At 36.2% G+C, this 121,896-nt stretch overlaps 11 protein-coding genes, 2 long non-coding RNA genes and 1 pseudogene across 26 annotated transcripts; 9 read left to right on the top strand and 5 right to left on the bottom strand.

Annotated features, from left to right (window-relative positions):
- Window positions 1–945: 945 nt before the first annotated feature.
- LOC110763366 (mitogen-activated protein kinase kinase kinase 20-like) lies at window positions 946–2,329 on the top strand. Its single transcript, XM_021966137.2, has 2 exons — window positions 946–1,328; window positions 1,407–2,329. The coding sequence occupies exons 1-2, from the start codon at window positions 1,088–1,090 to the stop codon at window positions 2,165–2,167; spliced, it is 1,002 nt and encodes a 333-aa protein (XP_021821829.1). The 5' UTR covers window positions 946–1,087; the 3' UTR covers window positions 2,168–2,329.
- A 3,916-nt stretch (window positions 2,330–6,245) lies between these two features.
- Window positions 6,246–7,630, bottom strand: LOC110763371 (mitogen-activated protein kinase kinase kinase 20-like). Its single transcript, XM_021966141.2, has one exon. It carries the CDS (start codon window positions 7,503–7,505, stop codon window positions 6,435–6,437), a length of 1,071 nt encoding a protein of 356 aa, XP_021821833.2. The 5' UTR covers window positions 7,506–7,630; the 3' UTR covers window positions 6,246–6,434.
- A 3,951-nt stretch (window positions 7,631–11,581) lies between these two features.
- On the bottom strand, window positions 11,582–22,006 carry LPA3 (Low PSII Accumulation 3). The gene is made up of 12 exons (XM_088250293.1): window positions 21,595–22,006; window positions 20,919–20,949; window positions 20,464–20,556; window positions 20,323–20,385; window positions 19,920–20,031; window positions 19,565–19,650; window positions 18,479–18,537; window positions 18,287–18,389; window positions 18,140–18,200; window positions 13,415–13,497; window positions 13,236–13,316; window positions 11,582–11,958 (listed from the first exon to the last, which is right to left on the bottom strand). Exons 1-12 carry the CDS (start codon window positions 21,936–21,938, stop codon window positions 11,899–11,901), a joined length of 1,176 nt encoding a protein of 391 aa, XP_088106419.1. The 5' UTR covers window positions 21,939–22,006; the 3' UTR covers window positions 11,582–11,898.
- Window positions 22,007–23,944: 1,938 nt separating this feature from the next.
- LOC110763370 (mitogen-activated protein kinase kinase kinase 20-like) lies at window positions 23,945–25,151 on the top strand. Its single transcript, XM_021966140.2, has one exon. The coding sequence runs from the start codon at window positions 24,010–24,012 to the stop codon at window positions 25,090–25,092; it is 1,083 nt and encodes a 360-aa protein (XP_021821832.2). The 5' UTR covers window positions 23,945–24,009; the 3' UTR covers window positions 25,093–25,151.
- A 1,856-nt stretch (window positions 25,152–27,007) lies between these two features.
- ABCC13 (multidrug resistance-associated protein 11) lies at window positions 27,008–49,624 on the top strand. Of its 6 annotated transcripts, XM_021966163.2 has the most exons (36): window positions 27,014–27,176; window positions 27,516–27,556; window positions 27,648–27,735; window positions 29,074–29,229; window positions 29,345–29,476; window positions 29,944–30,044; window positions 30,494–30,557; window positions 31,880–32,128; window positions 32,753–32,822; window positions 33,852–33,912; window positions 34,118–34,205; window positions 35,095–35,213; window positions 36,539–36,636; window positions 37,130–37,196; window positions 37,885–38,002; window positions 38,123–38,239; window positions 38,340–38,420; window positions 38,516–38,770; window positions 39,623–39,724; window positions 39,812–39,879; window positions 41,033–41,164; window positions 41,278–41,425; window positions 41,750–42,039; window positions 42,297–42,453; window positions 43,322–43,497; window positions 43,581–43,692; window positions 43,797–43,850; window positions 45,022–45,144; window positions 46,151–46,249; window positions 46,798–46,890; window positions 47,036–47,146; window positions 47,216–47,377; window positions 47,461–47,648; window positions 47,818–48,007; window positions 48,654–48,821; window positions 49,203–49,624. In XM_021966163.2, the coding sequence occupies exons 1-36, from the start codon at window positions 27,135–27,137 to the stop codon at window positions 49,281–49,283; spliced, it is 4,401 nt and encodes a 1,466-aa protein (XP_021821855.2). In that variant the 5' UTR covers window positions 27,014–27,134; the 3' UTR covers window positions 49,284–49,624. The 6 variants fall into 6 exon arrangements, 5 of the variants coding, with proteins under 5 accessions (XP_088106357.1, XP_021821856.2, XP_021821855.2 ...); XM_021966164.2 differs by lacking the exons at window positions 48,654–48,821; window positions 49,203–49,624 and adding an exon at window positions 48,167–48,430 and having other exon boundaries at window positions 27,011–27,176; XM_088250231.1 differs by lacking the exons at window positions 47,818–48,007; window positions 48,654–48,821; window positions 49,203–49,624 and having other exon boundaries at window positions 27,009–27,176; window positions 47,483–47,642.
- Window positions 49,625–51,089: 1,465 nt separating this feature from the next.
- LOC110763401 (putative N-acetyltransferase HLS1) lies at window positions 51,090–53,670 on the bottom strand. The gene is made up of 3 exons (XM_021966183.2): window positions 53,417–53,670; window positions 53,017–53,144; window positions 51,090–52,038 (listed from the first exon to the last, which is right to left on the bottom strand). The coding sequence occupies exons 1-3, from the start codon at window positions 53,627–53,629 to the stop codon at window positions 51,150–51,152; spliced, it is 1,230 nt and encodes a 409-aa protein (XP_021821875.2). The 5' UTR covers window positions 53,630–53,670; the 3' UTR covers window positions 51,090–51,149.
- A 6,802-nt stretch (window positions 53,671–60,472) lies between these two features.
- On the top strand, window positions 60,473–61,873 carry LOC148295569 (uncharacterized). The gene is made up of 2 exons (XM_088250524.1): window positions 60,473–61,532; window positions 61,707–61,873. Exons 1-2 carry the CDS (start codon window positions 60,473–60,475, stop codon window positions 61,871–61,873), a joined length of 1,227 nt encoding a protein of 408 aa, XP_088106650.1.
- A 2,207-nt stretch (window positions 61,874–64,080) lies between these two features.
- On the top strand, window positions 64,081–66,686 carry PLMT (phospholipid N-methyltransferase). Its single transcript, XM_021966155.2, has 2 exons — window positions 64,081–64,399; window positions 66,169–66,686. Exons 1-2 carry the CDS (start codon window positions 64,155–64,157, stop codon window positions 66,416–66,418), a joined length of 495 nt encoding a protein of 164 aa, XP_021821847.1. The 5' UTR covers window positions 64,081–64,154; the 3' UTR covers window positions 66,419–66,686.
- A 12,963-nt stretch (window positions 66,687–79,649) lies between these two features.
- PNSB1 (NDH-dependent cyclic electron flow 1) lies at window positions 79,650–83,385 on the bottom strand. The gene is made up of 6 exons (XM_021966184.2): window positions 82,534–83,385; window positions 81,362–81,552; window positions 80,912–81,169; window positions 80,639–80,744; window positions 80,138–80,223; window positions 79,650–79,958 (listed from the first exon to the last, which is right to left on the bottom strand). The coding sequence occupies exons 1-6, from the start codon at window positions 83,116–83,118 to the stop codon at window positions 79,790–79,792; spliced, it is 1,395 nt and encodes a 464-aa protein (XP_021821876.1). The 5' UTR covers window positions 83,119–83,385; the 3' UTR covers window positions 79,650–79,789.
- A 635-nt stretch (window positions 83,386–84,020) lies between these two features.
- LOC148295568 (uncharacterized) lies at window positions 84,021–85,167 on the top strand. Its single transcript, XR_015834632.1, has 2 exons — window positions 84,021–84,454; window positions 84,909–85,167. It is a non-coding gene; the product is annotated as an uncharacterized LOC148295568 (long non-coding RNA).
- A 407-nt stretch (window positions 85,168–85,574) lies between these two features.
- Window positions 85,575–87,847, bottom strand: WRKY40 (WRKY DNA-binding protein 40). The gene is made up of 5 exons (XM_021966179.2): window positions 87,428–87,847; window positions 87,254–87,319; window positions 86,645–86,992; window positions 86,416–86,532; window positions 85,575–86,252 (listed from the first exon to the last, which is right to left on the bottom strand). Exons 1-5 carry the CDS (start codon window positions 87,506–87,508, stop codon window positions 85,902–85,904), a joined length of 963 nt encoding a protein of 320 aa, XP_021821871.1. The 5' UTR covers window positions 87,509–87,847; the 3' UTR covers window positions 85,575–85,901.
- A 12,313-nt stretch (window positions 87,848–100,160) lies between these two features.
- Window positions 100,161–102,090, top strand: LOC110763369 (CBL-interacting serine/threonine-protein kinase 5 pseudogene; annotated as a pseudogene).
- A 3,177-nt stretch (window positions 102,091–105,267) lies between these two features.
- LOC110763379 (metal transporter Nramp1-like) lies at window positions 105,268–112,846 on the top strand. 9 transcript variants are annotated; one of them, XM_021966150.2, is made up of 15 exons: window positions 105,270–105,589; window positions 105,813–105,879; window positions 106,042–106,184; window positions 107,277–107,355; window positions 107,445–107,485; window positions 107,777–107,855; window positions 107,950–108,054; window positions 108,732–108,841; window positions 108,941–109,122; window positions 109,210–109,279; window positions 110,051–110,224; window positions 110,329–110,433; window positions 110,847–110,978; window positions 111,895–111,990; window positions 112,272–112,846. In XM_021966150.2, the coding sequence occupies exons 3-15, from the start codon at window positions 106,065–106,067 to the stop codon at window positions 112,614–112,616; spliced, it is 1,638 nt and encodes a 545-aa protein (XP_021821842.1). In that variant the 5' UTR covers window positions 105,270–105,589; window positions 105,813–105,879; window positions 106,042–106,064; the 3' UTR covers window positions 112,617–112,846. The 9 variants fall into 9 exon arrangements, with proteins under 9 accessions (XP_021821844.1, XP_021821842.1, XP_021821843.1 ...); XM_021966151.2 differs by having other exon boundaries at window positions 106,039–106,184; XM_088251215.1 differs by having other exon boundaries at window positions 105,810–105,879.
- A 1,874-nt stretch (window positions 112,847–114,720) lies between these two features.
- On the top strand, window positions 114,721–115,175 carry LOC148295567 (uncharacterized). Its single transcript, XR_015834415.1, has 2 exons — window positions 114,721–114,783; window positions 114,882–115,175. It is a non-coding gene; the product is annotated as an uncharacterized LOC148295567 (long non-coding RNA).
- The last annotated feature ends 6,721 nt before the right edge of the window (window positions 115,176–121,896 follow it).

Below are 121,896 nucleotides of genomic sequence, written 5' to 3'. Positions count from 1 at the left end.
CCTTAAAATCCAAACATAAAAAATCCTGAATATAAAAAATCTTTAAAAAAGTCTTTCCAAGTCATTATGTTCTTAAATAGTCTTTTAAAATCCACTGGACTTATTTATCCATAAATAATCTTTTAAAATCTCAATTGAATACACCCCCCTTAGTTTCGCCTATGTCTAAGTTGCTAGTTATTTCCTTTGTTTGGTCTCCTCTTTGGAGTTGGGGTCTTGCTTCTTTTTCTTTTTTTGCTTTCAACATTTTTTTTTTCATTTTTTTACAAATTAAAACTGAAAAATTAGAAATTGTAAACTGAAATGGTTATCAAACAGGCTCAGGCTCTATAATATTGTTTGATTGTAGTGCCCAATTTGGTTTGATTGTAATTTTGAGATTTTGTAAACTCGCCTAAACTGAACAAGACCAACTACTTGTATATTTATTTTTATATTAAATGTATAGTATTCTCATTGGCTAATAACCAACAAGATAAGGATTTTTAATTTGAATTTTGGTGGAACTTTGAAGTTATTGATTTTTGGGTTGTAATTATTAATTTATTAGTTATTAAACTTTGAAGTTTGATGGTATCAAATTTTAAGATGATTTGATGTGCTAGAAAATTAAAAATATATCGCAAGCTATGAGAAAATTTTCTTATAATATGATTGATTTGATTACCTATTTCAATTATGAAAAAAGAGAAAATTTCTCTATAATGTATATAAACAAAAAATTTATTTTATTTTATTTTTTAAAAATAAGTATATATTTTCTCAATTAAAATTGCTCATCGTATTGCACGTGGCTTTTTGCCTACAATTTTCAAAATTCTTCAATTTTGTCTTTTTATGGCAGCTGGCTAGGGTAGTTAGCTGTCGTTGTCAAAGTAAAAATAAATAAAATAAATAAATTTGTAACTTCACGCGTATTGGCGCACTTAAAACCCGACCGTTGGAGAAAGAAACTTCATTTCCTCAACCCTAATCCCCAATCGTTCATATTCCCGTTCTCCGAATCAAGAATTCAAGTGTAGCCGCTCATTCTCAGTTACAATTCCAATTAACCCAAGAAATATTTTGTATTTGCTGTGAAGAAATCATGAAACGGAAGGCAGAGCAAGAATTAGAAGAAAGAGGGAAAAAGCAGAGGATGTGGTGGGGTGATGGAAATCAGTGGGAGAGAGGGGAGATGATCGGAGAAGGAAGCTATGGGTCTGTTTTTCTTGCTTTTTGGAAAAAACCCCTTTGGGAGCTTAATCTGAATGATACGCCTCCAGCTCCAGTCATGGCAGTCAAATCTGCTAAGCTCGCTGATTCAGAATCCATTCAGCATGAGGCAGGTATTCTCTCTGATTTTATAGGTTCCCCTTTTGTGATTCAGTACTTAGGTGAAGAAATCACAACCATTGATGACACAGGTGAAGAAATATTCAACTTGGCTTTGGAATTTGCTGCTGGAGGGACCCTCGATGGTCTGATTCAGAGCTATAGAGGTCATGGGCTGCCTGAGTCTGATGTGAGAAGCTACACAAGGTGCATACTTGAAGGGCTTGTACATATTCACAATTGTGATTATGTTCACTGTGATTTGAAGCCGGAGAACATCCTTCTTGTTCCTAGTGATACTAGCACCACTGGTAGTTCTAGTTTTGTGGCCAAGATTGCTGATTTCGGATTGACTAAGAGCACCAAAGACGATATGGATGGATGGAGAGGCACTCCTAGGTATACAGACCCAGATGCTTTGATTGATAATGTGCAAAAGCAGTGCTCTGATATTTGGTCTCTTGGTGCTATTGTGCTTGAGATGTTAACAGGCAAGCCCCCCTGGGATGTGGAGCCTGATTCGACTCTTGATGATTTCCTCGACATGGTTGCTGGGGAAATAACTCCCAAAATCCCTACTGAAATCTCTGGTTTGGCAAGGGATTTTCTTATGAGGTGTCTTGCAGTCAACTCATGGGAAAGGTTTACTGCTCAAAAGCTCCTACTTCATCAATTTGTACAGGAGCCACAACTATCTGAACCAAGTCATGCCAAGGTGAAGGTGCTTAGCTCATCTTTGGGCTCCAAAGATGGTGCCTCTTGCTTCAAACCAATTGAAGATTACCGCACAAACTCTGCCCCTGTTCCCAGAATTCCGCCCCCACCGGGGTTTGAGATACCAGCTGGACTATAGAAGTTGAGGTTCTATTTCATGATACAAACCTTATGATTCTTTATTCTAGTATTTTTTTATTTGTAAAGTCGATCACTTGAAATGATTCATTTCAAGGTCATAACCACGAAATTGTACAAAATGATTCAAACATATATACGAGTTGTTCTTTACTTCTGCCAATCCTGATTTCTTTTCACTTGTGTTAGTCCTTATTTTTGTTGCCTGTTTAGAATGACTGAGATTTATCCAAAAGATAGATTGAGTAATATTTGTAACAGTGGAGATCTGATCCAAGCACAAAGAACTTTTTGAGTGGCAAAACTGTTTTAGTTGTACCAGTTGGACCAGTTTTATTTTCTGATCATTCTGGTTAAACGAGTTTTTTGTTTGTTCTAGAACCACAAAGATGCCTACCTCTGTTGTTTGTTTGTTTGTTCTAGTTGTTGTTTACTTATTCTAGTCCTGTTTTTTTGTAGTTTTATTTGCTTTAGTAGCGTGTGCAGGTTCTTAGTTGTGAGATTATTATAATTATGCTTCTAGGATATAAATCAGTTGAATGATGCAAGTTTATAACTATTATAGCCCTGCGTTCTTTTTATTAGTCTTGTTTTGCCTAATTCCGGAAAAGGAATGGTGTCAGATTGGTTATTTGTACAGTCCCTTGAAATTCCATTGCACACACCACAAGTGGCAAGTTTATAATTAAACTACCAGCTAGGATTAAATCTGATACCGTGTTGGAACCATTTGAATCTTCTGGACTCTCAATGTATACAGGTTTGACAAAAATTTGGAGCAACTCAGGATCTCCTTGGTTTGATAGTTTTGAAATGGGGCAGAATAGTATCTTGGCTTACAGATGTAGTTGGTCCATCATTTTACCATTTGTGTGTTTGTTAGGTCCTTGTTTTGCTGGTTTTGGCTTACAGATGGGTGTTCCCTTCATTTATTATCTACATTCTGGCTTTGTATTTTAGTGTTCCTATTGTTCAGGATAGGCTTTTTGCAGAATCCATTCAATGCCATTTTCCTGTTTTTTGTGATTTCTTTCTTCCTCCTCTTATACTTTACCATTTCAATGACTTTACTCATGCATAATCCATGTCTAGTTTTTGTTTACTTTAACTAGTCCTAATCCTGCAGAAACTGATGGCTAGTTGATGCCAATACTTTGGTTCTGTTTATTTGTTGTTGGTTAGGTCTTAAACCATTTGTTCAACAATGCCTAGAATTTAAATACTCATCATCCACTTGTTTAAAATTAAGGCATTTGTTAATCAATTAGAGTTGCTTCTTTAGAATCACTGAGATTTATCCAAAAGGTAGATTACATTGTCTACATCTGTGTTTTTTTGGTCGAATCATCTATATCTTTGTCTAAGTATGACTGAACAAACATACTCAGAACTAACTAAAACATTGACAAGTAAAAGGGCTATCTGCTTTCCATCGAGGAAGAAGACATGGATGGTGTTTTCTTCTTTTTATTTTGTTTTCCTTTGTCATCTCTATGCATTCTACATTTTGGTCGATCTTCATGCTTCAGCCATTCAACTTTTTCCTTAATGAAATTTCCTACCAGATAATTCCCAAGAAGAATAGGAAGGTTGGCTGCAATGCAGAATTGAGTTAGCTCTAGTGTTGTCAATATTGATCCATCTTTGCGGAATATATATGTATTGTCACGTACTAAAAACAGGCTAACCATCATGACTTTAGGTATGGGGTGATATCCTGATGAATTCAAATATCTGACTTTTGGTTCGATACCTTGTTTGCTTAGCTCGGCCCCTGACTACAAAAGCATATGCTACGCTGTGTGATGTGCTGGAACTTTTTGTTTCACTTTTAATTATCATAATTACCTTGCCTTTGTTCAAAGCATAAGAAAAGTTGTATATTTAGGAATGTGGAGTTTAGACTGGGGTAATTTGGCCTGTATAGAGTTGGCGTTTTAAAAATTACAAAGATGATAAATTTCTTTGAGATTAATCAGACTAATTTGTGGGTTCTTTTATTAGTGGAAGGGAGGTCATTGTCCCTGTATATCTGGGTAAAAGCAATGTGGTATGTGTAGCATTTGATCAAAATTGATAAACATTGTTGGCTAAATTCCTAACAGCTTAACCTTGGAGTCTCTTGACCAAAAAAAAAATTCTTGAAGTCTAGTAGTTGTCTAATATGGCATCAGAGGTCTGGTTGCAAAATGTGATGAGTTCGAAAACACCAACCCCATTCCCTTGTTCTTTGTTGGTTTGCAACGTGCAGTAGCAGGTGGGGCTATACCTATATGTTTCCATGTGTCCTATCTCTTCACTTCTCTACTTACAGGCTGCACGTGAGGAAGGGTGTTAGCTTGACACCCATTCCCTAACAATTTAAGCTTTTTGGTCCAGTGCTTGTTTAACAGTTCTAATGCAGTAAGATTGATATGACCAGCACAGCAAAGTGTTAGTTGCATACAAAAATGTAATATTTCGAACAAGTACAGTGCACAGCATTTATTCCGAGTTATGTACATAGTGGACTGATCTGACTGAATCTTCATGACAAGCTTAAGTTTTTATTATGGTTTAAGCCTTTACTTCTCATGCATTTTTATTTCTGAATACTAGTAGCTCAAGTATATTGTAGGGGTGTCTTAACCAATTTATTGAAATTTTTCGACCATTGTTCGATAAAATTTTACAGGTCACTGGGGCTGCCTGGTACTTGTTAGCTGTAGAGCGCTATGACACATGCTGGCAGGAGGCTTGTATTGAAAGTAAAAAATGTACGATAAACTACTTGTACTGTGGCATTTCTGAAAATGTCCCAGGATACAAAGAATGGTCAGATATCAGAGTGGATGTTCTTATTAAGAGCTGCACCGCTGAAGGGACAATCCACCATTTAATTTTGGAATCTTTACAGAGGCTATAAGTTCAAAGGTCATTGCATCCACAGAATTTTTCTCCAAATTTTTGTTCTGTTTGAGGTATTATATTCATTTATCAATATTTTTTTAAAAATAAATATTCTCTGATATATGTATATTATAGCTGATGTTCTAATTCCAGGAAAAAGTGAGTAATTACACCATTCTTTTTATTTATTCCTGCTGAGTTTAGTTCAACTTCATTTTCCCATTGCAAGCCTCCTTGTTGTTACTGCCAGTGGTGATGAGTCTCCATATGGTATGCATAAGGTTACAGGCTACCACAGACTACAGAAGGTTACAGGCTAGCTAGTCTAGGCTGTCTATTATGTCCAGCTTATACATACGTTAATTGGTGTAGTCTGTCTTGTTCTTTAAATTTTGTTCATTGGTAACTTGTATAAGAATTATCTAAGAATTAGTAGCAAAAGCACCCTGAGCATGTTGATGGATATAGGGTCCCTGTGGTTCAAATCCTAGTAGCTTATAAGCTTGAAACATAATGAGGCAGAGAGAGGCTGAAACAAGCTTCATTAATGGGTAAAGTAATGAACCAACCGTATCACTAAGTAAATTGAACAAGTAGAAGAAGAGGAAGAAATAAATCACAATTATCTGGAAAAATCAAAATGAATTCGATTCTGCAAAAACAAGAAAGCCTCTCCGATAAACATAAAAGACCAAGGCCAACAACAGATATAATGTTAGTCAAAAACTAATCCAGAATGTAACAAGCACCACCTATGGGAAAATCCCATGCATAGCAGCAAGTACCAACCAAAACAGCCGTTTTAATAAGAAGTAGCAAATCAAATGAAGTGTACACTCATCAGGGAGAGTGAATCTGCATCAGAAATTGGACAGAAACTTGAGTGATTGCATAGTTCTGTCATTATAAACTTGAAACTTTGAAATGGTTATTAAGGGAATTTAAAAATAGAAAAATATTTAAGTGAGCAATCTTCCACCATCGCGGAATTAGGCCAAGCAATAAAAGGACAAATAGTCCCAAAGTTACTGCAAATCTTTGTGAATCTATTTATCTCCAGTGCAGAAGCTGAGTCTAGATTATTGAAATACGTCATTAGTCATCTGATCTAAATTATAGTAGCTTAATTAGGATTAGGTCGCAACTACGGTCATGCGCACATTGTTAGAGCTAATAAAGCACAAAGAAATCAGGGCAACCAAAAGTAAACACAACTTAGTACGAACAAAAGTAAACAAAAAACCAGGACAGAAATTTTGAATCACTTTGAACAATTCCGTGTTGATGAACTTGAAACGAATAGTTTCAAGTAAGGGACTTTACAATACAAAAGAATACAACAACAAAGAACCTAACACATTTGTACTGAGTTTATCACATCAAACAAGAGCAGCAAGTATCTCAAAACCGGGTGGTGGCGGAATTCTGCGAACAATGGCAGGGCTTGTGTGACAATCTGCACTTGGTTTGGAGCCATCTGCATAGCCTGAAGATGAGCAAACCACCTTCCTCTTTGTATGACGAGCTGCTTTCGATGGCTTTGGCCGTACAACGAATGGATGAAGCAATAGCTTTTCAGCGGTCAGCCTTTCGCAAGACCTCATGGCAAGGCAACTCTTAAGAAAATCCCTGGCCACACCAGAGACTTCAGCAGGGATTTTGGGAATACATACGTGATCAAACATATAGTGGAAATCTTCAAGTTCACAACCAGGCTTTAAATCTGAGAAGGACTTGCCGGTTAGCATCTCAAGTACGATACAACCAAGAGACCATATATCAGAGGGCGGCTCCTGCTCACTATCATTCAAGGCTTCTGGGGACAGATACGTAGGAGTGCCTCTCCATTGACCGTAATTCTCCTTGGTTTTCTTAGCCAATCCAAAATCTGAAATCTTGGCCACAAAACTACCAGTACTAGTTGCTGGATTTGGTACAAGCAGAATGTTTTCTGGCTTCAAATCACAGTGAACATAATCAAACTTGTGAATATGCTTAATCCCTTCAAGAATCGATTTCGTATACCTTCTAACTTCAGCTTCAGGCAATCCATGACCGTTGGATTTCTCAATCAGATCACCAAGAGTTCCTCCAGAGGCAAATTCCAGCAACAAGTTATAGACCATGTGATCACCACCCTCTTCACTGGTTGTGATTTCTTCACCAAAGCTCTCAATGACAAAAGGGCAACCCTTAATATCCAACAGAACCTCTGCCTCATGCCGGATTGACTCCGAATCAGAGACCTCTGCCGATTTCACCGCCATCAATCCCAGAAAGTTTAGCATGCTACCAAACTCACCCCTTCTTGGGTTTTTGGGAGTGGCAAGAAAAACAGAACCAGAGCTTCCTTCTCCAACCATCTCCCCTCTCAGCCAGTGCTCTCCATGACTCCAAATCCTCTGTTTTTTCTTTTCTTCAAATTCTTCTTGTTCGGACTTTCTTTTCATGGTTTCTTTTCCTTCGCAGAAACTTAGGAAATTTTATTTTGTTTGGTGAATTGTAAGGGTATTCGTTTGGAGAATCAGCAGTGTTTATATACGATAGGGCACATGAATGTGTCGGTTTAGGGTTTGAGGAGAAGTAGGAAGTCCTAGTGTGTTCTGGATTTTCTTTCCAACGGTCAAGTTTTATTTGATTGGTTTGAATTGAGACGTGAACGCCAAGCTAACTCAAACCCACTACGAAGTTAGCTCTTTTGACAGCTGCGAAATTACTAATTTACAGCCAGGTAAGAAAGAGAACGGAAAAATTGGAAACTTTTTAACCAAGGAAAGAATAAAGCCGGTGGATACTTATCTACTAATACAAGTACGGAAAACTAGACAAGAAATGTTTCTAACTAATTTTTAAAAAATATTCAAAAAAAATTCATTAATGTTACAAACCGGACAATTACTTTTTGGGGCTTTATCATATAAGGACAAATAGAAGGACACCAAGACAAAATTGTCCAGTCCCTCAAACAACTATCGGGTGACTGTCTAACAGTGACATAAGAGTTCTCTCATGTAATTGTTGGACAGTAATTGGACCGATTTGTCCAATTTTGAAGGAGCTGGACTATTTTAACATTGTGTCTTATGTGAAAACTTTTTTTTATTTATCATTTTCTGTTACTTTTTAGTTTCTGGAAATTTAATTGATTAATAAGAAAACCTGTTATTTTTCTGTAAATTACGGCTAGTTCCATTTAAAGCATGTTGCCTAGATTTTCTTATAAAAATAATCATAATTGGAATAGGTAATCAGATTGATTTTGTTGTCTATTCTGTAATTGAAGTGGACAAGGCTTCAATTAATAGTTTAGATAATTCAACCCACATAAGTCTTAAGTTCAAATTCTCCCCTCCAAAGTCATCCAAGTAAGATATTTGATGAACTTTAGGGCTCGTTTGGTACGTCAGACTATACAGATTAATTTCTATCGGATAATATTAATTTATTTATTAGGTGTTTGGTGTTGTTTCGGATAAATATTCTGACTAAGTTATATTGTGTTTGGTGCTCCGTCGGGTAACATTGGATCAAACTAATTTTTTTAAATGCTTTGATAATTTAAGTGAAAAGTGAAATTCATGTGACATCATTTTTTTTGGGGAAGATTCATATGACAAGATTTTTTTTCTTTTGTTTTTGCCAAAATCTATAAGATAAGATTACATGAACTAACCCATCATCATAATTGTAAAACAAGGACTCATACATGATTCATATATCAAAATTGGTATATAATACACAAGAAAATTAATGGTTGATAAAATTCAAAGCTCAACACCCAGCTTTCGTAGTTGTGTTCATGTATAATATAAAACGAATCCATAAAATTGTAAAAGTTGAGGTATGGTCACTTTTATATGACACGTTGTTGAGGTATGGCTTTTCCATTGTGCATGAGTCTCCATATGATACCACAGACTCCAGTGCTTGTTGCAGTACACTTGGCCAGGGCCTTGAAACCAGAACCTTTGCTTTAGAGATTCTATTTTCCGTAGGGATAGGCATTTTTGGGCTCATCCTCTTTGCCCTTCTGATTGGAAATGTACAGGTGAGGCATAAATTAATGTTGTGGATGCTTCATATTCGTCTATTTTGGAAATGTTGGTTGAAGATGAGGATGCTCATAGAGAGCATGTACACTTGGCCAGGGGCTTGAAACCAGTTGGTGAGATGTTATTCATCATTCGTGGTCGCCTAGAAAGTGTGACGACAGATGGTGGTAGGAATGGATTTTTCAACAGCGGTGTGCTAAAATAAGGAGACTTTTGTGGTGAAGAGCTCCTAACATGGACATTGGATCCTAAAGCTAGTTCTAACTTACCATCATCTACTCAAATGTGAACGCTATAACCAGCGGCGTAGCCAAGAATTCTCTCAAGGAGGGTCAACATTATTAGCCAAGATAAATGGAAAAGCCATACCACCACCAGACTTGGACTATGATGGTTTAGAGGAGAAGAAAAATGCATACAAGGATGTGCCATGAGAATAAAACTATGAGATAATAGATTAATAACCTAAAATCTTAAGTATCCATTGTTTTTCTACATAAATATTTTAGAATAAGTTCAATTATATAAGAAAACTTTGATGGTTGTTGTTCCAAAAATATTTAATGGGTTTTAAGACAATATTGGAAGATGTTGCTAATTAAACTGAACATGAATAAAAACACTTACGTGGTAGAAGGTCAAACCAGTTGCTCTACCACCCACTTCCATATGCTTCATCAAGGGTGGAATCAGGAATTTTTCAACGGGTGGGCTAGCTAAAGTTATTAGCTTAAAATTTAATGATTATTTTTTTTGGTACGTATACTTACAATTTCTATAGTCTTTGTAGAAATAAAAGTAAACATTAAATCATATAAACCATGCTAGTTCATAGCTCCATAAACTAATTTTCAATAAGTTTTAACATAAACCAAATAGGGTTTAACATTATAGTGGATTAGGCTTTTTACCTAGATTGACCTTAGTTCCTTCATGCATTCATATCATACATGAAAAATTGTTTTATGTAAAAATATTGACTAAGTATGAAAATTGGGTTTTTGGAATAATCATTTTCTGAAGATAATTTTTGGCGGCTTTTATTCCTCACACATCAAATAAGAAAACTTGATTTTATGGGAATTTAGTATGAAGTATATATTGACTTAATGAGCCATCATTTTTAGCCTAAATCGTATTTTACACTAAAACCGATTTTTCATATTTTGATTTGGTGGGAATTTGATTTTCTAGTATTTTTATTTGAATCCAAATGGGGGGTACTTCCTTATTTACATTGTAAACTTAAGTAAATAGAGTAATATAAAAATAAATAAAAGTAAAATGACAAAGACATTTACTTAAATGTTGAAAGTGGAAATAAGGTAATATGTACACTGTTACCATTGGGTCGGAAGGGTCAATAAGATAATCTGTACACTGTTACCATTGGGTCAGAAGGGTCATATGACCCTCCTAGACCTTAATTGGCTCCGCCCCCGGCTATAACTGAGGTTGAGGCTTTTGCTTTAGAAGCAGAGGAGTTGAAATTTGTTGCCAGCCAGTTTAGGCACCTTCATAGCAGACAGGTTCAGTACACCTTCCGTTTCTACTCCCAGCAGTGGAGTACTTGGGCAGCCTGCTTTATCCAAGCTGCTTGGCACCACTACAGGAGAAAATTTGCAGAAAAACAGCGTAAGGAGGAGGAGGAAGAAGGCTTTGACTACAGCGAAGGAGATGATGATGATGATGATGATGATTATTGAGGCGGTTCTATTACAAGCAAACTTCATGCCACCTTCATTGCATCCCGCTTTGCAGCAAAAGCGCTTCGTGGTCGTAGGCGTCACAATGCAGGTAGCACAGGTAGCATGGGTAGCACGGAGCTGATGAAGCTGCAGAAGCCCCCTGAACCTGACTTCTCAGCTTATGATGATAAGAATTGATGTCCAAAATCCAAGAGCTGTATAAAATTTATACCACCAGGCAGACACTCACACAAACAATTGTCATAGCATGATTTTGGTGGCAGTTTATTATATGTTTATAGACCTTATGTGTCATTAAATCAAATGGATGCCAACATTATGTAGCTGTATGAAATGGTAGCCATAGTCTTCCTTGTATGATATTATTCATCAAGGGGAAGAATCTCTTGTTAGAGTCCACCAGCTATGAAAGATAGTAATGTTGGTGTTTGGCCAAATTCTGCGCGTCAACAGAACTTGCATAACAAAATTCGGCTATTTTTCAAACCCTCCAAAACTAGATTAGCAATCCAAATGCCAATTTTCTTTTAAATGTGAAAATCACAATTCGATTGAAGGTCTGCTTCATGGCTCCCTCTGTTTTCTCGTTTAAAGTGGTTGGCTATGGCAGGTGGGCTACCTCAACTTCGTAGAGATAGAAATTATTTTACTTACATTTTCTACGAACTAAACAAACTTTATAAATACAATATATGAATAAAATTGATGAAATAAATAAAATAAATAGGGGCAAAAACATTGGTTTAATGCTCCAATGACCCAAAATAAAAATCATGAAAACTAACTCTTCTTTCAAAAGTTTGAAAAACCAACTGTTTCTGCATATGGGGAAAGCACTTTATATGCTCATCTCAATCCATCTCAACTCATATCTCGGACACGATGGTCTTTCCCAATAGAGAAATGGTTAATTTTCTACTTCAGAAACAAATGAGTTATTTTGCATACTGGTTTTCATTTTGGGTCATTTCACCACAAAAATCCCAAAAAAAACATCATGCCTTGATTACATCTGAGTATTATCCAACTCAACTGAGTATCCCGGATCCATTGGAACACTGGCATTCATCTCTTTCAGCTGCTCAATTACGCCAAGCAGAAGATACTTCCAACTCAACATCTTCTTCCCACCAAGTAGCGCTCTGCAATATTAGATCACATCCCATCCAATTAGATTTTCAAGTTATTGTTCTTCCTTTCATAATATGTTTTTGCATTTGAATGTTTAAATGATTTGAGAGGGAAACTGGTAACTTCTGAAATTGGTTAAATAAAGAGAGAGAAATGATCATAGACAAGGTAAAAGGTGCTCCATGACATTCAATTTTCAAGTCCATTTCATCAAGTTGACCGGTTCAATAACATTTCAGTTAGTCATATTTAACAGCTGGTAAGACATTGTTTGAAATTTTTGCAGTCAGAAATTCCAAACCAGAACCAGCAACCTAGGTTATCTGTGTGAAACGGTGTTGTGAGGAAAGTAGACAATAGCAGTAGACAGAAGAGCAACTGGAACATGGTGCACTCCACTTACCAAAAATGCATTACAATCAAGATACACTATTTACAATGTGTCCCATGGTATGCTCTATGAAGCAAGAATGTGTAACAATCCACAGAACTATTCTGTAACATCGATGTAGAACAATTTTGTTCTTTTTCATGGAAACACCACTTTGGGCTTTGGATTTAAATTCTCAATGCTCAAGTAGTTTTGAGTTAGTAGCATTGCTAAAGGATTTTTTTTTCCTTAGAAACTTCATAATCTTAAACATATTCATATCTTTTATACAAAATTTCAGAAAAGCAGATTGCAGAAGTTATGCATTGCCAAAATCTATTGTGGAGAGCAGAAGTTTACTATGATCCCAGATTGCAGCAACAAATTTCAGTAACTGTGCCATACAATATGGTGCATAACAATGCACCTAAGAAAAATTTCAAAGGTTTCAATAAACAAAGGAGATTGTCATCCAAAACACCGTACCAACTGAGTGCCTTGACTTGATTTAGATGAATCAAATTTTAGGAATCCGTATAAATGATTTGGCCCTTATTGGATCAAGGGGAACTATTACTTAACTTCACAAATTGAGCTTTCCTTTAAATCTTCCGTTTTCTAATGGAAATGGACAACCTTTAGAAAGCCACAGATTGCAGAACCACTAAGAAACATGACAGGGTGTGTGTATGCATGTGAGCATGTGAGTGAATGTGAGAAAGAGAGAGAGAGAATGAACGTTGGGGATTGGTTATTTAAATTCCAAAAGTTTAACTGTCATGAAAACATAGGGAAAACTAAGGTTGGGGATTGCCAATTTAAATTTATAATATTATTATAGTAAGGAATTAGTGAGACAAAAAAATAGGAAAAACTATCTATAGACAAAGGAAAACGTTTAAGATAAGGAGAGCTAACCCTGTAGCCTCTACGAAGAAATTGCAGTGAGCTTCCTTGTTCCTCTTGCAGTCCCAGGACCCTCAACAGTTCTTCTTTTGTCTAAAGACCACACAAATAATCAGCCTGAAAGCATACCAAAGTATTCCCAGCAACTAACAGAAAGTAACTAATAACTGGAGCTTGAGAAAGATATATACTTCACCCAGAGTGAAGCGTGTTGCACTCTCTGCTACGCAAGCAAAAGAACCATCGGCTTGTTTAAGCATTACCTGCCAAGGCCCTGCACAAATTTGAGAAAAGATGAGACACCGCCGCATGCTGAATGAAGCACACATGCATATTGAAGAAAACAGTGGATTTGTTAGAAAAATAAAGTGCAACAAAATCACGGTTAACAACCACAAACAAGCTGATTGTACAGCAATACCTTCCTGGGGTTACAAAAGCGCATCCATAATGAAAACATAAAATCAATTCCAGCTAATGCACAGAAGATAACATAAATCCATGCCAACTGATTAGGAGATAATTAACAATAGTAGTAGAAAAATGACAAAGGCTCAAATAGACACTGAAAGCAGTCGCATAGTAAATTTTAGTAAATGTCCAATGAGAATCAGATCTATCAATTGTACAACGCATAGCATGTTACCGACATTGTCATGTTTTCAAAAAAGTAAAAGAAGGAAAAAATTGAACTATATGGTGAATTTACTAACTTCTAAAATTTATAAAAACAATAAAAGTGAGAACTTTTTTTTTTCATCTCCCAGGAACAAAATTTTGTTAATATATAAAATGACACTAATGGGACGAAAGAGAAGTCAATCAACACCCTAAGTACAACTTTAAACTACAATAAAATCAAGGCTCCCCCAAATCAAGAAGAATAACACTAAAAGGAATATCTTTTAAGTGTTTAGACAAAGATGCCCAAAGAGAAGCTAACAGTACAACTTTAGTTACTTCCCGAACACATTAATTTTTCTAATATTTCTTCCAAACAAACTCTATTTTGCAGAATAGATATTCAAACATAAAGAAAACAAAGATAACCAATTCACTCTGCAAGCTGTACAAATGGTCCCAAAATAATCAAACTCTAAACTGTCCGCAGAAAACGAGTAAATATTGCATGACGCGCTAATATTGGGTTATATATTTTGTTCATCACGTAACCACTACACCTGTCCTTTCCTAATCTGGCCAACCATCAAGGTGAGTATTAGATGACTTCTGAACAAAATCCCTTGATCTCAACTCTCAAACATTGACAATGTATTCTTCATCAAGTCCAGACCAGCATCAGTGTTGAGAAACCACTATGATGTGAATAATAGGTCTTGCACAAATTAGCAAAACTTCAAATAACTTCAGATTATTCTTTAATCGTTCTTCCAAGAAGTCCTTATCGTATAATCTAAACGATCTAAGGACTGTCGTCCAATTTGTTGGGATAAATAGATTATAAACCTATGAAAGTTAAGATAAAGAAGCTATTCAGGGAAGTACAACTTTAATATTACTAGATCCCCATCTGAAAAATCTAATGGGGGAAGAATCACAAGGAGTATGACTGTGTTTAATGACTTCATATGGGAGACAAACCTATGTGATCCAGTTCTTCACAAAGCCGCTTTTACATGGTCAAATATGAGGGAGAATGCAGTTTTAAGAAAGTTGGACAGGTTCTTGTTCAATCCACATTGGGAGGAATTATTTCCGCACGCTAGGCTGGTGGCTCTCCCTAGGGTAATCTCTGACCACTGCCCTATCTTATTGGATCTGAATGCAAAGAAATGGGGACCGGTGCCTTTTAAATTTGAGAATTGGTGGCTGAAGCAGCACGACTTCAGAGGAAAATTCAAAGAATGGTGGTTAGAAGAGCATCAACAAGGGTGGGAAGGCTTCAAGTTCATGAAGAAATTAAAGACTGTGAAAGATAGAGTGAAGGCTTGGAGTAAAGAAATTAACAGTGAGCTGATCTCTGAATTGAAACAAGCAGAGGTTCGAATTAAGGATCTCGACCGAATGGAGGAGGGGGGCCATCTATCACAAGTCGGAAGACAGGAAAGAGCTCAGTTGAGGCTAAGATATGAAGAGCTGGTTTTCAAAGAAGAGAGTATGTGGAGACAAAGAGCAAAGGTGGTGTGGGCAAAAGAGGGGGACACAAACTCAAAGTTTTTTCATAGAATTGTAAACTGCAGAAAGAAGCGAAACTTAATTGAAAAATTGGAATTGGCAGATGGGTCCTTAACTGGGGATGATGGCAGAATAGAACAGGAAATATTGCTGTATTTCAAGAACCTATACACAAGTGAGGACCGGGATAGGCCTAGACTAGATGGTCTAGACTGGAGTGCCTTGGAGGAGACGAAGGCTTCATGGTTGGAAAGACCTTTTGAAGAAGAGGAAATTAAAAGAGCTGTCTTCGAGTGCGGGAAGGACAAGTCTCCAGGCCCTGACGGTATGTCCTTGGCCTGTTTTCAACACTGCTGGTCGATCGTAAAAGGCGATCTAGTGAGGGTGTTTGAGGAATTTCATGAGTCAGGTGTGGTGAATAGGGTTACTAACGAGACCTACATCTGCCTAATACCTAAAAAGGTCGAAGCACTCAAAGTGGGCGATTTTAGACCTATTAGCTTGATCTCAAGCCTGTACAAAATCATAGCAAAGGTCTTGGCAGCGCGCTTGAGAGAGGTGTTGGAGGACACCATTCCTCAAACGCAAGGTGCCTTCATAAAGAATAGGCAGATTTTGGATGCGGTATTGATTGCTAATGAGGTGGTGGAGGAAACGAGAAAGAAGAAGCAAAAGGGGTTCGTATTCAAGATTGACTTTGAGAAAGCCTACGACCATGTTGATTGGGGCTTTCTGGATTATGTGCTGGAAAAAAAGGCCTTTGGTCTGACTTGGCGGAAATGGATAAAAGGGTGCCTTCAATCTGCAAACTACTCAGTTTTATTAAACGGAAGGCCAAGGGGAAAGTTTGGAGCCTCTAGGGGAATCAGACAAGGAGACCCTTTGTCTCCTTTTCTGTTTACTTTGGTAGCAGACTCACTGAGCAGACTCTGCACAAGGGCCAGAGAAAGGGGTTTGGTGGAGGGGCTGGTTGTGGGAAGAGATAGGGTGATGGTTTCACACCTTCAGTTTGCAGATGACACTATTTTTTTCCTATCTGACAAGGAAGGAAATCTTCGCAATCTTCTAAATATTCTGGAGGTTTTCAACTTGTGTTTTGGTCTGAAAATAAATAGAGGAAAATGCTCAATTGTTGGAATTAATGCAGAAAACAGTGAAACAGAGGACCTGTCCGTTGAGATAGGTTGTGGCAAAGGAAGCTGGCCTCTGACTTACCTTGGGCTGCCTCTTGGGGGAAAACCTAGGAGCTTACCTTTTTGGGACTCGGTTTTAGAGAGAGTAGATCGAAGGTTAGAAGGTTGGAGCAAGGCGTTTCTATCTCGAGGGGGAAGATTGACTCTAATTCAGGCAGTATTGAGCAGCCTACCAACTTACTATTTATCACTATTCCGAATTCCAGCTAATGTGGCAAATCGGCTGGAGAAGACAATCAGAAACTTTCTGTGGGAAGGTGTGGAGGAAGGTAGGAAGGACCACTTGGTGAAATGGGAGGTAGTGTCCTTACCAAAGGAAAATGGGGGACTCGGGATTGGAAATCTAAGGAAACGTAATGAGGCCTTACTTGGGAAGTGGCTATGGAGATTCCAAAATGAAACCAATACCCTCTGGTACGATGTGATTAAGAGTAAGTATGGGTTACAGGTGAATGGGTGGGACTCTAAAATAAAATCGGTCGGCTCCAGCCGATGTCCATGGACTGAAATAAACAAAGTTTTGGGTTATTTTGCTGCTTGTTGTCGCCTCAAGGTCGGAAATGGTGAAAGAGTAAGATTTTGGGAAGATGTGTGGCTGGGAGATACGACTTTGGGGGAGAGGTTCCCTCGCCTTTTCCGGCTATCTCGTAAACAAAATGCCAAAATCGCAGACATCTGTATAGACAGGAATGCCCTTCCACTTAGCTGGGACTTTGGGTTCCGTAGAAACCTAAGGGATGAGGAAATAGAGGAACTATCTGAGCTACTCTTCAGATTGGAACAGGTCGTGTTGGTTCTTAGTAGATGCGACACCAGAGTTTGGAACTTGGAGCCCTCAGGAGTATTCTCCTGTACTTCTTTTACTAGGCACCTGATGGTAAATCCCCATCCAAATCTCTGCTTCCCTCCAGCTGTAATCTGGAAATCTAAAGCTCCCCCTAAGGTAAAAGTACTAGTTTGGCTAATCGCTCAAGGCAGAATTAACACATGCGACTTGGTCCAAAGGAAAAGACCCAGCTGGTATTTCTCTCCTAATTGGTGTGTCCTGTGCAAAAAAGAAAATGAAACTGTGGATCACCTCTTTTTGCTATGCCCCTTTGCCTCGTCCCTGTGGGCTAAGCTATCCCGGGAGACGGGGATAACATGGGGAAACTTTGCAACTTGCAGTGAGGTGTTGGAAGCCAGGTTCAGATTCTTTGGTGGGAGGAGGAAGGGTTTAGTGTTGGGAAACTGTGCCATGATGGCAATTTTCTGGCAAATATGGGGGGAAAGGAATAGGAGAATTTTTGAGAATGTGGTGGGGGACGAGGTAGAGATGATATGGGATCGTATCCGAGTCTGGGCATCTCTCTGGGCCTCTGTTTCTGTAGAATTTAAGGATATCAGCTTTCAGCTTATCCACCTAGATTGGAAAGCAGTAGTGTTGTAGTGCAGAGCTTTTTCTTTCTGTTTTGTAAGATGGCCTCCTTGGCCATCTCGTGTTTTTCGCTCTATCCTATTTGAATAATACTGTTTCTTTTCAAAAAAAAAAAGTTAAGATAAAGAAAAAGCAACAATCCAGTATATAAGAAATCTTTTAATACATACCAGGGTATTGGCGAAACAATGCTCCATTGTAATTCACTATATAAGGTGCTACTGCTACTGTCTTAGGAGTTAACAAATGAATGGTTACCAAAAAGTTAAATCAAGAAAGAAAACAAGTAATAATTATTAAAGGTAAATAAATTATACCTTTGAGTACTCTCTTATTCGGATATAGAACACTGGAATAAATTGAGAAAGAAAGCGATAGTGCAAATCTTTGGTTGGAAAGCCCACAAGGCCCAAGTCAGCACTGCATAATTAACAGATTCTAATTGAAAATGAAAATTATAGTCAGAGAATAGCAAAATCAAATTTGGATGTATGGTCCATAAGGATTACCGCAATGTGTCAAGTTCAAGATTAAATAGAAGTGTCGGGGTTGACATGGCAAATGTTTCCTGTAAATCTCGAAGAGTCACAGTAGGAAAAGAGGAACCACATTATCCTCATGATTAACATGTGAAATTGTCAAATTCAGGCTGCATACACTTCAAACTTAGAGTAAGACAATGACACCATTAGACTCTATGCTAAATTTAATTAGACTCTGGAATAAGATTATGCAGCCAGGAAACAGCATAAGATGCCTGCACATTTTCAGATGCCCATGAACTACAATTTTCTTAGTTTATTGTACATGGTTAATTTCAGGCAGCCAGCAAATGCAAATATAAACTGATCATATGATTTCCCTGAATGGAATTTAGTAAATATGCACACCAAAAAAAAAAAAAAAAAAAAAAAAAAAAGAGCACATGCATGTTGAAAGATACACATAACACTACATTTTGGGGAGAAACACAGCCAACATTAGTCTTAAAACAACACACCACAGATTCAGGAATGCAAATGGGAGCACATATTGAATATATCACAAATAACCAGTGTTAGCACATTCAATTTCTAGAGCTGTAAATTTCAAGTTCATAGTCTCGAAATGGCTGAATTTGAATGCAAATAAATTTGTTGAAACATATAGATAAGTATATGTACATGCATTCAAATATTTCCCCAATTGTGCCAATCTTCTTGATTTTCTATATCTTTCTTTCATTTTTGGGCCTGTTTCTAGATTTCTAGATCAAACAGTGGTTTTTAGATTCCAATAGATGAATTTGCATCACTAGAGAGATGAACTCATATCAAACTGATTCTTACCAAAATATTATCATTGGGAAACATTAATTAATATAATTAGTAAGAATCAACAAGTCATGACACCCAAAAAAAACATTAAAAGAATTGAAGTTGTAAGATCATAGTTAATTCTTATACAAGTATACAATCATCAGGCATAAAAACCATATATAGGTAGAACAAAAGTTAATGGTCGGAAAGAGCATTCATTCAAAAAATGTATTGAAATTATATTTGAAAGTCAAAACTTCAAAATGGTTGAGAGAGCTAACAATGAGGAGACCATACCACATACTTCTCTATTGAAGCAAGGTCACGGGTGCTACAATTAATGAATACATAAAGAGAGGGAGGCTCATTGGATGCCCAACGACCTGCAATTTTAAGAGATGACATAGAGATTAAAGTTAATACTCTTCAATGTGTGCCCAGCGTTGTAGGATGATTATTTTGTTCACCAAAAAAAAAAAAGTTAATACTCTTCGTTATATAGATGGATCATGCATTGAACCCAAAAAAAAAAAAAACTATCAAATTAGCATGAAAATTCTTCAGTTGAGGTGAAAGCTAAGAAAAGGAATACAAGCAATCAATTGAAAAGGGAAACCAAGCAAGCATTTGAGTCCTATAAGTTATGACCAACCTTCATTTTCATCTTCAAAGTCAAAATCAAGTGTGTTCCTTATAGATCTGAAGAAGTTGGTGACTGGACCACCGGGGACATCATCCAGGGAACCTATGGTTATGTCATCGAGCTGAAGAAAAAAATCATCATGAAAACAATGATACAAGGAGTTGTTGAGCTGTAATCTACTTTGTGAATAGTTCTCGTGGCTATAAGATAAAGGTATAAACACATAACAAATGCAAATTTTATTTAAAAGCATGTTACGAATTGTATTTACTTTTTTTTAGCCTTTTTCTGTGAACCAAAATTTTATCCCAATCCACTATACCAATTCTGAATTTGTGGGCTGAGGAGATTCTGATACACTTGATTACATAAAAATAATTAACGATTAGTAAAATCATGAGTTATTTTTTACCGTGTCAATAGCTGTTTTAAACAGCTCAGAGGCCCTGCGCTTTTCTGGCTTATCAGGAAACACCTGAAGAAAGAAATCTTGTTAACATACTCTTCAAATGGGAGATATAAAACGTCTATATGAAACGAAAATTCAACTTACAATGCAAGCTCTCGTTTCCCTTTTTTCTTTGAGCTTTCTTACAACAGCCAAGGCCAGTTGTACATTGGCATCAATGAAGTCATCTGAAGACCCCTTTTACATGTTTAGGAAGTTGAGAAAATCATGTCTCATGTATTCAGATTGCTATGTGTCATCAACAAGCTATATCACTGTGATTGATAAGAGGAAATCAAAGAAGAACAATGATAGTAGGGTATAGTATAGCATCTTTTCTTTCGGGTTGGGGCATAAGCATAGCATGATTATAAAGCCTTTTACTATATCAAAAATAAGGACTGACCGAAAACTAACAAATCAACAAACAACTGTGAAGACTAAATGGAGTCAAAACAGGATGCTTTTACAATCAATAGGTGAAAACAATCTCCAGTAAGCAGGTGTAAACCATGATGGGTCATTCATCCATCTAATAATTTTGTAGCAAAGAGAGATACCTTATAAGAAGATATGTTGCTAGGCAGGGGTCTGGACGCACAAGCTCGAAAAAATAAGGTACATGAAAAAGAACAAGTATTAGGAGTATATATGAAAGCCACTAGAACGCCTAAACAATAAGATACAGCTAACCAAAATTTCCTAGTGGAAAAGCAGTTTGGAATGCCAAACAGGAATGAACTCACATTACTATGGTTTGATAGGAAAAGTAATTCCTTGATATAGTAGTCTCTAAATTACATAACCTCATTTCTATTAAATATAAAAGCTAGTTAACAAGCTTCCGCAAACATTTTACACTACAGTTAAAGCACCTCCAAGATAATGTTTTTCTTTATCAGGCATCCCTATCTTAGCCAAATTTAGGTTCTTTATCTTCATCAAGCAATTTTCCCACATTCAGGTTCTCAACCTTTTTAAGATATTTTCCATCTTTCTTCTAGACGGCAAGTTATTCATAGTACCAAACTTGCAGTGTGCTCAACATCATAACGGTAACACGTTATGGATCATGCATACCATATCAATTTTGGTTAATGCCCATGAAACAAACAAAACCCAAAGACCAAAAATGCGAACAATATCTACTTCAAAACCTTCCACAAATTCTCATCGACTTTCTCAAAACCCAGAAATTTTCAACAAATCCAAACAAAAAGGACAAAAAAGAATTACGGAAAATCAATCTCCAAGCGGGTCTTTCCATCTTCAAGAGCATAAGCAAGCGATTTTGCAGCATCAGTGACAAGAACTTCATAGGACTTGGGCTTGTAGACTGAAACTCCGGACTTGGGATCAAGACTTGAAGCTGAAGAGCCTTTTTCAGCGCATTGGATTCTTTTGTCACTATTCAACGGGAATTTTGGAACCGTTTGAAAAGTTGAGAAGCTGAAGAGGGCAGTAGCAGTTTTGGGTAATGAAGAGAGAGAAGTGTGGGAGCGAACAAGAGGTTGGTGAGTTGCGCAATGTGGAGAGAGAATGGAAGGTGACGATGAGAAGGCCATGGTGGGAATGGCCATCTCTGTGTTTTGTGGTTGATTTGGTTTTGCTGTGAGGAAGAAGAGGAGGGAAAAAAAAGCCGAAATGGATTAGATGATGATGATAAGGAATTCTTTATGGACTTTGTTGCTGTTGGGTCCTCAAACTTTGAGGCAATTGAACTTCGACACTTTTCACAATTTATTGAGTGGTTTTATTTACCTCTTCTAATTTTTAATATTGTCAAATTACGATTTTGGTTACTATAGTTTAAATCAAATTGTAGGAACCTCGATGGTACGAGGGATCTTTATTAATCATAACCGGAAAAGAACGGGAAGATGTAATGCCTAACCCCAGTTACAAGCATCAATTAGAAGAGAATTATGAATAATATTGTTGTAAGTTAAGAACTATAACTTAATTACGTCACTTTTTTTTAACATAATTATTAAGTGAGTTAATTGGGGTTCTTGTAAGTTGGACTTCATTTTTACTTTCGCCTATATCTAGGTTTCTAGTTATTTCCTTTGTTTTGTCTTCTCTTGGGAGTTGAGGTCTTGCTTTTGTTTTTTTCTTTACCAAAAAAAATTTCAGTTTTTTTTACAAATTAAGAACTGTAAACTGAAATGGTTATCTAACAGGCTCATGCTCTATAATATTGTTTGACCGTAATTTTGAGATTTAAATGGCATTTTTTATATTTTCTGTTTTTCAATATATCCATGGCAGCATCACATCTGTTTACTTTGATCTTGGGACTTGCCTGTGAATTATCACATTCTAGCCTCGTATCTATGTAACCGATTGCAAAAAATGTTTGATTGTAGTTTCATTTTCTAGTAGTTTGCAGCGGATAGCCTTAAAATGTTTTCTTTTTTCCAACAAATACATTGATTGATGTTCTTTGTTTCCCACAAGATACATCTTTCTAGAGTTTGTGATTGAACTATACCATATTCAATTACCCTGTTTTTGCTTTATTTACATTCTGAAGGATTTCTCATTTTTATGCTTGATTGTTATAATGTTTCTTTTCCTCATAAGGCTTTCTGCAGTCCGTATTTGATGAGTCAAACTCTGTTGCTGGTATTTTTTAACCTGTGTCTTACATATATCATATCTCAAATAGAAAAATTGCAGAATGGTCAGATATCAGAGTGGATGTTCTTAGTAAGAGCTGCACCGCTGAAGGTGACAATCCACCATTTAATTTTGGAATCTTTACAGCAGGCTATAAGTTCAAAGCTCATTGCATCCACATAATTTTTCTCCAAATTTTTCTTTTGTTTGTGGTGGGGACTGAAATTCCCGGAAAACCTACATTTTTCCCACTCCGTTACTGAGATCAACAAGAATGTCATTGTGTGCCTACGTGGCTTGGAATAAAATTTTAACTCGTTTTCTTGTCAGGAAAGTTTTCCCAATGTATCCATTTGTTACAACCTTTGATATCCAAAATCTTTCTACAATAAACTGTGGTTTTGTAGATAATTACCATCCAATTTAAAGAATACAAAGAGAGAGGCAGAGAGAGAGCAGAACAAAGAAGCTAAAAAGCAATTTGGAGGGTTAACTTGTGATAAGCGGAGGGTAATTCCTTTCCTTGTCAGTAAGCGGAGGGTAATGTTTCTTTAATAAATTTGAACTTCTTTTCTTCCATAATAATAATAATAATAAATTTAACTCCTTTTCTTGTTAGGAAAGGTTTCCATGTTATATATGTAAATGGATTTACCTACAGCTGTCAAATCTTCTCTCTCTCTCTTCGTTCCAAACGGTAAAAAATTCAGACCAATGACAAAACGATATTGAAAAAAAAAAAACGAAGATAAAGTATTGTGGAAATTCTTGTATGTTAGCTAGTAGCTTGGTGGCTACGTCACAAATCAAAACCTACAAAAGCATCAATTAAACCTGACCGACTTTATACATCTGGTTAACCCTAATAAACCACACATTCCATGCATCTTCCTATTCCCTAAACCAATACTATAAAGCATTATAGGGCACAATCGAGCAAGCAAGCCGCTAATTTTTTTTTTCAGAGAAATACTTATTTCCTTGTGGAGAGAAAACAGAGAACTGAGAACTGAGTGAAGAAGAAGAAGAATGAAAAGAAAGGTTGAAGAAGAATTAGAAGGTGAAAAGCACAGCATGTGGAGTCATGGAGAGCACTGGTTGAGAGGGGAGTTTATTGGAGAAGGAAGCTTTGGTTCTGTTTTTCTTGCTACTCCCAAGAAACGAAGAAGGGGTGAGTTTAGCCGTATGGTCAATTTGCCTGCAGTGATGGCGGTGAAATCGGCAAAGGTGTCTGCTTCGGAGTCTATTGAACATGAGGCAGAGGTTCTGTTTGAGATCAAGGGCTGCCCTTTCGTTATCGAGCGCTTTGGTGAAGAGACCACAACCACAGACAAGGGTGACAAGGTCTACAACTTGTTGTTAGAATTTGCTTCTGGAGGAACCCTTGATGGCTTCGTACAAAAATCCAACGGTCTTGGATTGCCAGAATATGATGTTAGAAGATATACAAGGTCAATTCTTGAAGGGATTAGACACATTCACAAGTGTGACTATGTTCACTGCGATTTGAAGCCGGACAACATTCTGCTTGTGCCTACCACTACCACTACAGCTAGTTCTGGTGCTATTACTAGTTTTGTAGCCAAGATTGCAGATTTTGGGTTGGCTAAGAAAACCAAGGACAACTATAGTGGATGGAGAGGCACTCCTAGGTATCTGTCCCCAGAGGCTTTATTTGATAACAAACAAGATCAGTCCTGTGATATTTGGGCTCTTGGTTGTATTGTGTTTGAGATGCTAACCGGAAACTCCCCCTGGGATTTGAAGCCTGGTTGTGATCTTGACAATTCCGTCGACGTGACGGTGTTTGATCATCTACGTACTTCCAAAATTCCGGCTGAGATGTCAGATGTGGCCAGGGATTTTCTCGAGAATTGCCTTGCCATGAGGTCCTGTGAAAGATCAACAGCGGAAAGGCTCTTGTCTCATCCATTCGTAGCGCCACCTCAACCATCAAAAGCGGGTCATGCCAAGTTGAAGGTGGTCAACTCATCTTTGGGCTATGCGTATGGTGTCTCTTGCTTCAAACTGAAAGCAGATTACAGCGCAAGCACTGCCACTGTTCCCAGAATTCATCCCCTACCGGGTCTTCAGATACCAGCTGGACATTAGGATTCTTTATTCTTGTATTTGTTTTATTTGTAAAGTCGATCACTTGAAATTATTCATTTCAAGTTCATAACCACGAAATTGTAAAAAAAAAAAATTCAAATTTATATACTAGGTGAATGATGCAAAGTTTATAACTATTATAGCCCGGAGTTCTTTTTATTAGTCCTGTGTTTGCCTAATTCTGGAAAAGGAATGGTGTCATATTTGCTACTTGTACAGTCCCTTGAATTCCATTCAACACACCACAAGTGGCAGGTTTATAAATAAGCTACCATATTGGATTTAAATCATTTGAATCATTTGAATCTGCAATGCCATTACTTCTGCAAAATTCATTTTACTTTTTCGTGTTCTTTTACTTCACCATTTCAATGCTTTTACTTCTGCAGAATCCTTGGGTAGTATTTGTTGAAAATGGTTTTGTTTATATTAGGTCTTAAAGCATTTGTAGGCCTCTGTCCTAATTTTTGTTTACTTTTGTTTAGTCGTAATACCATGCGCATACAAGTTCCAAGTTTGAATCGCCTTCTAGACGATGAAGGTAAACAGGTTCAAAAAAAACTTGGAGCAACTGAGGATCTCCATTATGTTGCAGTTAGTTTCTTTCCTACATTATGTTGCTATGCGTTTTACTTGTTTTCCATCTGTTGTTTGGTTTAGGAAAGGCTTTCTGCAGAATATACTTCAATGCCATTGCTTCTTCATTTTTTTCCTGCAGAATTCATTTTAGCTTTTCCTGTTTTTTGTGGGTTCTTCCTTCCTACTTTCTCACTGGACTTAGTTGAATCTTTTTTTTTTTTTGGTTTCCCAGGGTATCCCCGCGCGATCTTAGTTGAATCTTTTTGCTCTATCAATAAATCTGAAATTTCAAAAGAAAAATTACACTAATTATTTCATGAGTGCAGAAATGTGTCTGCTCTTAATTTGAAAACTCAAAAGATACTATATGCTCTATCAATAAATCTGAAATTTCAAAAGAAAAATTACACTAATTATTTAATGAGTGCAGAAATGTGTCTGCTCTTAATTTGAAAACTCAAAAGATACTATATGAAGTCACAGTACTAAATTCTTTGTTAGTCCAATGTTGAAAACAACTGTATAATAAACCAGCAAATGTTTCCATTACACATGAGTCTGAGAAAGAAATTGGCGCGAAGAATGATTTGAGAAAACCATTGTGTTTTTACAGCCAATCTGACAAGTTTAAGGGAGACAAGGGTATAGTTAGTGCTTAATGATGGTTAAAACTAGTTAATCTCATTAATTGACCCTCACTTATGACTCTACAATAAATAATGTGTTCGACTCTTCCTCGCCAATATAGATTTGGGGAATGCTAGCAACTTCTCTCTTAAAACAATGTTATTAATGCATTACATAAACTAAGTTTTGTTTGTCAAGTTTATTCCAATTAAACGGAGATAAATACCACTAGAACTCTTTCAATTTCTTACATCACAATAACTCAGTCGAACTTCACATCTAGGCTTGACCCAAAATTCAAATCTCAAGTCACAAGCATCAAAACCAAACAATCGAGTTAAGAGCAATGCTATTCAGAGTCGTCTAAACTAAGTGTGATTTCTTTGAACCCAAAAAAAAAAAAAAAACTGTGTGTGATTTGAGACTAATTATATTCTCATTCTTATTATTAATTCGCATCTCAATTTCAATTTCCCTTTTCATTCTAATTCATTTCTTTGAATCTCGATTTTCATCCCATTATATTTTATTTATATTTCGGTCCACGTTCGCATTCCTATTTTATTGATTTTTTGGTCGACGACATTCACATTGTTATGTTATTTATTTATTGGTCGACATTCTCGTCCCATCCCCAGTCCACGTGACATCGAATATACTCACTTGTTTTTTTAACTCTTTTTTATTTTTCGGGTTTCGCTTTTGTGTTTGCTTTTTTTGTTCTCTTTCTTTTGGGCCCAGGAAAATTGCCCACTCGCTAGAATGTAACAGTCTGCAGCTTTGTGCCTTGAAGAAACCGGTCACTTTTCTCTGCAAAGGAAACGAAGCATCAGAAAATGGACGATTTCATGAACCTGATTTGCCCTAATTCTCCATCCGTACGCTCTCTCTGTTCATTTCTATTTTTATGTTCTTCTACTTTCTTCCGCTCATCTTCTTTAAATTTAGTCAGCATAATTTCGTGTTTTGTTTTGTTTTGTTTTTTTAAAAAAATTTCTCTCATATGCTGTGTTTGGAAGCTAAGAAATATGTTTTGGAGTAGAAAGGAAAAGAAGTGAACTCAGTTTGGTGTCAAGAACCTGCACCTATGTGCTTTATTGAGTCAAGGAAACTGATGGCTCAATTGGTTTTCTGAATTCATACAGAATAATATAATTTCATTCTTACAGTAATGAATTTAACTGATTTTCATTGTAAATTGCTGCCATCTTTTTCAGGTATGGGATGGGAGCAGACTTTCCAAGTGTTTCGGAAACATATATCCTTTGGAGTTTGGTGCTTTGAATTTATGTTTCATAAGATGAACCTGTTATTTCAATTATTAACTGCTTCTCCTTAACAGTCCCTACTGTTTTAGGTTTTGGTGCAAATGCAGTGACTATTGTTATGATTGCTTTACTTGGAATAAATCAACGGACTGGCAAAAGAAGTCGAAGGGTGGGTTTTATTTATGTTGTTCTTGGTTGTTGAAAATGCAGGAGTATATTACTTGCATTGCTATAATTACACTCTCCCGAAGCATTCTTTTTCTGTTTCTCAGAAAATGTAGAAAAAATGAAAGAAAATAAGGAAAGCCAATTACAATAAGACTCTCTGAACCATAGCATGCCACTGCCTGAGTTTAAGGTTTATGATGTTAACTTTTCTTGGAACTGTTTCACATGCAAACATATACGTAAATGCACACTTGACAAAGATAGTGAAATGGGCACATTTCATTTTCTCATTGTGAAAAGTCATTTCATTACTAAACTTAATCTCTAGTGTTGTTTCTTTTTATTTTCGTAATTTTCTTTTAACGTTTCTTTTGAAACTGAAGCTTACATGCTCTATGTTTTAGTTTATAATAAATTCCTTTTTGAAGACTCCCAACTCTTCTTCTGGAAGGCAGATTCATTGCTTAAACAGTCGGATGTTGAGTTATCTCAATATACTTGAAAATTTTAGTATTAAATGATTACACCCCTCCCCCCCCCCCCCCCCCCCCCCCCCCCTCTCTCTCTCTCTCTCTTTCGCACACGCTCTTGTTCACTTCTGTGTCTGAATGTGTGTTAGGTGATTCTACTTCTTTAAACTGTATGCCTTATCTAGTTTTACAACTTTATGAAACTTTTAAATAGATGACATGATTTCTATTTTGAAATTAAACAGTGCATGTGGCTTGAAGCTCCACTTTCTACCTAGTTTAAGCCTATTATCACTTAAGATTGATCTGATTTAAAAGTTTCATGTATTTCACTAAACCTCGGTAAGTGCTTATGAGCCATGACCTTGGTCATGAAAAAACCTTCAAGTCCTCAATACCATGTGATGATCCTTAACTTTTTATTACACTTCATAACATGAAATGAACTAGTAGTCTAAAATCTCACCTTGATATTTACATCCTTAATCTTTATTATACTCCTATTCCTCGTTATAGAAACAATATCAAGTTCTATTGGACCTGCCAATTTATTAATTTTTTATAAGAAATTTCTTGTTAAATTAGACATGTTACCCATACTGAGCAGACTAGTCTATGAGCTTAAATATAATTTGGATGGAAGCCTCTAGATATTTTACATCTTTTACATGTATTCTGTTTTTAGTTGGTGTTTCCTAGGTTCGCTTGACAAATGTCCTCCTTCTAGTGTATATTCTTTTTTTTTTTTCTTCTAAAAATTCTCATTTATAACAAAAGGAGAATTCTAGAGTTGTGAGACAAGGACTCTACATTATAATTTCCCTTGAAGATTTTTACATAATACTGATGGCTTCACAATTATTCCTCAGATGAATTTTCTGGAAAAGTTTTTCTTTGTCATTCTTCCTGCCATTGGAGCATGTATATCCTTTGTGGACATTGCTTTACTATTGAAGAAAGCACATCATGGCGTCTTTATTGCACATCATGAATGGTTTTTCAGATTTTCTCAGTTTGCATCATGGGTAAGGTATTTCCTCCCCCCTCCCTTTTTTTCCTTTTTATTGCAGTGACATGTTAACAGCATGTTATGATTTTTTCAGAATTTTCACTGAGTCATGTTTTGAAAAAAAATTGTAGACTCTTATCATACTCTTCTCAAAGTGTTTCAATGGTTGCTACATTTTTTGCAACCGGATCTTGTGTTTCTGGTGGATTGTAAAACTGCTTTTGGGAATACTTCATTTGCTCACAGCATATCCCTCATTCCAGGTACATTCCGATTTAGAAGCTTTTTATTGCCATTTTGTTGTTCAGTGTAGTTTTCATCTTGTTAAAATTCCAGTCCATGATGAAGACGAGATTATATATATAAAAGGCCAGTAAACTCTTTGAAAGAAGAGATTATATAAAGGATGTTGTCTGGTAAGGTGGACATTTTCTTTTTGAAATTGGTTAGCTTTGGTAATAAGACGTACCCAACTTGCCCAGCTTTTGACGGGTTAAGATTAGATAGATAAAATTTGTTGTTGAATGAACTCCATATTTTATGGCACTTATGTTTAATTATCAATCAGCTTCTCATAAAGTTCCAAAGAAATAAATAGTGGTTATAATAGTTCTTTGGGGCATCTAGTCTCAACTCTATGAGGTTGATTTAAATACTTGGGTTCTAGAAATGGTGTCTGATTATTTTGCTTTTAAAATGGAATTAATAATTTAGAAGTTCTTTCTGACAGGTCTTGTTATGCGTTAAAGAGATCTGTACTGTTTCATTAGACATCATCTTTGGCATATCAATAAACATTATCAGAATAAAGCAGGCATCATACAAGAGAAGGTGCCAGCTACTTAATTCTTTTCTTTTAATTTTTTTCTTTCTGATCATAGTTACAAAGGAAACATTGTGTGCAATTTGTACTGTAAATTGGGATACTGGTTGAATTACACCCATGATACAAACTTTGAATATGACCACAGACGTAGCCTAATGATTGTGAGTTCAACCTGATGGAGTAGGTTGGTGAAATTCATAAAATGATGAAATACTATACTCTATAAAAAAAATAACTCATCAATGCAATGAAGAGTATGAACTAGAGAGTATTGGAAAGTAAAAGTTGCAAGTTTCCTTTCATTGGGGTGTTTTCAACTCTCTCTCTCTCTCTCTCTCTCTCTCTCTCTCTCTCTCTGTAATCTCTTCTTGTATAGACTTGATCCCTTCACAGCCTAATCCTAATCCTTTATTTCAGATACTTTAACTGTCCTGCTTGCTTGGTTAAATTGCAGTTCTCTGGAAGATTCACTTCTTTCTGCTAACACAGATGTTGAGGAAGGCTGCCTTAATGAATCTGTAAGTTGTGTACAGTCATGCTACTTTTTCTTAGCTATTACACTTAATGGTGTGATATTAACCTCTTTAATATATATTTTTTATTATTTTTATTGTTTGATAAATTTTGCTCTCAAGGGTAACACCTAACAACTAACAAGTAGCTTGTAATTAAATACTGGTAACGATACATCTTTTCTGGAAACACTATATATATAAATTTTTTTTTCACACATAACATTGTTGTTTTAACCATTCATTCTTTTATTAAAGAATGTTCTCTTCCTCCATCTTAGATTTTTTATGGTTCAGTCGAGTTAAATTCTGTAACCTTTATTGCGGTAGTATAGATAACTTTATGCAAATATTTTTACCATTACAAGTATTCTTTATCAAAGTATTACTGAATAAATGCCTACGCCAATAAGATTCAGACATCAAATTTATTTTATTATTATGATTTTGGGTGTGTATAATTTGGGTGTCTTGGTCAGAATCTTTTAGAGATATTCCTTTTGGTGTAATTCATTGTGATTGGGGAGAGTTTTAATTTTAATGTAATATGCGTTCTTTGCTTGAGGATGTTTTTCTGGATATCATGGATTTTCTCATCCATCCTACTTCTACATTTCTTCCATTTGTATTAATAATGTTTGTGTTATAAATTTTTTTAATTAAATTTGGATATTTGATCTTTCCCTTTGCCTTCCTACGTTATTTTCAAGTTCCACTTTACATTGTAGTAAGTATAAATATAGATGCGGACATGCTCCAATCATTAATTCCTAATGGTTTTTCTTGATGAATGGTTACATCTATGATTTAGTATCGTGCAAGAAAATTATGAATGAAAGGTGAACAGAATAGAAAACCATAAACCAAATCAAACATAATGTTCCATCCACATATCATATTGGCCACTACAGTTTTTGCATCACATATAGCAATCATCATTGAGCATATCATTTAATATGATAGTCCAAGAATGTGCTTTCTCATATTCTTTTGTTTATGATTTTGCGGTTTTCTAGTTCACAATTGTATGAAGAACACACCATTTAAAACCTTTGTTAAATAAGTGAGAGATGTATCATGTCCATTTGTTCTCACCAGACCAGAGAATAGCTGTAACTACATTACATTCAGCTCATAACTCCCACACAATCAAGATGAATTAAACTGAAGGGTTTGATGCTGCTTATTTCCTTAGATAGCTGTTTCAGTTTTAAAGGTTGTAACCATTGAGAACGAGATGCCTCCTCCTCTATGTTTTTTGTTAGTAGTCTTGATTTTTAAGTTGCAACTATTAAGCTTATACTTACAATGTTTATTGATTGTCTAAGGGAGACACTCAGAGCTATTTCGATCTTATGACATTCGGATCTATCACTTCTGTGATGAATCATGGTGTCACAAAGCAACTTGATTTTGAAGATTTGCTTCAGCTTCCTATTGATATGGATCCCTGTTCGTGTCATGATACATTGCTTAGCTGTTGGCAATCCCAACAGAGCAGTTGCCCTGATCCCTCCCTGTTTAGGGCAATCTGTTGTGCATATGGATGGCCATACATTCGTCTGGGCTTGTTGAAGGTACTTATTTCTGCTAATGGATTTTCCTCCTATTTTCTTTGAAGTATAATAAAATGCAAAGGGGATGAATTTTAAACAAATTTCTGGTTAATTAATGTGCTGCTGCTTTTTGTTGGTCATAAATTTTTCTTTAGTGTGATATAGAAAAAAGTAGCATGTTAAAACAAAATAAACTGAAAAGAACACTAGTATTTTGCAGAAATTGTTTTACTTTCAGATATTCTATTCTTTGTAACTGTGTCCTTAGCAGTTTGTTACTTGTAGAATCGGTTTCTTACATATTTCTGCTCTATAATTAAAGTCAGCATATAATGTCTCCACTTATATTATAGAGTTACTGGAAATTGATGCTTATGTTTACAGAAGTGAAATAGAAGAATTGCATTGTAGAAGCATATTGGGTAGCCATTATGAACAGTAAAAGCATTGTGGTTGTGCGCAATGCATGCTTTATAAATTTATTTAGTCCATATACGTTGGATAGTCAGATATTTAAACAATGATATACTTTTCTAGACACTTGGTATTTAGGCAAGTCATGGTACAAATTTCATAACAATGAATAATTAAAAAAATGGACTCCAAATTGGAAAAAAGATCATGGTAACATTTCAATTTTTCTAGGTACTCAATGATTGTGTTGGTTTTGCGGCACCATTGCTTCTCAATAAACTGATTCGCTTCCTTCAACAAGGTTTGCAGAATTTGATGGGTTCCTTTTCATTGATTGTTATATGGAAAAATATTTATAGTATTATTGATGCTATCACTTTGTTTTCTGAAAAATACTTTGTAGGGTGTAGTGGACTTTCACAGTAATGTGTGACTTATTTTGATGTGGCATCTAGATCAACCGACTACTTTATCCAAATCACGAGTCTGTATAAAATCACGTTTATTTTAAATTGGGGTGCCGTAATGACTTTCATATTAGTTGTGTTGTCTCATTAGTTTCTATTCGGCTGCCTGTACTGGAGTTGTGTTTGAATATAAGTATATATATATGTGTGTGTGTGTGTGTGTTTGTGTATATTTTGTAAATACAATTGTATAGCTCAGGATATTATGAAACAGGTGTTTTCTACAAAGAAGGTCATAGGAGCTCTTGTTTATCTTTAGTACTAGTTCTGATTCTATATGACTAGGAGGTAGAGCAAGAGTTGCTATCGTTGTAACTTGTGTGCTAGTAGGGTCCAGAGCACTTACATCTATGTACTAAAGTTTAAAAATTGAAAGCATGGATTCTAACATGCCATTCTGTGAAAATTTCAGGGTACTAAAATGAAACTAACCCAATAATAGTGGGAGCTCTAGGGAGAGAGAAGGTTTGGATTCAGAAAAAAAGGAAAGGCGAAAGCTGTAGCGAGCGCCTCCATCCAATTTGTCATTTGATGACCTTTCTGTATTTTTTATTGTTGACGAGAAACAGTATTCTTTTAAAGAGCTTTAAAATTGAAATACAAAACTTAGTGAATCTGATAAAAGAATACAAAACAATATTTCATTTGATGACCTTTCTGCCATTGGATATCTTATACAATGGACGAGCTCTTCTCGATTTTGACATTCAATTGAGCTCCAGTTCATGGGATTTTTTTTAAAACTACATATGGCGGCCTTATTGTTCCCTTGATTGTTGCTCACTAAGGGCTTCCTTGTGAAAGTTTAATTGAATTTGGACATATACTGTTGAAATCTCTCACTATTCTATTTCTTTTATCAGGTTTAGAGAGTTGGGATGGTTATGTTCTTGCAATATCCTTGGGCCTTGTATCTATCTTTAAGTAAGAATTCTGATTCTTGAACTCTATTGTCCTTGTATTTATGATGTGTTTTCCATAGCTGCATACCTCATTTATCCAAAGGAACCTTTTTTGTGTGGTCCTTTTCTTTTATATAATATATTTTTTAATTTTGCAAATCGGTATTTATTTTGCAGTACATGTCAAAAACAGTAAAATTTGTTGAATAAATTTCCCAATTTTGTAGGTCGTTTTTGGATACACAATATAGTTTTCATCTTTCTAGACTGAAGCTAAAGCTACGATCTAGTATCATCACTGTTATCTATCAGAAGGTATATATTTTCTATTTCCATTTCATTAAAGTGTTTGGACATGAAATTTAGTACCTGAGTGAAAATGAAATAATTGTGGACAGTCCCTTAACATTGTAATTTGTAACATATGATTTGAGAGAAACATATTGTCTTTTACTTTATCTTTCTTGAGATGACCTTGAGGACATTGCTATGTAGGATTTGTTTGTGATTTCTACGAAATGCTACATTTCTCAAAATTCTCAACTTTTTCCATGGTGTGCCTGCTGACTTTTGCAGTTATGAGTAATCGAAAATATGAAAAGAGTTTCTGTTTAATTTTTAAAATTTTATCTTCTGGTCTGGGTTGGCTTGATAAAGAAAAATTAAATGAAGGTGAAAAATCAACTAAAAGATAGGTTCATTGCTGTTACCAACAATGATTGCCATTTACAAGAAAACAGTCAAGGAAAGTAATGAACAGAAAATGCCCCTTCAAGATGGAGACAACAGTGCTGATGAAAGAAGAGGCTATAACAGGCCAGTATAGAAGCTCTATGCCATTTTGGTTCATGCAGATATTCTGGAAAGAAAAATGATTCATTGCATTGTCTAGCTTGCCCTTTCAAGTAGTAATATATTTCTGTCTGTCAACTGACATTTATAATTATGCTTTGGATTGTAAATTTCTTGCATGCGTGCTGATTGATTACTTTGAAATGAGCTCCTCCTACATTGATACTGTATCATGGTATTGATTTCTGTATTATGGGAAAGGATTGTTGGAACTTGCAATTAAATATTCAGCTGGCAAACTCGATGTGCGTGCTTCTGTGGGATTTTCTTTTTTCCTCTGTTTTCTACTGATAGGCCATTGGTCTACTTTAAAAGAACTCCCATTGCTTTATCTTAAGTTTGCTCTTGCCAGTGCCTATATATCAATCTAGCAGAGCGATCAAAATTTACTGAGGGGGAAATCCAGACATTCATGGCAATAGATTCTGATCGTACTGTCAACTTGTGTAACAGTTTCCATGATATGTGGAGGTAACGTTTCGTTTTACACCACACCCATATTTTTTCCTTTGTGGAGTTACTAATGTTAAATTGAGTGTAAAAATCATTCATAACCTAAGGCCCCTTTTTTCTATTTTGTTGCTTCTAAGGTATAACTAATTTAAGAAATAATTGTTTTATTGTTTAGTACACTTTTTATTTGTTGTTTACTGTAGAATTTTTTTGTCATATTCTCATCTGATAAAGTTGGAGGTTCCACGAATTGAAGATACCACTTTCGTTAAAATAAATAGCTTTCTCCATTCTAAAGAATTCGATCACATTAATTGACACTTCCATTAGTGAGATCAGTGTCAATGAAATCTAATGGAGTATTAAACGAGTCCTCTTGTCAACTAGAAGGAACAAGATTTACAGACTGGTTAGGGAGGTGATTTGATATACTAAGGCATGCTAATTCAACCATACATGGGCTTTGGTACCGTGCTACAAACAAAGATGAGAATTGGTGGTGGCGGTTAGTTAGGGAGGCAAGGGCTAATTAGGTTATTCCTTAGTCACCTTTCAAACTTTCTTTATGAAAAGTACGGCCTTTTGGTGGTGGAAGGAAGGCAAGAATTTTGTCAAATTGCGCTGTGTTATCTGTCTCTTGGGTAATTTGGTTGGAGAGAAATAGAAGAATTTTTTTAAACTACATATTGAGGAGAGTTCTCGGGATAAATAAAGTCAGGTTTTGGGCTTCCTTATGGTCTTCTCTCTCTCTCTCTCTCTCTCTCTCTCTCTCTCTCTCTCCAGCCTTTAGGGGTCTTTCATTTCTGTAAATTTTATTTCATTGGGGAGCAGTTTTAGGATAGTTTTTAGAATTGTATTAAAAGAATGTAAAAAGGTATATTTGGGATCTAGTTTTGAGGGTTGCATCATTTTTTGGTGGACCTCTGGTTCACTAAGTTTTGTAATTTGACTTTAAGCTCTTTACTAAAATATTGTTTCGCATAGAAAAAGTATGTTTCATGGGCTCTGGCTCCATGTTTCATCGATCCTCATATGATTCCTTCTTTTATGTGTGTTCTTATCAGTTTCATATTTTTACCCTATCAATGTTTCTTTGGATCCCATTCATTATGTTTTTGTTCTATTTATGATGATAATTCTCATTTCTGTAAATCATAAGGTTGGATAATTAATTTCATTTTTAATTCTTTGTTAGCATGGGTCATGCCATTAAATGTTCTTTTTGAGATCAGAAAACTAGCTCATTATGTTCTCACCACTCTTGCACACAATGAGCGTATCCATGCCTTTATCTTAGGAGTGTGGTTTTCTGATCAACCCTATTTGTTTAATGAATGTTTCAGCTTACCCTTTCAAATTGGGGTGGCTCTGTTCCTTCTGTATACACAAGTCAAATTTGCATTTGTTGCTGGGATTGCAATTACCATCTCCCTGATACCAGGTACCTCTCAATATCCTAATTCTTACACAGCATTTGGGAAAAGCGGAGCAGCCTTGTTCTTATTTTATTTTATGCAATTATATTTATTGTAAGATGTGAAGATGATGCAAAACATTTATGACATCTATTGAAAGTCAAAGATTTTGTTCGATCAAATAGTAATTAACGGGCGGCAATACTAAAAGTTACTTAGAAGTGTGTAAAGAGTTGGTTGCATGGATGACTTTGGGCGTGACTTGGAACTGTATTCGAATTCGGGTATATTTGGGTATAGGTTTGTAATCTCCATCGTTTAGTGGGTTTAGGATGACTATTTTTGGAATGCCAATAAGAGCTCCCATATTTGTTTTGGTACCGTCATTGGTAAATTAGAGATGGAATTTTTCTAGGTTCATTTATGCACCCACTTATATATTCATAAGGTATATCATAAAGTAATTGATAAAATATGCTTTCAATATATATCTGAATGAAACTCTTTTTCTCCTTATAGTGAATAAATGGATATCTACATTGATTGCAAGTGCTACAGTGAAAATGATGAAGCAGAAAGATGAGAGGTATATGTACGTTTTATCTCATTATATTGTGCAGTATTTAAGTTTGCTTCGAACATAGTGATTGTAGTTTGTTGTATATCAAGCCTAACAGAAGGCACATACATACTAACACTCCCTGTCATGTCGAGTATTGAAATTGCTTGTCATGAAATTGAACAAAATATTCACCAACTTTTTCATCTTGGAATTCTTGAATTTTGAAAGACTCTTCCACATCTGTTTGAAATAGCTCCATTGAGTGCCAACAGGCCACACCCGGACCCTACAAAATATTAGAAGTAATCCAATTAATAACTTAAAACAGAGCCAACAGGCCATGTATTGCTCGAAAATTCAAGTATAGGGTATTCTACTGTGGGAATTTAGGAGATACCAAGAATGACTATAGTTTCAGTTATATGTTTATTTAAATCTAAAAATTATTTTCTGTCATGAGATGACGGATTTCTCGGTTTAAAATCATTACTGTAGCCATGTGACTCTTATTTTTGTCCGGCACAGCAATTTTTTTATTATTATTTATTTCATGTCTATTTACTGGTGGTGTATTTCTCCATGCTAATGATTTATTTTGGAGATCGGTATTTTAACAGTAGTAGTAAGTGCTATATTAAGACGAAAAAAGAAAACTGCAGAGTAGTATTATGTTTTCGCAATATTTATATTCAGTAACTGTGCTTCTCGGCAGGATAAGAAGGACAGGAGAACTGTTGACATATATCCGCACTTTGAAGATGCATGGGTGGGAGCTTCTGTTTTCTAGCTGGTTGATGGAGACAAGATCATTAGAAGTTATGCACTTAACTGTATGACTACTTTTATTCTTGGCATACCCAAGAGCAATCAATTGTTTAGATATCTTTACTTTTCTTCCAGTTCTCCCTTTAGCTGCATAGAATAATGTTTGATTTATCTACATTGATTAGACACGGAAATACTTGGATGCGTGGTGTGTATTTTTTTGGGCCACAACACCAACTCTTTTTTCCCTGTTCACATTTGGACTTTTCACATTGATGGGACATCAACTTGATGCTGCAACGGTAACCACTGTTCCCTGAGCATAATGATTTTAATTCAATATTGTTCAGGCAATGAAGCAATTTCCAAGAAAAACTTACCTCTCTAAAACCCCAAATGCAGGTCTTCACTTGTCTTGCTCTGTTTAATACTTTGATATCTCCCCTAAATTCATTTCCATGGGTCATTAATGGATTAATTGATGTAAGTTTTCCTTGTTACGTGGGTTTGAAGTATAGCCTTTTCATACTTTTCTAATTATTGATTGAAATACATGTACTCTCCTTACTCTATCCCAGGCCGTCATATCTATCAAGCGGTTGAGCAGGTTTCTATCTTGCTCTCAGCACAAATCAAAACTGGAAACAACAGCTGGTTCATCTTCACCATATTTCTCAACTGACAAATCTGAAATTTTCCATGAAGATAAGGCTGTTGTATTTGATGATTCATGTTGTGCTTGGTCAAGCAGCGATGAAAAAGACTTAGATTTGGTGCTTAAACATGTAACTCTAGGCATTCCAAAGGGTTCCTTCGTTGCAGTGATTGGAGAGGTCAGTTATGTGAGAAAAGATTAAAATATGCTCATTATCATTTCATATCTGATACCTTTTAAGTGCAATTTTGGATGCAGAACCGAGTTTCTTAGCTTATTTGTTAGATTTTTTATGAATGGGAAATAGTTTCACAAAAGTTCCCTATTTTGAGCAAGACATGATTATTTCTAATGCTGTTCAGATTTTCTTCCCATCATTTGTTAGATGTTATCAAAGCAAAACAATTTAACATTGTGGTTCTACAAACAGAGTAGACATCCACGAAGGCTGTGTAATCAAATCTGAGAGTAATCATAAGTGACTCTTGATAGTTCATGTAAAATAGGGTCTGAATCATGCTTAAGAGACAGGGACAATGATGAACTATAGGTATTGTGTATATGTCAATTCTCAAATTGTAGTTTCATCAGAGTTCAGGGATCTAAAATCCTCTTTTATTTTGCTCAATTGGAAGGCTGCAATAGGATAGCTTGGTTGTTGTACTTTTGTTATTCTGTTGTAATCCGTTGTACTCTTGTTCACTCTTTTTACGTACTTTTCATTGCCTTTTAATTAAATTTGTTTCCTCTCAAAATAAAAATAAAAGAGAAGATTGCAATCTCTAATGGACTTAAATATTACTGTTAGGCGATGTGGGACTCTGTAGTGCATGAAATTGGGGCTTTGGTGAAGCCAATAAAATTCCATGTAAAGTTTTTCAAGAATGTTATTATAAGAAAAAGTTTTGTAACTAGATATATCAGATTTGGTTTACTACAAGAATATGTGATATAGTTCTTTTTCGTGATGGGGGAATTAATTTGACATCTGCTGCATTCACCATTCAGTGTGTTTGTTGAATTCTCTCAGGTTGGTTCAGGTAAATCATCCTTGTTGAATTCAATTTTGGGGGAAATGCGACTTGTCCATGGATCAGTATATTTGTGTGGTTCTATAGCATATGTACCACAGGTTTGTGATTAGTTTAGTGTGGTTGCTATAGCTACACTCTTATGAAATAGAATTTATCAACCTGTCCTTTGCTTTTTGAAATGTTAGGTCCCCTGGATTCAATCTGGAACAATACGTGACAACATACTGTTTGGAAAGCATTATGATCCCAAAAGGTGTGGTCCTTTTCCAATGATGTAGTCTGATATAATATTAATTTTTCAATTTTGTGTTTTACCGTGAACGTGCTAGTTTCATAGGAAACACATCCTGCTCCTCTTTCTGAAATGAAGGGGGCCAGTTACAAAGAGATCATATATTGCATGTCAGGACTGCCTGAGCTGCTCTAATTGAAGGGGCCCGTTTCTGGATAGTTTAGAATTGAGAACAGGACTGACCCTGAGTTTTTTGGGCCCTAGGGCCACAACAAACAATGGGGTTCTTTTGTACATATCCACGGTCTCTCACAAGAATTATTTTCCCTAATGGTTAGAAGACATTACATATATAATATATAATAAGCTTAAGGCAGCCCTGGTTTAGTTTAATGCTTGCAAAATAAATACACACAGCTCATGGGTTTTACAGTAGATGCCTTTGATTGGATGGTGGATAGCACCCGAAGTCCAGCCAACTATTATGATGAGTTTGAACTTAGAAAGTAACCACTTGAATTTAAACCCTGAAGAGTATGTAGTGCCTATCCATGAGTACTGACAGGGCAGTCAGGTGGAGGGTTCTGAAGAACCTCATCTTTTCAGACACATGCACATATGTACATAGTCAGCTTCAGTTGAGGGATCCCTTAAATAGGATTATTTAAGAGACACGTTGTGGGCCCCACTCTGCATTGTAGTTCAATATTTCAAACCTTATTTAAAGGAAAAACTATATCTTAGTGCCCATAAAATAATGTAGCATATCCAGGCTTATGGCATGTATCATGATATGAAATTAGTTTAAGAAGTATATTTGAAATTCAATTTTTCAAATGACCCAATGTAACTAGAGTAATTCCAAAAGTTTGAGTTTGTTTGTATGATATCTCTTTACATATTATACGTTTTTGGCCTCTCTCTAAAAGAAAAGGGGCCCCTGTACGTATGCAATTTTTTGGGGTCTTTGTATTTTTTTTTACCATACATATAGATTAAATTTTTTCAGCCCTCTGATGTGGGGCATAAAGAGGTCACCCACTGTGTCCTTACTTTGGGCCGACCCTGGTTATGAACGAGTTTTCTCCAGTTTTTGTGCAAGTGGATCCTTTTCTTATCTTGGAGTGGAATGTTCTCCCCAATTTCTTATTGTGATTTTCCTTTTTGTTGGTAGATACTCGGATACTTTAGAGGCAAGTGCTCTAGACCTTGATATTTCATTAATGGTTGGAGGTGACATGGCTTACATTGGAGAAAAAGGAATCAACTTGTCAGGTGGACAGAGAGCTAGAATTGCTTTGGCAAGGTTACATCTTCTCTCTATACCCACCATGGCTAGCTATGAATGGGCCTCAATTCTTTCTTCTATTTTCTTGCCTTGAATCTGATCAAATTTGTTGTAACTTTGTGCAATTGCAGGGCTATGTATAATGGCTCGGATATGTTTATTCTTGATGATGTCCTAAGTGCAGTTGATGCACAAGTTGCTCGGTGTATTTTGTATAACGCCATTTTGGGTCCGCTTATGAAACAACAGACTCGCGTACTTTGTACCCACAATGTTCAGGTTATACATGTTTCCCCAGAGTTTTTTTAAATTTATTATTTTGACTTAAACAGAACTCAGTTGATCACCAGAACAACATTTTCTATGAATTTGTTTGGAATTTCTTACATTGAATGGATTTTGATGCATGATTGCTTGTCATCATACAATTTTTTCGTATTATTAAAATATATTTTGTTTCAGTTGACGAAGTTGTTATCATCGTAGTCGCAAAATTTTCTGGTTTATGAGAAACTATAAAGCACTTCAAGTCATAGAAAACTGTTCCACATATAATTCCAATCACCAGTTCTTTTGCAAATGATTCCATCTGTTACTGCACAGGCAATATCTTCTGCCGATACAATTGTTGTTATGGACAAAGGACATGTCAAGTGGGTAGGAAGATCGGCTGATTGGCCCGTTTCTTCATATTCAACATTCTCTCCACTGAATGAAATTGATATATGTTTAAACAATGAAAGCCAAGAATGCAGTGCAGTCGAAGATATTCATGTTGAAAGCCAACAAAATCTCGTGCTAGAAAAAGATACCGTGGCTGCTTCAGATAGAACACAAGAGATCATTGAAGTTGAGGCACGAAAAGAGGGCAGAGTGGAACTTACCATCTACAAGTGAGTATCACATTCCGCTGCATTGAAAACCGATATCAATTTTGTTCTGTTGATTTATTTTGCTAACTACTTTAATATATCGTTTCTCTTCAAAAAAAAAATAAAAATTTGCTGACTTCATAGTTCATATCTTTTACAGGAAAGTTTATGATTTAACATTTCACGGCATGCAAGAGACAAGAATTTTGTATTGGCTGTGGATATAGTTGGGGTTTCCATTATCTATTCTGTGGGATTAATATTAATTATGATTGCAGGAATTATGCCACATTTTCTGGTTGGTTCATTTCAGTTGTAATATGCCTGTCAGCAATCCTAATGCAAGCTTCTCGTAATGGGAATGATCTGTGGCTCTCAAATTGGGTTGATGCAACAAGAAGCAGTCGGAAAGAATATTCCACATCCTTTTATCTGGTAAACAACTTCCACAGTTTTCCAAATTATGGCATGATTTTTCGTTTTAAAATAAACTTTGATGAATTAAAAGGTTACCAAGAGTCCTGATTCTCTCAAATAGTAGAAGCCTTCAGAAAGGCCAAAAATTGTAAATTTTTTCAAGTGGTTTACAGTATGCTAGCTCCAAATTATGCATTCAAATTTGATAATCAGATCGTCAAAATATGAAGACTTAAATGTGAATATGTTATAAATAGATAGTTCTTCATACTCTCTCTTTGCTTATTTTTGAGTTCTGATAGTTGGAATAAAATTACATTATGATTATGATTCCAGGAAGATTTGGTTTGAATCAGGGCTGTGATCCGGTTTTCGGATTTGGTTGTAGGGTTGTAAGTTGTACCCTATCATAAACCTTACAGCCGTATTCAGAATAGGAAACAACGTTATGATATACAACCAAATTAGGAAACAACAAAATATGGAGCACCCCCTTAAACAAGGGATTCCAAGAATTGGAATCCTAATTATTTACTATTCTGTCCCTATTTTCTAACACTAATTTTAGTGGAATATTGAAGAAATCCCTTGCATGGTTAAAATATAAGAAGGGAAAAGTTGTCCATTCGTGTTTTTTTTTGGGGGTTATAAATTTGGTTTGAACTTTGAAGTGATCTATCTATACTGTGTACTGCAATCGATAAACATACCAGCTTATGAATCTTTTACTCTTGTTGCTGAAATTATGAATTTAGCTTATAGACAGCTCATATTGTAACTAAGAAGGTCAGTGATATTTTATTTTTTCCAAAAAAAAAGAAAGAAAAGGAAATGCCCTTAATTTTTTATTAAGACGTTTGTTTCTGTTTTTGTTGGATTAGTGCAGGTTATACTCTGCATCTTTTGCATTGTAAATTCAATTCTTACATTAGTGAGGGCTTTCTCATTTGCATTTGGTGGCTTACAAGCTGCTGTTAAGGTGCATGATACACTGCTGAAAAGGCTCATCAATGCACCAGTGCAATTCTTTGATCAGACACCTGGCGGAAGAATACTAAACAGGTTATTATAAGATTCCTTCCCAATATCTTCCTGATTTTATTAGCTATAATTTGTTAAATTCTATGTATTTGTTTTGCCTGTAGGTTTTCTTCAGATCTATATACAATTGATGATTCTCTCCCCTTCATTCTTAACATTCTGCTAGCCAATTTTGTTGGCCTGCTAGGAATTGCAATAGTTTTGTCATACGTACAGGTATCCAAAGGTTTAACTTTTGTGGGGCATTTTTCTGGAATTCCAGACTTTTGGCCATCCTCATTCGTTGAAATGTTGTTCTAAAGGTTTATGCTTGTCTCTAGGTCCTCTTCTTGCTTTTGCTATTGCCATTCTGGTATATCTACAGCAAACTTCAGGTATTCTTCATGCCCTTTTTTTCATTTTTTTTTGGTCTAAGCCAAGTTCAGATTGTGAATGTTTAATTAATATACGAAACTTGCGACCGGGCGCATGGAAAGTTTTATTATACTTTCCTTGTTTTTTTCATAAAATAGGTTGGGAAATCGAGTTATGGAAAATGCAATGTTCTAAGAGCACTTCCAGCAGTGAACCCTTTGCCATGGCAAGGGGGGAGCTAGGGCAGCTACTATTCACATGAATAGTGGCTGCCCTTGCCAAAGGTTGTGGTGTTTCCACCAATTGCCATGGCAACAACTATTCACATGAGATATGAGGAGAGAAATTTGTATAGATTTTTTGTGTGGGAAGTGAAAACTATGACTAAGTATTTATTTTTAAAAAAAATCTGAAATTTTTTGTATTTTTTAAAGATTTTTTTTAAATTTTTGTTGTTGCTGACGTCAGCAAACTCAGGCTTGAACTAAGGCTCATCTTGCCTGAGGGCTGGCCTGGTTTCGTGGGCCCCAGCAGCTGCCCCCCCCAAGCCCTTGCTGCTGGAAACGTTTTTGGGCCTAAACCCCCCCCAGCCCTTGTTGCTGGAACTGCTCTAAGAGACTAGGGCAATTTAAAATAGTGACACAAAATTGTTAATTCTACATAGAGTTCAATAGATTTCCCCCTTTTTATAGGGTAAGCCGGTTCTTTTTTCATATGAAATTTTACTTGTAATATTACCTTTTTTCCCTGTCTAACAAATGATGTAAAATATTTCCATGTTTTGGATCATTTTCTAGCATATGTTAACAAAGGAATTTAGGACTGAATATCTTGTTTTCATGAAAATGATTAGTGTGATTTTTAAACAAAGCAAGTGGAGGACTCGTGATACTTCAAAGTTCAAACACCATTGGAACCTAGAATTTTAAAGAAATACGGGACAAAGCCTTTATATTACATTGAAACTGCCACGTGTTAGACCTGCACAACTCTTCAGGGATAGTGTACACCAAACATGGGAGGAGATTGTTAGAATACAACATAATTTGGGATCACATCAAAACAGAATGTGATTCAATCCTAAGAATGTGGCAGATGACATCTTTCAACTTTATGGTCTATCCATTGCTTAGAAAATTTATTTTTATATAGAAAAAATAAGAATAATCTGATTGTTGAAGAATTATACAGTTCTTCTACAGATCAACATCTCGGGAATTGCGAAGGCTGGACAGTGTTTCTCGATCTCCCATCTATACATCCTTCACAGAGACACTTGATGGCTCATCAACTATTCGAGCATTCAAGTCTGAGGTACATATTTTGTAAAAGATTGACTGCCAAGTGACGACGACCATTATTTATATGATGATATCATGGGGAAGAATGTATAATTGCTTCAAAGGTCCTTGATACTCATGGATACATATGCATGAACAAAGGTGCACCACGACATTCGTAAATGAGTTGTATGTGCAGTAAAAATTAGTATACAGCCTCAAAATTTTCAAAATGTATGACAATATCTGCTTCCTCTTTTTTCTGCAGTTAATAGTGGTATGTTGGTCCTCAAATTGTGAAATGAAGTTTAGAAAGTACTGCTAATTTTAAATGTTCCATTCCCCTTTTAAAGCAAGTGTATATTGGGAATACTTATGTTCTGTAGTAGCATCACTTTTCCCAGTTGCACCAGTCACATTAAATAATTTGTGAAAGATGTTATTAGAGGATTGCTCTCATTTATCCAGTCGGTAAAAAACAAAAGAACATTCATAATTTCATATAACAAATGAATCTGTTTGGATCATAGGATGAAGCAAAAAATGAGCATGGTTATAAATTTTGAAATTCTTTAGAGACATGGTAAAACCTAAAATTTTATAGGATAGTTCAGGAAAAAAAACATTGAGACAGCTCATAATGGGCTTAGTGGAAGTGGTATGAGGTGCATGAGATTTAAGTATTATTGTGTTCTGATTTCTTGGATTCATAGCGTAGCATCCTTTATTTGAGACTTTTATTAGGACAATTACAATCAGGATCACTCCAACCAGAAGAAATGAAGCCCAACTAAACAAGAAACATAGCTTAGTATCATTGAAATTATAGTTACCCATCAGGATGATAAAGTTTATTCTAGTGCTTTAGTAAAAATAGCTTGAGTGAAATAGTACATATCTGCTTTTTTCTTTTTATTGGTACTATTGTTTGTACAAGATTGCTTGTTTGTTGCGTTTATTCTTACTGGTCTTGATGATGATTTTTGCTTATAGTAAAATTGATAGACATATTGCAACCAATCAATTCCGGTTGTGGACAGGACCTCTTTTTCGCCAGATTCACTGAGCAGGTCAAAATGTATCAACAAACTTCTTACACAGAGTTAACAGCAAGCTTGTGGCTTTCCCTGCGTCTTCAGGTATATCTCAGTATTTAACAACCACCCTTTTTAGTCAATTTTAGTTACTAGTACACATTTATACTCTGGAGCTTTGTTCATCATAAGAACAAAATAATCTGAAGCAAATGGGGTACAAGTTAGTAGTGAAGTGAACTTTCTAAGCATGATTTCTTCTTAACAGTAAGACTATATGCTTGGATTTTAAGGCTTTAAATTGTATGGCTAGAAGGAGGGAACGTAAGTTTTATAGTTTAGGAGAAAAAAGTATAACCTGTTAGAATATAAAATACTTGTAAGCCCACATCCTGACAGCTTAATATTTTGCAAATTGCAGTTAATCCCACAAGTTTTTATCATGGTTATCAGAACTGGCAATCCTAAGTTCAAATCCTTGCAATTGAAGCCTTTTAGTATAAGTTGAGTTTTGTCGGTTGGGATCTAGATCTAGTAGTAGAGCTACATGTAAGGCAGAGTGTTTTAGAATATAAATAACTGCTAGAAGTTATGGCAAACCAGAAAAGTTTTTCATGGCCTTCTCTGACGTTCTGGCAGTGATCTTCTTTCAGTTGTTAGCAGCATTTATCATCTCATTTGTTGCTGTCATGGCTGTTATTGGATCTCATGGCAGTTTACCAATCAATTTCAGTACCCCAGGGTTGGTAAGTTCTGTAGAACTTCATCTATCTTCAACCTATTACAATAAAATTTCATTTTTTGAGATTTGAGTCAAAGTTGAAGTCTTTTATCCATTTCCATGTGTTGTCAAATTAAAGATAGAGTTAAAGGATGTGCATTCTTATACAGGTAGGATTGGCTCTGTCTTATGCAGCTCCAGTTGTGTCTTTACTGGGAAGCTTTTTGACAAGTTTCACTGAAACGGAGAAGGAAATGGTTTCTGTTGAAAGAGCTCTTGAGGTACAAAGATGGATCTTTGTCTGATATAGATTGCTACAAATTACTTATGTCTGATTTTACACTTCACAGTATATGGACGTTCCACAAGAAGAACTGCATGGATCCCAACCCTTACATCCCAGTTGGCCCTATCAAGGACAGATTGAATTCCAGAATGTAACCTTGAGATACAAGCCGTCTTTACCAGCTGCACTCCGTGATATTAGTTTTACTATTGAGGGAGGGATGCAGGTTGGTACATACTCAGCCTGATGTTAAAGGTTAGAACTTATGTGATAATGCTCATTTATTGTTTCCCCTTGATTGTTAATTAGGTCGGATTTATTGGAAGGACAGGAGCTGGAAAGTCTAGTGTCTTGAATGCCCTTTTCCGCCTCACACCAATCTGTAAAGGATGCATTCTCGTGGATAGCATAAACATAGCTAGTGCTCCTATCAGAGATCTTCGTGGACATTTCTCTGTTGTTCCTCAGACTCCTTTTTTATTTGAAGGATCATTAAGGTACTCTATTAAGTCCTCGTAGTTGTGGTATATTTTCTTTAAGGTATATTCTTTTGATGTTAACTTTTTAGATCTCATACTTTCTATTACCCCTGTAACCTTTAATATTGGTCAGATGACCTCTTTTAATTAATAAGTCGATTTTCATGCATTTCTTCCAAATTTCTAGGGACAATCTAGATCCATTCCTGCTGAGTGATGACTTTAAAATTTGGAAGGCTTTAGAGAGATGCCATGTCAAAGAGGAAGTAGAAGCAGCAGGAGGGCTAGATATTCACCTGAAGGAATCAGGGATGTCATTTTCTGTTGGGCAACGACAGCTTCTTTGCCTTGCACGCGCACTTCTGAAGTCTTCAAAGGTACAGTGATAAATACTTCAGGGACAGCACAATGAAATAACCATATGCCGAAATTGCAATATTTGTGAAATATGAACTTCTGCAAGTTTCTTGATTATTCAATTTTATAAAAATTTCCAAGGATCCGTTTAACATCACTTGTTAAACATCACTCAACAGAGCATCAGCATCACTCAACAGAACGTGCCAGTTGTGTTTGCAACCATTTCAATCTGGTTAAAGTGATTGCTTTGGATGAATTACTGGATTTCAGCGATATTGACCTTTTATGCCACTTTTTTCAAGTTTTCCGCCTTCTTGTCAAACTCAAATTCTGTTCGTTTCTTTTTCTTTTTCTATCAAATTCTTTGGTAATATGTACCTCTATTTATGTCTATATGTCTCTCCTGTTATTTCTGAGAAATTGAATGGATTATGCTTCCAGTACAATTTCAAAATTCTATATGATCTATTTAATCAATTTACAATTAATGAAGAAAAAACAAGAAATAGATGGAAAAGTAAGCATTTCCACCTTGAAGTTAAAATTAAGTGTACATATGTATGGCTGTTCTTTACAGGCATGTGTTGCATTGCATGGATCATTTGGGGAAGGGGTGTTTTACTTTATTAACATATAAAGACTGATCATATTGAAAACCTTCAGGTCCTGTGTTTGGATGAATGCACGGCTAATGTTGATACGCAAACAGCATCGATAATACAAAAAACTATATCTAGTGAATGCAGAGGGATGACAGTTATCACAATTGCTCACCGTATTTCCACTGTCTTAAATATGGACAGTGTCTTGGTCCTTGACCATGGTATCCTGGTATGTCATATGCTTTCCCGTGTATCTACCTGTGTGTTTTCCTGTGTTCCTTATATCTTTTTTGTTACTATTTGATGTCTATGATTTGCATCCAGAAATAACGTTTGTTTGTAAGAAAAGTGAAGACATCTTTAAAACGTTAGATTATATTGGTTGCAAAGGCCAATATCACAGCACCTATAAAGATTAAATATATCTTCAACAGAATAAATCGGCTGCCATCTGCCTTCCAGATTGCTGATTAAATGTCAACCTCATTCTCATTACATTACTAGAGTGTCATCTACAGTTGCAGTACTGACTGAGTGGCTAAAATGTTTCCTTGCCTTCTGAAATCACCGACTTGAAAAACCGTTTATCTTGTTCTCTGCACCTATGTAGGTTGAACAAGGAAATCCGCAGGCTCTCCTAGAAAATGAGTCCTCCAGATTTTCAAGTTTTGCTAAAGCTTCTACAATGTGATTTCCGAACAAGCATTGCTGTGCTCATCGCTGACTTCTCGCAATCTGCAAGTTTTATGTAAGACCAAAAGCCTAAGTTGGCAATACTGAAGGTCACTGTTAAATATAAGCTATATGGCCAAGTAGTGTTTAACATGCGATGAATGAATCTCTAATTGACCTTAACTGGTCGGCTGCTTGGGAAATGGAAGACCGAAAGCCACCCATTAATAATTATGTTAAAATCCATGGACTTTCCTTCATAGAGGTCTAGAAGAAGCATGAAGTTCTCCTGGTAATAACATCTACAGTGGTATAAAAATTTCCATGGTCATCTGAGTTATTCATATTGAATGCTTTCAACTGCATAGGAACCAAGGATCCTGAGCTGATGTGGATCATACCAGGGAATTGTTATTTGGGTGAACTATCAGTTGGCCAAATGTGAGACCGCTGATAAAATTATCTTACAAACAGAGCTTTTTCATTAAAAAAAAGAAGGTAGAAATGAAGTAGAAAACTGCTGAAGGTGCATTTTAGCTATATTTTTAAGCACTTCTTTACAGAAAAACTTGTATATCGCGGGGATGTAATTGTTTTGCTATACCAACTAATCACATTTTGCAATGTGTGATAACTTTTTGACATGACGGAACGTGATTGGTTGGGGATAGTAAAACAGTGCTATCCTCGTGACATACAAGCTCTTCCCCCTTTCTTTATGGTCTGGCTTTCCGACAAAATAACTGATTGAAGCGGGTGTGGCAAGACTTCACCTTCCTCTAAACAATTGAAGATCTATTGAGGGTATCAACAAATGAAAACGTCTAACATTATAACATAAGAGTCCAAAAGCAAAGAAGCAGAAAGAGAAAGAAGAGGTTCTTTTGTTGGCGATTAAATATAATTGAGGACCATATTTTTATAGTATTGTAGCCACATCACACCTCTAAAACTAAGTCCACTGACTAAAGCATCAGAATCAAAGGCCTAATTACCATTTGTAATTAAATTATAAGATTGCGTTGATGCACCTTTAAAAACCTTTTAACCCATCGTTAACGTGCCATTGCAGTATAATTCAATCTTTGGTCCCCACTGACACGGGGAAGAAAATGTCTCAAAACCTTTGAAAGGACCAACTTTAAAAAAGTTACGTGAGAATAATAAAACAGAATTAAAAAAAAAAAAAAAAAGAGATATTTAGTCATATACTCATTCTTAACACTAATGATATAGATAATTTAGTCCTTTTTGAATTTAATTTTGATTATTAAATTACTTTGATGTCCTATTGAGTGTTTTGGATTTTTTTATGAGGTTTTAAGGTTGGGCTTGTTTTAAGAAATCGATGACAATTTTGTAATTTATAAGAAGTTAAAAGCTTCTTTGTTATGTTGTAAATGACTTTTGGGTGTGTTTTTAAAGTCCATTTCATATAAGGTTTTTTTTTAATAATTAATGTGCCCCTATATTGGGTATAATTATGAATCTCCAAAAAAATATATATATATGAATTTTAACATAAAAGTACTTAAAACAAAAAATCACAAGAAAAATAATACCCAGAATTTAGCTGCATATCTGCTTTAGGCCCTCACAACAAGTGTCAAAGTCCTCAGCTTTTGTTCAACAAAGATTCTGGGACCGCAATATTGCACCCATGGTGGGAATGGCAATTGATCTCTGTATTTCTGATTATTTTATAGTCACCTAAATTGTAGAAGGTTCTTGCTTTTCATTGGTAACATGCTTTCTTTTTTCCTTTTATTTCTTATTTCAGTTGACTTGGATCTAGGGTTATACGTACTGCACTTGCAATTCTATAAGATGTAACTATGAACATGTTTTTTTTTTCTTTCCCTTCTCGACGCAAGTGAGTACATGCCTAAAAGTCACGAGGGTCAACAAAAATATGCGATGAAGAAGAAGATGGAGTGTTGGTCCAGTCAAACTGATCTGATGATGATCTCTCTCCTCCTTGCCTTGCTTCATCAAGCTTCTTGACGCACCACGTGTCTTCTGCCCAAGAAAACTTTCTCCAATGTGGGACCGACTCCCTAACTGGGTCCCTCTGGCCCACCTCAGCCACCACAGCAGCACATCCACGATCATCCCTAGCCATGTTATGCACGAAGTTGCACAAACCCTTCATCAGCCGATTTCCATGCTCCCCTTCCATGTGCAGCCCGTACATGAAATAAACCCCAAATTGCTTAAAGAAATTAGGAAACGAAGGCAATCTGAGCCATGGAAGCCATGCATCTACGATCCTTGTCCCTACACAACATGCATATGTTAGGCTTGAAACTCCCTTCACTTGTAACCTGAACACTTCTTTGGTGTTCCAAACACTAAGGATGGCGAAGTTTGGAGGTAGGGTCCACTTTTGCGGGTCCCATTTTGCGAGGGACTTTTCTGGTAGGGCCATGAAAGTGCCCAAGCTGAGGTTGCAGGCTAAAATGGCGTCTATGTCTTTGGGGAAGAATTCTGATGATTGGGAAAAGAGTTGGCGGTAGATTGAGGCTGCTAGGGTTGTGGGGAGCTGAACAATTGCAATATTATAATTGGCTGATGAAGATATTGGCTTGTAGTGGGCGTGGACTGGTTGGACCAAAATGGTGGGTGTACGAAACTTTTTGTATGCACATTTTATAGTGAACAAATTGATAGAGGCCTCGTTGGTGCAGTCTGTGGCCATATATGCATACTCGGCTCCCTTTTTCTTGCACCATTCTTCTAAATGTCTCACTAGTTTGGTGCCAATGCCTAGCCTCCTGCATGGAAAGTTCACAACAATTTCAATTAAAATGTATAACTAGTTAATATTACGCAAGTACCCTATATCTTCCCAGCGCTAATATACACAAGTAACAATTTATTCTTGCATGCTTCTTTGACATGCATCCTTGGAGGTTTTGTCTAGACACATAGCGAAGAAGGAAAAGGATGAAAACATAAGAATAATAAAATAAAGAAAAGAGGGGATGGATCATGGAGCACACTGTGTGGATGAGGCAATTTAGTAGCAAATCGTACATACAATATGGAAGAAATGAGAGAATGGGATGGGGAGGAGTACATTCCATTAAAAAGAGATTTGATCTGTTATTTTTTTTTATAGCAAAAGTAGCGGCTGGTGGATACATGTGTCGATGACAGGCTAGCTACTTGCATGCTTTTGCTCCTTTCCATGATACCAGGAACATTACGTTTCTCTTTATGCTAGAATCTAATCTCTCTCTCTCTCTCTCTCTCTCTCTGTATGTGGGGTGGGAGTGGGATTAGAATCAAGCTACGATTATTCACATGAGAGAGAGAGAGAGAGAGAGAGAGAGAGAGAGAGAGAGAGAGAGAGAGAGAGAGAGAGAGAGAGAGAGAGAGAGAGTTTGTGCTAAGAAATGTACAGATGGAAATACAAAAGCAAGAGAACAGGTTCTCAGTAGTACAAGGAGCAAACTTGGAGTACAAAAGCAAGAGAAGCCAAAAAGAATAAAGAAGTGAAAATTAATTACTGTGTTTCTTGCTTTCACTATTACCAATACCATCCGAGAAATAAACCAATTTCATGCATAGGATATTACTTAACTATTCAGTGAAAATTATCTTCCTAACATATATTAGAGCTATAAATATATTATATATATGATGTGCATGCTATTATGCTAATGCAGCTAGAACAAAATAATGAATTAATGCGACAAATAAAGTACAAGAAATTAGAGAGAGAGAGAGAGAGAGAGAGAGAGGGGAACCAGTGCGTGGGAGAGACCCTTAGTCCCAAAATATAAGCCAGCTTTACAAAAACTGAATTTCCTCTTGTGGCCTCTTTTACACAACCTCTTATGACACCTACAATCTCATTTTCTCCGTACTCTGCAACCTGTTCACAATTACAATTTTTTTTTGGGGTTACCAATTACATTTCGTTAATTCCAGGAAAACACTCAAATTAAAAATTAAAAAAAAAAAAGTATTTTACTATATATACTATTAATATATGTCGTGCCTAACGTTTTTCTTTCTTCACAAACAAGTCATTATTAGAATAGTAAACCAAATAGGCTTTAGACAACAAGCAATAAAACCCTATGAACCCTCCAAATGCATTTAATTTTGTGATTAGGCATGCATGGAGATGAAGAGGTTAATTACCAGCATAACGTGTGTTGGGAAATGGCGAATGCGACATATAGGGTCACCCATGAGATCAGTGACTAGAGAAGGCTTTCCCCGCTGCCCAAGCTCACACCGCCTCTCCATCTCCTCCACCGCCACCTTATCTCTCTCTTCATATTCTCTCACCACCACTTCAAGTGGCAGCACCAGAGATGGAGAATTTTCAGCAGCTACCTTAGTTGGCACCATAGTAGAGAAAGAAATTAGAACTATGATGCTCAAAGTAGAGTTGGTATTATCTCTCTAGTGTGTTTCTCTGTGCCTCAATCTCTCTTCTTATTTATAAGTAGAGGTGTGCTGATGTGGCACCCCACCAGTTCACACTGCCGCAGGATATGTACCATTCCATTGGGGAATTGACTGGACGTTGTTTCAATTATTGGCTCATAAGTTTGGTTTGGTGTTAGGATTTGATTGGATTTGATAATTCACTATTAAATTGAAGGTATATGTCAAACGAAAAAATGAAGGTAGATGCTAAATATTTTTCATTTTGAAGGGGGTTATTAGCGATACCTTATAAGATGTTGATATTCTACCATTTTATGAGGATTTCATGGGATAAGTTTCCTTCATAAATAAATATCATCTACTTTCAATTTGGACAACACATATCTTACTTTTCTCCGTCTACATACTTTAAATTTAGTAAGTTATCAAATTCAATCCAACACCAAATAAGGTACATGATATCTATGAAGCACACAACATATAATAGAAAATTCAAAGAGAGAGAGAGAGAGAGAGAGAGAGAGAGAGTGGTATTTATCATGTGGAGGACTGTGTCAACTGGGGATTTTTATGATATAACTATATGACTAATGATGATCATATTTTATGACATATGTACACCTATATAGTTTTTTTATGATAGAGGATTCTCTGTGGTCATACATCGATCATTGCACTTTTTATATAGGCAAAATATATAGTGAGGGTATGTATAGTTTTGTTTTGTAAGTATAATAAAATTATGTGGACCACACATCCATTACAGATTTGAGATTCATGTGCCTATGTCTATTTCATCTTTGTGAAAAATGTAATCAGTACGCAATATGAATATACTTGATGTGGCATACTCAAATGTATTCTAGCTAGTTGGATAAAAAAAATTCTTTTATTAGGTAATCTTTTTTCTCAAGACAAGTAATAATTGGAAAGGGAAATTTTAACGCAATATCTCGACCTACGACACAAAAATTAACGCTTTTAATCACTCAAAATCCATATGTAGTCCTTGTTTTTCAATAGCTAATTGGATAACATTTTAATCCAACTATCATATTCTTCTCCTTTTCTCCTTCCCCAAATTTTTTTGTGTGCTAGCATTAAGATTACCAAAATGCATATAATTAAAAGCCTATATATTATGACCACATAGAAACCATTCCCAAATCATATAAATATAAACATAATATACTAATTTTGTATCACCAATTATTGGTGTAGGTAGTAAGAGAGAGAAGCATGCGAGCACCACGTAATTGTTAAGCATGTGAAATGGTCCTGTGAGTACATCATCACCACCAAAAGGAATGATGCTTGCTTCTCAGCTTATATATATACATCAATTGTGGGATTCTTCAAATAACCTTATTTGAAGGATATCTTTGTAGGGCTCACTCCGAATTGTATTTTATTAATCCAAACCGTTTATGTTTTAGATCTCTTTCAAAGATCATCTTTACAAAAAAAAAAATACTTGAATCTGATATCAGTTCACCACTAAATTGAGTTATTGAAATTTTAGTACTTTCTTGAAGCATCGTGTTCGTTGATTTTGTATGACACAATTGAATGTCGAAACGGTTTCTAATTTGTCTAATTTTTTGCAAGGATGATCTATGATGTAGACTTAAAAGATAGATGATTTGGATCGTTGAAAAAAAAAATTGTAAAAGATCTTAAAGAGTGTCCCTTAAATAAAATTATTTGAGATATTCCTAAACCCTACATATATTGTAATTTGTAAACAAGTGTTGCTTTCTTTAATTTGTAAGACTTGGCCAGAGACACGTTGTGTACCTGTGTGATTCAATTTTCCTAGACAAAAGCCTATCTTAGGAAAGAACGTTTTATCTCAAGTCTCAACTATATATGGTCGTTTGATATTCGACATATTTACTAGGATTGTAATACGCAGTTGTTCATAAACAGAAATGAGACATCATCAGCACACTCACAAAAAAGAAAAAAGAAAAAAAAAGGACGTCATTGTCAACAAAAAGGCCTGAAATATCCTACTGGATAGATTATGACCATCCATATGTTCGCACATCAGCCAAAATGTACTTCATTATCTTGTCCCCATTTGACCTCGAGCCCCGTACCTCTATACTTATAGGACTCCAATATAATCCCAAAAGAATAAAACTAAATTGTACCACATTTACACTTATGCATTCTTGGTTAGTTCTTTAAAAATTAATATCTTTAAGGTGGATAAGGGACTTGTAATTCAAGTGATTAAGAGCGTTTATCATTTCACTTAGGTCTTCGGTTCAATTTCTTCTTTCTATAATATCGCTCATATAATAAAAAATAATAAAAAATGCCTTTGGGGTCCAAATAATTGCCTAACGTGTCATCACACAAGTTCAACAGAGTTCATAATGTGACTGCACATGAGGAAGGATGTTAACTTGATATACAATATTATTAGCATATTTTTAAGAAGCTTTTAAATTTTAATTTAAATCTAGTGTTTAAAACATTTTTTTTTATAAAGATGGAATGCATGCGCATGTGAAGCTCATCTATATAATTGGGTTTCGTGTATGAGAGATCTTACCTTCTCCAATGGATTAAATTAGCATTAAGCCAAGAGCCTTTGACAAGGTAAATTTGTCTTGCCTCATTTGCCTTGTATCTTGGAGATGCTCACCGAAGAGAATTGTTGATCAATTATCGAACCTTTGGTATATATGGCCATTATCTCCGCAATCTGTGCACTCTTTCTAGTTGCATAAAGGTGCATACAAAGATAAATTAGGGTGTTTAATTGAATTATAATTTGGGGCATGCAAGTTTTATTCTTGTTCACTGTTGGTGTGGCAAAAACAAAGAAAAAAGAAGAAGTGATGTATGTATCTGCCCTCTTTCTTGTTTTGAGAATATTCCCTCATTTTACAAACATGATCAAAATGACCATGCTTTGCATAATCTTATCCTCATGCTCCTTTTTACTACTAAATATTTTTAAAAAATTTAAAAGATCATTCCTATTTAGATGGGCGATAACACACTAAACTCACACACACACACAATACAGATGTTAGGACTCGAACCCAGGACCTTTCCTGGAGGGAGCATTTGCTCCAAACCACTATACTAGTGGGTTCTTTGTACTAATGGAAATATGTAATTGGCATAAATCCAAGAAATATTTATTTTGAAGTGATCCAATTATTGCTACCACCAATTTGTTGATTAATTTTCACATGATTGGTTTAATAATTGTAATAACGAAGTAAACTTTTTGGTCTAAGATTTATTGGCAAGTTGGGTTGACTGTATTGATGGTAAAAGTTCAGAATAATATTCCAGATTAGCTAGAAGCAAAGTGAAACAAATGGTTTATAGGAAATTTGGTTCTCAACATATATAAATGAATATACAAAAGAAATGCCATGGAATCGATTCAAGTCCCTTGCTTTATAAAGCTGCTTTACATTATGCAATCGCACGGTTTAAGTCCTTGGTTCCAAACGGTATGTATACGTATGGTTTAGAAAAAAAATTCCTACAACTATAAGCATATGAGTCTCCTGTCATTTCCGTAACTTTTTCTTTTCTTTTTTATCTGTTAAAAACATATATATTCTCCTATACCGCGTCCAGACGTATATTTTCTTCTTTCATGTCAAACGTCATAAAAAGCACAAAAATGATGCATACCCAGTTGCTCATAAATTCTTGACAAGATTTAGATGATATATTCTTTATAGGTAGAGCAGCCAAAAGAGAAAACTTGTTGTTGGTTTCCACTTGCAAACAATCACATTGCCATAGCAGTGTGAAAATCATGCAGATATCCATAATGCGTTTTCAAACTTTTCAAATGAATATATATGCAAGGTACATGCATGTCCTGCTTTGCCAAAAAAAGGGGTAGGCTTTTTCTCTTGGCACCTGGCATCACATGGGACAAGTGGTCCATGATCATCACCTAAAAATAAAAATTTGTGGCGCCGCCTATATGAATAGGAAAGAAGATGGAAAACCATGTGAACTTGCTCTCATTGACTAGCACCAAGACCTTGTAGGCATTTGGCATCCTCCCCTTCTTTTAAAGTTTTAGGTTGCCTGAGAAAGCTGGTAGTTCAAACTTAATTTGAAGGACAAACTACAGTAAATCCCCCAATTTATAGGGTCATTTACGAGTTCATACCCGATTTTGGGGACATTTACCAGTACATACTCAATGTCGTGGAAATCCTATAATTTGCCCCCTCCGTTAGCGAGATCGTCAGAAAATCCGTTATCTGCCTACGTGGCATCTAGCTGGACAATTTTTTAAGAGCATTTTCGGCATCTCATGTCCATGGGTTTCGCGCCCAAACAATACGTGGTGCTCTTTAATTCAAAACAAAAAACAAAAAAAACACCAAATCGATTTCCAGATACTCGTCCAGAGGCCCCCCAAATCGATTTCCAGATACTCGATCGAAAGCACAGAGAAGGCTGGGTTGCTGTAAGTTGAGATGCCGTGGGGTTTTCGTCCTCCTAGCTGTCGTGCTCCTCGTTACTGTAAGTTGCTTGGGGTTTTATTCCTTCTAGCTTTTTGGTTTCGTCATAAAGGGCTTGTGGTTTTGTTGTTTCTGAACCTTTGATTTGCTTTGAAGTGTGCTTGAGAGTGATATTTGTGGTCCATGGTCCATTTATGTCGGTGTGTTGTTGGAAAAGCATTATAAAAAAAACACTTTTTTTTGTCAGACCAACCTGCTTTGGATTCCAGACAATACTCAGTGGTCCAAAACCTTTGCATTTGTTTATGTCCTTGTTTATTCACCATTTCTGTATTCAACAATTGTTTATTGATAGGTTTGACTATTATGTGGCTTTGTAGGTGAAGATGATAAGTTTACTATTCGAATGAACCATGGGGGTTCTATATGTGACAACCTGTATGTAAATGGGACTATGAACTTCATTGATTTTTGCAATAAGGACCAAATGTCTATATTTGAAATTGGTCTAATGGTTAAGGAGTTAGGCTATGATGGTATAGTGTTATATCACTATGAGCTTCCCAACTCTTCTTCTGTAAAAAAAAGCTTCTCTCTGATGAAGATGTTATGAAAATGTGTGAATGTGTGAATGTGTGCCAAGAGTGAGGAAGATAGATATTTATTTGACACAATTGACTGATGACCCTTATACCTTTTTAAACAAACACAAACAAATTGAGCTGCAAAGGGTGGAAGGTTCCGGGGTACAAAAACATAGGTCAGTGGTGAGTGAGGATCTAGGATATGTTGATTGTAGTCCTGTTGTTCCTTATAAGAGAATTAGCAATGTTGAGCAACCAACTAAATATCTTGAGCCACATAAGGTGAAGATAGTGGAGAGCAGTGAATGATGTTGGGGATTTTTCATAACCTGAGGCACCAAAGAAGGGAAAGGGTAAAACAGTGGCTAAGGCACCAAAGAAGGGAAATGGTACAAGGTCTTCAAAGGGTAAAGTAGTGGTTGCACCTCAGGCACCAAAGAGGGGAATGGCTACAAGGTCTTCAAAGGGTAAATGTGTGGCAATGACAAGTGCAACAGAAGGGGAAAATAGTGATGCATCCTTATCTGATGCATCTAGTTTTGTTGACAGTGAGTATGGGAGGGATAACATTGACGAGATCGCTGAGGAAAACAATTTTTTGCAACAGTGGATTAGAGACCATGCCCTAGTTGAAGATACTTTTCGGCCTCTTGAAGATGAAGAGAGAAATGAGGGTGAAGGTGGTGTTGTTAATAAGGGTGAAAGTGGTGCTATTAATGAGGGTGAATGTGGGGTCCGTAATTCTGACAACTTGACAGGTGGGGACCAACCTTCATAGATTGGTCAAAGTGGGGACCACCTTTCATAGACTCCTCAAAATGAAGACCACCCTTTACACACTGGTCAAAATGAAAACCAACCTTCACAGACTAGTCAAAATAGGGAGCTGCCTTCTCGAACTAAGGATTTTCACTATATAGATCTTCAAGACACCAGATTGGAAGAGGTGGATCAAGCAGTGGAGGATGAGTTGAGAAGTGTTCGTTCAGATCAAGATGATGAAACAGTTGCAAGGGTGAAAAAAATTCAAACACTATAACCATGAAACAGACAAACAAAACTCTGTATTTGATACTGGAATGATATTTAGTGACTACAAGGTTTTTAGAGAAGCTGTTCGTGAATATTGCTCGTTGAGTGGGAAACATGTTACTTTCACAAGAAATGAAAGGTATAAGCTGAAGGCAGTGTGTAAAGCAGTGAGTTGTCCTTGGCAGATTTATGTGGCTTGAAAAAACCCTACAAATCGAAGCTTGGTGGTGAAATACTATAATCCTATTCATAATTGTGTTAGAGTATTTGAAAACACACAAGCCTCAAGTAAATTGTTGAGAGATAAGTTCCTGCCTAGAATTCAGTCCAATCCCACGATGCCTCCACAGTTTATAGTGAACCCAGCCTCTTCTGAGTTTAAAGTAGGTATATCTAGGATGAAAGCTTACAGGGCAAAGGCAGAGGCGCTTCGAATCATTGAAGGAACAATTGCTGAGCAATATGCCATGCTCTGGGATTATTGCCATGAGCTAGAAGACAAAAACTCTGGCTCTACAACAAAGATGCACTGTGAGTTTGTTGATGGTGAAACAGTTTTTAAGCGATTGTACATTTGTTTAGAACCATTAAAGATAGGGTTTAAGATGAACTGTAGGCCTTTTATTGGGTTAGATGCATGCCATTTAAAAGAGGTTTATGGTGGACAATTGCTTACAGCAGTTGGGATCGATCCCAATAATGAGACTTGAGTGATAGCATATGCTATGGTTGAGATGGAAACACGGGAGTCATGGACATGGTTCATTGATCCGTTGGCCAAGGATGTGGACATTGTTAATTCCCATGGATGGGCCTTTATATTTGACAAGCAAAAAGGACTGCCTGGTGCATTTGAAGACATTGTGCCTAATGCTAAGACAAGATTCTGTGTGAGGCACCTTTGGGATAACTTCAACAAAACTTATAAAGGTAAAGTTTTGAGGGATCAGTTATGGACCTGTGCTAGATCTACCAATGTGCCTTCTTTTAAGTATCAAATGGAAGTAATGAAGACCTTAGATAGCAATGCTTGGGAGTGGGTTGCTGAGAAGCCACCAACACAATGGTCTAAGTCTCATTTCAGAACACTTATTAAGTGTGACATGCTGCAAAATAACTTGTGTGAAAGCTTCAACAATAGTATCAAGACAGCAAGGGACAAGCCAATTATCACAATGCTAGAGATGATCAGGTGCTTGTTGATGAGAAGGATCCAGTGGAGGAGGGACAAGATGAGCAGTTGGCCTCATCAAATATGCAAGAACATTTTTTACCATGTCCAAGACAAAAAATTAGAAGCATGCAATTGTACTGTGCAATGGTCTGGTGGTCCTAAAAATCAAGTGGATGCAGGAAGAGGTGACCAATATATAGTGGACTTGGATAACCACACTTGTTCTTGCAGAAAGTTGGACTTGTCAGACATTCCTTGTGCTCATGGAATTGCTTACAAAGGAGGGACAACTGTGGAGGATTATGTGCATTCATACTACAACAAAGACAGTTACATGACCCTCTATAACAATCTGATTATGCCAATTAATGGGTCACAACTATGGGAGAAGACCAACCAAACAACAATAAAGCCACTAGCCTACACTAGACAACCTGGAAGACCTAGAAATGTGAGGATAAAAGGAGCTGAAGAGAGAATAGATAAGACTGGGAAAAAATGGTTGGGAAGACAAGGAATGCAAATGAGGTGCAGTATTTGTGGCTCAATTGGCCATAACAAAACCACTCACCATCAAAATCTACCTCAAAAGGAAAAACCCCTATCAAGGGGTAAAGGAAGACCAAGAAAAATACCTAACCAAGACCCTGCAATTGCTGCTGTGAGTGCCTATTATTATTGCTAGCCTATTTATGAAACTATTTTGTTGTTTCTTCCTTATCACCTGAAACTGTTTTCCTGTTTGACACCAATATAACCTAAAACTGTTTTTTTCTCTGTGGAAGAAGCAAAAGTAGCTGGAAGAGCAAGGAGAAAGCTTGCATATGTAAGGGCAAAGGCTGCTGCTGCTGCAAAGAAGGCTGCACTAAATGCTTCACTAAATGCTTCCCATCCAAATGCAGTTGATACTGCTAGAATTGGATTGAAAGCATCCAAGAGACAGAGAGCATAGGCTCTTAGTTCTTAGTTTATGCCATGTATTGTATTTTGGACTAGTACAACTTTTGGTTTTGTGATGTGGCCATTTTGTCAAATTTTGGTAACTTTTTCCATGACTTGGAAATGGTTGTATTCCAGATTAGGTGATCATGTTCATTTTGTATTTTGAGCTGCAAATGTTGGAAAAGTATGTATGTATTTTGAACTCAATATATAATGGAAATTGCTTTGAAGCAAACAGTCTGTGCATTTGGAAATTGCCTAACATTTCATACATAAACATATTTCATACAAATTGACATGGGAGATTACACAAAACATGCCTTTCATACACATAAAGCAATTTGATTGCCAAAATATCCCACAAATGGCCACAAAAAACATCACCCAAGTCTCCTAAATTCTAGACCATAAAATTGAAGTGCTAATTTCCCGTTCTTGAAAGATCCAGCGTCTCTCCATTCCAGTACTAGCATGTGAAATTAGCACTTCAATTAAGATTGTCATATGTGGACTATTGAAACGATTACATAAGGAAGAAGAGGAAAACCGAAAATTGAAAATAGAGGTTGGAGCTGCCTTGAAAGCACAAAGATTCCTTACATAATCGTTTCAATAGTCCACATATCACAATTTTCGACCTTTCGCATACTTGTGAATCATACCATTCAAAGAATGCACAACCTCTTCTTACCCCATAATCGACTCAACCCCAAAATCTTCTCCCAGGGTTGTTGTCAGTCCACGACGTCGTCAGACGACATTGATTGCCGCAGTGACAAATGGGCGGGCCCACTTCGCATCTTCGATTTGCAGACATTGTTAACCTTGTCGACATCGTCGTCTTCATCGTCTTCATCTTCTTCGAATTGGAACCTAGGCAACAAATTCTGTCGATTTGGGGTTTAGGGTATGAGGGGTGTGGGGGTGTTTCGAAGTTAAGCTTGGGGTAAAGAGCGCCACGTGTTGTTTGGGCGCGAAACCCATGGACATGAGATGCCGAAAATGCCCTCAAAAAATCATCCAGCTAGATACCACGTAGGCAGATAACGGATTTTTTTACGATCTCGTTAACAGAGGAGGCAAATTGTAAGGTTCCCACGACGTTGAGTATGTACTGGTAAATGTCCCCAAAATCGGGTATGAACTCGTAAATGACCCTATAGGTTGGGGGGTTTACTGTAGTTTGTCCTAATTTGAAAGAGTGAGTGTGGTACTCATCATCTATTAAAAGAAATATGAGACTTGCTACTACCTTCTCCGTTAACCTTGTATCTGCTCATTTTTCTGCCTCGTCCAGTAGCGCGTGGTGTGGTTTCATAATTGAAACCGTCTATTTTATTGCGATACTTCAAGGATCATTTCTATGAAAACAAAAGTGTTTTCTCTATTTATTTCATCACAATTAGATGAGTAACTAATTTTTTATTTGGCTGATTTTTAGGGATAGGTGTGGCCCGACGTGGTTTGATTTATACCTCAAATCGTACAATGAACAAATGCAACATCATGAGGGAGTGAGGTTTCAATTTGGTTAGATTTGGTTTGGTTTGATTATTTCCCTATCATATAAGCAATTAAGCAAATAGTTTATATTCTCTTATTACATATACCACAGGGAGCATCATATTGTAAGTTTAATTAATTAATTAATTATATATATATATATATATATATATATATATATATATATATTTAATGGTTGATATTGATGTGTGGGATAAAACATAGATGGTTTGGTTTGGTTTGGTTTAGGTGGTTCAGAATAGACAAACCGAACTGAAAATAATTAATTGCAGTTTGATTGGGTATAATCCAAAATTAAGTATTTTTAATGTGAAAACCGAATCAAACAACAAATTGGTTTGGTTTGATTGGTCTGAACAATTCATTCGATTTTCTGTGTTGAGAGTGAATCCCACGTCGGGAAATTATAGCCTAGTTAAATGATTTTGAGTCTCTTTAACCATCATTACCGATTGATGCGTTACATCCTCACATTCTAATATTTTGTCCAATTGCAATCTTAGGTCTTCTTAAACAATGTCCCTCGATTGGATCATCAACATCTGACATCCATAGGCGGGCCCTTTATGTATGGTTCCCAAAGATGAGAAAACCCGAAGCCTGCTACACATTGGGCTATGAGAATGGGCCTCTGTACCTGGCCATGGTACGGCCCTTGTCCCACTTCGAAATTCACACAAACACCACACAATACCTCAGCTCAGATTCGCTGCACCACAGATGAAGGAATTTTCCCGAGAAAGTGAGAGAAGATCAGGTGAAAAGAAATGGGGATAGCAGCTGCACTAGGTCTGCTTTCACCCTTCCCATTCTACTATTGGCTATGGACTTACCCACAAACATGGGTGGACCTGTGTGGGAAAGGGCGTGACCCATGCACAGTGATGGCTTATGTGTCTCATTTCCTCAAACTGATTCAGTTCCTCTCTCTCTTCTCAGTCTCCACCCTCACTTGGCCTCCCCTTCTTTACTTCTGGCCCCTCATTGCCTTTGGCCAGTTCCTCAACTTCAGGTCAGTCCAGCTATATTCATTTACACATATTCATGTGTTTTTAATTGTTGTGTGATTGGAAGCTCACTATATCATGTTCATTTTGCCACGTTGACAAGATTTTGGGACATTGGTAGTTTTCAGTTTAATTTGGATGTGTTGATGTGGAAAGATTGGAGAGTAGTTGTTTGTTCACTGACCCATGTGCAACTAATATATGGGTTCATTGATTAGGCAGTTTGTGAAGCTCTGTCTTTTAATGGCAGGAATTAATTTACCTGAATTGAATATGTATGACACTTGCAGAGTTCTTTACGGTTGTTTGGGCACTGAGGTTGTTGGCCATCTTCTTTTTGTCAAACATATAGGATTGAGAAAATTCCTTTTAATCATCTTTAATTAGTTCTTGTTCTAGAACTGATGGTTCAGGGCAAATGGTTTTCATGTTGGCCATTGTTATGTGTCATGCTGCACAGCTGCAGCCTATGGCAGGTTGTTTGCTTTTAAAATGAATTCCCTTAATGGGTACTGGTGATGCCTATATTTTTCATGTCTGATGTGAAGTGCAGGGTGCATTTTAGTCCACACCAAACGTGGTTCAGCTCGTATTTGTGATCCTAGAATAGACAAAGTGATGTGAGATCTGTCATCATTTCTACCAACATCCTTTTTCAAATGCTTCTTGAAGGTTATGGCACATTACAGGCCATTCTTTCTTCTTGTGCGTCTATAGACAGCTAATCCTAGTTAATGGGAAAGGAGGCCTTTTTGTGTAAAAATCCTGACTGAGAGAAGAAAGATTCATTGAATTTATGAAATCATATAATTCATATGAATGAAATATTCTGGTATGGCTAGTTAAATATAGTGATTTTCATGAGGGTTGGGAAATGATTTTCCTTGATGGTGTAATGGAAGAAGGAAAGAGTAAGGGTTCAGACAAAACTAGCGTGTGTACTTTTAATGTAATGATTCTCCTTAGTAGGCATCTGTTAGAAGAATCAATATGCTAGAACTGGTGTTTGGTTGATGCACCATTATGTTCTTTCATGGTGAACATCTGCTTGAACACATTACAAATTATGTGTGTTATCCCTGTCAGTTAAACTTTTTAAGGTAAAGTTTATGCTCCCCATCCCAAAGAAAACGAGTTTAGACTTGTAGGGTAATGCAAGAAAGAGGGAGATAAGGAGAAGAGAGTACTGAGTAGCATCTTGTGATAGTTATTCTTGCGGCAAGAATCTTGCCCATAAAGAATAAATCCGATTGGAGGAAATTTCCACCCTCTGATGATCCATTCTGTCCCACTGCCCAAGACAACGCAGAGGATGAAGAGTTTGGATGGGGAGTGTGACCCCTATCAGCCTACTCCACTCGGTAGCTATACTAAGGCATTACTGCATTTACTACACTTAATAAACTAGTTTGTTCAGTGAATTGAATTTATCTGCAAGGGTCCTTGATAGTAAGATAGGCCTAAAGTGAGGAAGGACTCATTAATTCCATTGGTTGTTAAAGTATGAAAATGTCCTTGATTTGAAATCTCTCTTTGAAGCTCAGTTTGTCTCAACCGTAAGCTAGATGTAACTGTAGCCTACATTCCAATTATATGGTGGTCAGCAAGAAACTATAGCATGGAATGTTTAAAAGAACTATGAAATCTCTTAATCATTAAATGTAGCCTGTAACTTATGTCTATCCAAGAGTTCAGCAGCAGGGATTTTAAGCTGCCAAGTAAAGATTGATTGTTCCAAATATCTATATCTGATTATTTTCCTGTCAATTTTTAGGGTCTATCAGTTGCTCGGCGAATCTGGTACTTATTATGGAGTACGTTTTGGGAAGAACATTCCCTGGGTGACAGAATTTCCATTTGGGTACATAAAAGATCCTCAGTATGTGGGAAGTATTTTAAGTCTTCTCGCATGCCTGTGGTGTGTACCATTTCGATACATTTTGTTGTGGACGTTGGGCTATGTTGTAATGATACAAGTGGAGTCAAAGGAAGATCCTACAACTCGTGCAAAGCCACCTTCGTAATTCAACATTTTGAATTAGACCAGAGAATCAGTCATGTTTAGAACACCAAAAGTTGTTGAATTGAGATTGCAGTAGGTTTTTCTTCTCTTTTGTCCTGCGTCATTCATGTCGAATTTGGTTTCTCTGTCATCTGCCATAACATCTTATGTAATGACATTGATTCATTAATCCTGCGTAAGGTACTATCTATTGCAGTCACCCTCACCTAAGGACCTAAAAATAAAGTCCTGTGAGCAACTATTTAATAAAAACCTTTGGATTAATCCAACGGCGCTTGTTGTTAGTAGTTTAAACCCTCATTCATACTCCTTGTTCTACTCCTTCTAACCATTCTAACCCAAAAATATAAAAACTTAATAATAATAAACTTGGGTTACACGTTTATCCCTGTCCCTTCCTCCCCAGTCATCTTTCTACCCCTCCCCATTCTCATCGCTGTTTCCGAACATAGGTACAAAAGAAATCATATTCTTGTAGGAGCAAGGCTTATAAAAGCGTATGGCTAGCCAATTCCTATTGTCAACTGAAAAGCATACACGATAAATAAATATTAGAAGAAGATGAAGTGTTTTTGTTAGGGTGGAGAGAAGAAGCTTATGTTAATTCTCAGTTACTTTAATTTCTGGGGTTTTTCTGTGCAAATACAGAGTGGCAGTTTGAGTTGTGGATCCCTGTCGCATGGAGTCCGGGACGTCTCTTATGATTCAATCAAGGTCACTATGATTAGTGTAGAAAAGGTTTATCTTTACTGATTTGAGAAGGATACAAGAATACAATATTTATAAAGGGGATTTTAATGTAACAGTCCTATACTAATTACAAAGTAAATTACAAATTAATCTCATAACTGAAAACTGTTACAAATCATATCGAATTGATCTCATTGATTTGGTGGTAACTGATGTAACTACTTAACACTCCCCCGCAAACTTAACTCCAGGGAGGTGACAAGTTTGGAAACGAGACGATTGAACCAATCTGTGGGTAAACCTTTGGCGAAAACGTCAACCAATTGGTGTGTAGAGGGAATAAATTGAACTTGTTGACTTCTAGTGGCAATGCCTTCACGAACAAAATGATAATCAAGACCAAAATTTTGTGTGTGAGAATGAAAGACCGGATTAGTTGCCGTGTAAGTAGCTGAAAGATTGTCACAATTAATAATAATTGGACAAGGGAGAGAATACCGAAGTTCACGTAAAAGGCCTTGAATACAAATAGTATCAGCACATGCATAAGCTAGAGCGCGGTATTCGGCTTCGGTGCTAGATTGAGACACTGTACGTTGCTTCTTGGCACTCCATGAAATGAGATTGGGTCCCAAAAAGATACACTACCCTATAGTTGATTGACGAGTGTCTGGACACCTTGCTCAATCGGCATCCGAGTATGCAAAAGTAGAGAAGAATCATTGGAATTGCAAAGGGATAAACCATGGCCAAGAGTTCCTTTGCGGTAATGAAGTATCTGTTTCATAGCCTCCAAATGTGTATCACTAGGAGAACTCATGAATTGAGAAACATGTTGAACTGTGTAGGCTATACCGGGGTGAGTTGTGGTGAGATACTGAAGACCACCCACGAGTTGGCGATATGGAGTTGGATTAGTAAGGGGAGACCCATCAGTGCAAGAAGCAAAGGTTTGGGATAGTGCTGTGCGGTTGGACCGCAAATACCGGAAACCGGCGGTTTCCGATCAATATTTCAGGTCGGCAAACCGTTGACTATTCTGGTCAATGACCGGTTGCGGTTGGACGACCGAGCCGAAATACGGCGGATGCGGATGCGGTTGCAGGATACCAAAGCCGTCAGCAACCGCAACCGACCGATATATATATATATATATACATATATATTAAAATATATTTTTAATACACCTGGCCGAAGAAACTAGAGCTTGAGATCGACTCTCCCTCATTTCATTTCATTCCCTTCAAATTCGAACCCTAGTCGTCTCTGAATTTCCTCCTTTCCTCATCTTCCCTTTGAATCTGAGAAACAGGAGGCCAAAAACCCCACCAAACCAGGCCAAAAAGAGGAGAAGAAGAGAAACAGAGAGAAGAGAGAAGCAACGAAATAGGAAGAAAAAGAAAAAAATAAAGAAAAGAGAGAAACGCAGAACAAAAAGAAAATGAGAAACAGAGAGAAAAGATAGAAGGAAAGAAAAGTGAAGAAGAAGGTAAAAATAAAAAGGAGAGAGAAATGTTTCTCTCTGCTGTTACATTTTCTTCTCCCTCCCTTGATATTCTATACAATATTTTAATATTCTAGTGGGGAAATGGGCAAATGGGGTTGATGTAATTAATTTTAAATTCTAAATATTAACAACTTTTGATTGTCATGGGATTTTTTAATATTTTAAATGGGTGTTAATAAATGCCAAGGTTTCCTTTCACCGTTCACTGCCCAAGAAAACAAAAAACCACGAGCCTTCTTCCTTATCTTCTTCTTCCCCTCTCTCTTTAACTCATCTCTATCTCCCCCCTTCCTTTCTCTATTTCCTCTCTGGTTCTTAGGTTAATAACTAAGTTTGGTTTTATTTTTTAAATTTCTCTCTCCCTCCTTCTTTGTGTTTGTGATGAATCAAGGTTATTTCTCTCTCTTTCTCTACTTTTTTTTTTTTTTTTTTGCAGGTTTGTTATTCCAGGTTTGGTAACCGACCGATACCGCAGCTACCCACGGTAACCGGCAGCTACGGTAACCGTCTTTGTGCGGTGCGGCGTTGGTTTGGATTTTGGCTAAACCGCAGGTAGTCGACCGGTAAACGGTTTCTTTGTTTCGGTGCGGTTACCGCACCGAAAACACCCCTAGTTTGGGAGGCCATGGGGGTCGAGACTGGTTTACACTCTAGGAGATTAATTTGCTGGAGAAGATTAAGTGTATATTTATTTTGTGTAAGGTGAATAGAATCTTTTAGATGTGAGACTTCGATGCCAAGAAAGTAATAAAGCCTACCAAGATCTTTGACCTTAAATTCAATACCAAGAGCATGAATGAAAACGGAGAGTTGAGAGGGATTACTGCCCGTAAGCACGATATCCTCGATGTAGAGGAGTAATATCATGACATGCGAGCAATCACGATACATAAACAAAGATGAATCTGATCGACTTTTGATGAAACCAACCTGAAGTTGAAAACCACTAAACCTCTAAAACCAAGCGCAGGGGGCTTGCTTGAGACCATGTATTGCCTTATGGAGTTTCCAAACATGAGTAGGCCGAAGAGGATCAGCGAAGCCAGAAGGTTGTTGCATAAACACCGCCTCAAAGAGATAACTATGCAGAAAAGCATTTTTAAGGTTTAGGGTGCAAATAGTGGTCGACTTGACCACTGGACTGAACGTGTCAAAATAATCGATACCAGACTGCTGATGAAACCCTTTGGCGACAAGACGTGCTTTAATCGATCCGTCATAGCATCGTTTGATCTTGAATACCCATTTGCAGCCGACTGCGTTTTCATGGGAAAAAGAGGACACAAAAATTGGATATGCATGTTGGAAGCAATTAAATTGGATATGCATGTTGGAAGCAATTTCTATATATTTTGCATTATGAGATGCATTGAATATTTTGCCCAGGTTCATGTATATTTTGCTAAATTAGATCTTGCTGTTGTTAGAAATGTGCCCTAAGAGCCAATACATTTGATGTAATCTCCTTAGAATACATTTCGTATATGATATATAAAGGGCAAACTTATTTGTTATCTTTTACATCATGTAAAGAAACAAATGTCCCGGGTATGCTAAACAAGAGATAAAGTAATCTAAAGAAGATTGGATTCGGGAGACCTTTAATCTCTAACTGTAGCATCCCAAAATGTTCCTAATCATAGGTTATCAAATGGGCATTGATAAACCGTCAAGATTAGCACATATTATGTATGCTCAATTGGGAGGATGGTTAGTCTCAAACCATTTGTGTAGTTGACACTAATACAAGTATGTGGGTGCTCATTAGTGAATGAGTACACTGAACGCGATCAACCGTAGTTCTCATATGGAGTATTTATCTATATGTTAAATGAGAACTCATAGTTGCAATAATGCAAATTAGTCCTTAGACCTGAGGCATCATGGTTGTCCTGTGATGCGTTATTGATCTTTGATAGCTCTTAAAGGCAAGCCGTAAAAGATTTGTCTTAAGTGTTGTTGGGATCTCTTAATTCATCATAGGGGCATGTGAATGTACAATAAGGAATCTCTACTTTCGATAAAGAAGGAGAATGTTTCAAGATGTGATTCAGTAAATCTTTGGCCAAAGTATTTTGAGCTTGATTTAGAAAGTTGTTCTTAATCATGTTCTTTTGAATCACATGAGGTTATAAATCATATTAGGGGTTTGACATAAACAATCCGTACCCTAATAATATGATTTGAAACATTGTATAAGAGAAGGATCGTATTGCATTGCAATTCCAACTGAATAGGTTCTTCATCTATTCTGGTTAGCTTGGGTAGCCTTGATATATTGCTAGATGTCACTCTTGGCTTGTGGAAGTCCTAGGATTGATTGTGATCGATCCAAATAAAGGAAGAATTAAAAAGGGGTTTTAATTCCAGTTGGTTAGAAAGAGTTCTAATATTTTCCCACTGCCTTGCTAATTAGAACCTAATGGATCGCACACCTTAAATGGTTAACTTTGAGTAATACAAATGAGAATGAGGAAATCAATTTGATTGATTTGATGTGGATGATTTACTACGTGTAAAAACGTATTTGGGCCTCGATAATAGTTAGAGGGAAGCCCAAATGGTTGGGTAGCAAGCCCAAGGGCTTAAGACACCTAAATATTATGGTTTAAGTGTCATAAGGCCCAATTTTGGAAGCCCAATGGGATTTGGCCGAAAATGGTTAAGTGAATGTGTATGGGAATTGTTTCCAAAAAGCTCATTAACACAAAAACACAATCCAACATCAACCAAATAGGTTTGGGAGATCAAAGAGAGAAAAAGGAGAGTTTTCAAGAGTGAAATACTTTCATTTTTCAAAGTGGTTTAGATTGAAACAAATCTTGAGAATCTTGCACTAGCATCCAAGTATTCTCAAGATACTTCTTCTCATCTCAAGGTTCCATTGGTGTGGAGACTTAGAGGCCATATACTTTTGTGGCTCACATGGAGGAGAAAGATTAAGGAGCAAAGATCAAAGAGGAGATCAACAAAGAGGAAATCATCAAGAGAAGACCAAACACAAATTGGTTCATATAATTGCTTCAAGGGTAATTAGATCTTATCCTTTCTCTTGAATTTTCATTTATGAAAAACATATCAATGTTCATGGCTTAAGATACTTGGAAGAAGTTTTGTTTTTGAATTTAAACAACCACCATAGACTTCCGCTGCGATTAATTTGATTAATGCATGTTTAATATTCAAATGAACTTCGGAAAAATGTTTTGAAATCCTACAGCTGTTAGCTAATGTTTGGTTCATACATACTACAGCAGGTTGAGGCCACTGAGCTATAGAGGTGCAGCAGACATACTATTATTACAGCAGATTTGTAAACACCAAGATGACAGTTGAATGTGGAGACCAAGTACAAATTGTGGAAGATACAAGAACTATAGGTTAATGCTTTGGATATGGTATTTTGTAATTATAGGTTAATGCTATGGAGATGGTATTTTGTATGGATATAGTAGGAATCAAGATTGGTTAACAATGTAATTACTTTTGAATCTTCAAGTTTTATGAAATAAATATTTTTTTACTAAATAGAAGATTTGGACATGAATTTATTGTTCATAACGCATTATGGTTGTTTTTCTAGTTAAAATCGTTGTAGAGCTGTTGAAAACCTTATAAAATAAAATATAAAAAAATAAAAAACCAAAAATGTAAAATCACTACGTTTTACAATTAATAAATGACGGTTTTTTGGAACAAAACGTCATCTTTAGATTTATTAGACGTCGATTTTTAAACAAATCGATGTCTCTGGATATAATAAACGACGGTTCTATTAGAAAAATCGTCGTCTTTACATCTAATAGACAACGCTTCTTTCTGAAAAACCGTCGTGTTTACATCTAATAGAAGATGGTTTTTCTGAAAGAACCATCGTCTTTACAAATAATAGATGAAGGTGAATTACCGTCGTAATTTGACATTCAAAAGATGGCGGTCGATTTAACGACGGTTTTCAAAAGAAAAAGACGACGATTTTTTCCCATTGTCTATTTCAATTTTTGTAGGACTGTGCACTTATTAAACACCAAACAACTCATAACCAAACAAAGCTAACCAAGGCCCACAACTAAGGCTTGCAAGAAGGCAGACCCGAACAACAACAAAAAAATTGCAGAGGCGTCGCCATTGTCGCCTCTACTACAGTCGTTGCCGCCACAGTGGGGACAAGGTAAATACCTGCAACCCAAGAACCTACAACAACAACAACAAAGAAACCTAAGAAGATGAGGAAAGGAAGAAGGAAAAGGAGGGATGGAAGGAGAGATACAGGGTGGGGGAAGGGGGAGAAGTGGCTTCTTTACAAGGGGGCAACAACTCAAAAGAGTCACCCTCAGAAATTCGGACAAAGGAATAGAGAGGGGTTAAGAGGGAAGAGGGAAGAGGATAAAAGAGGAGGGGGAGAGGGGAGTAGGGGTAGAGACCACCTCCCCCACCCCACCCCCCCTTTTGTTGTGGTTCTGAAATAAGGTTAGGGTTAGGGTTTGGGTTTGGGTTTGAGAACCTTTTTTTATTTGGGGGTTTCACTAAAACACCCAAAATGGGGGCTGAAATTATAAAAAAAACCCAACACCCAAAACACTTTATAAACACACCCAAAACCCATCATTACACACACTCAAAACCCATTTATAAACACACCAAAAAAATATACAATTGTTGATTTTGGGGTTGATTTTGGGTGTGTTTCTATGTTTAAATAGTGTGTGAGTTTTTTTATAAATACATGCCTAGGATTGGGTTTATTTATAATAATCTATTTTTATTTATTAATTTCAAGTGAGATAGGATTGGTCAAGAGCAAGGTCCAAAATATCGATGGTATCGGAAATATCGGTAGTTCAAAAATACAAAAATTTCGATGGAAATATCGGGATATTATCGATATCGATGAAAATTGAATAAAAACCACGGAAATTGTAAGAAAAACTTGGAAATTTTTATTGAAAATTTGGAGGATGTTTATTTGGTCAATTATCTATTAATTTATCACAAAAATTTGGAAGGAAATGCATTGCATGATGGGTTTAACTGATTTAAGTTGATTATATAGCGAGGTGACAAACACTACGAGTGTAGAAAATATGTAGTAATTAATGAAAGAAAATTAAACACACCATAATCATTTAGATATAATGATTTACTACAATATTTTACAATTTATACATTGCATGGTAAGATACATGAGTGACTTAGTACCACATAGAGTTCCCCTTTGTATATTATGACAAAAACATAAGCAATGTGGTGGTTAAGGCGTTGGAGGAGTGAAATGGTAGGGGTTCGAATCCCCTTTGCGTGTGTGCTTTGTGTTTTTTTTTTCCTTTTTTCCATTAGATCGATATTTTCAATAGGGTGGTGATTTTCCCACCCCCCCCTTTTGTCCACTTACACTCCCTTTTGTTTTTTAATAGTTTTTACTTTAACAAAAAAAGGGAGTGTAAGTGGATAAAAGAGGAGTGGGAACATACTATTTCTAACAAAGGGAGTGTAAGTGGACAAAAGAGGAGTGGGGAAATCAGCTCCCTTTCAATATTATAGCGATATTTTGACAAAATAATGCTGAAGTGTGAGCGAAATTATTGACATTAATATTTTTTGATATTATCGATATTTATATGATATGTGTATGGACACGTTCCGAAATATCTGTGACCCGAAAAAATGATAATATCTCGATATTTCGTCGATATTATCGATATTTTAGACTATGGTCAAGAGTCAATCTTCTCAAATGTCAGCAAATAGAAAAAATAAAAAATTAATATCCCATAAAAAAAAATTAAGAAAAGGTTAATGTTATTGGAATTGGATCCCAAATGATTCAGAAGATGACATAGCAGTAATTCTAAATAAATAGGATTTCCCGCATGTATTTGGATGAACAAATTGTTTTGCGACAAAGATTTAAAGTTCCAAACCTTCAAGCTAAAGTCCACAAAATCTTCACAGTGCACTGCTTTGCCACACACAAAGCCACTATACATAGACCCGGCAATATTGCACACGACCCGTTAACACGACACGAATTCGCACGAAATTATCAGTATTTGGGTTGAGCTTATTGGGTCGGGTTGAAAACGGGTGAACCCGTTAGCCACCCGTTAAGCTAACGGGTCGTTTCGGGTCGAAAACGGGTTAACCCGTTACCACCCGTTAAGAAGGTTAATTTTGTAATTTTGCAAAATATTTTTCTTTTCTTTTCTTCTTCCCCTTTTCTTTCTTCTTTCCGTGTCTTTTTCTTCTTACCTTTTTGTCTTTTTCTTCTTTCCCCTTTTCCTTTTCTTCTTCCTCTCGTTCTTCTCTTCTGCTCTGTTCTTCTCTTTTTCTCTTCTGCTATCTTTTTGTCAAGATTCTCTTCTGCTCTTCTTCTCTCCACTCAATAGACTCCGCCAACCCAGCCACCAGGGATGACTTCGCCAACCCAGCCACCAGGGATCAAGGAGGAGGTATCTAGGTCGGTCCACAGAGGGTGATTGATTCTAGAGTTGTTGGTTTTGGTTCTCTCAGTTAATTTTGAATTTTCTTTCTTCCTCAATTTATTTAGTTGTTGAGTTTTTAAGATATCTATGAGAGAGATATATATACTGTTTTGGGGTGAGAGGACTGAAATGAAGAGGGAAAGAGGGAAGAAAAGTTAGGGTTGGGGGAAAAAAGACAGAGAAGGCGTGTTGGTAGAGAAGCTGTGATAGTTTTTTTTTTTTTTTTTTTTTTTTTTTATTATTATTATTTTTTTTATTCTTAACGGGTTAACGGGTCGTGTAGGATATTCGCGGGTCGTGTTTGGGTCTAGTATTTGTCACCCGTTAACTTAACGGGTCGTGTTCGTGTCAACCCGTTAACGACCCGGAACCCGTTAAAACGACCCGTTTGCCAGCTCTAACTATACAGCACCTCACCACTAAACCACCATGCCACCTTGGAATTGAGTTAAAGGACCTAAAGGCCCTGTAAATGAATCTAGCATTACATAAGCCTAAACAACCACCATTGATCTTAATGCTAAACACAATGCAATTCCACTAGTGGTTTCATATGTTTAATGATACTTCAATGAAGTTTTTTGCTCTAATTTAGATCCTTGAGAAACAAAAAGGGTACTGGATATGTTTTATTTATTGGTCCTTAGGGCCTGTTTAATAGTAACTAATACATGTTATACGCATCTTGTTCTTTCTTCAACAATTTCTTATATCTAATTGACCTCTCAGTAGGGCGGGATTCGAAGCATCATTTCTTTATACTAACACGTCTCACGTCTTTTAAAAAGCAAACATACAATAGTCGTATTGTACATGTACGTACGTATTTCTAATGTTTTATACACGTATTTTTTACAAAATTTTCATTAAGACACTAAATTCACGTATTATACAAATAATTCTCACATATTATTGAATAAGAATAACATATGTTATAAAAATTATATTAAAATATCATATAGTGGAAGATTAATATCTACCTTGGATATGTTGAAACTAACAAATTAATATCTATAAGGTACAAACTAATGTAAATAGAAGGGTCCTTTATTATTATTATTATTATTTTTAATTAAATAGTATAGCTAATCAATAGAGGGTCTTATTTTTTTAAGGGTTATTCGCAGCAATGGTCCCTCAACTATACCCGTAGTTACACTTTGGTCCATCAATTCAATTATTAGTTGCGGGGGTCACTCAACTAGGTGCTATGTTGCACCAGTAGTCCTTCCGTCAAATATTTTAAATTTTTTGTCAAAAGTGAGGATAAATTAGGAATTTCCTCCACAACCCTCCATTGCTGCAACCCAATCCTTGCCAACAACAAAAAATTCAATTAAGAAGAAGCCGCACAGCAACAAGAATATTTTCAAATATTCATAATAAATACCTTCAGACCAGCATAACCCACCAACCCCTCTTCCCTCTCAACCTCTCGAAGGTCACAATCCTCCCCTGTTTTTATATTTTAATTTTTCTTTTCGTCTTTTATAAATTTATTTTTCTCTGCTTCTTCAAACCACCATCGTCAATTTCACATCACCTGAAATGGCGCCGGCGTCAACTCTACGACTGGGTTTTCTTGTTTATGTTGCAGTGGTGGCTGGGTTTTCTTTATACTGTTTAAGTGGTGGTTGGAATCGAAAACAAAACACAAGGAGAGATAAAAACAAGGAAGTTCAAATAAATATAAGACCTTTCCAGTGCCGGCCATGGCGACGATGCCTCTGGAGGCTTTGCGGGAGGAGGAAAAGAGGCGGAGCTGGGAGTGAAGGTGTTGGAAGAGGGAGAGAGACTGGGTATGGTCCAACTTGGAGCACGATCGTCGCAGACCGGAGTAAGAGGAGATGGATTTAGGGCCAGAGAGTTGGGAAGCAAGAGATGTGGAGGCCACCGCCATGCCTAACTCAGTGAGTTAGAGCTTCCGAGTTGGGGTTTGCTTGCTTTGTGTTTTTACTTGTATTTCACGAGTGAGAGAGTGAGTCACTGAGAGAAAGAGGGTGGTTGGGTTTTATGGTAACCAGAAGGTGGTTGGAATCGGGATTAATGGTGGTTATGTGGAGGTTACTGTTTCAATTTAAAAGGTTGGGACCATGAATATTCATGAGTTTATTGTTTGCTGGGGATAGGGATGTGTAGAGGGTTTCTTTTGTTCTACACCAATGGGGCTGCAAATTTTAAGTTCGCTCAGAGAGAGAAAGGGATGGTTGTGGAGGAGAGGGAGGGGTTGTGGATGAATTTCCAAACTTACCCGCATTTTTGACAGAAAATTTAACAGAGTTTGACGGAAGGACTACTGGTGCAACATAGCACCTAGTTGAGTGACCCCCGTAACTAATAATTGAATTGATGGACCAAAGTGTAACTACGGGTATAGTTGAGGGACCATTGCTGCGAATAACCCTTTTTTTAATAAAAAAAAATAGTACAGCCGCACGGCTATACACCGTGTTTTTTTTTTTTTTAAAAAAAACATAGATTGTTGACACGTGGCGCCTAATCGCTGGGGGTCCTTTTTTTATATTAAAAATAGTATAGCCGTACGACTATACTCAGTTTTTTTTTTTTAAATGTATGGCCGCACGGCTATACTATTTTACACGTAGGCGCCCAGTCGCTATGCGGCTGCTCTGTGTTTTTTTTTGGGTAAATAGTATAGCCGTGCGGCTATAAGCGATAGAGGGTTGTTTTTAAAAAAAAAAAATTGTACAGCCGAACGGCTATACGCCGTGTTTTATTTTTTTCAAAAATAGACATTGTGTTGACACGTGGCACCTAATCGCTGGGGTCCTCTTTTTTATACTAAAAAATAGTATAGCCGTACGGATATACTATTTTACACGTAGGCGCCCAAGCGCTGTGTGGCTGATCTGTTTTTTTTTAGTAAATAGTATAGCCGTTCGGCTATAATCGATTTTTTTCTACAAGTTTTTAAAAAAATAGTTTAGCCGAGCGGCGTTACTGGTTTTTTAAAAATTGTCTTTAATAAATAGTATAGACGAGCAGCTATAGTCTTTTACATATATATGTACATACGTATTTTTCAATAATACATTCGTGTTGAATAAGAATAATTCTCACATATGTTATAAAAATTATATTAAAATATCATATAGTGGAAGATTAATATCTACCTTGGATATGTTGAAACTAACAAATTAATATGTATAAGGTACAAACTAATGTAAATAAAAGGGTCCTTTATTTTTAAGTTTTTTTTTAATTCAATAGTATAGCTGGGCGGCTATACTTATTTTTGACACATGGCACTAATCAATAGAGGGTCTTATTTTTTTAATAAAAACTAGTACAGCCGCCCGGCTATACACCGGGTTTTTATTTTTTTCAAAAATAGACTGTTGTCACGTGGCGCCTAATCGCTGGGGGTCCTTTTTTTATATTAAAAATAGTATAGCCGTACGACTATACTTAGTTTTTTATTTTTATTTTTAAATGTATGGCCGCACGGCTATACTATTTTACACGTAGGCGCCCAGGAGCTGTGCGGCTGCTCTGTTTTTTTTTTCGTCAATAGTATAGCCGTGCGGCTATAATGGATAGAGGGTTTTTTGTAATTAAAAAAATAGTACAGCCGCACGGCTATACGTCGTGTTTTATTTTTTTCAAACATAGACTTTGTGTTGACACGTGGCACCTAATCGCTGGGGTCCTCTTTTTTATACTAAAAATAGTACAGCCGCACGGCTATACGTAGTTTTTTTTTTAAAGGTCTAGCCGCACGGCTATACTATTTCACATGTAGGCGCCCAGGCGCTGTGCGGCTGATCTGTTTTTTTAGTAAATAGTATAGCCGTTCGGCTATAATCGATTTTTTTCTACTTGTTTTTAAAAAAATAGGATAGCCGAACGGCTTTACTGGTTTTTTTAAAATTGTCTTTAATAAATAGCATAGACGAGCAGCTATAGTCTTTTACATATATATGTACGTACGTATTTTTCAATAATACATTCGTGTTGAATAAGAATAATTCTCACAATAAGAATAACATATGTTATAAAAATTATATTAAAATATCATATAGTGGAAGATTAATATCTACTTTGGATACGTTGAAACTAGCAAATTCATATCTATAAGGCAGAAACTAATGCAACTAGGGTCAATTTGGCATTGTTGTACTGTGAAAATAATCGCTATGAGAGAAAGCAATTTGGCATTTGGTAAACTTTTTGTTAAGTGTTGGTACTGATTTCCGCATAATTAGAAAATGATTACCGCATAATCATTAAACCCAGCGCCTCTTTGAAACTGATTCCTTCATAATCAGAAAATGAAAGTACCTCATTAGCTTTCCCTTATAACTTTGTCATAGCAATTTTTAACAATAAGTGACTTTCTTTTAGTTTACCAAACGGACTAGGCTTCCCAAATTTAAAAAAAAAAAATCACTTATCACCCCAAATAAGCAATGTCAAATGGACACTTACACGTTGCAACAACCGGGATTCGAACCCGGGATCTCCTGATTTGTAATCATGTTAAACTCAATAGGGATAATTTGTACCCAAATGATTTGGGACTATGTTCAACGTTGAGAGAATCAATTTTATTAATTGTTATTGTAGCTTAATGATCTGCTATACAAACTGAGGTAAAGAGTGCATATAATACAACATTTAAAATAATTTAAAAAAAAAATTAATCAGTTATCAGGATAACCCCCAACCCCATTTAGACTAGAGCTAAGGACACATTGAAAATTTGAAGTGCGCGTTTAACAGCTTCAGTGTCGATATCCTTTAATTGTCTGGTCTTGGATGAAACAATAACACAATTCTTCTTCTCTTCTGTGTTGGGAACAAATAGTTTCCCTTTCTCTTCAGAACCGAATAATGCAATGCTGCAAAACAATGACGTTTTCGAATAAATGAATTCGATGATATGGTGTATGTTTTGGAAGGAAACCGATTTGAAGCTCAAAATTCAATGGCAAATAAATAAGTGAATAACACAACAGATATGTGTTCAAGCAAGTGCTTATGTAATGTTAGCAAACTAGTCTTGCCATATGTGATTTACCAGGGTTTTTCGCGTGCGTTTGCAAGTTGGATAGCTGCAGTGTTAGTAGTTATTACACCAGCTGAGTCATTGATAAGGGCAGCAAGCTGAAGCAGAAAACAGAGAAGAAAAAATGAGTGAAAGTAAAGTGAAACCATTAGAATTTGAACATGCTTTGTGCTTTCAAGAGTGTCAATCCTGTCACCTCTGAAACAACCTTAACAGAAAAAGTCGAGCGCTACGCCATAAAGCTAGCTACAAAGCATGCTTTGAAATCGCTATTTAAAACACTGCTCTACATGGAGGATTGATATCACGAAACAAATGAGGTTTCTTGGGGGCAGTAGGAGAATAAGTGTCAAGATAGGCACAGAAAAATTATTTGTATGACACAGATGGTTCTCCTACCCACCCATATATTCACCATAATCACTCCAAAATTTCTCTTGCATGTCGTTTTTCCAAGTTCGGTTGTTTTTGCTCAACAATTGTTTCTTGGGAAATTAGCAAAGTTATCCATACCTGCCCAGGGGTTGTCATGAACACAATGCTGGTATCTTCTCCCACTACTTCCTCCACATTTTCCCTTTCTTTCTCATGTGGAATGACAAAAACTGGCCTAAATTCCCTGTTGAAACATAAAATATCAAATGCAATTCTACATTAATAACTTGCTGTCAACCTCCAACCATTGTTACAGAAAAAGAGTATATAAATATATAATATATAACTATTAAGTAAACATGCTAGCTAGTTCAATCTAAAATGCCTTAAAAGATCCATAAAATTTCATACCTTATACCACGAGCTATTGTAGCCCACACTTGGATGGGCAGTAAGCTATCAGCATCCCCCTTAGACTGCATTGAGGCTTTCGAATCCGATTCCAACCCATGAATCACAATATATTTTCCTTTATTTACACCTGCATTCTGATATTTGGACTCTACAACCTGCTTTAGCTTCTTTGAGATTGATACTTTAAGTGGGGGCAGAGGTTGCCGTGGCACATCCCGCACCGGTCTACCCAACCAATCAACCATCTGGTGATACCTGAATGGACAAACATGTGTGAATCTTCTAGATACAGAATCTAAAGGAAGTATCAAAATCATATCATAATATTTTTACCAATTCATGTTACTACTATCTTTGCTCAAAAGGAACATTCTCACTATTGTATTCCAGAGGTTTCTATATTTCCCAACAAGTATCAAAATAATCTGTGATATGTTGTAAACTCACATGTTATATCCGCCTTCAGAGAGATTCATGCTATTTGGTGTAAATGTTTCAGATAGAAACAATCCAGCTCCTGCAGCATTTACATTTGGATAAATATAGCTCACCCGTTCTCGGGCTGTTGTCATGAACAAGAATATTCCGTGTCCGATCCCTGCTAGCTTGGTTGATAAGATCATGTCATAATACCTATTCTGTAAAAACAGAGCAGTGTGTTACAAATTTTAATCAAGTAGTAATAATTATGAACTACAAATACATAATGCCACCAAGATTTAGCAGGATTCTTAAATTTGTAGTAGGCCTGTAATAATCTGTTTTTAGTGTACTTGAGTATGAAAGCCCCTTTAGTCGATCTTTAATTGGTCCAATGCCGCATTGCAGACAAAAAAGGAAATATCATTCTTGATGATAATCTTATTTTCTTAATTATCTGTGATTCAAGAAGAGAGAATCATTTGGCTGCAAAATATGAAAATCCTTTATCTGCTATCCAAGAAGCAAAACCACGTCTCCTTCGAGAAGCTGGAGTTTCTAACACGACACTGTAAGAGAACATCTCCAAAAAAATATTTCTTTGGAGAAGCTCCACCAAACAGAAAGAACCATGCCATATAACTACTCTTATAACAAACACAATTTGGCTACATTACCGATAAAAACTTTTAAACCTTGAAAAAATCGTGTTGCTGCTGTTGTAGCAAACTGATGAACATCTGCATTTTAGTTCATCTTAAATAAACTTAACATTGAATTGCACTGATTGAAAACTTTAACCATCAAATGAATCATATCTTTTTTTTAGTGAAAACAACTAATTCCTTTTTCAGCTTCCATTCATGCAAAAGCCCTCAATGCTCTCTCTGTTTTTTCTTCTCATTACAGTCCAATACCTCTTGGAGCACCTAACTTACACTAAGCATACCCAACCTATATTGGAGCACCACATTTTCCATTGAAACATGGTGGTATAACTGCAAACAAATAGAAGAAAGACAATTTTGGCAGGTATATGCAGAAAGAGCCTTAAACACTATATATCTTAATCAACATCACCCAGATAACATTCTATTTAAGCTCATCAATATCTATTCAACTGACCCAAAAAAGAAATTATCAACTTTTAGATATAAATCAATTACGAAAATAGTTTAAAAGAACAAGAACAAACCAACCTTAAGAAGTCCAACCATGTCAGTGTACTCAGCAGGCTCAGGAAAATGATCATCAGGATCATAGACATCAGCCCATCTCACATTCTTATTCAACTCATAAGCTTGCTTCCCTCTGGCAGACGCCACTACATCCACTTGCACACCCGGGTACCGATCCTTGATAAGCTGGATAACCGGAAAAAACAGCAAGTTCTCATATACACCACCAGAAACCACACAACAACACCTCCTAACATCCCCCCTCACTTTCAAAGCCAATGATGCAATTTCCACACTATACCCCATTGGGAACTTCAAGAACCCGTATGGATTATCCGGGTTTTCAGGCGGTCTGTCATCCTCTTCCTGCTTCCCCTCTGCAAAAAGAGAGCCATACCCCATGTCTGGGTCCTCTCCATCATCAAAAGGGTCACGCCAGGGGTTCTTCTTTTTGGCTTGTGTGTGAAGATTTTGCCTTTTTGTGCAATTGGGGTGGTCTGATGGGCTCAAAAATGAGAGCTTGGTGAAATGGGTTGAAGGGAATGAAGGTGTGTTGGTGAGAAATGGTGAGGGGGATTTGGGAAGCAGAGATGTTGTAGTGGCCATGAATTGTGGCTGCCAAGTTTCCTCTTTTTCTTTGTTTTTTGAATTATTGTTATGGGGAATTAGCAGGACCTATAAAACGTTGTGATTTTGTTGTGTGGAAGGTAGTTGGATAAGTTGGGTCCACTAGTTGGATGTGGGGGGTGTCATTCTTTCTTTTGGGCCCTCTCTGGACTGGAACGTGTTCGGAATTTTTTCGGAAATTTTCAGATTTCCCCGGAAACTTCCCAAATCCTCCGAACAACACCGATTTCTTATACTCTACATAATTTCTTCTCTGGTTCAAAAATTAGCAGAGCATCTCTTTCTAGTATGTTATTTCTCTTTTTTCTCTTTGGGTTTACTCGTATGTTTTTTTTTTTTGGTCAGAGGTTTACTCGTATGTTATGTCATTTCCAATACCTACTTTGATGAAGAAACACAAGCCCAAGATTTGCGATATGTATTCTCTTAGGCCCATTTCGTTCGCGGAAAAGATTTGATGGAAAATAACTTCCCATATCTTTTTCAAGAGATGGGAAATGGAAAATTCATTTTCCATGTTTGGTAATTTTGGGAAAGTAAACAGGAAATACCACTTTATATTCCTTTCACATGTTTGGTTTGTGTAGGAATGTAAAATAAAATGGTGTTTAATTTTCCAATTGAGTAAATTGCCATGCACCCCCGAACTAGGACCCTAGTCGAACTTAACCCCCTGAATTAAAAACGGTCAATTTCACACCTGCCGTTAGATTGTAGCGGATTTCACCAAAATTCTGTTGATATTCACACGTGAGGCTCATGTGAAACAGAATTGGAGGGCAATATAGTCCTTAACCCCCTTCCCACCCAATCCTCATCTTCCCTGATTGCTTGGCCCTATTTAACACAATCAAAGAACCACAAACAATGTAAAAGACAAATCCAACACATGTGGGTATACAAGAGCTTGAGTTTTGAGGAGGACAAAATGGTCAAGAAAGAGAGAGAAGGAGAAAAAGTACCTGAGCTGGCAGTCGTATTTGGTTTTGGGTTTAGCCATTGATACCTTTTGTTTTCTCTCTGTAACTACACAAGCCATTGATGCTTGGTTTTGGACTATTACCAACAGATTCACACATTAAAATTCATTGCCCCACCATCGCCACGTTGTTCAGTCACAGTCGATTACTCCAACGTCTAAATCAATTTGGGTAAAAATGGTTTAATATTTTAAACAGCGTGAAGGTTGGGGGTTCTGTGGCTTGAGACGCATGACATCAGAGCTACTGTTGCCAAGGCGGTGCTGGCCAGAGCTGTCTGTGAGGGAGAGAATACAACTAGCGTTTTCTCTTACCCGGAGCAGCTTGTGGGTAAGGTTAGGACCTTTTCGGCTCTCTCTGGTCCTTTACCAGCCCTGTTACCAAGAAGGTCACGGCTTTCTCTGATCTGAAGTGATGATAATACTTGCAGTATCTTCATATAGTGTAATGATTTCGTTTTTGTATAGTAATATGCAGTACTTGTATTGTTGAATTATTTTCTCGGTTCTGTAATTTGGTTTTGAAGGATTAAATATTATGCACCCAAATTTACATGCTACTGGCCATGCCGAGCCGTATAGGCTTTAAATTTAGACCATAGATATCTTTTGAGGAACAAAGTTTTAGGAGATTGTGTGACCGAAAAGTACAAATGTTTAACATGGAGCTGGTCAAAATCCTTCTTTTGCTTGCTGAAATCACCACCTGAGGCTGATTACATTCACTCAAGTTTTCCATGGAGCTGGTGGACTAACAAATGATCATCTCAATGGATCCTTCCCGTTTCAGGAGTGCCGACGCAGCAGAAGCACGTGAACAAGATCGCTGTTTCGAGTAACCGAAGAGAAAATGCTGGAGGAAGCTTAAGGATCCAACTTAGGACTAGAAAGCTATGAATAACTTGTTTTTCACAACGATAACTAATGAGGTCATTACATGTAAATTACTCCATTAGACTGGTCTAGCTCTTGTTCTCTATAGAAAATATATATTTGGGTCAGTTTTGTTTGCTCACAATTTATTAATGCAGTTGATTTTGTTTTCTTCCCCTCTTTTTTTCCCAGTTTCGCTCAACTGCCTCATTGTTTTCCCTTTTTCTTTTTGACTCAACGCAATGGTAGGTTCTGTCAAAGACAATGTTCTCTTTGAAAGCCTCCTCTGTCTAACATTGACCGAGAAACAAACACCGACTGTCGTAGATTTCAATTGGCAAAAGAATCTCACAGTAGTTGAGATCCTTCATCTGCTTTTTGTTTTTTTGGTCGAAAAAGATCCTTTATGAACTTAGTCGCACATCAACTATCTACACTCAATTCCGTTTTGGCAACTGAGCATCCTCTTTAGAGTGGATGCCAAATTTGGTAGGACATGTAAAAGAGAAGCAGCATTTGCAAGAATTTTTTGACAGAAAAACTGTTATGCATTGCAACTACAAAAAGTACATAATACAGTGTGTCACAGCTAAACGATCTAAGAGTTGTTTAATACATTTTCTTGGCCTCTTGAGTCTTGGCCATGCTTGAAGCAAGAATGAAATGATCGATTTCCAGAGCTACAAAAGCCGGTTTCCAGATCAATGCCTAGCTGAATCGATAGCCAGGCACTGCAGTTTATATAAGCTGAAACTCGGAGTCCAAGTATGGAAGAAATCTAGGCCCTAATTGAAGTGAATTCAAAAGTTGTCCTCTTTTCCAATGTTGTATTTACATATACACCTAATCTTCAAAAACCAGTCTGACCAAGTGAAAACCAATTCTCTTAATTGACTTCCACCATTCCTTTTCAGTAAGAATTATGTTGAAGTATTCTTCCTGAAATGGCTGCTGCTAGTGCTTTCGTGAAATCGGGATCTTTTGTCAAGGAAGAAGCCATCTGCTCCACCAAAAACTTTCGAACTTCCGGTGTTTCGGTTCTTGTTTTTATACTTTTAGTATCAGCACTGGACTTGGATTTGGTCAAGTCAAGAGTGATGGTAGGTCCAGATGAGGCAAGGGAGGTTGAGCAGGGGACTGATCCTAAGGTCATGCTGCGGTTTGAGCCTGATGTTGCTTCAATTTGAGAAGGGTGGGAATGATTGTGTTCACCTTCATAAGTTGCCACCAGAATAGATTGGTCTTCAACACTTCTCTGCACCTGAAGAGCAAAAACCATGGACAAGAAGAACCTTTAATTAATATGCCACTTAAAAGGGGGAAAAAACTGAACAGAAATCCTGCTCTTAAAACCAATTAATTCTTCTGTATACATAATAAGTTTTGAAGCATTAAGAGGGGGAAGGTTTTGAATTTGGGCTCACCTTCTTTTTGACAGGGCAGCTTGGAGCAAAAGAGCATTTGAAGTAAGCTCTAGGACAAGGATTATCCCTAGTAACTTTTTGGCCATATTTTCTCCATTGATATCCATCCTTCACAACCTATAAATACACAAAAAAATTGCTCAATACAAACCTTAAATTATTAACTAAACCAACAAGAACATTCCTCAGTGACATTGTATAAGACATGGATTAAGGACTAATTACTTACCAGGCTTGTTGTATCTGATGCTTCGGTACGAACATAAGCCCTTGAAATCTTTGCCTTGATGGTCTCTTCCCTTGGTTTCTTGCAAGATTCTCCATCACTGGAGCTGCTCTCAGAGTTTCCATTCACTGCTCCATTGATGATATTGTTGCTGTTGGTGTTGTTGTTGTTACTGCTTTCAGACTTTCTTTTCTTTGAAATTGGGCTAAGCTCCTTCTCTGGGTTCTTGCTCATGTAATCCAGTAACTGGCTTCTTAAAGAATTGTAGCTCTCACCCATCACCGTCAACATTTCGGTTAGCTTCTTGTTCTCTGCACTCACCCGTTGCAGTTCCTCCAATAGAGCACCACTCTGAGAACAAAATTAACAAACTCTTTAGACATGCAATCCAATAGTTAATAAATCATTTGATATTTAATGTCTCATATTTGGTACTTTAATCATCCTAATTTGTAAGACGTCTGTCGAAGATTTAGGCGCTTTCGATCCAATATGATAATAGCTTGAAAAATATGCTCCTAGACACATTAAATCCTAGTTCAAGGCCTTCATTGATATAGCCACAAAACAGAAGATAGAGAAGCTAAGGTGGAGAAAGAATTGAAAACAAACCTCTTCATTTGCTGAAAGCTGCCTCCCAAAGTCAATCAATATTTTGCTATGCACGTCTTTCTTGATCTGAAAACAAACAATCAACTTCTGTAAGTTCAAAGATAACTATCTAGTAGAGAGAGAGAGAGAGAGAGAGAGCGCTTAGTTCTCTAGATACATAAAGTTTGCACCTACCGGAGTATCATCGAAAAGTCGGAGAGGCTTGGTATTAAGATCCAAAGAAGTATCATCATATGCAGCAGATGAGTAGTCCATATCCTTTTGAAAACAACACTTGAATTCTTGTTTTCCAGAAATCCTCAACAGCAAGCAGGCAAATCTCTCACCACCAAGTATATTATATATATGACTCCTGAATTTGACTTTGAAGAAGAAGAAGAAATAATAAAATCACAAGGCAGAAGACTCCTTCACCAAAATCTTGACCAAACTTGGGTGGATGAAGCAAATATATAGAACCAGAAAGGAAGCTGGGAAGAAAGAGAATGAAAGATAAAGATATAAACGAGTAGTCTCAGTGAAGAGCTGGCATGAGCTTTTAGTTCCATATATATACTAATATATATTTATTATAATAATAAAATAGTGCCAAGAGACTGGCCTGGAGTTGGTGTGCTGTGCTGTTTGTATACAGAGGAATATTATAAAGACTGCAAGTTGTACGACATGTCGGTCGTGAGCGTTGAATTTCTTGGGTAGAAGATGTGAAAAGTCAAGCACGCCATATCAAATTAAATAAATAAAATCATTTGAATTGTGTTATGGATTTAATTTCTTTTTCAGCAAATGAAAGAATAGAAAGGGGAACATATAGAAGTTCTATATTGACCCGACGCTGTCTCTGTCATGTGTATTAACTTTTGTAATTTTATTTTATTTTATTATAGTGGGGTAATTGTTGGGCGTGGGGGGGTCTTTGCTTTACTTTTCTGTCACGTTTTCCAGATTGAAACATTTTCCACGTTCCATGAAATGAAAACCATGTATTATTTTTACATTGGATAACAGTGTATATTCTACGTTTTGTTTGCCGAGTCCAAAGCTGTCAACGCGGTTGTAGAATTCCCAGATGAATGATATGACAGAAACGAACTTCATTCATCACTACATTAGATGTATTGGATTCATAGTACTTTCTTTCGGGGGATGATTTTTATCATCCCATTATTTTGACGAAGGATATTCTTTAATATTGAAAAGAGAAATATTACTAAATTACACGTTCCTTGATTAACACTATTATATTCATTGAAAAAAAATATTCGTTAGGTTCTAGTTAAGTTTTGGCTTTTCTTGCCCCATTTGTTAGGTTCTTAAGTTGACGATCAGAGAAGGTTCATTCATTGATGATGTATTTAACCATCGGCTAAGCTGCAATTCATGATCAACAAAGGTAAATCACTCACAAATATTGCATTGCATCATGTTTTTCAATATTCATGTTTTTTTTTTTGGTACCTGGTTGATTAGTTTGGTCGACTAGTCAAGTGTCCTCAAATTTAGTGGATTTATTGGTCGGACTGATAATCCCCAATTTTTCCCCGTGGTGGGTTTATGGGTAAACTTTTTCTGGTGTTGACTGTGTTTGTAGTGTGTTCTTCATTCTTTGCTTGTTTGGTGATAGTGAATGAATGTACACACCTTGATTAATGTAGTTGTTTCTAGCACTCGGGAGTCCTAAATTTAGAATTCTTCTAGACTTGCAAGTTAAATTGATTATTTGATTGGAGATATGATTAATGTGTAGTAGTGTTCTTGTGTCTATGACTAGTTGTTGACTAGTCATATAGTAACTAGGTGTTGTTTATTATTACATATAGTTAATGTTCAAAAAATTTAGAGTTCATTTTAAAATTAATACAAATTTCTAATTATTGCTACTAAAAATTCCATTTCAAAATTTTTAAAATAAAAGTAATGATTTTTACCATCCGCCTACCCAACCCGACCGATCCCAGCTACCACCCCCAGCATTGATATCCCTTCACACGACGACCCACCCACCCTTGCCGCCGCCCCCACCCAATAGCTACATCCCTTCTCATTAGCGCCCCTCGTTGAGGCAATGTGATCTCCCCTCCACCCTAGCCTGCTCGATCCCCGACTATCAAATCACCTATTCCTTCTATCTCCTGAAGTCGCATGTCTCCTCCCAAATATATATATATATGGGTAATGATTTTCCCACTTACACTCCTTTTTCAGTTATAAAATGGAGTGTAAGTGGACAAAATTGGAGTGGGGAAATCACCACTCTATATTATTAATTTTATAAAAGTTTATGACATTTTTAAATGTGATTGTACGGAATGTCCAACATAAGCTAACAGAGGAAAACACACTATGACCATTTTGACATTTATGAACAGTATTTTTTCTCTCTCTCTCATACACTCTTTTTCTCTTCCTACAGTAACTTCCCTAACTTTTGTACGTGCTCATGCGATGCATGGCGGCTAGTGTTAAGAGATAAAAAGTTTCCCCGGTGACATTTAGACATTACATGCCATTATAGTCATCACATTCTTTTATAAAATGATTTATTAATCGTAGTAAGTTTTAAAATAAATACTTTTGAGGTTAAAAAGTTAATGTCAAAGTTGGCTGCTAACTCAACTCAAACTCATGTTCAAAAGGAGTAATTAATTGCTAATCTGGATTTTATCGGAACTTTTGACTTCCATAACCATATTGTACCGCAACTCAAACGAGACTCTTCTTAATCGGACCCATAGAATTAATTAAATCGCATAATGACGATTATGTGCTGATAAAAGCATGTGCATCAGCTGCAGTAAACTATTATTAGTAGTGTTTACTTAATTATAATGCCCCATATGTGTGTTATATATTCAAACAAAATACATGTTTATATTTTATAATTTAATAATATGCATGATGAATTTGAATTATATATGAATTATGGAATATTATATATTTATGCTGAGTGTTAAAGCATTCCCAACAAGTATATGGAATTGCCTTCCTTTTTATTATTAATTTACTCGTTTTTTTTTTCTCTTTTCTAAACTCTTCCTTCTCACATGAGTGCATCTTTTGTGGACTTCGCAAATGAGATTATTCCCTTCTCTTCCTCCTCTTTATAAATTTTCAAGGCTTCAATTGACTTGCTATCGAGGCTCAAATCTAGGTTCAACTAACGATGGGGGAGAATAATAAAGTGACATTATTTTATGTATTATTATTATTATTACTAGCCTCTCTACACGCGCTTCCACGCCTGCAGAGGCTTTTTTTAAAAACTTTTAAATTTATTTTAGAATTAAAAAAGATCATGGGTAGTTGTGTTCCATAAAAATAGGATCCATTATTTGATTTTTATTTTTATTTTTATTTTTTTAAATATGAAAAAGTGTGAATTTACCATATTATCCTCATTTAATTAATAATTTCAATTCTTAATATTTGCATTAACTAAGGGCATTTTCTGGTATTTTGAATGTTTCACCATTCTCTGCCTTTTGCTTTATATATATAGATTATATAGAGATGTTATTGGCACTTCAAAATAAGCACCACACATGCTACAGGAACGGTCACAGCCGACGACTAGACCAATAGAAAATGCTCCGTGCAGACCACTGACCTTACCTGGCCAAGGACCCAGCCACCTCAGTCCCTCACGGCGCTGTTGTGAGCTTTAAAAGGGCCAAGGGTTTCTGAAAATTCTGACGCCGTTTTCGACGATAGTAGCAACTATTTTCGTTGATCTAGGTATGTATCTTCATCCCCTCCTCATGCTCTAGCTATTGGTGTAAATGGTTGGTATTGATTTAAACACCCACGACAGCTACGAGTTTTGGGGGTGTGTCAGGCCAAACTGACCATCTAGTGTCGTCGAGACTAGAACAAAAGTTGTTCTTCTTGTCATTCCAAACATTTTGGGATGGGCCTTCCTAGGTGATATTGAGTTTTACCTTCACCGGAAATTACCCCCAAAACACCGTTGTCGATGGTGGCACGAGGGTTGGTTGTTGGTGACCTATTTTAGACCTAAAATTAACATCATGTCATCCCCAGCATGACGGTATGCTTCGATTGGTGAGATTTTATCACTTGATCGACAATTGGAGGTTTTCCTATAATGTGTTGTTTCATCTGAAACGATCATACCGTTGCATGGATCCCATTATGAGATATGTTGCTCCTCATATTTCCATGGGTGTGTAAGAACTTACGGATCTAGAATCAGAGGTTCAGATCTTCTGAATTGACGATTCTAAGGTTAGGTTAATGATCGATGCCCGATTGTGTGATCAATGACGATCTAACCTTTGGATCGTGACCAAACCTATTGAATGTGTTTAGTTGACCAATCGGTACCTTTAGGAACTTTCAGATCGAAAATCTTAGATCATGGGCCCTACTGGGCTATTTATCTAGATGATGGGCCCCACTGGTTTGGTTGACCGAATGCCATTCGAGGCCTCCTTGACCTTAGAGTATGTCTTACGACATGTTGTGGACCGATGGAAACCTGTGAAAAAAACCTTTGTAGGGCCCACTCTGCATCTAATCCAAACCTTTTATTTTGTAGATATTCATTCAAAGATCATCTCTACAAAAAATCACTTGAATTCGATAACAATTTACCATGCAATTAAATTATTGAAATTTAAGTACTTTCTTGAAGTACCATATTAATTGATTTTGTTGGTCTCAATTAAATGCCTTAATAATTTTCAATTTGTCTGATTTTTCGTAAGGATGATCTATGAATGAAGACTTTAAAAATAAACTGTTTGGATCGTTGAAAAAAAATCATAGAATACCCTAAAGGGTGTCATTCAAATAAAATTATTTGATGAATCTCTCAATGAAATGGATATATATACTTATGTGTTGAGATATGGGAAGGATTAGAAAAACGTTTTAAAGGGTTTATAAAAGGATTTGCCCTTGGGTTTTTATATACTTATGTTGAGTTTGGAGAATGTGTTTCACACATATGCATGACCAGCATATCCATGCTCTTCTTGTGTGAATGTGCATATTTCTGCTATGTTGGTGTGAATGTACATTCATCGAGCCTCCTCTGCACGTATTCGACAAGAATATATTTGCCTGCATGTGTGGTTGCCAGGATTTTCTCCGGCTTACCTGTTCAATTTGTCTGCACAAGTATACGGCCAGCCTTTCCCCCCATTGCCTTCAGATATGGTGATATTATCATTTTTCCCTGTGTACATATATGATTAGTTTTTCTCGTACGTGTGTCGAGATTACTCCACACATGTCTGGCCATTACTTTCCTCTGGGTACTTATTGGTGAGAGTTTTATACTATATTCAGTATTAGTATTAAGTATATACTTATAAGTTGGCAATTAAGTCATGTGTTATGGGTTCTACAGTATACAGATTGATGTGGAAAGAAATTGGTTTTTAGAAACATATTGATTATGAATTATTGTGACTTTTATCTTTATATTTTATTATTTCATTGATCGATGTGGAAAGAAATTGGTTTTTAGAAACATATTGATTATGAATCATTGTGGCTTTTATCTTCATTGATCGGGTTTGAAAGGAAATGGTTACTACAGTTTTCAATGTTTTATTTAAGTTATTTTAAGCATATTGGTGGAAATTTTGGAGTTTTGTTTATGTAAGTTGAGATGGATTTGAGATCGAATTTAAGCTTTGTTTTCCTATATTTTGATTACTAATTCAAAAACTACATGTGACTTGATATCTTGAGAAGCGTACCTAGGCAATCTAAGGTTTAACTTAGGTGCAGCTGCGAGGTCAAAGTTGTTTTATGTCTTTAAATTATAGATTTTAACGTGAAACCCGCATAATTTTGGATTCATTATGTGTTAATAAATAGGGCACTAACCATAATTTTGGATTCATTATGTGGATTTTAACTAGAAACCCACATAATTTTAAATTATGGTTAGGAATTGAATTCATTCCAATACTCATTTCTGGTAAGTAAACAAGTGCATGTTAAGAAAGGGCACTTTTAAGTCACTCCTTACCCAAAAAAATAATAATAAATAAGAGAGAAAACCATTAGGTGAGAAAAGTTCTAGTTGTCGCCCCCATTGGGGGTTAGTGGATTCATTATGTGGGTTTCACGTTAAAATCTATAATTTTAAATCCTCAAAATCATGAATGAGATTTATAAGGGGGAGCAGTTGATCTAATTCAATTCCAATTCCTTGATTTCCCTATCTAAGTTCTTTGATTCATGACTTCACCCGTTCGTGAAAATAAAACATGCATCTTTGACATGAGAAATAATCATATTGTTGGTGCACTAACTAGTTCATTTTTATTTATTAAATATGATCACTTAGTCAAGTTGGCTAGAGTGGTTTGACCAAAACAAAAAAAAACTGGTTAGAGAGGATTTACCCCCTACTCTGCACCCGAATTCAAAACTCCCTCATATTACATTAAAGTAGAATATCGTTTGCATAGGAAAAAAAAAAATCCAATTTAAGTATTCAAAGTGGATTTAAACTGGTTGATTGGGGCGAATAATTTTAGATAAAAAGTGGTTAAAGTTAGACTTTCACATTGTATAGTTTGATGAATTGGGCGGTGGCGTCAGAAAATGAGGTCATGAGCTTGATCAGATTGGGCGCTAAAAGTCAAATACCCAATCCTTGAGAAGTACAACAAGACTCAAGTTCCATGGAGACCATGACCAAATTATTAAAGGAAATTTAACTATAGACTAACAGTAGAATATATATTATTGTTGATGGGTCGGTCCATTGAATAGAACCTGTACAAATTGTCCACGCACGTTCTTATTCATGAATGGATTTTTATATTTTTCATGTACGTCCATATCCATTTAATTTCAAGAATTTTGACATTGGAATTCAAACTCTGTGGTCTTACTTCCAAGCACATGTTTGAGACAAATGAACTCCCTCAGTTCAACTTGCAAGGTTGATTGGGGAGGCTCAACTACTAAAAAAGTACGTAGGTCCCCACCAATTATAAACAGAGTTTTCTTTTCTTGTTTTTGTTCGAAGAAAGAAAGAAAGAAAGAAAGAAAGAAAGTTAAGCAAGAAGAGAAAAAGAAATAAATTCTAGAAAGTGATTTTCTCCGGAAAGATTTTAACGAGGCCGCCATTAACACGTTTGTTCTTATCATGTAATGTTATATTTGGGTTGAATGCGTTACCTTCTTTTCTTTAAAAAGAAAAAAAGAAAAAACAGAAATAAGAATTATAATAAGAAAGAAAGAGACAAAAAAGCATACAGAGAATTTGACCTTGACATTGACTAATGAGAATGTTGTCATATTGTCACCCACTTGTGTCGGCCATATGACAATGAACCTGAAAAATGACATCTTTTTCTTCTTCTTTAAATTCCTCATGGAATAAGAAGCTCCTTTTTTTTAACCTATTAGTAATTCAGTATTTTGCATGTTTTTTCTTTCTTTTACTATACCTCGTGGGTTTTGTCGTTTTAAACTTGTTAATTCTTTTATTTTATTTTATTTTATCAATTATAAATTTTTATTAGATAAACTTCAACAGTACAGCTAAAGACATCAATACGACATCTAAAGTACTCATTTTAAGAGGGTAATAAACGAACATGTTAATCAAAACTAAAGCAGATAAAAACCACACTAAAACTCGTTAATTCGTAAATGTCACAAAACAAGAATTAACAGGTAAGAAAGCAAATAATAGCAATTTATAAAATAATGTGTTAGACGATCTAATAAGAGAATAATTCGCTCAACCACTTTTACTTTCTTCTATAAATGAGAGTAATCAATGGCTCCTATCTATAAAATATCAAATTAATCACATCTGAATTAAAATGATTTGTAGTCACACATGTCTCACACACCATAAAAAAATATATCTGTATCAGAAGTTTCAAATGACAAGTTGCCCTTAGACGCCACGAATGAGGTCAGCTTTCATTTGGAGATGCATGGATTTGGCAAATCACAATCATGTGGTCCCAAATTTGTCAATTTTTCCAAACAAAACTACAAAAACCACGTTTTATTTCCATAATTTCTTTTTGTTTATTGTGGTATGATTGAAAATATTCTTTTCACTTTTCATAGAATACAAAGTCAGTCACGCATGTCGTTTTCTTCAATCTTTACTCACCAAGTGAAACAATTTTCAATTCCATAGCATTTAAATTACCAAAAACTTGATTTAAATGGCTCAAGTATTATTGAAGCCGAAATAGGAACAGTGCCTGTAGTGAGCTACAAAATTGTTTAATTTGCTCGAAGAAAGATAAGAAAAAGAAAAAGAAAATAAATATGAAATTGCCATGGTCTTCCAAGTAGGAGTTGACTGAAGACTTTTGGAGTGTGACGTAAATAAACTGCACGCTCACTTTGAAGACGTGGAACACAAGTTTTCAAGTGAATTGGCAATGAATCACATGTACACGTTTGGGTTTGACTTTGCTTACACTACTTCTTGAGATGGAATTTAGACTATTGTTGGTACAAATGCACATGGAGAAAAGGTATAAACAACTTAATTAGACGGTATGCTCACGTTTGGATTAAATTGAATAGTTACAAGATATTTTATGGGGATTATTGGAATTGGTAAATTTCATTCATAATTCAAAAAAAAATAAAAAAAAATTTCATTCGTTCATAATTACTCTAACCCTAGACACCAAACTCAGCTTATTAGTCTTATAGCGTGGAGACTTAAACCCTTAATATTTTGGATGGTTATTGAGTATGGGAGCCTTCGATTGATGAGCTAGCATACCATTGCTCATAAAAATTTGTTAACTGAGGAGCTATTAAAACGTAATAGCAAAGGTTTCTCATAAAGAAAAACCCTAAGAAAAATCTCAGTCGCCACCCTTTTCGGGACAATGGCCTCCCTTCCTACCCACGTCGCCATGAAATAGTCATCGTCTTTTGGCCCACACATACAAGGAACATGTCGGGTTGCATCGAATTTAGACTTAGTCAATGAGGCACTATGGATTTAGCCAGTATGGCTCTAGAGCGGATATGCACTTGCTGGTGTTTTTTTTCCGTAGGCTTAGTGATATAAGCCAAATTTAAGTAAAGTAAATAATAGTCTAGCCCTCTATTTAAAATAAGGCTATCTGTCTATGTAGAAATAAGCCCACTCTTGAAGCATATAGGAAATAGTAAACATGCAATCTATAACCAATAATTTTTTTTTTTTTGGTGAACCAAAGTGTGCTATCACTCCGAGTTGGGACTGTTTATTGTAAAGCTCTCCCCATGAGGTGTTTTTCACATGCTGGGTTTCGAACTTCGTTCCCCCAACTGCAAGAATTAGCCAGTATCTGCTAAACCAAACCCCTTGGGTATAACCTATATAAATTTGATTAGAAGCAAACATTAAAATTTTTCTTATAGCAATCCAAAATGCCATATTTGAACCTTCAAAGCCTAGAAGAAATAGGTCTCCCCCTCTAAAAAATTGTACCAACCTATCTTCAGTGGGTTCTTCAATCTTGGTAAGTTTTTCTCTCTTTTTTTATATTCAATTTCCCATTTTAATTGTTGTTGTTAAGTTTTTATGATTTAGGGTTTAGGTGAAAACTTTTGGGCATTGTTATATATGTTTTATTTTTGTAACTTGAATTATTAATTAGCATATATGATTTTTGGTGCCTAATATTTCTTGTTAGGATATCATGTCACATGATGATAAAAGACAGGCAAAGAGAGGAAAAACTATTTATTCATTCTTCAAAAAAAGTGATAACGATAACAAGGATACACATTCTGCATTTGATGTTGATACTTCAATTCCTGAGGAACTTACTCAACTTGGATTTCAAGTAGTTGAACAATGTGTTTGATTTTATATTTATTTATATTTTGTACTTCTTTGTGTTATATTTGCTCGTACTATTGTCAAGTTTGATTTATAAAATTTTAGTTACATTTTTTTTTCAAGTGAAAAAAGGCTTATAATATATCTCCTGTAAAAAATAAAATTTAGCCTACCGCTATAAAAATTCCTGGATATGCCATTGGCGCTATGGCTCCCTTTGGTTGCTCAAGAAGATGTGGAGTGGTAGTACTGCTTTAGTTTGTTTAAGTCTAATAATTCTTAAGAACTCTTTAGGAGTTTGTTGTGGTTTGTCTTATCATTAGATTGTTTTATTTCTATTTAACTTTGGCTTTCGATATGGATTTGTCGTTTTTGCCGTTGCACGACGAATCTATAGCAGGTTTGAGTACTTGTGCTTCTAGTTGATGAATCAAGGATTTTAGTCATCTTTGGACGCACATTTTTCAGAAATACATCTCTATATATTGACTAATTTTTGAGAATAATTGTATAATTAACATTGTTTCTAAATAAATTTGATCTTAAAAGAATTTAAGAATTGTTGCAAGTATCGAATATTACTAAGCCCAAGTGGTTAAAATCAATGAAGGGCTTGAATGCAATTAAAAATTTATAAATTTGTACTCAAGCATACAAAAAGAGGAATTTCAGGTAAGACTTCAACCCAAAACCTACGTGGTCTGATTAACTGGATTTTAGCAATTATGCAGAATAGTTAAATGAGGGAAGTTAGACAATTAATTGCAAAGATGGTGGGGTGGGCGAAACTGGGTCAAGACGGGTCGCTCTTTTCCACTATGAATCCAGCCCCTTACGCCTCCAGATACATGTAATTAAACCAACACCAACCGGGTCGTTCGGGTGGGGCATGAAAGACTTTGCCTTAATGACTTGGGTTGTGTTAAGTTTAATACATGCAATGTATTTTTTTTTAGTTTGATTTATAGGGAAGGGGGAGAGTAGATGAAAAGTCAAAATTTTGCTGTGAATACGTACTCATGTTATAATATGGGTGGACGACATAGTTGATATTTCTCATTTTTAGAAATTAATATCAATAAATATCAACTTTGTGAACAAATTATACCACGTTTATCTTCTTATGTTTTTAGGACATTTCGGAATTAATCCCATGACCTTTTCTGGACGAGCAATTGCCTTAAACCACTACATTAGTAGGTATTTTGCACAAAGCGTTGGCAATCCAACCACGCAATTGTATGCACATAGGAGAAATATTGCTTCTAAACCTCGAATACAGTGTATTTAGTAGGTTGATCAAGTGCAAAGTTTGATTAAAATGCAGGTTGAATTGCAAGTGGATCATGTTTTATATCGTTATATAGATATATGCGTGGACTAAATATGTCTGATGGGCCATGGCGACCAGATAAGTATAAATATAGGACGTAACGGTCAATATATCCATTGAACCTGTAAACGCAGTCTTCCGTGTTCTCATTCATGAATAGAGGTTTTTTTGTTGCCTTTTCATGTCTGCGTTGAATTAGATTATATATACGACCAAATTTACGTACGAATACTAATCTTGGAGAGAAAACAAGAACATATACGAACCAAATTAATGATTCGGTCTTCCTTCTTTGCACGTGTGTGAGAGACTGAGAATTCAGAAATTCTTCTCGCTTGATTAGCTGGACTAGATAATAATTTTCCAAATTTTGCTGAAAATGACAATTAAATATTAATTTGTTTGGTTTGGTTTATTATGGTGGTAATTGCTTAATTCCAAAAAACATAAATATCCGATTGGACTTGGGAAATGACCGGAGATTATTCTCGTCAACATGTGAAAGCTGTAAAATGATTGATACACATGGCTCTCTATCTCTGTCTATATATATATTGCCTGGAAGATAAGCTAATGAGGAAATATTTTGAAAATTAAGAATAATCAGAGCTTTTGACTTTTTCAATTTTCTTTTACAAAACCCCATGTTATTTAGAGTCGGCTCAAGTTATTGGAAAAGTTTTTACTCATGTATGCCATACTGATAATGAGACGGCTCCTTTAAAGTCGTCTTTTGTTCTCTTTTTTCTCATGTTGATCTAATAAAATTTTATCGTGTGTTTATTGACTAATTATTTTCAGTCACAAAAAGGAATCAGAAAAAAAGTGGATTTCAAACAAACCCACTCACTTGATAAGTTTTTCCCAGCAGCCCAATTAACAAAAATGTGGGCTCTTGTTGAAACCTAAAGCGTTGTGCCTTCTCTCATTGAAAAAGTTCGAAAAGCCCATGAAAGAGCTTTTAGAACTCATCATTCTAATCTGAGGTTGGTTGGATTTTGCTTGGTTCTACCAAGCCATCCCCCAAAAGCACAAGTTGTACACTATGAAGTATGAATCATGTCATTATTTACACCAAACCGTCCTTGGTCGTATTCTTTGATCACGTGTGGAAAGAGATAGAGAATATTATATTTGATCACGTGAGGAAAGAGATAGAGAATATTATGTACGACGCTAAGCGATTACCTAAACATAGGAATGTAGAGGTAATGATCACATTGGCCAATCAAACAACTTAAATTTACCTACTAATAAAAAAAAGTACTTCAACTAATAATCTTGGTAGTGAAGAATCATATTGACTTAACGAAATTACAACTAATATTGAAGCAACGAAAGTTCATGGCATCTTTATGTTTTATTGAAATGGCAAATTTCAGTATCTGACTCTTTCCAAAGAGATTGTTCTGTTTCGATAGCTACCTTTTAAAACTCTAATCTACTTATAAAAAAAATAATTAACTTTTAGTAAATAGTCTCCAATATTTTCCAAGAGACCCAAAAAAACACAACAAATGCTATGAGCCTTTTGGATATTTTATGATAACAACAAATTTAAGTTGCCATAACTAATTTTAAAAAAAAGCTTCCTTATTTCATTAAAAACGTATGCTCTTTCTTTAAAACAAAATATAATTTGTTTTAAATCCTATGAAAAAGCTTCCTTATCGGAAGCATATATATCTCAAGGATAACTTGGATAGTTTGCACCCAACTTTCTAGAGCAAAATTTTTCAATTATGATAAGAAGACTTGTGTGGAAGACAATGGTATTGGTGATTATATTTGTGGCAATATTTCCATGCAAGCCAATGGAGAACTCAACCATCGAAACGTCTTCTCCAAGCGTTGAAATGTTTAACATGACATGCTTTTATGAATGTGCAATGGAATGTTATGACAATTTCCATCGGCCATCAATTGATTTCTCGGTTTTTCTTGCAGATCCATAAAAATGTAATGCACTTATTTTGACAATATAAGTAGGAGGTGGATACACACTGGACTCTAAACTATAAAACCAGATCCATCAAAATTCATGAACGGAAATAAAAGCTTTTCTAAACTACCAAATATTTTATATTTTGATCTTGATCTTAGTTTCAATGGTGGTGACAACCATAGAGTTAAAAGCTTCAAAAAACCTGTTTCACAACATATATGCCTTTTGGTTGTTATTGGTCAACAAAATGATACTTGGTATCATGTTCTCAATATGATGCTCATTTTTCTGATGGTTGTGATTCATTTGAGAATAATGAAAATTATTAAACTAACACCTGTGTGCACAGATAAAGCTTCTTTTTATTTATTCATTGAAAACTGCATAAAAAGTTAGCAGCTGTATGTTTCATGAAAGTAAGTTTATGCAGGAAATACTACATGGGATAAAACTTTTCGTTTGCATACGGTCCCTACTTTATGTTGCAGTATTATTAGGAAAGTGCACGTCTTTATTTGCAAATTACAGTTTGACACCACTTGTGTGGTCTTATTACGCATGTACTCAAGGAAGACGTTGCTAGAAAGTACTTTCAACAACTCGTAAGCGCTGTTGAATTTTGTCACAGTCGCGGTGTCTCACACCGCGACCTAAAGCCAGAAAACCTTCTTCTGGACGAAAATGGAGATCTGAAGGTCTCCGATTTCGGATTGTCAGCATTACCAGAGCATCATTGGAGCGACGGTATGCTTCACACGCAGTGTGGCACGCCGGCTTACGTGGCGCTTGAGATTTTGAGGAAAAAAGGGTATGATGGAGCAAAGGCAGACATATGGTCTTGTGGGGTTGTTCTCTTTGTTTTTCTTGCCGGCTACTTGCCATTTCTGGATGAGAATGTGATGAGAACTTATACGAAGGTTTTCAAAGCTGAGTATGAATTTCCACCTTGGATTTCAGGGGAGGCAAGGTTGTTGATAAAAAAGGTTTTGGTTGTTGACCCGGAAAAGAGAATTTCGTTTCAGGAGATAATGAGGGATCCTTGGTTTCAAAAGGGTTCAAATTTTCCTAGGCCAATTAGGGTTCCCAATTCCATTGAAAGCGACCAAAACAGAAAGGATGATAGAAATGGAAATTTGGGTAGGTCAAGAAGTGGTAACATTACTACTAGTACTACAAAATATTCATCATCATCTCCACCATTTTTCAATGCTTTCGAATTCATATCGTCCATGTCATCCGGGTTTGACTTGTCGAACATGTTCGAGGACAAGAGGAAATCGGGGTCGATGTTCACGTCCAAGTGCTCTGCCTCCGCGATCATGGTGAAGCTGCGGGTGGTGGCGGAGAGGTTGAATTTTAGAGTGGTGTGTGAGAAGGAATTCAAGGTGAAATTGCAAGGGAAAAAGGAGGGGAGGAAGGGGAAGTTGGCAGTGTCGGCGGAGTTGTTTCAGGTGGCGACGGAAGTGGAGGTGGTGAAGTTCTCAAAATTGGCCGGTGACCTCCTTGAGTACACCAAGTTTTGTGAGGAGGACGTGAGGCCTGCACTTAAGGACATTGTTTGGACTTGGCAAGGTGAAGAAAATGAGTGTGAACTAAAAAATGTTGAAAATCTTGACTGTCATTAACCGTATGGATAAGTCTCTTCAAGATGGAGGTAAATAAACACTACCGAGGAAAACCCCTTAGATCTCGATCTTAAGGCCCTTTTCACAACTTTTATTTTATAATAGCCTCGATTCCACACAGTCTCTTTGTTGTCCCTATAATTTCCTCTTTATTGTCCCTATGCCTTTTTAATGCAAGAGGGGGCTATTTTAGAATTGTGAAAAAGGTTATTTTAGTCAATTTTACCTTTTTTTTTTATAGCTTAACTGTCATCAACTGTATGGGTAAAAGTTACTGCAAGAATTTTGGAATTTTCTATAATGCATATGTCATAAGTAATTATATTCTGATGCACAAGACATTCGAAATAATTGGATTCCACGCCTGGGTTATTACTTGCTCAATATCCTTCGCTTGAAGCTAGGTTACCTCAAAGCGAAAAGTAGGGATGTTCCTTTCTATTTTCATGAATTGGATGATGTAGTTGGAGTAGGATAGATATGTGATCTGAGATGGTTGGGAGTACACTGTCTAGTCGCTCTTTGATCCCCTTATGCTTGCGATTGAACTAGGTGAAAAGGGATCCCACAAAACTAAGCACACAATCTGCTAATGTAGCACTTTTCTGACTGGTCCAAGGTTGGCACCTTCTTTCTCACTATTAACAAAGAGTTCATTCAAATCACCAAGGCAGACCTATGCGAGCGATGAGTTCTGTGCTAGGTGGCGAATAAGGTCCTAAGATAGGTGTCTGTCTTCGGTGGAGGGGTGTCCATAAAACCATGTGAGTCTCCAGTGTTCTTTGTCACCAATCCCACCAAGTTATGCGTCAATATGATGGGGAAAGAAAAGAAGGATCATATGTGTAAATTAGCCTCCAACTTCCATAAAAAACATACTCCACCTGACCTACCGACATGAACCACTACAAAAATGTTGTTTAAACTTAAACTGAATTTTAAGGAGGAGATACTGAACTCAGGAAGAGGACGAATATATATGAATAGTTCAAATCACATAGGTAATTATATATAGGGGTTTATACAAATTGGGAGCCCTTCCAATTTAGGGGCCCTAGAAGACTGCCTTGCCTAGTTATGCCAAGGGCCTCCCTTGCTTGGAAATTGGAACTGAAATAAAATTGGTTATTGTGCCCCTGAGAAAAAGCTGATTATTATTGCCTCAGTAAGATAAAGTTGCCTGTATTGGTGGCTCTCCAAATCATGGGTTCTCTTTTTCTGAACATTGCCTTTGTTTTCTTTTGAATACATACTTTTGGTTTGTACCATTTATTTGCGCAGAATATTATTATGCTTGGAGGAAAATACCATAATGCTATTCCACTCCCCATCCGTTCGATGTCATCCATAGAAATTACCAGCCGTCCGATTCTTTCTCCAACTTGTCCCCCGCACAAAATCTAATCTAAAGTTATAAACCACACAACCAAAGTACATGGACGATGCTTTGGTAGACCACACCAAATTTTATTCTATTTTTATTTCTTTTTTAAATAGTGAAATCTCTGACTTAAACAAATACGTACAAAGTTGACCTGTCATTTCGCGATTCATGGGCTTAAAACGCACGACGGCCACGGGCTAGGGGAATTTATCGTAGATCTCCTCAAATAGTGGCAGGTAAGGACCACATAAAATGGTAGCCGTTGGATTCGGTCAAGATTTGTGGAGTCTTTGTCACAAACACTATTTATAAAAGATGTATTATGTCTTTATCAAAAATATTCTCTTTTGCAATATGAAATTGAAATATGCGCTCTCATCTATTTGGGGATAATTAATTCTTAGTCCAAAGTCTACTTTATTAAAGCAAGGAGAAAATTGTGTTTAATATTCTTTAAATATTATTTTAAAAAAAGATAATATAATTCTCACCTAATATTCTACTCTTTCTACAAATTCTTAATACTATGTTGCATTTATTTTTTTCATTTATTTTGTTTTGTCTCACAATTCTTTTCCTTTCTTCTCTTCAAGTCACGCCACGACTAAAAACTTTTTCTTTCTTTTACCAAAGTGCAAGAGAGAAATTTAAAAAAATATTTGTAAGCATAAGTACTACTAGGGTAGGAAGTTACAAATTCACATGATTTTTTAATGGTAAAGGAGTTGGTACGAGCATGGCTGGTCCTGAGATTTTGAGGGCCCGGGGTGAAACTTAAACTGGAGCCCTCACGTAATCTAATATGAAAATACTAATTTTTTTTCCTCATGACTTAATGTCATAAATCAATTTTTTTATACTTAAAATTCATCATCAATTAGCATGTAATAACAATCACAAATCAAATTCATATATATATATTTTTTATTGTTTTCATTTGATAAAGTTAAATATTAGTATGTTCAGTTAAAAAAAATAAGAGTTCAAGAGAAAGAAGAATGCATGAATTTTTTTGGGTTTTGTTTTGAGTGGAAGAAAGTACTTTTTTTTTATAAAAAAAGGAGAAAGAATATGGATGTGATATATATTGCTATCAGTTTAGTTGGATCTTTCCCCTTTTTTCACGTGCTTCTTTTTTAAAACTATTTTAAATGTTGTTGTTATAATGAAAAAAGAATAAAATTATGAATAGATTGATTGAGACTTGAATCTGGGCCTTGTACCAAGAGTTATGCATTAAAAACCAACTCGATCAAATATACTTATGTATTAATGTGGTGCATGCTAGAGTATATATACAGTTTTTATAATATTATATATATATATACATATATAATATAATATAAAGAAAAAAAATTTCGGGGGCCCTGTGGGGTGGCGCCACTTGCACCATGTCAGGGCCGCCCCTGGGTACGAGACGTCTTAGGTTAAACTTCTAAAGTATGAATATTCAAAGGTTACCTCATTTGTGGGGTAATTCAATGTCATCTAGAGTTTACTTTAAGAAAATTTTATTTCACAAAGGAGAGTCTTAGAAAGTTTGGCCTAAAAAAAAGTCTTCGAAATCCACCAAATCGATAAAGAAAGTTGGAATTGTTATGGCCTAAAATTCACTATGTATTTCCTTCAAAGTCAATAACTTTTGTAATACACCTGAATTGTGTATGGTTTATACAAGTTACGTGAAATACACCTAAAACTTTAATTGGATACACATTCACATGAAATACCCCTCAAATTTTAAGCTTCTTTAAGATTCATTCAAACCATGATTGAATACACCCGTTAATTAGTTGGTGCGAAAAAAAAAGGTTAGAAAATATCTTTTTGAGAATTATTTTTTTTAATCATTTTCTGGAGATAATAAAAATGGAAATAGTAGCATAAAGTAATGAAACTTGGGAACGAAAGAGACACACACGTACTTCAGTATTTTTGGTGGGATCGGAAACAAACAAACAAACAAAACAAAGTGTTTGTTAAAAGAGAATGAGTCTTTCTGACTATACGTGAGAGAGATAGAGACATTAGTGTAGCTGCTAGCTTGCGTTCTTTAAGAAGAGCACTCGAGGGGAAGAGCCATTCAGCAACTGACTCCATTTTCGCAGAGAGAGAGAGAGAGAGAGAGAGAGAGAGAGAGAGAGTTGAGTTTCTGTTTGTGTAAGTTGATGCCATAAGGGTTCTGATGTATGTGATGTGAACTGTTGTTTCTGCTCATTCTCTGGAAAAAAGACTTCAATCCAGGTTTGTGTAGCCTTCTCAATATGTCTATTCAGTTGTGCTTGGATTTCCATCTTTCTCTATTTACCTATACTTGGTTGCCCACAAAGTATTTGAAGAAAGGTGGATTTGAATATTAACGGCTTATCATTATTTGGGATCCAATTTTGTAATTTTGTTCCATCAAATGAGCTTTGGTTGCATAACCCATTTCTTTTTTCTTTCATTTTCAACTGGGCAGCAGCAGAATCCTGTCCTGGAAATTCATTCAAAGTTGGTTACTTTTCTTTCAGCCTTTTACCACCAAATAGAGGGTAGTTCCCATCATATCCCAGCTTTGTAATTAATACTTTATGTTAAGTTATCCCAGTTTGAAAGTGCTGTCATGAGAAAACAGATTCTCATTGTAATTTGAGTACTGGTGAACTGTAATGTGAGGTTTCTTCACTATAATAGAAGCTTTTCTCTTTCAGCAGTGCTAAAGTAGAGGGTGGAAAAGATGGCTGTGACGAGTTCGAATTCTGAGCAGCCACAGTTCATTGCAAGCACTGGAAACCGAAGCTTCTCAAATGCGCCGCTGATTGAGAACACAGATACAGATCAAATTGTTGTTCCTGATGTGAGTTTGATGTGCTAGTTGTCATATTTTATGCAATTTGTTTCAATCTTAGTATATTATCATTGTTTATGCCATTCAATGGGAAATATGGCCACAATTACAGAGTGGAAAGTGAAAGCAATTTTAACTCATAGTCAGACTAGGCTAGGGCGGAGATTGGTATATAGGCAACCCCAAATTGTTTGAAATAAGCATATATTGGATTAAATGAAACATTTACTTCTTTGTATATTTTTATAAGAAATTCCATGATCTGTCCTGAGAATTTGTTTTCTTGTGTACTTTTTTGGTAATGATTTAACTATGCTGAGCAAATCAGGCCTAGAAGGTGAAATGGGATTAGGTCAATCAGAAACAGGAATCACGTTGTGTTTGGAAATGATGTAAGAATGACAAACTTAGGTGGTTTTCATTGATACATCACCTTGTAAGTGGAGAGGGCTGCAGGGGTGTTGGGGTGGATGACTGAAAACATTCTATAGAAAGTGGATGATTAACTGAAAACATTCTTTGAATATATATATTTTTTTGGTTAAAGAAAAGATATAGCCACCAACTAGCTCTTCAGTGGTATTTCTCTTCCTAATGTTGGAAGAAGAGGTCTCAAGTTCGAATTTTCCCTCCCTGTTGGTCACAAAAAGAAAAAGAAAAAAGAAACAAGATATAGGCAAGCTCAGGAGCTGACACACGGTATTAACAAAATCCAAGTAAAAGTGGAAAATCTGATTTGTGTTCCGTTGGGATGCAGAGAATTCACCATGATACCTGCAGTGGGTGATAGACTGAATTGGTTACTGTACTCTATACTGTCCATATGAATAGCTAATTTCATTGAGTATTTTTAACTGAATTCACTTCTCTCTCTCTCTCTCTCTCTCACACACACACACATGCACACACACACACACACACACACGAATGATATGTCAGTCTATATCATCTGGATTTCAGCTCTGAACAAAATATGCCTATCTAACACTGTCTATTTATTAGTTTATTTTTCTTGATTATTGCTAATGTGAGGAATCTTGAGGGCAATAAATGTTCACTGGAAATTCTTTGATTGATGACCATTAACATTTCTTCATGCAGAAGACAAGCTGGAAAAACCTATTTGCCTATATGGGTCCGGGGTTTCTTGTTTCAATTGCGTATATAGATCCTGGAAATTGTGAGATTGTAACCTATTCATTTACTTTTGGCTTCTATTTTTATTTTGTTCTCTTTAACATAACCTCATCTTTTGCGGTTGGCTTGCAGTTGAGACGGACTTGCAGTCAGGGGCACAATACAAGTATGGGGTGTGTATTTCATCATCAATGAAGTTGTTTTACCTTTGAAATTAGACAATTTTAGCATCTCCAAAATAAGGGCTCTGGACTGGAGCATCATAAAATGTCATTTTGTTTTGTACCATGTCCTGAATTTCTGGACTGGAGTGTTGTCATTCTATGTCATCCTCCTTATCAATCTACCAACTACATGATAATTGTAGAGAGCATCTTATCATGGATTATTTATTCTCTCGTAACGAGAGGATGAAATAGTGCATAGAATTGATGATAACGCTCCAGAGAAATCTCTTTTTGCAGCTACTTTGGATAATATTACTTGCTTCATGTGCTGCTCTCGTCATTCAGTCCCTTGCAGCCAATCTTGGGGTAGTCACAGGCATGTGATTTTTTAAGTCAGTTACTTTTGTTTAATTTTTATAACTAAACATTATTCTCCACATTATCAAACAAAATGTTGTTTCAATTTGTAGGAAAGCATTTGGCAGAGCACTGTCGAGCTGAATATCCTAGAGTAACAAATTTCATCCTTTGGGTTCTTGCTGAGATTTCTATAGTTGCATGTGACATTCCTGAAGGTCAGTTTTTTACTCATCAAATGTTTGTATAAATTCAGACAGAAGGGAACCAGATAATGATTTTTAACCATGTTTAGAACCTTTTCTCTGGTACTCATGGTTCTGATGAAATTTAAAGCTACAACTAGTTTAGCTGTCCTGTCTCAGAGGAGACTAGAGGCCTATTTGGAAGTGCTTATGTAGGAATCGATTTTTCTCAGTAGTACTATTGCTCATAAATGGTTTTGTTAGAAGTAAATAAATATTCTTTTGTCAGTGCTAAAAGGACTCCCATACACCTTAGGTAAATTTTATTTTACATGCCCGTGCACATACATTATGTGCATGCAGGGCTAGTCCTAACTTTTCTTAGACATAATTTTCTTGAACAATTGCCCGTGCTGTGTTTAATTACCTTATAGTCAAATTGCACTAGGTTTTTTTTAATTGTAAATACAGGATTTTGCAGCTGCGTGATTTTAATCTATATTTTGATGACTAATTATAAACAGAAAAACCCGAAAAATATATATGTTTGTGCATCCGCATGTGTAAATCCACAGTTTTCTTGATTCTAAATGATTTTGATTATTAAGATGAGATAGGAAGATAATGAGGTATCACTTCTATCTATTTTTAGTGCTGAATTGATCAGACACATGTTTCTTCATTTTGTTCTAACTGCTCTTCCTTACCAGTGATTGGAACTGCCTTTGCATTGAACATGCTCTTCAACATACCTATATGGATTGGCGTTCTTCTGACAGGACTTAGTACATTGCTTCTTCTTGCATTACAACAATATGGGGTAACTCAATATGTTTCCTATATCCCTTGATTCTTTGAGATCTTTGTTTTCCATGCCTACAGTTTAAAATGAGCTATCCGAAGATTTTTCCACTTACAGGTTAGGAAACTTGAATTCTTGATTGCATTCCTTGTACTCACAATTGCTGGATGCTTCTTTGCTGAGCTTGGCTACGCAAAACCTGATGCCGCTGAAGTTTTGAACGGGCTTTTTGTTCCTCAACTCAAAGGAAGTGGCGCTACTGGTCTTGCAATTTCACTTCTTGGTGCTATGGTTATGCCGTAGGTTTCTAGTGGCTTCATATATTTCTGAGTTATTTCATTTAATTCTTTCTGCTCCCCATTTTTAACTTTATCTACTTGTTACAGGCACAATCTCTTCCTCCACTCTGCATTGGTGCTCTCTAGGAAAATACCACGATCTGTCCGTGGCATCAAAGTAATACTTTTTCTTCAATAAACTAATCTTGAACTATGTCTTTTTTCTAAAATAAAACTTTAATGTAAATATGTCTGAAAAATGGTTCCTTCATGTCTATTATTCTTTAACTCTTGCCTCTTTGGCTATCCTCCTCACAAAGACAACATATGTGAGTAATATGAATAACTCTTTATTGGTGGAACATATCCCTAGCTGGATGATTCATGAATGGCAAAGTTGTCCATTGCTATTTGTCAATCTTTAACATTCCTCTATCTCTTGAGCCTGCCTTAGCTCCATAATTTTCTAGAATTTATTTAATTGGCAAGTTTAAGGTGCAGATGAAAGGCTTTGACAGCGGGCACAGTTTTATTTATTATTATTATTTTTATTGATTTGGAAATTATTATCTAAGGTCATATTGTTATCCAAATTACATCTTGGTCATACTAGATCGTGTGTAGCTGGTGGTAGAGTCTAAATTGTCAAATGTTTTTGGGTGAAAAACGAAATTTATTTCTGTTAGTGTTTCTAATTTATAGTGTGGTGAGAAGTTTGTTGTATACTTTATTGAAAAATGATAAATTAATAAGAAGAGTTCCAATCCACAGTTGCTACTTAGCCACTTCAATCATTCCCTTTTATTTATTGGTGCTTGGATATTTACTGAAATCACCTCTACAAAGACTTTGCAGACAAGATGATTTCAATTTGTCCCATAGCATAATGTTCTCGGAATATGGTTGAACATACTAAGGAGCTTTATCTGACAAAATTTCTTGTTTGCAGGAAGCATGCAGATTTTATATGATAGAAAGTGGCTTTGCTCTCATGGTGGCCTTCCTAATAAATGTATCCGTTATTTCTGTAAGTGGTGCGGTTTGCAATTCCGCGGATTTGAATGCAGAAGATCAGATGAACTGCAAGGACTTGGATTTGAATAAAGCTTCCTTTTTACTAAGAGTATGTAATGCATTGGTTATCATATGCTATGCTGAAATGTATTGTATACTGAATTTCACAGAAAATTCACTTTCATTCTGATGTTTTATAATGGTTATTTACAGAATGTTTTAGGTAGTTGGAGTTCCAAACTTTTTGCTGTAGCATTGCTGGCATCAGGTCAAAGTTCTACTATAACAGGAACATATGCAGGGCAATATGTTATGCAGGTATCTTGCTAGAGAAATAAAACTCTTTCCCTTTAAAGCATGGTCACTGTTTAAACAAAACTATTATGAAGTTACAATATATACTTTGAAATAAGCCTAAATTTACTCCGGTACCAGCATTTTATTTTTATATTGCTAATTTTAATATTGATGACTGATTCCGGGACGACTTTCCTGTTTCTTATTGGAGAGTTTAATTTGTTTCTAACTCAACTTATCAGTATGCTGTGAATTAGTGCTCAAAGCTTCTTAATGTTTTTCACCAATAACTAGATAGAGGTGTACATATTTATTGCTGCTTTGTATCTCGGAAAACGTTTCTCTACCACTGTTGAAATGTAAAACAGCACAATTATATTTCTTGTCTCATCATGTTTTATTTTTACTTTATGTTTCTCTATTTCTTGTTGAAGGGCTTTCTAGATTTACGATTGAAACCATGGCTTCGGAACTTCTTAACAAGATGCTTGGCAATAGTCCCTAGTTTAATTGTTGCAGTTATTGGTGGCTCTTCTGGGGCTGGAAAGCTGATTATTATTGCATCAGTAAGATAAAGTTGCCTGTAAATTATGCTTTTACTTCCAAATCACGGGTTCTCTTTTTCTGAACATTGCCTTGTTTTCTTTTGAACACATACTTTTGGTTTGTATAATTTATGTGCGCAGAATATTAGTATGCTTGGAGTGCATAATGATACTTTTTCCTTAGAAAACATATTAAATTGTGCTTTTAAGTTAATGACAGTGTTACATACAAAATCGTGAGTACCAAATCACCAATTTCATGCTCAGGAATCAGAATAATATGAACTGCTTCCTCTTGCTACTAAAGCAAATGGAACCAATAGTCAAATATTGTTAAAAGGGAATTAGCATTATTTTATGAAGTTCTTCACATGATCCAATGCAGATATAGGTGACCTGTCAGAAATCACTTAATACATTGACTCTGGCCCTTATATTCTTTTCACGTTTTCTCCAATGGTTGAGTAACTATATCAGTGCAGGAGATGTGCTTCGTAAAGCGCAAAGCTCTGTCAAAATGAAGTTAAGTTTTAATCTGAAAATGAATTGATGATTGTCTGATTTTATTTAGATCTGTTAGGTTCCTTTGGATGTGCCCTGAAGTCACTAAACAGCTTTATGATTTTGCATATTGGCAAATTGGACATGTCGTTTGTCTGTGTCTAACACTCATTTAGAGATTTATTGTTTATATTACATCATTTACCTTCATGTTGTGCCCGATTTGAGTAATATACTTTATTGCTAAGGAAATTGTGCATTGTTATTATTCTTTTTTGTTTGTTTTTGGAAATGGTATTATTGCATAGACACAGACCCTCAAACCTGTTAAAAATTGAAAAAGTTATGTCAGGTAAAATAGTTTATGTGTCTAGTAGCTTGTGTCCTCAGGTCGCTAACCAAAAATCATATCTTACTTCTGATGTTGTTTCTGCAGATGATTCTATCGTTTGAGCTGCCTTTTGCTCTTATTCCGCTTCTCAAGTTCACCAGCAGCAAGACCAAGATGGGAGCATATGCCAACTCTACTGCAGTAAGCTTTTGATTGAGTTATGTTGTTAGTCAATTATAACTGAAGAAATCTGTTTGCTAGTCCTTTAATTTGTTTGTTACAAGCTCTTTGAGATGCCAATTGTTGGATATATGTTCCGCTGTCTTTCAGCATTGCATAGACGCATTTACGAATTTCTGGAAAAATCGTTTTTTCCTATAATTAACTTAAATCATTAGACATAATACAGTAAAGTACACCAAACTGTAAGTTTACTGTATGCTCTTCACTTAGTTATTAATTGGATCTATCTCCAATTGCAGATTTCTGCTATCACTTGGATCATTGGTTCTCTGCTCATGGCCATAAATGTATACTATTTGATTAGTGGATTTATCAAGTTGCTTCTTCATAGCCACTTCAAAGTTCTGGCCGTCGTCTTTCTTGGAATTTTAGGATTCTCAGGTATGGGATTGTATTTGGCTGGAATTGCATATCTGGTTTTCCGTAAAAATAAAGAGGCTACGCATCTTTTGGCTTTAACAACACCTGAAAGCAGACAACTGGCAATTGAGCAGCAGGGTAATGCATCGATGTACTGTCTGGCAAGAGAAGACATCGTGAGCATGCAGCTCCCTCAAAGGAGGTCTACCGAAGATCTTGACTGATGAATACTTTTGTAAGCTAGATTAATAATGCAGCTTTTCTAGGAAATTTAGGAACCCCAAAGGAAAAATAATGATGCTAATTTCTAGAGACTGGTGTACCTTGAAAATAAGACAACGTGTAAATGCTTAAGTTTTTATTTTGATATAGTCTGCTGCTCTAGTTTTCCCATTGTATATAATCCAGAATTTTGCTCAAAATCTAGTGTTGTCAATGTTTTACCCTGGAGAAATGTTGTTTGCACTCTCCATAAGCTACTTCTACTCCTTTTTTCAGTGCTTTAATAATGATGAAATATTGATTTTGATGTGTAGAAGGAGGGAGTAGGTAGTATTCCTAAGCACAGGCCCAGCACACAGGGTGTGCGGGCTGGGCGACAGTATATAGGGCCCCCAAAAAAATGGGGCCTCATACACACCTCCAGTCCAATAAATATACTAGCAAAAAAGGTCTTTTATGTGTGAAACTAGTGCTTTTATGGCTTTATTTTGAACATTTTTGGGCCTTTTTCTTTATCTTTCATATAATGGGCATTTTTTCCTTAAACTAACTTACTTACCACCTAAGTTTGAAACCTTTTATTATATTTTTATTTTCAAAATGAGATTAGTGTTAAACAAAAAAGGCCTCATTTTTCATTTTTCCCCCGGGGCTCCAAAATTGATGGACCTACGCCCTGCTTAAGCATATCTAGCTTGATTATGTTCATTGATTGGAGCCAGTCATGCGTCTGCAAAGAAAATTTGGACGGGATAGATTGGCTTACCTATGTTTTCAGATACTTGGGTAAGATCAAATGATCAAGTAAAAGGATAGTGTCAATGGTGTGTGAACGCGTGACGCATTTTCAGCGGTTGATGAGTCATGCGTGGCGGCGGAACCAATTTTCAGATTGTCAAATAGTTCATAGTTTAGTATTAAGGCTCTTTTGTAATGACAAGTTGCATGACAAAATCTGTGTCCGCAAAAGCAGGATAGTCAATTGAAGCAATCTATAGACAGACAATCATATTTCTCGAATGATTTCTTTAGCATTTGCATGAAAAACGTTCGTTTAGTTGAATAGTTAAATGTAACGCTCTACCTTATGTTGCCTGGACATGAATACGACGATATGAATATGCGATAAGGGAACATGGGGAAACGGCAAATCTCAAATAACTACGACACGGAGACACGACAATTATTTTTTTATTTATAATACTAATAATAATACTTATATATTTTTTTTAAAAACAAAATATTGATGTTCATACTCCCATTTCACAATACCACATATAGTGAAAGTCAAACTTTCCAAGCCTTTCAAATGTAGTTTATTAATTTTATATGAATTATAATTGAATTAACACATTAGTTGACCCTAGTATGAGTTGACCTGTGTTTGGAGAGTGTCTTGACTGTGTATAGGGAGTGTCTTGACCGTTGACACGGCGTTGGCTGTTGAACACGGGTGTTCGATGAGTGTCCGAGTGTCCTACACTCCGACACTTAAGTTTAATGGAGTGTTCATGCAACATAGGCTCTACCTTTTCAGCTCTCGTAAGACTTCTATTCACTTATTTTATTTAGTCTTGGATTTTTATCATAAATGATCTTTAAATTTGTTAAAAATCGTTATTACAATCCTCAAACTTTCAATCAAACAATATTCCTTAATCTTACACATCAATCTGATTCATTTCATTACATTCCATCCATTTTAACCGTAGTGTTGACAGATTTGCTTCATTCAAGCGTATTACTGAATACATCATAGTTAACCTTAGCTCTAAAAAAAATATTTAGTACTTGGTAAAATATGTAACATCATGACAGTCTATGTTGCACCGACACTCCAAACTGCTGGAGTGTCGGAGTGTCGGACACGCCGCTGACACGCGTTGGACACGGTCAACGGCTGGGACAAGGTCAAGACACGTCGCCGACACGGTCAAGACACGGCTCCGACACAGACAAGACACGGTAGGGACCATATTGAAATTTTGAAAATAAAAGTTGGGGTCTAAATGTGATTTTTGAAACTTTGGTGGACTGATTTGAAATATTTTTAAAAAGATGGGTTAAAAGTGGAAAAAGACTTTTTTAAACCTAAATGAATCTTACATTTTCAGCAGCCACTTCAGTTCCTCCGCGCAGCTCTTCTCCTCTTATCCAGCTTTTGCAAAGGTAAGTATCTTTTCAAATTTTTTTTCCCTTTGTTTTCAAATTCTTTTATTTATGTTCTCTATCTCTATTTTCTTTTCTTATCTCCCTCTTCACAGCAGTAGAAGAGTTAGTGATGCGGAGTTGAAAATAAAAAATGCCCACGCTAGAAGAACCGTTTCTTTGGCCACATCAAGTAAAGAAGGTTCTTCGAGTGCTAGTGCTTTTGATTTGGATTTTGGCATGAATGAAGAAGTTTTGGAACCAAAGAAAAGGAAGGGATTTAGTGGACCTCTTGAAAAAGCCTTCCAAAACAATGCAAGGGAGCAATTGGATAGTGTAACATGAGTTATTTATTTTGTTTTATGGAATTATGTGACATTGAAATATTGAGAATTAATTAATTATTATTTTAATTGTCGTGTCCTACTTTTTTGAGATTTTTCGTATCGCCGTATCGCGTTTTCGTGTCCCCGTACCCGTGTCCGTGCAACATAGGTGACAGTTTTGAGTGGAGTGATTATTACATAACACATGATTAAAAGTGATTGACAAAACTGGTCTACTTCTCATTTCCCACCCACCGCAATACTTGCTTTCTTCTGGGATCCATGATGGGTCATCTAAATATAGGCAGCTAAATATAAAGTTGTCCCTTTTCTAATATAATATACCAATTTATCTGCTTTCAATTAAAAGGAAAAGAAAATTATTTTCTTTGGTTGCAAAGGGAGCCTAAAGTCTGGAGAGAGAACGGACGAAAGTTGAAACTCTGGCTTCAACTGTGGAGCTACAAATCCCCACTTAGAAAAACTTATTCCGAAAGGAAATATATGTACAATTTTTTTTTATACGAGCAAGCTTACAGAAAAAGAGATCTGAATTTCGGTGCAAAGAAGCGGGTTCATTGACCTGACTAACTACCCTATCTTACGCTGTTATGTGCACAATTTTTAAAATAAATGCAATGGGTACGTAGTTGAAACTTCGAAGAAAATAGTCAGTTCTACAATGGTGGGATGTTCGTTGAGCAACAGTTGCTACCCAACTTTCTGAATTTTGAAGCCTTCTGCAGGACCAATAAGGTCAAAATATGCACACTATTCAGTGGACAGACCCCTTTACCTACCCTTTGACATATAAGTCTATCTTAGAATGTTTCTTTCTCCACACCTATCATGTTATCTATGACAATGCTAATACGACAGCTTTACATGCGCATGGCATTTTGAGTTGTGGTGGGTCCACTTTGCAATTAAATATTTCTAAACATAATATTTTTATCAATAAGGTTGGTGTAAGTCTTCATTTTAAGCCCAAAACTTCCCGACTTCATATTGTTTTTGGGCAGTTTGGACACATGCATCACCAACCATAGTTGCTTAATTGGTCGTTGTTTTTTTTTTTTTTGGGTAAATGCTCCTTGGTCGGTTGGTTACTTGTATCTTACCAGTTGCACAGTTTTTCTACATGTGTCATTGACGCTGTTGGTCATTCGGAGTTTTTTATTTTTTGGGTTGTACAACCTCGTGCTTGATACAAACACATGAAAATAGGATATTCATAGAAGTGGTATATTTGACCCTTGACATGGTTCTACCCCCAAATGTATCACTTAGTTAATCATAATTGATCCAAGAAACGTGGTATTTTCATGTGTTGATCATAATTGAAATTACCCAACAAAGCATGAACCTTTCACTTCAACAAAATTGAGATTGAAAAAACTGAAGCTCCAAGATCTGATTGGACCAAACTGTTGGAATATTAGGTAATGATTTGGATTTTAGGGAGAAGAGGGAAGGAGATGAAAGAAGGAGCTGGAAAACTTGTTTCTGCAAGACCGTATAAGCTGCTATGTTAATAGCTCAGCTATTTCTCTTCTTTTATCAAATGATTTACATCAGGAAAGGTACAAAAAGATCTACCAATGTGTGTATGACACTTGGCTCTTTCCTATAGGTATTTCAGCCACAAAATCTCAACCATTCAAGTGATCTAAGCTATAACCATTCATATTGTTTTTGGGTAGTTTGGACACATGCATCACCAACCATAGTTGCTCAATTGGTCGTTGTTTATTTTTTTGGGTAAATGCTCCTTGGTCGGTTGGTTACTTGTATCTTACCAGTTGCACAATTTTTCAACATGTGTCATTGACGCTGGTTGTCATTCGGAGTGTTCTTTTTTTTTTGGGAGATTTACTATTATACCCAATATAGGAGCCCAAATTATATATAAAAAAAACCCTATATGGTTTAGGGTATATGACTAAAAAAACCCTATATGGTTTAGGGGATATGACTAAATTATAAAAAAAAACCCTATATGGCAAAGAAATTAATTGGTGTAGGGTTTATTTATAGTTTTAGTGCTAAGAATGAGTATATGACTAAATATCTCTTCTTCTTTTTTGGGTTGTACAACCTCGTGCTTGATACAAACCCATGAAAATAGGATCTTCATAGAAGTGTTATATTTGACCCTTGACGTGGTTCTACACCCAAATGTATCACTCAGTTAATCATAATTGATCCAAGAAACGTGGTATTTTCATGTGTTGATACTGAATATGAGATTGTACCGTAGCCATATCTCATTCGCATTGCTTTACCAAATGGACCATGTCGAGCTTTAAGGTAATCTCTTTTAGCAGTGTAGGCATTGGTTGAGTCAGTTTGCATTAAAAAAAATGTAAAACCATTGAGATTAATGAGGCAAATCTAACTTCACCTCTTCTTTCTGTTCTTAACTTCTTGATTTGAAACCCACTTTGCAACTTCGCCATGGCCTTGAATCTTTTGAACACTGAAAATACACTTGATTTGTGTTGCAAGAAGAAGACCCAACACATCCTTGTATGATCATCAATGAATGTAAGGAAATATCTATTTCCTCCAATTGTAGTGACCTGCATCGGGCCACACACTTCTGAGTGAACCAACTCCAATGGTTGTGAAGCTCTCCACACTTCATTTTTGTCAAATGCTTCTCTGTGAGCTTTACTCGTAGCACATCCTTCACACACATCTTCAAACTTCTCCAATCTAGAGAGTCCAAGCACCATTTCTCTATCTTGTAGCATCTTCAGCCCAACATGGTTTAAATGACCAAATCTTCTATGCCATTTCCATGAGTGATCCTCAACTGTTGCTCTATTTGTCATCACAGGGTTCATGAATTCAAACTTCATAGGAAAACACCTATTTCCTTTCCTTGGAACACTAGCAACCAACTCTTTCAATTCTCTGTCAACATATATATTCACCATAAAGTCACCAAACAAAAGCCAATAGCCATGTTCAACCATTTGCCCAACACTTAGAAGATTTTCATTTAAGCCTGGCACTATCATCACCTCTTGTATATATCTAGGACCATTTTTCAGCTCAATCACAAGTGTCCCCTTTCCAGAAGCTTGAACTAATTCCCTTATTCCCATCTTCACCTTGCACTTCACACTTCTATCAATGTTAAAGAGCAATGATTCATGAGATGTCATGTGGTTACTGCACCCACTATCAACATACCAAACACCCATGTCAGTTGGTTTTGAAGGTAAGTGAAAGGCATAAAACATGTTTGTTGTCTCTGGAACTTGATTTTCTGCAAAATGTGCCACTAGTCCAGGCTTGTTCTGTATATTGCTAGTGTAATTTCTGGCAATGTGACCAAACTTGCTGCATCTGTGACACTTGACTTTATCCTTGAACCAACACTCACCATAATGCAGCTTGTTACAGTGCTTATAGGTTCCCTTGTTCTGATCATTCTTGTTAGATTGATCACTCCTCCAGCTTTCATTCTTCCAGTTTTGCTTCCCACCCGAATTGGGTTTATCCTCCCACTTCTTCCCTCTAGTCTTCCAACTATTCTTGGATTGACCACCTCCTATAGAGGATGAGGAACTGGCTCCATTCACACTCATACTAGCAAACGCCTTCTCAACAGTATTCTCAGAGTGCCTCTCAAGCCTTTGCTCGAACACCTTCAGGGTGGCCACAACCTCCTGCACTTCTATTGTACCCAGATCCTTGGTCTGTTCAATGACCGTGCAAACAAGGTCATAAGTCTTAGTAAGACTTATCAATAATTTCTGCACAATTCTAGTATTAGATAACTCTCCTTCAGAGTTTTTAATTTGGGCACCCATGCTCTTCATTTCATTTATCAATTCAAACAGTCTAGTCAAATAAGCATATAGAGATTCATCTTCACGCATACGAGTATACTCAAAATCTCTTCTTAAACCTTGTAGTTTGACTGACCTGACATGCTCATCTCCTCTGTATTCTTGCTGTAACAGATCCCAAGCTCCTTTTGCAGTCACCTCATTTGAAATTCTGGGGAAGAGCTCATCTGAAACAGCTCCTTGGATGAGATCCAGCGCCTTTGCATCTTGCTTCAAGAGCTTAGACAACAACTTGTCCAATGTCTCCATCTCATTCTTCTTGCGTTTTGGATATGGAATTGGTACTTCTTCAACTAATTCCTAGATTCCGTACGATCTGAGAATCGTCTTCATACGAATCCTCCAGAGCTCGTAGTTTTCTCCATTGAAAATTGGAGTTCGTGACTCTCTTCCAACTGAACCAGCCATGTGAGACTGAATCGATTTAGGATATGAAGATTTTGTGTTGAAATCTTCGAATACCCGCAGCGAAATCGACACCTAGATTCAAGAACAAACCTGGCTCGATGATACCATTTTGGAATATTAGGTAATGATTTGGATTTTAGGGAGAAGAGGGAAGGAGATGAAAGAAGGAGCTGGAAAACTTGTTTCTACAAGATTGTATAAGCTGCTATGTTAATAGCTCATCTATATCTCTTCTTTTATCAAATGATTTACATCAGGAAAGGTACAAAAAGATTTGCCAATGTGTGTATGACACTTGGCTATTTCTTATAGGTATTTCAGCCACAAAATCTCAACCATTCAAGTGATCTAAGCTATAACTTAGTCACTACCAACTGTAACAGTAATAGTAAATCAGTAACAAACAATTTATACATCAACATAAACAACAAAATAAAATAACGTATTTTAGGAATTTCTTCCGACCCAACTCTAGAAACCCATCTCCTCCGACCCATCATTCTCAACTACTGCCAGGGAGAGAGAGAGAGAGAGAGAGAGAGAGAGAGAGAGAGAGAGAAGAGGAAGAAAAAAAAAAGGGGGGCGTGGGAAGGAAGAAAGAAAAAAATACATGGGAAGGGAAGAAGTTTGGGAAGGAAGAAGAAAAGAGAAAGGAGGAGAAGAGGAAGGAAAAAAAAAAGGGCCTAGGAAGGAAGAGGAAAGGAGGATGGAAAAAAAAAAACGTACCTAGGAAGGGAAGAAGAAGAAAGAAAGGAAGTGAAGAAGAAGAAAGAAAGGAAGTGAAGAGGAAGAAACAAAGAAAAATGAGAAAAACGAAAAAAGAAAGTTGTCAACTGAAAGCAACTGCTTTTGAGTTGTTTTTTTAAAAATATTTTATATGTTTGCACACTAATTTTTTTTTATTTGTTAACTTAAATTATACATTTTTAATTTTTTAATGATAATTTTAGTTAAAAAAAAACTTTCATCATAATACTCTTTTTTGTCATTATACACTCTCTCATGACACTTCTATATAAAAAAAAAAAGTTTACCAAACACTTTGACACTGCTTTTCATACTCACAACACTTTTACAAATACAGATTACCGAACACTTAGTTGCTTCACTTCACAGTTGTTTATTCTCACAGGACAGTAGAAGCATTTTTTTTTAAAAGCACAGTAATACCAAACTAAGCATTAGCATTTCAAGTGGGAGTTGTCTCAATCCCAAATTTGAGATTCTTTTCTAAACTTCACCAAAATAAAAGATTTGAAACCCCATTTATTCTACCAGAGTTTCATATGGTTTTGAGACCCTTGTTTTTGGGAAGAAAAAAAAAATTGCGTACATGTTCATGTAATTATTCTCTTTATCTCTTGTTAGCGAGATCCTAATTTAATTTGGAGACTTATTTCCTAGTCTAGTAGGATTTTATTTCTTTTCATTTGGCATTGCTTATTTGGAGTGATAAGTGACTTTTTTAAAATTTTGGGAAGCCCAGCCCGTTTGGTAAACTATGAGAAAATCACTAATTGTTAAAAATTGTTGTGAGAGAAAGCTATAAGGGAAAGTAGCTAATAAGGTGTTTTCATTTTCTAATTATGCGAGAATCAGTTTCGAAGATGCGCTAGATTTAATAATTATGCGGGAATCAGTACCAACAACACTTTTAACAAAAAGTTTACCAAACGCCAAACTGCTTTCTCTCACTGCAAATATGGCAGCGATTATTTTTAGAGCATAGCAATGCCAAACTGGCCCTTAGTAGGATTTTATCTTGTTTCTTTGTACAACCCTACTAGGGTTTACTAACTTGTATTACAAATACCTTCTTTTGGAGAAGAAATACAATCTGAAAATATTCTACCCATATTGTTTGACTTGGCATCAGAGCCAACTTTTCTAATGACCTTGTGTGTTGTGCCCACCCGTGTTCTATTGTGTGCCATAATTTCTTTTTAGGGTTCTTTTGTGCCTGTGTCTGTATCGTGTGTGCCATATTAGGTTTGTGTGTTTGTGGTGTCGTGTGCTCTATTTGCTCTGTGTTGTATTTCCGCTGCAATCATGGGTGATAATTCCAAGGTTGTGTCGCATTCTAGTGCTTCTGGAATGAAGGAGGATCGTCCTTCACATGATTACTCTGCTACTATTATTCATGACAAATTAGATGGCTCCAATTATGCCTCTTGGTCTCGTGATGCACACCTTACTATTATTGGTTGTCGTATGAGAAGTTTCATCAATGGGAAGACTGCTCCGTCCAAACTCTCATATGCCCATGCTGAATGGGAAGAAGATAATTGCTTGGTTAGTTCGTGTGATGAGTCTAGCTTCAAATGTGAGACTTATATAATGGCCAAGAGCCACCGTACTTTTTTCCCCTTAAGTAATAATAAAGTTGCATTGCCTTTTGAGTTAGTATATTCGGATATATCGGGCCTTGCTCTTGTGACTTCTAATAGTTTCCTTTGGTTTGTTATGTTTATTGATGATTGCACTCGCTTAACTTGGGTGTATTTGATGAAGAATAAACATGATGTTGCTTCCATTCT

This window comes from Prunus avium, chromosome 3 (assembly GCF_965620075.1).
Source record: "Prunus avium chromosome 3, drPruAviu1.hap1.1, whole genome shotgun sequence".
Classification (NCBI taxonomy): Eukaryota; Viridiplantae; Streptophyta; class Magnoliopsida; order Rosales; family Rosaceae; genus Prunus; species Prunus avium.
This window is presented reverse-complemented; position numbering and strand designations above follow the sequence as displayed.

Excerpts from the sequence above, each read along its gene's own strand:
- LOC110763366 (XM_021966137.2), top strand. The coding sequence starts at position 1,088 with ATGAAACGGAAGGCAGAGCAAGAATTAGAAGAAAGAGGGAAAAAGCAG. Across the intron at positions 1,329-1,406 it reads ATCCATTCAGCATGAGGCAG|GTGAAGAAATATTCAACTTG; the intron begins GTATTCTCTCTG and ends TTGATGACACAG.
- LOC110763371 (XM_021966141.2), bottom strand. The coding sequence starts at position 7,505 with ATGAAAAGAAAGTCCGAACAAGAAGAATTTGAAGAAAAGAAAAAACAG.
- LPA3 (XM_088250293.1), bottom strand. The coding sequence starts at position 21,938 with ATGGCCATTCCCACCATGGCCTTCTCATCGTCACCTTCCATTCTCTCT. Across the intron at positions 20,950-21,594 it reads CGCTTGGAGATTGATTTTCC|ACCCCTGCCTAGCAACATAT; the intron begins GTAATTCTTTTT and ends TTGTGCGTCCAG. Across the intron at positions 13,498-18,139 it reads ATTGTTTCGCCAATACCCTG|GGCCTTGGCAGGTAATGCTT; the intron begins GTATGTATTAAA and ends AAATTTGTGCAG.
- LOC110763370 (XM_021966140.2), top strand. The coding sequence starts at position 24,010 with ATGAAAAGAAAGGTTGAAGAAGAATTAGAAGGTGAAAAGCACAGCATG.
- ABCC13 (XM_021966163.2), top strand. The coding sequence starts at position 27,135 with ATGGACGATTTCATGAACCTGATTTGCCCTAATTCTCCATCC. Across the intron at positions 30,558-31,879 it reads AAGGCTGCCTTAATGAATCT|GGAGACACTCAGAGCTATTT; the intron begins GTAAGTTGTGTA and ends TGATTGTCTAAG. Across the intron at positions 34,206-35,094 it reads TCACTGTTATCTATCAGAAG|TGCCTATATATCAATCTAGC; the intron begins GTATATATTTTC and ends TGCTCTTGCCAG.
- LOC110763401 (XM_021966183.2), bottom strand. The coding sequence starts at position 53,629 with ATGGTGCCAACTAAGGTAGCTGCTGAAAATTCTCCATCTCTGGTGCTG. Across the intron at positions 53,145-53,416 it reads TCCCAACACACGTTATGCTG|GTTGCAGAGTACGGAGAAAA; the intron begins GTAATTAACCTC and ends AATTGTGAACAG. Across the intron at positions 52,039-53,016 it reads AGGGTCTCTCCCACGCACTG|GAGGCTAGGCATTGGCACCA; the intron begins GTTCCCCTCTCT and ends CTTTCCATGCAG.
- LOC148295569 (XM_088250524.1), top strand. The coding sequence starts at position 60,473 with ATGGTTGAGATGGAAACACGGGAGTCATGGACATGGTTCATTGATCCG. Across the intron at positions 61,533-61,706 it reads GGAAAAACCCCTATCAAGGG|AAGCAAAAGTAGCTGGAAGA; the intron begins GTAAAGGAAGAC and ends TCTCTGTGGAAG.
- PLMT (XM_021966155.2), top strand. The coding sequence starts at position 64,155 with ATGGGGATAGCAGCTGCACTAGGTCTGCTTTCACCCTTCCCATTCTAC. Across the intron at positions 64,400-66,168 it reads GGCCAGTTCCTCAACTTCAG|GGTCTATCAGTTGCTCGGCG; the intron begins GTCAGTCCAGCT and ends GTCAATTTTTAG.
- PNSB1 (XM_021966184.2), bottom strand. The coding sequence starts at position 83,118 with ATGGCCACTACAACATCTCTGCTTCCCAAATCCCCCTCACCATTTCTC. Across the intron at positions 81,553-82,533 it reads ACATGGTTGGACTTCTTAAG|AATAGGTATTATGACATGAT; the intron begins GTTGGTTTGTTC and ends CTGTTTTTACAG. Across the intron at positions 81,170-81,361 it reads TCTGAAGGCGGATATAACAT|GTATCACCAGATGGTTGATT; the intron begins GTGAGTTTACAA and ends TTGTCCATTCAG.
- WRKY40 (XM_021966179.2), bottom strand. The coding sequence starts at position 87,508 with ATGGACTACTCATCTGCTGCATATGATGATACTTCTTTGGATCTTAAT. Across the intron at positions 86,993-87,253 it reads AGCTTTCAGCAAATGAAGAG|AGTGGTGCTCTATTGGAGGA; the intron begins GTTTGTTTTCAA and ends TTTTGTTCTCAG. Across the intron at positions 86,533-86,644 it reads CATCAGATACAACAAGCCTG|GTTGTGAAGGATGGATATCA; the intron begins GTAAGTAATTAG and ends GTGTATTTATAG.
- LOC110763379 (XM_021966148.2), top strand. The coding sequence starts at position 106,065 with ATGGCTGTGACGAGTTCGAATTCTGAGCAGCCACAGTTCATTGCAAGC. Across the intron at positions 107,486-107,776 it reads GGGCACAATACAAGTATGGG|CTACTTTGGATAATATTACT; the intron begins GTGTGTATTTCA and ends CTCTTTTTGCAG. Across the intron at positions 111,991-112,271 it reads CATATGCCAACTCTACTGCA|ATTTCTGCTATCACTTGGAT; the intron begins GTAAGCTTTTGA and ends CTCCAATTGCAG.